Genomic DNA, 139,581 nt, shown 5'->3' with positions numbered 1-139,581 from the left:
TCCTGCGCCCCCACCCCCTTATGTTGTTTGGTTATTATCCCGATCTGGATTATAAAAGGGAAAAAGAAAAACATCAACCAAGGAGGCTTCAACTCAAGAAACCAAACAAAGCCAAGTCCTTTACCTCATAAGTCATGAAGAAAATAATGACTTACAATCTTTCTATCATAAAAGCACACTTATTCTTTTGCCGAGGAATCTTTATATAACATTTCTTTATATGCAGTGATATTTGATAATGTGAAACTTCTGAGCTACCATGTTGTGTTGACAGGGAGATTGAAAAATTAAAGCTTTCAGAAATGACATGTCGGCAAGGCATTATTGAGGTGGCCAAGATGTGAGTTATATCTCATAAATTGTGTTTGGAATTTACATATATTTATTTATTTATTTATTTTGTGTGTCACTTTATTCTGGCTATTAACCTTGTTATGATTGGTTTTTTAGTCTAAATTATACCAAATACCTGGCAAATGGATTTACATTTGGTTCAATATAAAAAATCATTGTATGTTACAAACTCAAGTATTTAGTTCTCATATGAACTGACTCGTCTGCTGCCTACCATAAAATAATGCTTCAACTTCTTTTATTTTACACAAGTCACAACAAACTTGTTTTGAATTTAACCCAATATTTCGAATGCTTTGTAGTAATAAATTATCTTCATTTTTGTGTGTTATGTTCGCCACTTCAAAAAAGTTTACATTTTTTTTGGATCGGGTGGTGTGGAAATGTTCTAATTGTATCATGTTAGTTTCACTCTTATGTAATACATATGCATTTTAGTTTCTTTTAAGACTATTTTCATTGGGATGTTACAATTTTGATAACGATTTCATGGTTTGTATATAGCAACTCAAGCATCTTCACAGTACTACCAATCAATTTACATCTTTTATTTAGCTGTAGCAAGTGTCACTTTTTAGTTTCAGACTGGTAGCATGTGCAAAATAAAATTGCTTTTCTATTTTCTTCGTATTTCTCCGTGTCAATTATAAGGTCCCATCTTTCATAATTTGATCCGCTCCCATTTTCATAAACAGTATTTATGGAGTACATGATGAAGCAAAGGACAAAGCATTTGAGTTGGAAATGAGCTGGGTCTGTGACGAGTCAAACCGCCTGCATCAAAAGGTGACATTGAATGTTTTAAGATCTTGGATGTACTAATCCATTGTGGTGCTACTTGCATTTGATTGGTGCCATTTGTTGTCTTAAAGACACTTCTGCTGTTTTTCCGCCGCGTGTCTCACCTCTATCTTCGCTCCATATGTGGCTTCATGTATCAATTCTTTGATGCTTGCATGTCTGGGCTTTGGACTGCATTCTTCATTTATATGTGAATTGGTGAATAATATTCTTTCATCTTTATGGTTAATCAGGTTCCAGATGACCTATTAGAAGAAGCCAAGGCAGCAGCCAAAGCTGCACTTGAGGAAATGGATGCTGACTAGGTGTCTCTTAAAATAGATTTTTCTTGTACTGGGCCATGAAAAATCTTCATACACTTGAATTTGGAACCTTTGAGCATTGTTCTTGCATTTCAGAGATGGTTTTATACTTGAGGCCCCATTTTTCAAATTTCTGTTTGTTTCTACCAGTTCATTGTCATGTGAGTTTGATAAAAATAGGATGCCTGATACATTTTTTTTTTTGGAAGTAAAACCAAGAATTCATTCAAATACTTAAGCCACGGGGTACAACGGCACTAAGCCAAGATGGTAGAGTACAGTTAATAAGCTCCAAGTTTGATCCTGACATAAAAACACTGCGAGCTAGAGGATTCCTGATACATGCTATATTGCTTAGTGTATGAAATGAGTTGCAGTTGAAAAAAGAAGTTTATCTCTATAATTATAAAGTGATGTGCTAAAATTGTAAACGAAATGACAGACTAGTGAAAAACCATAAAAGACAGAAGCTCTCTATCGAAGAAGGTATATTCATCAGCATATCTGTTACACCACACAAGAAAATACCTCCACGTTTAAGTTGCATTCTGTTTATTGATTGTGGATTAATTAGTTGATTTTACTTTTTGCTATAGGTATTTAATTTGAATAATTTCGAATGTGACTCGTGGGACTTTATTTAGAAAAACATTGGCTGCCCACATCTAATTCTAAAGGTGTCATTTTCTGAATATTGCGAGATCAAATTACTAACAAAATAGGGACCAAGGGCAGAGCCACATGAAAGTTTCACCTAACACATATACGGACAAAAAAAATACTCAACCCGAAAGAGTGAAATACATATATATATATATATATATATATATATATATATATATAGCGGCGGATTTAGGATTTCGGCTTTGGGAGGGTCGCTTATAAAATATAAAAAAAATATATTAAAAGATAAAATATAAAAATTGACTATTTTTAACAAATATATTTGTAAATAAAATTAATTCGACATTCCTTAAAATTTTCAAAATCTTCAATGATATCATCAATATAAAGAATTTTGACAAAATCTCTTTCAATAAAATATATATATAAACTTAGAGGAAAACATATGTATTTTCACTTTCACGATAAATATCCATGTTATTTTTTTTCTTTTGAAATTTATTATTTTATATAATTTTAGAGGAAATTTAGAAGAAGAAAATTAGAAAAACATGTGGTTTTACTTTTTATTTTTATTAGTTTGAAATAGGCCCTTAGTTTGCAAATTTTTATTATTATTATTATTATATATTTTGAAAACAAAAATTTACATATTTTAATAATAAAAAAGGTAAAAGGAAAAAAATTCTTAGGGAGATTCGAACCTTAGAGCCTTTTCCAAATTTAGAACATAGTCTAACAATAAGCCACACGTCACTATCATGTAACTCAAAGGGCCAAATATTTATATATTATTATTTCATGAAATATATACATATATACTACAAAATATTTCATACATTTTTTTGGAGGGGCCGTGGCCCACCTTCGCCCTATGGGTCCGCCCTTTTATATATATATATATATATATAATCAAGGATTTGAACTTTTGACGGATGAATTTATGTTTGGTAGATTCAAATCAATCTCTTGCTATCATGGTTTCATGTCGATGTAATGGTGATTATGGTGGATTTGAAATACCTTCAAAATGAGTTTCATTTCAAATTAAGCTTACAAATTCTACTCAAATCAAATCATATCATTCACGGACAATCTTATCTTATATTTAGATTGATGAATTTGAAGTATATTAGTTTGTTTGGTGTAAATATACTTGACAATCTCAGTCATTGCAGTGAATTTCATCGCAATATGAAGTCATATCAAATACATCCTCAAATGTAATCCTTCCGTTCAAACTCAAACACAATCATAAAGGTCTTCTAAAAAGAGTAAAGGTGACATAAGTTTTAATTTTTATAATAAAATGATGAATTGTGTTTGATTTTTTTAAAAAATGAAAGATGTATTATGATTTTTCAACTTTTCACAAAAATATTGATGTAATTATACCGAATAAACCCATATCAATTAACATTATCTATGATTAATTTTCAGTACATTCAAATTTCAATATCATTTAAAAATTGGGATTATTCTATGCTACACCTGGAGTACTTCTCCCCTCATGATGTGGTCAAATATCAACCATTGGATCATCAAGACATATGTCAATTGTCATAAAAATATATGGGTACCACGTGATCTAATGGTGTTGAAATAGGGGGAGAAACACTCTCGGTGTAGTGTAACATAGCATAGACTAACCCTTAAAATTGATCAAGTCCAATATATAATTGAAATTCGATACTGAAAATTCAAACCAAGATTGAATTCAGTAATTAATTTCAATAAAGCATCGAAGTCACACATTCTCACGGAGTCACGGTGTAAATTAATGCTGTCTGTCTCATCTGCCGACAATTTGCTCTCCCTTCGTTATTATTAGCAAATGAATGATGTGAAATTCATGTTAATTAATTAATCAATTAACAATTTGACGAATGGTTTTCCAATTCATCGGATAAATTGCAAAATAAACCCTTATAAATTGATTATTCACATCGAAAAATGCATAGAAATGAAACCACAGTTCTTTTGGATCTTAGGCCATCTTCAACCACAAACATCATTTTGGTGCAAGTTTTGCACTAAAATAATGTAATTTTTGCATCAAACAATACATCTATCTCAAACTCATTTCCAAAAGGAATATTCTTGGAATATTCTCTTTATTTTACATATATTATTCTAATTTGCTATTTGTCACCCAATTTATATTTTTATTTTAATTATTTAGTATTTATTTAAATAAATATTAAATTTAATTAATAATTAAATATTCATTGATAAAATTAATGAATTATTATATTAAATATTTTTGTCCTAATATTTAATTTTTAAAACAATAAATTAAATATTAAATTATTTTTCAAGAAAATAAAATTTAGTAATTAAAAATTAATAAAAAAAAAAGTGGGCTGCGCCAAATTTGGTGCAGCCCATTTTCCTGCGCCATATTTGGCGCAGGATTAGTGGGGGCGCCCCGTTGGACTTCAATTCTGCATCAAAATGGTGCAAATGCAGCGTTGGAGATGCTCTTAGAAGCCATTTTTTACGTACAAATATAAGAATTTTTCACACCTGGATTTTAGTATTTGAATCATCGTGCTATTTTATACTAATACTATCATTAAAACTAGTTGCGTGTGTGATTAAAATATGAATATTATTTATTATATATATATATATAGTACTTTTTTTGTTTCAAATCAATTTAAATTTTAAAATAAGATGAAGACACAAAAATAGAGAAAATCCTGGACAAATAAAATTTAAAATAAAGATAGAGATTTTATTCCTTTTTAAAGGATATTTTAGATATTTCGTCTTTGACTTCACCAAATTAATTTTAATTCGGTTACTAAGTAGTGCTCTTTTTTAATAATATAGTAAGTATAGTAAGATATGAAACTCACACACATTAATAATGAAATCACTACTCTTTTCTTGAGTGTACCTGAAATTTGCTGATATTGGTAATAAAGCACACGGATTATTTTTTTAAAGAACAATTATGAATTTTCTAAACAAAGTTTTTTTCTATATAAATTACCATTCAGACATAATAAAAGCCATCATTTATAATCTACAAACAATAGTAATATGTATACATTAAGTTTTAATCGGTATATGTATATTAAGTTTTTCCATGAAGTTTACGAATAAAAACTTGCTTAAAACGGTCTCAAATGTCATCTTTATGAAATAGATTTTTTTATTTGAGTTATTAACAAAAAATTATTAATTTTTATGTCAAAAATATTATTTTTTTAATTATAAATATGAGTAAAATCGATTTTTTATCACGAATAAAAATTCAAATTAGTTATGTTCAAAGAAGAAAGTGGTGCGCATCCCGAAAATTAAATGTACATGCTTTTCAAACTTTAAGATGCATCTCTAACCTAAAATTTAAAGAACATGTATCTTATGATAAAATCTCACAAATTTATAACCATTTTTGCATCATGATTCACATCAGAAATTCTCTACAAAATTGATGCTTGAACTTTTCTTAAAATTTTGAAGTAGTAAACAACATTCTTTCAAGAAGAGATATGGCATTAACTTCTAAAGTACCTTTATTATTATTATTATTTTTTGCATTAAAGTCAAAAAAGAAAGAAGAAGGGAAGAAATTGGATCGTAAATATTAAAAAATTCAAATCAATAATATGGACAATAAACATTTTGTTGAAAAATGAAATTGAAAGGTCAAATCAAATTCCAAGATCTACATTGTAACGTTACAACATAAAGAGTGGCGTTGATGTATTAATTTGGAGCGTCCTGTGCTGTATTCAACATTTGCGTCTCAAAATCGCGGCGGCTTCTTCTCTCTGTCTCACTTGTGGTGCATGTTCGAATCCACTCGTCAATTATTTGCAGGAGGACAGGATCGCACTCAAATCTATTGGTGGTCTTTTGCGTTGTTCATATCTTATCTGTAATTTTGGAGAAAGCGAAAGCCAAGAAAAACGAGCACCGACCCACATTTGTACGTCGCATTCCCTCTACGCCGGCTTGCTCCGTAGGTGATGTTCTTCATATGGGTTTTTATGCTTCTTGATGCTACATTTTGTTAGTGATTTTTGGGTTAGATTGGATTTTATCTCATATGTGAGCATTTGTGTTTCCCGGACATATTTCTGAAGAGGTTTTCTTGTCAATTCTTGAAATGGTTTTATTTTGTTTATGTCTTTTTGGGTAATGTGTCAGGGATTATACCATTACGGTGAGTTCTCGAGTTGTCCACTCGTAGGGTTTATACTTTGCTTCATTTGATTCTGATCCGTAAAGTATGGCCCTTTCAATGCTTCATTTTTTTTGTAAAGTACTTTACTTTCTTGCTAGGATAACATGTCTGAATTTCATGTTGTGAGTTTATTTAGTAGAAAGATCAGGCTTTTATTTATTATTAATGACTCTCTGAACTCTGATTCTGTTCACCTGATAGGGAAAAAAAAAACTAAAAAATTCACTTAAATCTTGGTTGAAAGGGGCGCAATTGGTAGTACCTACGAGGTGATATGCAACGCCTTGATTCAAAAGCCAAATTCTTTTATGATGGTTTGGCATTTAACTTATAAGAATCGCCTCTCTCAGTTCTTGTGTTTCTTTGCTTTTGGGTCTTGAGTTACTGTATTTTGATGGGAAGATGGGTAAACAATTTTCCATTGTATTTGGCAGATACCATTCTTTGATTGATTTGCTCTTCTTCATCATATACTGATCTATTTTTGTGAGCTCTCTTTGCCAATGTTTCATCAGGTGACTTGCCAGTGAATTAGTTTCTGAAAAATACACAAATTGTGCAACAAGTTTATGTTTGAAGCTACAGTGATTTAAATAGCTGGTTGACTGTGTAAAACTTACTCATCTCATACCCCAAGTGCAAAACTGTATGTTAATATATCTGCAGTGCTGATGTTGTTGATATGCAGGATCCTGCCTTGTGTCCTGATTATCTTCCTGGAAACTTTAAACGCACAATAGTTCTTCAAAGCAGTTGCTAGGGGACCTTTATCTTCCCACAAAAGTTGAGAGTGAACTTTTGTTCTGGGACAGCCTGCTATGGTAATGTTATCCTCCTTTCTTGTGGATATAGGATGTCTAATAAGGATTTGCAGATATTTATCATTTATGCAAATTGGTCGAGTAAATAAATTCATATCATTTACGCTTTGCGTCCCTGTGTCACATTGCAAGAATAAAAAATAGGGGGAGCGAGAGATTTATGACTTTCTTACTGTACAGCGGATTTCTCATTCGGAGTGAAACTCCATAACGATTGTGTTTATATTGTTTAGGCAACTAATGAGAATCTTCCCCCGAATGTCATAAAACAACTAGCGAAGGAATTGAAGAACCTTGATGAAACTCCCCCAGAAGGAATCAAAGTAGGTGTGAATGATGATAACTTTTCAGTTATCTTCGCTGACATTGAGGGCCCAGGTACATTTCTTTGCCATTATCCTCATGCACTTTAGAAAGTCATTTCCTTTTTGTGACTACATGTAATCTTGCAGCTGGGACTCCATATGAAAATGGAGTTTTTCGTATGAAGTTGATTCTGTCTCATGATTTCCCACAATCCCCACCAAAAGGTTTGTCTTCATTTATGCTGAACACACATTCCATTCTTATCAGTCATGGATCAGGAAACATACTTTATACAATAACATTTTGATTTTTTTTTCTTCTCTCTTGGCTGTACATTCCAGGCTACTTTCTGACCAATATTTTCCATCCAAATATTGCAACTAATGGTGAAATATGTGTCAATGCTCTGAAGAAAGACTGGAACCCAAATCTTGGTTTACGTCATGTTTTAATAGTAAGTTCAATCACTTTCGTAGTTCTCGTAGAGTTAGTATTTGACCAATTTGAGATATTTTATCAATGTTTCAGTACATTCCAGGACCATTTAATTTTTTTCCTTTCTCACGCTCTTTTTGTTTGATAGGTTATCAGATGCTTATTGATCGAACCATTTCCAGAATCAGCTCTAAACGATCAGGCTGGCAAGATGCTGCTTGAGAATTATGATGACTATGCTAAACATGCCAGGTAAGTCGTGCCACCGTGTTGCTAAACTGTCATATTCAAAAACTTGTATTTTTATCATGAACTATGCATCTGCTTGTGCTGTTCTCTCATGATAATGAACAAAAAGTCAAGGTTTAGACTTGCCAAGTAAAACGTCGCGCGAGGACTCTCTTTTCTGGCCAAATCTAAAGAACAAGCCTAGAAAAAATAGAGCATTTCCTTTCCTTTTGATGTGTATAAATGCAACAAAACTCTGTGAAAACGCAAAAAATCTGTTGAAGAATCGCACGATGATTGATTCCAGGATCAGTTTCTTTTGGGGGTAATTTGCCTACTTCAAATTATAGACGGTTCAAAAATGAAAATTACCGAGTCCCCATGCAGTCTTTCCTTGTACATTTTCTATATATCTTTTAACTGATTTGTGATTAATAGAAGGGTTCAAAATAATTAACATATTCGAGAGTTTCTATTCACCGTGGAATGGATTTGTGTGGAAAAACAAGACTTGGATGTATCATGAGCGAGAAATCCTCTTGCTATCATCCTTAAAGTAACACTTCTCTAAACCTTATTGAAGCTTATGCTTCACGCATAGAGTCGTCGGCCAGGGCTTATTCTGTCTTTCACGAGCACCTTAGGCAAGATTTTGCACAATGAACTCCTCTAACAGCTAATCTATAGCCATTATTGTTCTATGAAAATAGTTAACTTAAATCACGGCAAGAATCCATTTTGTGGCTTTGTAGATGCTTTCACTCTTTTTCCACAATACAATTTCACAATTTGGGAGGGTCGTTGTTACAGTTGTGAATGACAGCATGGTTTGTGCAGTATTCTTTTCATTATCTGACTTCTCTAAAATCAACAGAGTTTACACGGAAATTCACGCTCTCAAGCCGAAGCCTAAGTTCAAAACTGGAACTATATCTGAGTCCACTGCTATAAACGTAGACCAAACAAATCCTTCGGTAAAGAGTGTCGACCACAAGAATGCCGCATCATTTGCTGCACCACCTTCACCACTGGCCCCAAAACCTGGAAACGGTCAAGATCAGCAATCAATTGCTCTAACTTCATCAACTGAGACAGGAGTCAGTGGTTCTGCTACATTGACACAAAAAAGAGAATCTGCAGTGACTAAAGTTCCTGCAGACAAAAAGAAGATGGATGCTAGAAAGAAAAGCCTGAAGAGATTATAAAGATTCAATGGATCAACCATGTCACATTTCTGTCATCTTTTTAAATGGACGTGAGGGAATCGTTGTAAGATTTGCATTTTTTCACGTCATTTCGAAGTTGGAACTGTGGAACGTTGCAATCTTGCATCTCCTGTGCAATATGATATTCCTTTTCAACCTATTTGTTTGGTTCTGCTAACAGGCGAGGACGTCACCGTGCTGATCAATTTGGCTTGTGGTGGAACAGTTTGTTGTAAAACGAAAGTTTAAGATTTGAGTCGTACTGAACCAACGTGCAAGTAAAAATTACATCTTGAAATACTTGTTCTCGGTATTTTGGTATAATCCTTGATGTATTGTGCATTGCATGAGGCATTTGACAAATATATAGTATTTTAGGGAAAATTCGATCTCTTAGGTTGCTTTTGATATGAAATCCATGTATTTCGTTTAGTTTTATTGTTTTTAAAAAAATAATATAATAAATTTTAAATTCATGCCTTGAAAAAAAATAATATAACAAATTTTTCTTGCATTAGAATACAAGTAAGAATGGATTATAGATGTTTTAAATCCACGTTAATTACAATGAATATACGTGAGAGGTGGATTTGATGTTTATGAACTTAATTTTCTAAACAACAAAAATATATTTAAATATATTTGAAATCTATGAGTTGAAATAAAACCGTACGTCGAATTCAATTACACGTGTTTGGCCAAGTTTACGAGATCCACATCAACCTTACTTAAAAAAATTGTCTAAATATCGGTATGTGACAACTACACATGTTAGGCCCAACGTACAAGGTTCATGGTAGACTTCGCTTAAAAAAACTTGGTCAAAATATGAGTGATTGATGCGTAGCTAAAATGAAATTATATTGGATTTCTATAAGACAAGTCGATCCATCCATATAATAATGAAAAATAATATTTTTTCATGAGTCAAATTGAATAAGAAATTAATCTAAATTGACATGTGAGACAATCGTTTAGGATTTTTGTGAAAACTATAGTATTGGGTTGGAAGTTGGAACTAATCATGTTTAGATAGCTCACATTATGCTAATTGGATAATTCCTTTAAAATTTTGGGACGCCCAACCATTAAACTGACCGAATTTTTCATCAAAGCCAAATAAGTAGACGAATTAAAAATCGATTAATTAAATGGATAACTTGATTGGTTGAAATTTTTTCAACAAAGGTTTTTAATAAGAATTTGAATTCGAAATACCAATTTCGTGGTTCAGAAAATTTTTATTAAAATTTTGTGGTCTTCCAATTCTATGGCCCAGAAACTAAATCGAATAAATCAATTTTTTTAATTAAAATTAAAAAAATCCAAATTATCCATACAAACTTTTGGCAACACATATCGAGTCTCTTGGGTCGCTACTGCACATTACTGGTAAAATGGAAAAATTATAAACCGGCGATTTCTTAATAACACCTCAACACAGTACTTCGAGTATTTCGACAAAAGTTAGATACCATCACAAGTAACCATTAATCTTTTCAAAAACTTCAAAACCATAAAAAAGAAATGATGAAAAAGGGAAACTAGCAACTGATAACACCAGTTCCACCCTATGTTCATCCTTCTATCCAAGATAAAATTTTTGTCCAATTTCGCATTCATAATTTCATGTAATTTTTGGAGGTAGGGACATTACTTGGCCATCATAACCTTGACAAACTCTTCGTAGTTAATCTGTCCGTCCCCATCAACATCCGCCTCCCGGATCATCTCATCAACTTCTTCATCGGTCAGCTTCTCGCCAAGATTTGTCATTACATGGCGAAGCTCAGCAGCAGAGATGAAACCATTTTGATCTTTGTCAAAGACGCGGAAAGCCTCTTTCAATTCCTCCTCGGAATCTGTGTCCTTCATTTTCCTTGCCATGAGATTCAAGAACTCAGGAAAGTCGATGGTTCCATTGCCATCAGCATCCACCTCGTTGATCATGTCCTGGAGCTCAGCTTCCGTTGGATTCTGTCCCAAAGATCTCATCACGGTACCGAGCTCCTTGGTTGTGATGCAACCTGCACACAATTTTGACTATATATTTTAAGTAACTAAAAGTGTAAGAAAAAGGGGGATCAAAATCACTGCATTTCAATGAAACCACATCCAAAGAGATGGTGATGATCCAGTCACTTCGCATTTTTTGAAACAAAAATACATAATTGAAACAGATGGCAAAGAAATCAAACTTAGGTGCTGAAACGTAACTTAGGTGAAGTTTTTCAATATATAGAGATAAGAAATCCAATATCAAATGCAGAACAACAGGCATTTATTATCACTAATAATTAACGAGTATATGCCCCTTGTTATACCTTATATCTTATTGTGTCTTTCGTTTCTAATAACCATGTATAGTAGAAATCTTCATGGATGTGGTGCCATGCGTAACAATTCTTAGTACAAGTCGGACTCTCAACAAGATGTTACCACATTATCATCCGGGAATAGATCGAACAATCCACACGACCATAAAATTTCAAAATGATGAATAGATACAAAATGAATGTAATGAAATTAAGACAAGTACTCAAGATTCAATCTTTTAATTGAGTGTGCATTTTTAGGATTTTCCAAGTTTGTGTTGAGAAGACCTCTATGACAGGTACAAGAATTAAAATGGTTTTGAGGTTTTATTACAGTCATAGTTACCCCATTGTTATATCATTTAGGATACCAAAGGAAAAACAATAAGCTGGAATTGGGAAATATGGCAACATGACTTATCCTAACATGCTCCACACTCATGGAAGAAATATATTTGATGCCCTTTTCACCACAGAAAATGCATTTCTTTCTTTCTTTCTTTTCACCCGAAATAGGCAAATTTAGTTGTAAAAATAAGCTACTAGATCGCATATGTATCAAAGATCACACTAGATCGCATGTGTATCAAAGATCACACTTGATTATGGAGAACATGAGAAACCTGACAAATTCTTCCACTCTAGCACGTGCCCCATTTCCCAATCTCTTTTTAACCATCTCTTGACAGCTTAACTCCAAAAGATTACCAAAGTGACAGCAACTATGTTTTCAGATGAGGAACAATTTAATTCATAACAAAAATAAAAAATAAAAAAACTAGATCTGCCGTAAAACACAAAACCCACATAAAAAATACCGAATCCACGCAAAAAAAAATCGCATCTTTTTCACATAAAGACAAGGATATGCAAGAAATTTCCCGAAATGAAAAAGAAGAGAAGAATGATCGAACCATCTCCATCCTTGTCAAAAAGGCTGAAGGCCTCCTTGAACTCAGAGATCTGGTCATCCGACAACTGATCCGCCATTTCTTCAACTCAAAATTTTCTTGGATTCTGATATCCTTTCTTGCTTTGTGGGCTTTTCTGAATTGAAGAAATGAATGAAAAAGAGCGATGAGATGGGGCCTCTGTTTTACCAGTGATCAGCGTTATATATATCAGACACAGAAGACGCAGATTATTGGGTGGCAGAGATAAATTTGGTACATTAAATTAAGATCCGCTAATTTTCTTGTTAATAATGTTTTTGGAAATAATAATGATATCCCGTTGTGTCCGGACGTGATTGGCTCGGGCTTTTTCCGTTGCTACGATCTTCCCGCTTTGACTTTCTTCCATTTCTTTTCTCAAAATAAATTTTGAAATTTTTATTTAATAAACTGAAAAAAATTAGAACTTTGTTGGGAAAAATTCAAAACTTTTTTTTTTTAAAAGAAAAAAAAAACGATTTGATGCATACATAGTTCTTATACCAATCATGTCCTTAGGTTCCGTTTGGTACTATTATTAATAATCTATGTATAAAATTATCATGTCTAATCACACGTTCTTTTCATCATATTATTTATCCATCTATTAATTATAATTTTACATCAATCAAATCATTAATTATTTATCTTACATCAATCAAATCATTGAATTAAAATTACTATATTACCCCTTATAAATAATATTATTTATATTTTTTTATTATTAAAAGAATAATATGGTAATTTACCATTTTTGTATAAAATTTAATCAATCAAATCAAATAAACTATAATCTATCAATCAAATCAAATCAAATATTCACTATCTTTTTTTATTTATTTTTTATTACGTTACATTACTTATCTATATATTATTTTGTGTCTCGAGCATAAAATTATATATTTATTAGAGGAGATATTTTTTTCTTTAAAATTGTTGTTTTTAATTATAAAAATTTGATTTTTTAAAAGATAATTTTATTAGCTTTTTGACTTATGTTTCTAACTATATTTAAAAATAAAAATAAAAATATTTTTCAACATTTATCCAAATGTTAAAATCATTTTTGTTTTTTTTAATACAAGCTATTGAAAATGTTCAACTTATTTAAATATTTTTTTAAGTTATAGCTTTCCGGTATCTAATTTGTTTTCCAAAATAATCCTCGAACGATAAAAATCAATGATCCTCGAAACAATAATAAAAAAACAACAAATTAACTTCATTAAAGACTTAAATAAATAAAATAAATAAAACAAAAACTATTTAAATATATACTATTTTATATAAATATTTACTATATAAAAATGTAGAATATAGACAACACTTGCTCTCAAAGCATCGTCTATCCGTAGTAGGTTATACATGTCGATCACGATTTAGCATAATTGTTATAACGAAAATCAGAACTAAATCTTATAATATTTTATATAATTTTTTGTAAAGCCAAAATATAAGTGAATTCGGTCCGACATTTTGTTTTGCATAAACCGTGATAGATATGCAAAATTTGAAAAATGAGACTGGCCTAGTTTTTTTGTTAACCAATCTTTTTGAATTTTTTAAAATTTTAAAAATCTAATGTTTATCCAATATACTAACAAAGGAAATTGCACTTCACCCCACCATTTTTGCTTTATTTCCTTTAAAACCAAATAAAAGAACCAAATCAACTGTAGCATAAAATCCCAGTGTCGGGAGAATCATGCAAAAATAGAGATCCACGGCAAAAAGATATCTTGGATTTGATGAAGAAATGGCGAATCCCAGAAGGACATCTTACTCGAATCAACTCCCAATCTCTGAGCCAATCCCCCAATTCCAATCCCAGACCCCACAAACAGCTACGACCCTTTTGGCCTCACTCAAATTCTTCCTGAAGAAACCCCACGCGTTCCCTTTTCTCCTCTCCATTTTTCTTCTCCTCACATGGGTTTCTCTCAGAATCCAGCACCATTCCGCCAGTTCTTTACACCAATCTTCGTATGCGGGAAATGGGCTGACTGTGAATGAGAAAAATGGTGGTTATTTTAAGGATTCTGGTGCCAATATTGTGAAGTTCTCTTCTTTTTCTTCTATTGTTATGAAGGATAAGCGTGGATGGTTGATTAACCCTGTATCTCTTGCATTAGATGCTGCTGCTCCAGGTTTTCTCCAGCTCGCCTCTATGTTTTCTTTCCTTTAGTCTTTAAAAGCTACATTTTTTATGCACCTCATAGTTTGTTTTCCTGAGTTACTTATTCGTACTTGGGGCCTACTAAATAAGATGAAAATGCTATGAAGGTGCGGCCACTAGGAATATTAGTGAGAGTTTATACATAAAAACTACACATTAAAATTGGTCGCGGTTGTGCCCCTCTGTTCCATGCCTTCACTTTAAGAGCAGTGTGCTGCTGTTACTGGTTGTTGAAGAATTTGACCTTGTTTGTGTAGCTAACGGAACGGGAAAAGGCTGCGCCTTTGATCTTCGTTTTTTTTTTTTTGGGAGAAGGTCTTTGATCTTTTATTTGTCGAGACTGCTCTATGTTCACATGATAGACAAAATATTGATCTTGTTAATGCTCTTGTGGCTAGGAACTGTACATTTGCGCCATGCTAAGTTCCACTTTAGTTTTTATTTTTTTGAAAAAAATGTTTTGAGACTCGAGCCAATAGTTTGGAAAAATGTTATTGCGAGGATGATTCTATTTGGAAAAATGGTACATTCAGATTCAACTTTTGAGGAAACAATTTCATATAAGATTTGTCCAATGAATATTATCAAATTATATTTGACGCGATGTTTATGCGAGTAATCATACATTTGAGTAATATATTAGTAATAATATAATATTTGTAGAAATTCATGAGAAGTTGAATAAAGTAACGATTATGCTTGGAGATATGAAGAATGATAATGAAAATGAGATGGTAGTATTGGTTTTATTTTGAAAATAAGAAGATTATTGGTTCATTCAAGCAATCTAGTTTTTACCCTTCGAATATTTGGTTGAAGAATGTTTCCAGTGAATGACAAGACAAGTTAGGAATTAGACTTTTCCCAACTGCATGACATTTTTTTAAAATACTCAGACATAAATGCCAGCTTGGAACATGTTATTTAGAGTGTATGGTAAGCGAAGACATTCCATTCCTCCCCAGTGGTATCAAAGTGAAAAAAAAGTTCAAGCATATTAAAAATTGTCATGACATCAAGATTTCATTCACGTACATCATTATACGCAAACATGGTGAGTTGTGCTGAATTACCTTGAACAAAGAAGCTGTAATTGTTCTAAATATATCTTAACGTATTTCTCGATCTGCGGAGGATATTTTCATTAAAATGCATATAAGAGCACATGCTAAAATTTATAATTTTTGCTGCTGTCGGTGTCACTGGATAGAAAAATTGGTGCCTACGTGTATTGGTAATATTGCTGTTCCCTCAGGTGGTACATCTTAATAATTTTATAACAATGGAATGTTAATTTGCAGGTGGAGCTCTTTCTTGTGTTTCAATTCATGTTGGTGAGATCCGACCTGGAGGTATGAGGGGAAACCATAGGCACCATACTTGTAACGAAACATTTGTGATATGGGGAGCTAAGACGGTGTTCAGGGTATTCTTTCTTTCTCTCTTTTTAGCAATAGCAGCAATACCCGCTAGCAATATTTCAAAATGATTTGCAGACATCCCCAGCAATTTTGTATCTTTATAATCTTCAATCATTGATCAATTAGACTGCTAATCAATGATTGAAGAGAGGGAATAGGAGGATAAAGAAAGCAGTGGGAGGACTTCTAGTGTTTTCCTCGTATAAAAGTTATTTAGGTTTTCTAAGTTTGATCAGCTGAATAGATACAACATAGGACATGTTAGAAAGATATGAGTGGTACTTTTTATATTCTATCAACATATCTGCCATTTTTTGGATGGAATAGGTTTTATTGTATGTAAGAGGAGACTATCTCATTGTTTAAGGTGATTCTCATTTCTTGGGTCAGTGTATTTGTGTAGAAAGTACTGTTGGCAATGGACCCAAATGTTAGATGATGCCTGTCGCCTTAAAACGTTCTCTATTGAAATACATCATATCACCAAATTTAGTGCTAGATCGCTTGATGAAAGCAAGGGCTATTTGAATTTTTAATCATTATAAATAGAACTGAGAATAAGATCTTTAATTCAATTTAGAAGAGATGTATATTATTTCCAATTTGGAAGTTGTGTACTGAAAGGCCTTTCAAGATTATCGTTGTCAGTAAATTTTTATATATCCAGAGGAGAGTTTAAATTTCTTCTACCTATTTTGTTTTGGACTTCTGAGAGGCATTGCTTCCTATAGTTAATAAAACTGAGAGGCACTGGCATTGGGCAAAACATTTTACTGAAGCATGTGTGTAGACTGTGAACATCATTCAATTGTTGCTTCTTAAGCGCTTTATATGATATACAATAGAATTTGCTACTCCACTAATTAATATTTGTTTTAATTGTTGTTTGGTAGTTTATTGAACACATTTTACACGCAATACAATAGAATTTTCTACGTATATCTAGATTCTAGAACATATGCCTCAGTATTGTTTGACGAGGGTCACGAGGCCCACTCCTCGCCTTGTGCCTAGCTGCAAGAGACGTATGTACCTTAAAAACCATATTTCTTCTCTTTTTCTATAATAAATTAGGTCGAAAAGAATATATGATCATCCAATTTTTCCTCTCATTTCTTTCTCACAAGTTTGCAACTCCATGAAACTCGTTCAAATCCTGCAGCTGGAAAACGGTGCGGTCTCAAGAGGATACTCAGAGGTGACCATTGGTGCAAATGAAGTTGCTGTTGCTGCAAGTCCTAGCGGCACTGCACATGCTTTGGTGAACATAGACAATACGCAATCCACATTCTTCTTGGGATGCCAGGATAGTGTTATAAATTATAATAGCTCTACTTCTGATTTCAATGTTTGGAAAGACCTATAGCGTTTTTCGCTCATTTCATGTTAGCCGATTTATATGGAGTTGTTTCTTCTGTGAACGATTCAGAACGACCCAAAACTGAGTAGACCGGACGATGATCTGATCTGTATAGAAGGCATAGTGGTTTGTCGACACGGATTTGTTTTGTTTGGTAAGGTTGTTAATATCTACAGATTCAGTACTTATAATTCGAAAAGAAATATAGATGTTGAACCCTTGTGTTTGCGTCCATATTATTATACAACAATTACTGGGGATTGTTTGCACTCCATGTTTTATCAGTTTGATTTCATCTCTCTCTCCATTTTATTAGGTGAAAAAAACCACCCTCAGTCGTTTCATTTAAATCTTATCTTAACACTATCTAAACTTCATTACTATTTTTCAATATCAGTACAAGTGATATCAGAAAATGAGAGAAAACTTGTAAGATGAAGAGTGTTTAAAATAAATCAAATAATGATATCTATTGATCTCAACAATCAATTAATTAAGACAGAAAAAAGTTTGAAGCCTCAGACTTGTAAATATCAAACAAATATTTATCAGTTTTTAGAAATTAAATTATAAAGATTTAAAGGAAATAATAAAGGGCTAGTTTTTGTAGATAAGTAAAGTGCCTGGACAATGGTACAAGTAAAGAATACAATATATTACCATTAAGATTAACAATACTGTACTACGGCTGGTGATCAGCTTGTGACAAGAATATTGCATCTGCATTTTCATCATTGCAATACAAGCAAGGATGTTGCTTATTAAAATGCTGCATCTTCAGAGTATTTCTTGCCAGCAACACAACTTGCCTGTTGCTTAAAGGGCTCAAATTCTCCTTCAGAACCATTTCTATAGCATGGCTAAAAGCACCATAACCCATTCTTCCATTCTCAGTGATCTCCACATCTGCAGACGTCTCATCCGCTTGACAACCGCTAAGTAAAATCCCTTCATCTGGTTTCAATGCCTTGGCAATGGAGCCGTGCTTGTGAGGGGGTATACGAAACGGGAGACTAGCATCCGATCCAAACAATTCCACCAAGTGTGTGGCGATGTCTGAGGTGTTTATTTTTGTCATAGATGTTAGGTGTTCGATTATTGATTGGATTGGGATTGTTTTTGGCTTGTGAGAGTTGCCAGCAACGTCCAACGACGAGCCAAAGATGTCCTTCCCGTGGATGCTAGAGGGGCCGATTTGTTCGGTTTCTTTGTCAATGAGTCCCCCACTGTGGCAGGAGTCTGAGAGGAAGGTGAACGTTGCTCGTTCGGGTACATGGTTGACCAGCTCCCGGAAGTCTACATCTGCAAAAGGACAGAAAAATTCTTGATCGATATTGATGGTTCATCGTGTAGCACTTGATTTTGTTCAATTTAGACTCACTTACTGGTAACAAGATTGAAATCACAGGGGACGATTGCTTCTTCTTTCTTACATGAAAAGTGTGGTTTGATTAGTGTTCCATGGCCGGAAAAGTGGAAGAACAAGACATCTCCTGGTTTAGCTTGGCCAATCATTTTCTCGAGCGCTTTCTTGATGTTGGCTCCTGTGGGCATGATCGAGCTACCAGGCTTATCGATTAAAAGATCAACCCTAACTGGGTCAAACCCGAAACGGTCTACGAGTACCTCGTGCATGGCCAAAACATCATTGTGGCATCCACGCAACTCATATGGGGTGTTAGGATAGTTACACCCCACAAGAAGAGCCATTTTCTGAGCCTTTTCCATCTTGTGGCAATCTTGGTTTCAACTTGGTGGTTGTGAGAAGTCTTTTTGGGCTTTGTTTTTTATGCATTTGGAGTTTCAAGCTTATGGCATTTTATATAAACAGGAGTACTCTTCTTGCAAGGAAGGACATTCATTTTGAATGTTGTCCTCCAGTCCTTGCTTTCAAGTAATCTTCTTGCTTGAGTACCAACGATCCCATACAAGTCTTTTGGATCTTTCACGTCTTCTCTTTCACTAATTCGATATTGAAAACTTGTATAATTAATTGAAGGCTTCTTGTAATTTTTTATGAACAAGATTGTCATTCTGATACGAGTAGTTTCACCTCTTTAAATTACATCAAGTCATCCCCAACAATTTAATCTATGAAATCGTATGGTATATAGGTTGGTTCTTTTGAACAATGAAAAACATGCCAACTTCTTTAAGTGAAATCACATTCCTGAATTTCCGAGGAACAGAAAAAGGATTGGATTGGGTTGTCCGAGATTTGGTATTCAGTTCCTTTACGGCATAAAATACCATGGGTATAAAATCGGGTCAAATAAAGAAAAGTTTCAATTCTCCCAAAAAGGACAAAATTATATTATATATTCAAATAACATGGACAGATTTAATGTAACGCCATATGGACGAGGCTATCTTAAATATAATGAATCATTCAAGTTCCAAACATACAACTTCAATCAAGCACAGCTGAGTCGACATTTAGCGGTTACAACATATAGATCAATGATCATCGTGCTTTAGCCAGGCGGCCAGTTCATTTGACGCCCGCCAATTAGGTGGATGTGAAGGTGATACACAGATTGACCTGCAAAACAATGTCAAATTCAAGATTACCGATGGCTGGACAATTGAATGAACAGAAACCAATAAATCAATCATACATCCGTTGGGGCCATCGTTGATCACGAGCCTGAATCCATCGTCAAGCCCTTCTTGTTTCGCAACAAGCTTTGCAGTGTATAGAAGTCGGCCAAGAATCTCACAATGCTTCTCCTCAGCCTATATATGGAACATATAAACCACAAGCAGCATAAAAACACGAGAAACAGGCCACAATATTAAAGCCTCAAAAAGGCCAAGTTCAAGTTTTTGAGTCAACTACATTTTATTCCAATCCAAATGACAGACATAATCATACAAAGGCAGTGGCAGAAAATACCTTGGAAATCCCTGTCAAGCCATCCCTTACTTTAGGAATAAGCAGTATGTGTGTGGGAGCTTGGGGATTTATGTCCCTGAAAGCAAGAACCTGCAAAGTAGCCGAACAGCAAATTAGAGCTCTCGGATTGATGGTATATCAGCACAGAAATACTTATAAACTAGGAGGCAAAAATTATAGGATGGGGCTTACTGAGATACACTACAGATGTTATTATTTAACTACAAAGGGGCGTTCTTATGGAGCAGATGTTTGTCAAAATCTTCAATCATATTACTTCACATTTGAAATCAACTGTTTGGCACTAAATTACTAACACAATCTCACCTTGTTCTATCTGTTTTCTCAGAAAGAAAAAGGTTTCATATTACCCATCATCATTTTGTTATTGTGCTACCGTCTACTGCTACAATCAATATAAGTTATACCTGATGATGACGCCACAACACAGATCTTTAAAATCATATAAAACATTTCGATCATTGACCCACATTGATTGACAATAAGAAGAATTATTGCTCCTCCCCCAACAATTTTATATCTCGAATAATCTTCTCAAATTCACATCCAAACACCATTTCAAATAATTTCTGAAAATTTACCACATAGCTCGGCCAAAAACTATTTGTCTTTGGCCATCCATGCTAGCTAATTATTGTTGGATAACAAGAACTATAATTCAGACTTTAGACCGAGTAACAATATTTCAACAATTTTAAAACTTTTCCAAGGATCAATATTTCAACTAAGAATATATTTTGTCAATATGGAGTAGTGATGTTCCTGATATCATTGCATTATTAATACGAATAGTCTTTTGAAAAAAAATTCACTCGATCATCAATGAAGTTCAAACAATCCATTAATCCCACAGCTCAAAGAACCCATAATAAAGAGCCAAAAACATAAAATAAAAAAGTAAAAGTCAGACATGGATTTCATTAAGAAACGATATTTAGCATAGCCCTACCTTGTCATCCTCGAATACGACCTTAGATGGTATTTCTTTGTTAATAATCTTGTCAAATCTGCATTTTAACCCCCAAAAAAAAAAGTTTAGGAAATAAATCTGAACTCATTGGTATGTAAATATTACAGAGATTTGGAGGAAAAGGAAGAAGAAGTAGGAGAAGGACATGGTGAGAGAATCGGAGGGGACAGCGGCAAGAGCAGCCTCCTTCTCAGAAGCGGCCATGTTTTGTGGAGATGCTCCCAAATGACAACTGAGGATTTGCAGTCGGAGGCTGCTTGGGTTTTCCTGCTGGCTCATGCCACTTCAAATGTAATTTTTCCTTTTACTCGTCTCATTTATTTACTTTGGGTTTTTAAATAATAATACAAATATCAAATCATTTTAAAAAAACAAAAACAAAAACTTTTAAAAAAAAAACGATTTGACTGTCCTTTTAAAAATAAAATCGCATTTTTTTAATTTAATCAGTTGGTTTCATCACAATTTCTTTATTCATTTAATATTGTAAATGTTATAAATGTTATCATTTTTTAATATTTTATCATCAATTATCATAATTGTTATTACTTATCAAACAGTCAAACCAAGTAAATATGCTAACTTTGATTTCGCTTATTTAGAAAAATCCTAAATTAAACAAATCAAGTTATCAACAAACATCATTGTTTCTATCAATCTTTATAATATTTTTATATAAAAAATCGATTTTTTTAAACAAATCCTCCTTATAATTCGAATAAGATTTTTGGACATTATTTACCCTGCTTTTTATCAAATTATTTCTAGAAGTCATCAAAAGAAAATTTTTGCTGATATTTATAAGTAACTTTTCACCAATTTAACACGTTTTAACATACAAAAAAAAAATCATCAAAAAAAAAAAACAAAAAAAAAAAAAGTAATACGTGACCTGCACTACGTGTCCAAATTTTTTAATACAAAATTAAACAATGAAATTTCATCATGCAATGTTATTCGGTTGAAAAGAAAAAAACATTTAAATTAAAGAGCAAATCCGAATTATCCTTCATTTTATATAAAATAACAAGCAAATTTCACCAAAGGCAACAAAAAGTAGTTCACATCTCCGACACCAGAAAGCAACAAAATTTAAACGAAAATTCAAATCCGACTCAGTCCCTCAAAAGCTTAGGCCTCTGCATCCTCTACAAGATGGACAATCTTGGAGGTGGGCTTTGCCAACAAATCAGTGTACTCTTGGAAAGGTGATTTTGTGAATCGAGTCTCCCTCCAGAAATCTGGAGTTAAAAACCCGTATGTCTTCAGCAGACAATCAAAAGTTGCCTGCAAAGATTTGAATCAATGAGCTTAGAAACCAACCCCTCGAATGCATATTGAGGTTAATAACATAAATATTTGAATCAATGAGTATGGAAACCAAATCATCGAATGGATATTGAGGTTAATAACATAAATGGCTTCGACGAAACATCAGTAAACATTTCCAAGACATTATCATATTCAGCACATCCCTAATTTACCCAAGGCAAGATGCAACTCTTATGCTTCATTAGTTCTTAGATCATCTAGTAAGCTGTCTGGGCATAGCCAGATGTACAAGTCATTTCGAGACGCAGTAGCACACATGGCATTTATCAACAGACTGCAAGCACTGGGAAAGTATAAAATGATCCTAGGTAACCACACAAAGGAAACTATATAGCATACGAGAATGACGTGAAGATAACCAGCAAAATGTCCTGCAAATACGATATCAGCTGACAAAAAACAGAGCTTAAAAGGTGATCCACATAAAGTTCACATGTCAAGCAGGTAACCGGAATTCAATGATAGTCAACACAAATGCGCTTGGATTCAGCACGTGCTAGGGTTTTCAAAAGCCCAACACAGCAAAGAAATCAACTTAATATAAAAACCATGGAATACTAGATTTTATAATAAAGTATAAATGAACAGACATAAATGAAGATATATAACTGCAACATGATGATATGTAACTCATGTAAAACGCACACAGTTCAGATAAAAAATGTCAATTGATCATAAATTCGATTAGATTCTAAATGTAAATGATATAAGACAGTAGAAAACTAGATATAGATAGAATAAAAGTTGAACCTTGACAAAGTTTCCAAGGGTCTTGGTGGATCCACGAGAGGAAGTGAATACATCTTCAATACCAGCGAATTGCAGCACCTTCTTCGGCACCCGAGCTGCGACAATTCCAGCCCCACGCGGTGCAGGGACCATGCGCACAGTAACTGACCCACATTTACCAGTAACCTTACACGGCACAGTATGTGGCTTCCCGATTTTGTTTCCCCAGTAACCTCTCCTAACTGGGATCACAGACAGCTTAGCCAGTATTATGGCTCCACGTATGGCTGTAGCCACCTCTTTCGAGCACTTCACCCCCAATCCGACGTGCCCGTTATTATCTCCGACCACCACAAACGCCTTGAACCTGGTTCTCTGACCAGCCCGGGTTTGCTTTTGAACCGGCATGATTTTCATCACCTCGTCTTTCAGCGACGGTCCAACCAGAGTATCGATGATTTGGTACTCCTTGATTGGAAGCGAATGCAGGTAGATCTGCTCCATGGACTTAATTTTCCCATCTTTCACTAGGCGTCCAAGCTTCGTAACCGGCACCCACTTCTCCTCCTCTGTTTCGCGACGGGGACGTCGGCCGCCGCGTCCGCGACCTCCCCTATCGCCACCACGTCCACGGCCGCCAAATCCACGCCCAAAGCCGCCGCGGTCTCCCGCACCTCTGTCAGCCATGATGTGTTGTAAAAGGATAGGAAAAGAGAGAATGCCGCTGTGTGTGTGTGAGGAATGGAGTAAACCCTAAAGATGTACTACTATACCAAGGCTTATATCGACCCATGAAAATTGGGCAATGGGCTTTGCATTTAGGGTTTAAATAATGTTTGGCCCAGTGGAGTCATTTCAGGTCCAGTAAGGAAGGTAATATAATCGAGTTTATTTATTTATTTATTTTTCCCAACTTTTTTGAAAACTTGAACAATTAACCAAATCTATATTTGCATCATGTTGCAGAAACAAAAGTATTAAGTTTTAAAAGTCAAAGAATTCCCTAAGATTAATAGTCAGCAGAGATAAATAGTAGTGTGTGATCTTATTAACTTTCACGAGGACAATGTTAAACCATTAGACCATAATTTTGCATAGAAAATATTCCTAATATTTTTAACAATCAATGTCTCTTGAGAAGACACTTGTGGCTTAGCAATTACTTGCACCACAGATAACACGCCATTTTCCACAATCAAATCAATTTAAGATAATGTTTGAGAGAGCTTATGAACAGGGGCGGATTCAGAAATTTTGTTCAGGGGGAGTGCAATTAAGGACAGAGTTATGTGTTGTTTCGCCCGAATGGTCGCTTGGGTGACCTAATTTTTTTTCCTATTTTTTCTATATTAAATTTAGTTTGCTTTATCAATACCCTCGTGAACAATTTTAAAAATAAAAAGATAAAAACTCAACACATAAAAATAGAGAACTTAGAAAATTTTTGCTTGGATAGAAATAAAAATCTGGCTCTGTTATTGGATACAATTCATAAAACAAACATGAATGTGCATTTTATACCAACTAAAATACGACCAGAAAAGTTAAAACATTATCATCAATTCATAATAATTCATTATACATTTATTTGATGAGTTGCTAAACATATTTTTTTTATAATATAATACATCAATATTACTTAAAATTGACATATACCATATTTTATTTTATTAAACAATAATATAAGTATATACTAATCATTTATATAAAAATTTGAGGGGGGCCCTGCCCCTGGACCCTACGTGGGTCCGCCTCTGCTTATCTTATGGAAAATACTTATTAGTTTTTTTTTCAAAAATTTTGTGAAAAAAAAGCCCGAAAAATAATTCCTAAATGTCGGCTTTGAACCAATAAGATGTTGTCTTCTTTAATCCCTCACGTTTTTATCTAAGTATGAAATTGGAAGACCTCGAACCGACGCACAAATCACCACTCCAACATCAACTCGAATTGACGTTTGATTTTCCATATTCTGATAAATATTATTATTTGTTCTTATTGTTTTAATTTTAAAATCAATAATATTAATCATATGAATTTTTATTCGTATTTTTCGATATTGTTAGGTTTTTTTTTGTTTTAAGGAATAAAAAAAAACCCTAGTAAACAAATTTAAATTATGTAAAACCTTAATTTTGATGCGCAACATAAAATCAATTAAAAACGCTTTAATTGAATGGAGAAACGCTACTAGTGATTTATTAGAAAATCTTAAGAATTAATTAAGCCCAATAAAAATTTTGAATATAAATAATCCGTGCGCCATCTGTTATAGGCAACTAAAATAACTTAGTCACATAAAAGATATAAAACACAGTTAAGCACAACCGAGAAGAGCCAAACTAAAATCAAATGACATAAGCTCATTCCGTGCCACCAAGAAACCAAAAATCCAAGTCAGAATTGTGGTGCTTTCGGTGCATGAAGTTCAGGTTCAAATGTTATGCTGTCCTGGGTCAGGCATGGATGCCTGGAGTTGGCCTGGGGACTGGGGTTCGACATCATAGACATCACATCTTCCGGTGTAACTCACAGCTGAACAAGAAAAAGAACCTGCCATAAACAGATCAGCATGAATCCTCGATGTACTATTAGATATTTAGATGAACAAGATCAATGCAGCAATAACATAGATCACAGATAGTATTGCATGCATTCCAATATTGAATACAGCATGCATTTACATGTTTCAAGGTAGTCCGAACGTGATTATTTACACCCAGTTTGTACATCAACTCAGTACCATAGTTAAGTATCGATAACCACACATTTTACTTTGTTGTTGAGGGAAAATTGGAGGGAACCATAAAACTACCCCAAAGCCCCGTAACAATGTCTAAATAAATAAACTGGCATCATCAGAATGTAGATTGTAAAATGCGAGTCACCTTGAGCAAAATGACAATCTAACGTGGTTAAGGCAGGCGAGGGCCAGCAACTAATCCATATTCGTCTTTGTTTCACTAGAATTGTTTGTAACCACTTGTAAACCAATTCAAATACTATCTATTAACCGGACTAGGATATAGTATAACAAAACCCAGAACTTATTTCAAGCTTCTATCCTCCTGACCTCCCATTATTTTACATTTGGTAGGGCGTAAGCTGCAAAGCTTTGAACTTTCATTCACAGAGTCAATCCAATGCAAAGAAAACCTCGCTATTCATATTTTCCCAAACACAATATGAACCTCGACAATATGGTGTAAAACAACACTGAAAAACAGATTAAGCCACTGACATGTGACTTAACAAATGAAGTAAAAAGATATAGCACAGAGATAAGTAACCAATACGAGAACCATAACCAATATTAAATAAACAAACACAGTAACACACCAGGAAACGAGTAACAACAACCACTTGCAACTAACTTCATCTCCCCGGTTGTAAGCATCTTACCTAGCGTCGGAAATAAGAAGTCATCCCGGGTTCCTTTCTAGCATTTCCAGAATCTCTCCCATCGGCTGCAGCCGTTGTAGATGTCCCTGCAGTGGAATGTCCTGTTTGAGGACTCTGGAAGGACCCCATTCCATTAAAAGTTGCTTGTGATCCATAGTGCCCCATCACACTAGGACTCATGCTATTCATTCCATAATTCGAACCCATCCCACCAAAAGATGAACTCAATCCAGATGTCATTAAACCAGCCGGATTATATCCTGCGGCCAGAATTGCATTCCCTGCCAACCCAATCCCAGGATTTTGCGACATCAAATACCCAGCTGGGGTCAAATTAGTACCCAAAATACCTGGATTCATTCCTAAACCACCATAGCTAAGATCACTAACGGGAGGATTGGCATTACTTGCGGTACTTTGCAGTGCCGCATTGTTTTTATTAGCATGATTTTCCACAAACTTCTTGCAATGCAATTGGCAATTATCAAAAACTTTGATCGGCTCCTCCAAAACCTTCTTGTACCCCTCGGCAGACTTGTACGTAATAACAGCAAAGCCTTTGAACAGATTTGTGGCCGGATCCGTCCCAATAGGTCCGTCCTCGATTTCACCATACCTCCGAAAGAAGGCCTTCAGCTTCTCAGGCGCCACGGTAGGCCCCACATTTCCAACATAAATCTTCCATTTCCCCACTTCTGATGCCTGAGTTGCACTTGCAGGAGTTGTCGAGCCAACAGCTGCCAGTTGGCAGGACACGTTCCTGCTTCCAATCTTCTTCTGCGGGACTTTCAGAGCCTTTTTGGCAGCAGCCCTCGTCTTGAACAACACGAATGCGTAGCCCTTCGCGCGACCAGTGTTCTTATCAACAATCAACTTGCTCTCCTCGATTTCACCGAATGGTTTGAAGGCCTGGACGAGCTGCACCGAGGTGGCGTCATACCCGAGCCCATGGATGAATATCTTCCGGTGGATCGGGTCAGAATCCGCCATTTTAATGATTTTGGCCAGAATCGAGGCGTCCTTCGAGCCCGCCTCTTTAAGCAGGTCTATGATTTGGTCTTTTCCGAAAGGTTCCAGTAGCTCACGAACGGTTGCTCTTTTCGATGCTTCGTCGTTTTCTTCGTCCTCAGATGATGAGTTATCGTCTTCCTCTTCCTCTTCCTCTCCCTCATCCTCATCATCGCTTTCTTCGGATTCAGATTCTTCTTCTCCTGAGGACGATTCTTCCTCCTCCTCCTCTTCTTCTTCTTCTTCTTCTTCACCGGAGGATTCCTCCTCTTGTTCTTCGCGAATTATCTTGGATTTTTTCTCACGAGTTTGTTGTGAGGATGGGGCCTTACGTTTCCTCGCCATAGGAAGAATTTGTCGAAGCTCCGTCTCTCCTGCACTAAGCGCCGGTTAGGGTTTAAGAATCTAATTTTCCGAATATCAATTTTGTGTACATATATCGGGATATATTTATATATATGTGTGTGTGTATATCCGTATAGATATATATTAGGGTGTTTTTTATTTATTTATTTTTTTAAAAAAAATTAGGGTGTTCATTTGGAAATAACTAATGATCCTTGATTTTATTATTTTTCTTACAAGTACGTCAACTTACATGGGTGTTAAGTGTTTAGAGTTTAAATTTACATGGTACGCTGTTGCACAAATTTATTTCGTTTCTCGATTTTAAAGATATATAATTTCATATTTGAATTATTCAATTTTGATTCAATTTGATTTTATTCTCAATTATTTTGATTTAAACAATTATTTTTAAAGAGCTAATGACATCAATATTCATCGTAGAAAACAAAAAACACCCCGCATAAAGTTAATATTGTTTTAGATCTCATTTTTTTATAAACAAAAACATAAAAGTGTATGTTGTATAGGATAAATGAACATCAGTTTCTATAACGTAAATACAAAATGTGTTTGATTTTTTAATTAGTTCATTGATATTTTTAAAATAACTTTTAAGTTTGTTTACACTTTGATGCAATGAGCCCTTATTTAAATTACAAAGACCTAAACATGAACAAAAAATATACTTAATTTACAAAATATGTATTTAAATAGAATTATTAATCTAATTAAACTTCGGTTTTTTCGATTCGAGTCGTGAATATATATTATTAAATTAAATCATATAAACTCCGATTTTAACATTTGTAAAAAAAAAAAAAAAAATCATATTCGGTTCAATTCGGCTTCCTATTTTTGTCCATCCGGTTTTCTCCATATAAAAACCAAAGTGTGAACATCTTAATGTGTAATCCTCAATTCTAACACAGATTCTCGAGTGAATAGTTTACTTGTATCAGATGGGACAAGATATTTTGTTCGGAAAATGAAGCCTGAACCACAAGAACAAAAGCAAAATTTAGGGAACCCTTGTGTGCACATACATTTCTTCTTGCCACAGCAAATAGCCATTCTCAATGGCCACTCTACCAAATTCTATCTTAAAAACAACTCCTCATTTATCACCAATCAAATGGACACCAATTCTCAACGCAAACTCCAATACCTTCCCTTGTTGTTACCCGTCATTCACCCACTCCCCAATAACTCATTCCCAAAACTTTTTGAAATTTTATGTAAATTCGTATCGAATCACCACTCGGGGTGGATTCATTCAAGAAGAAGACGACGGTGAGGAGGAAATACGCAGTTTCGATGATGCGGTTTCGCTATTCAACAAGAGGGATTACTACAAATGCCACGATGTTCTGGAAGACTTGTGGAACAATTCCCAAGAGCCCACGCGAACTCTTGTTCATGGCATTCTACAATGTGCAGTTGGCTTTCATCACCTCTTCAACCAGGTCACGTCTTTCATTATTAAGCAGTGTTTTGGAACGCTTTTGGAAAACACTTCTCGGCTTTTTCTTTAGTACTAGTGTTTGCAAATACTCCATAATCAAAATTTTTAAGCATTTGCGAACATGTCTTAATTAGTAAGTGGACTCGAACCCTTGGCTATAAAGAACAGAGTAACTTATCTAGTTTGTTACGATTTTAACGATCATAGGCTAGCTATAGAAAGTGTTAATCTGTTTTGAGACGTGCCTTTCTTGGACAGAACCACAAAGGGGCAATGATGGAGCTTGGAGAAGGGTTATGCAAGTTGCGGAAAATGAACTTTGATAGCGGACCATTTCACCAATTTGAGAAAGAGATTTCAGCAGTCTTGGAATTCATTTACCAGACTCAGTTAGAGAAGGCTGCATGTATTTCTTCTCAACTTTTATTTTCACCCTATAATCATTAGCACCCTTGCTGAATCCATTATTTTTTTTTACATTTTATGAATGTAAAAAAAAAAAAACATAGGAGTACTCATAGTAGAAAGCCTTTTTGCAGGCACAGACGAATTTTGCGAAACAATGGATCAATCTGAGAGATCATACCAACTGTTGGGGGCGTATGCAGCCGGAGAGCGTCTCTACTATCTTGAACTCGACAGAAAATGGAATGCTTACATTGTTTACTCTCCTGAGAAGTATCGCGGAATGCAGGTCGAACCGCCCATGATAAAGATTCCGGTCCTTGAGGCATCTGAGCAACATATAATGGATTTGGAGTATACATAATCGTTTCATTTCTAAGTACTTGTGTTTTCAATAGGACAAGATGGTGGGAAAAAAGGTAGTGAACACAGTATATATAGATCAAAAGGCAACACGCAATTTATAAGAATAGGCAAGCAATTCTGTTTATTTGGTGGAGTTACATTACATCTGGTAGCAAACATTTTGCTCAAATAAATTTTTTTTATGACAACCCTTCACGGCTTCAGTTACACCCATACAATTTGAGACTTGAGAGTTCATATTCAAAAAACAAAGTTGACAATCCCAAAATTATATTTTCTCAATTTTTTTCTCCAAATTATTAAGATGTCAACGAAATTGATAACATGAAATTTTAAATTCCCAAAAAGAATTTTGCATATACCTAAAGCTAACCGTGACAAGATTATTTTCTATTCTATATTATAATATTTGAGATCATTATAAAAACTGTTTTTGGTATGGTGTGATGACACCAAAATTTTCTTCCAGTTTTGCCCTTTTATTGCAGCCAAATTTTCACTTTGCATCAGTTTTTCCCATTTTCTTTTCAATTGAAAATCTAACTTCTTACACACATGTATTTTCGGAGCACAAATTTTAATATAATGCATTATATTATATACGCAAAGTGTATGCTCCGTAACTAGTTACTATTATTCTTTTGAGTCAGGGAAGAGATTGTCAAAATTATTTATTTATAAACTTTAATTATTTGAATAAACTGACCAGAAAAGAAAAACTTGGTCGCAAAAATTCGTGCTTGCAAAAGTCGAATTCATGTGGAGTAAAGTGTTAAGCACCATAAACTTTTTTCAATTTATAAGATATAAAAAAAAAGATGTTAATATTAAAAAAAAAAATCTATCTAAGCAATGAAAATGGCGGGAAAACATTGAAAAAGGCGCGGAAGACCCTTCACATTCAATACATCCATAACGAAAACTTGCACAATATCCCACAATTTCACACGCGCCACCGCAGGAAGCCACAGAATGATGTTCGAGAGCAGCCAAAACGATGCATCAGCCATCAACGGCGGATTCATCTCTTCTCAAACGTCTGATCCATCCCCCACTTCAGCCAAGGTAATTGCCCTAAACATCACACAAAAAATCGAATTGTAGTTTAATTTTTTACAATCGTTTTGATCTGCTGAGCAGAGTCGTGATAATCAACCTATGTATCCCGCTACTGTGAAGCAACTGATTGAAGCGACCCCCTCAGCGGATGACAAATCTGGTTACCTCATCGACGGCGTTGATGTCTACAATGTGAGTTCAAGCTTCTTTTAGCGTCTGCCAAATTAATCAATCAATTTACTCAGATACACAATTAATGTGACAAATCTGCTTATACGAAAAACGTGGAAAACCTTGAATTCGCAAAAAATAGTTTTATTTAATCTCATGGAAAGTGTTTTTTCAAGTACAAGGATAACCTGTATGTATGTAGTATTTAGGGGTAATTGGGTTTTGGGCACCACCGTTCAGTAACTTTTTTTTTTGGACTATGTAAACTCCATCAGAAATCAGCGTTAGAAATATTTTTTTTTGTTCAGTTCAATGATTTTTTTCCTTACTTCATCTTCACTGATGAAGATGTAAATATATATTTCTACAAGGCTACTGTGTTCCATTTGTCAATTTTTCTTTCAACTTTTGTAGGTAAAATTGGTTGGAATGACATATGACAAATCTGAAAGGGTTACTGATGTCTCCTTTGCGATTGATGATGGCACCGGCCGTATTGGCTGCCATAGATGGTAAGTATTGGATCCATTGGTGAGGGGAATCGTAAAAAATGCAAGTTTCTCTCTGCTAAAACACATGAATCCCCCCGCCTTGACCTCTAAATTTGATTCCTGGGTATGCCTCCTCAAGTGTTCTTGGTTATGATATTTTGTCAATTTGTAAACATGTATAAATATGTAGAAACCGACATCAGCATAGAATGCCAAATACATTTACTAGGTGTGCACATTTTGTGTTGTTTCATGCTTGATAGGTTGCCGAGTTCTCGAGTGATCTAACACAGTCATGTTATTCCTTACTTGTGCTTATGAGATATTTCTGTCTGTTTGACTGTGGATTAACTTTGACATACTTGTGTAATTCCCAGGATAAATGATTCTCAGGATACCAAGGAAGTGGAAGGATTAACGTAACATTTCAAGCTTCCGAAATCTTTATTCTGTTTGCTATTGATACTCCGATTTACTGTGAATCCTTTCTTGTTTGATCTAAACCAGGGATGGAACGTATGTTCGAGTTCATGGACATTTGAAGAGTGTCAAGGGTAGAAGGCAGGTGGTGGTATATGCAATCAGGTAAATTTTTATTTGCATTGACTGAAGGAATTGGGCAATTCTCCTTATGATAAGGTTATGTGTATTTCCGATTTCATTATGAAGACTTTGTTTTCTAGTTGAAATGCACCAATATGAACTCTTGGCGTTTCTGGTCATGCCATTAATAAATTCACATATCTACGACTAAAAGCCATGGTGTATATGTGGTGCAGCATATTGTGCTTGCGTGCCAAAAGAATTTTGCTATTGCAATGTTAATATACATTCTCACCAAACACTAGAAGCCAAGCTTGCAATTAATCTTTGGTGGTTGAATGATGAGAATCCCCGACAACAATAGAATAGATTAAAACTTAGAATCAAGAAGGCTCTGAGCTTGATTATACCTTGCCCACTTGCTCCTCCCATTGTTTAGGTAGCTGGTTTCTTTGAGCAAACAACTGCTCAAACTTCATTGAGAAAAAGAAATTAATCTGTGTTATCTTAGAAACTAATGAATACGTTGCCATATTCATGAAGCAGATTGAAGCTTTGTTTTGTCACATTATTTCAAAACATTTTCCCTACATGTTTTTGAAAAAAGTCACTAGGAAATATGCTTAACTTTTCTATTATCTTTGGAGCACAATGAGAATGGGATACATACATCAGGATCAGACTTTATTTCTCTGTGAAGGTTGTAATTTACAGGTGTACAATTGCCGAGATTGTGTTTTGGCCATTTTTTGCAGTTCTGTTCCTAGCCAAATTGTTCTGATGTCTTTGTGAATTTTGGCTGCCATGACACCCTGTCCCCTTGTACTCCCCTTACTGCAAGAAAGCATTTTCCAATCACATTTTATGATGGGATATTGAATTTGTCCTTCCTTTAACATTCAGGCCTGTGACCAACTATAATGAGGTAGCTACACATTTTCTTGAGTGTATACATGCCCACTGCTCCAGTCCCAGAATAAAGGTAACGTGCTGTTCAATTGAGATCGCAGGAGAAATTGAAATTTCTGCTTGTTTCTGGTTTTCTTATTTCTATTTAAAAAAGTAACAATTTAGTTTCATAATATTGGTGCCAATGTACAGAATGGTGTTTCTGTCCCCTCTTCATCTTCCTTGGTTATTGGAACTCCTAAACCCAACAATCCTTCCTCGTCTACTCAAGTTAGTTCACAACCTGACTTGTTTTCTTATGAGTATCCTGAATTTGCAAAAAAATTCCTAATACTTGCATCTTCTATTTATTCTTTATTATCTAGGTCTCTCACGAGTACAACTTGGATGGCCTCGGGAGCATAGATAAGATGGTTTTGGATTATCTGCAACAACCGTTATCCCTGTAAGTCATCTATAACTGCTTGTCATGCCAAGATTTCATATTAGCATGTCTTGATATGTACATGTACCTCTGTTTGTCAATGTGCATGCAATAGGCAATTCCTTGAAAATTAAATTATTATGTGGATAAAGCGTGCGCATATAAAAGGTTTTCGTTTAAGGCAATTCCATGAAAATCTAAATTAAATAAGTGGATAAAAGTTGAGCATATATACAAGGTTTTCATTTAATTGGTTGCAACCAGTTGTAATTTCATTTTGGTTTAGTCTGTGTTGGCATCTACTATGAGCCTGAAAAACATATAAATATATTGAAGTATACTTGCAAAGTGACTTTGATCTTGTCTAACATGGTTTCGGGATAGTTGAAGGTGTTACGAGTGGTCTGAGACTCTCAATCCCTTGAATGTGACGTCAACCTCTGACGTACTTAAATGTATATTATACATATAACTGGTTTTATTATATAAACCCGACAACCAGTGTTTCAGGATTGAGTAAATCAGTGATGGTTGCAGATTGACCACAGCATTAGCATTGGGGGATCAGCTCTAAAACATATCATACATCTATAAAGTATAACCCCCCTCAAACTCAGGAACATCCTTAAAAATACTCAGTTCTGTAACCATATCTCAGGTTTTTAACTAACCTCGGATGTGCATGACCCTAGTGAACTTGTAAATTTTATCTTTGAATAATCTTTTAGATTCATCTACTGTTCCTAGTGAAACAGAATGCCAACTCCATGAACAGATATATAACGTCAGTTGTCACCGTAATGCAACCAGTTTTGGGCTTCAAAAACAAAAATTCAACTAGTTTCTGGCCTGTTTGGTAGCGAAAGGCATGTAATGTTCCAGTTGTACAAGGGTGATTCTATGCTATTCTCGGAGAAAAGCTCTTGTGCATTTTTTGTTAGAGATGTTCAGATGAACTTTTTACTTGAAATTAAATATGTGCAGTTCATCAGTAATTTTTTTGTTTTCAGACAAGATGTTCGTCCGAACACCTTGTATAAATACATCGGGAGTGTTTCTTTCGATGTGGCATACAGTTATGCTTATAATGTAATCATGGAATGTGACAGGGATGGTTGACATTTTCTCTGCTCTATGATTCTATAGATTAGGTCAAAACCCAATTCGTGGTCCAAATGAGCTGTGTTCCGTTTAGATTTGTCTTTACACGAACCACTAAATTAGTACCCCAACCCGTCTACTTTTCATAGCTGAGTGGGTTAGCGTGACAAGTCTGATTTATTTTGACACTTCTATATAACACACTCTCATATGGGAGGGTTTATGATTTATGCATTTTTATATAAACATGTCCCAAAATCATGGGATTGGTTTTAATTTTTTTTTAAAAAAAAAATTTCTCAAGAGGGGGGAGTGCAGCTGCAACAAGCAGCACATGCCCGCTGCCCCGTCTTAAAATTTTTTATAATGACTTTTTCTTTGATAATATATTTTATATTTTATTTATCTTTAAATACAAGCTTCACATTCTCTCCAATAATATCTACCTTTGTTTTTTGCTTCATTCCCTACTCCAAAATGTCCGAAGACCCCAATCACTCACAACCGATAGGATCATTGAACTCTTTGAAGAAGAGTTGATGGATGATACGGATGAGAATATGATGTTGTTAATACTTCAACAACTAATGCTATTTAGGTAGCTCATAGTATTTCTTGCGGAACACGTAAAAGAAAGTATCTGAACCGAGATCGTAAAGCCGGACATGCTCGTCTTGCTGGTGATTACTTCACTGATGCATCGGTATTTCAGAGTGAAGTATTTTAAAGATTAATTTATTGATTATGAAACACTTAATTATTTGATGTTCTATTTTATAAAGTATATTTTATAATTCGTCCAAACTCTTAATATTATACCCATTTTTTCAATTATGTTGTCAATAAATTTAGTTTACTTTTATCGAATTATTATTTTCATATGAATAAATGTACAAAATTTAAAATACTAATGTGATTATAAATATTAAATCAAAAATGTTAATTAATATTATATATAGGAAATAAAATTATAAATCAAGATAAATATAAATAAAAAAAGTGGATTGATAATGAGTTCAAAAAATGTTATTAGAGAAGTTTATGACAATGTGAGATATATTTTAAAAGAAGTTAGAGTTTTTAACTTTTGATGTACTATATAAATTTCTTGCAGAGGTTTATGAGTTATGACTGCATATGTCCTTATTCTTTGTGGTTATCGATCACAATTTTGTCTCTTGACTGACAGTATATGGATTTTTTCCATTTTTCAGTGCACAGGAAAAGGGCATTCACCGGAACGAAATAGCACAAAAGCTTAAAGTTTCCCCAGAAAAAATTATGTATGTCCACTTTCTCCTATCTATCATGTTTTGGAGAGATTTTATGAGAAGCAACCAGTGATTGCATGCTAAGTATTAACCAATGTTTTGATCTTGACAGAGAAATTATGGAATCTCTTGAATCAGAAGGGCTGGTTTATTCTACAATTGACGAGTTTCACTACAAGTCCACAGCCGGTTAAATTTGCCAAAGGGTACGAGGCCTTCGTCGAATGTCAATGATTTCTCCTGCCTGAGTATATCTATGGTTTTTTTTTTCAAATGGAAGATATTCACATAACTAGTCATACAATGTAATATGGCCCAACAATGTTTTTAGCTTGATATTTTGCTTCTTATGTACTTGCTGCCTGGTTTCCAGATATATCTGATTATAATTATGCTTCTATTTTGTTGATCTGTTGGGATAAGGTTTTAAATCTCAATCCTGCTCCGAACCAAACAAACAAGATTGTCGTTTCTGCTGATTATTCTCAGTAGTCATAGAGTTCAAATGTGCCATGTTTTGTCATCATATGAAATAGTTACAGCAACAATGGTTTTTTCCCCGTTGCATGGCATCTGGAACGTTCTAGTACTGTTTTGGTATTAGGGTTTTTCTTCCCTTCCCACATTAGTTTTCCTTGTATCTAAAGGTGGCTGCGATCCTTGGGTTTGGGTCAGAGAATGTCAACTAGGCACACTTTTAATTTTGAAACTTGTGTGTTTTGAAATGCAACTTTGATGTACAGATAAAGTCAATAAGGTTTCACAAGGTGAAATTATGTTTCTTAAAAACGTTCTGTATCCAATTCCTTTGGGTTAAAATATGGGTTAATTGTCAATCACTCCCTAAAACACTTTATAACTTATTTATAAATCTCTACATAAATAAAACTTACTTTCAATCCCTGGAGAGAGAAACTTTTGTTTTTAAATATCAATTTTACCCTTATCTCTTAAAAAAAAAAAGAGAGAATGGATAATAAAAACAAAACTAATCCAAATAGTATATATATAAAAATTCAAATTAAAATCAAAGAACATAAACCATATCATATACATGCTTATGTTGATACAGGAGCAAGTATGTGTTTAGGAAGCAAGCAGATACTTCCAAATCATTATTGGAAGAAATATGATAAAGGATTAAAAGTTCGAATAGGAGATGGATCAATAATCATGCTTAATACAGTAGCAGAAAAATTAAAAATAGAAATAGAAGAAACAAAATTTGTAATACCCATTATATATCAAATAGAATCAGGAATGGACATTATAATAGAAAATAACTTTTTAAGAGAATATCTTCCATTTACACAATTTGAAGATCACATAACTTTAAACAAAGGATCATCAATGATTTACATTCCCAAAATACGAACAGCATTTCGCGTAGGAAATGAAGGATTTACAAAGAATTTTCATAAACGAAATACAAATCCAATAGAACTAAAAATAGAAAATATTTTAACGATTAATCCTGAAAAAGAAATCATGAGGAAATTTCATGATATATGTTCTGAAAATCCTCAGGACAAAATTAAGAAAAGAAAACAATTCATTGCTTCAATAAAACTCAAAGACCCTAATATCACAATCCGTGAAGCACCAAAAAGATGTAGCATGGATGATGTAAAAATATTTGAAAAAGAAGTTCAAGAATTATTAAAACTTAAGATAATCATCCCTAGTAAAAGTCCACACTCTTCACCAGCCTTTTATGTCAGTAAGAAAGATACTGATAAGAAAAGAATGGTAATTGATTATCGAAAGATGAATAAAGCAACAATTATGGATGGATATTATATCCCAAATAAGAATGATTTACTATCTTATATAGGAGAAATGAAACATTTTTCCAGTTTAGATTGTAAATCAGGATTCTGGCAAATTCAACTAGAACCACAAACACAATTACTTACAGCATTCAGTTGTCCAAAAGGACAGTATCACTGGACTGTATTACCTTTCGAACTTAAACAAGCACCAGATATCTTTCAAAGATATATGGATGAATCTTTTAAATCATATATAGATTTTTGTTGCGTTTATATAGATGACATATTAATTTATTCAAAAACACTAGATCAACATTATAAAGATCTCATGACAGTTTTAGATATTTGTCATAAAGATGGAATTATATTTTCTGAAAAGAAAGCACAATTATTCAAAACAAAAATAAATTATTTAGGATTACAAATAGAAGATGGAAAACATTGTTTACAACCGCATATACTTAAAAAAATTCATGATTTTCCTAGTGAAATCAAGGATAAAGATCAATTAAGAAGATTTTTAGGATTATTAACTTATTCTGAAAATTACATTAAGAAACTTGCAGAAATCAGAAAACCTCTTCAGGTAAAACTTAAACAGGACTATAAGTGGAAATGGTCGAAAGAAGATACTAATTACATAAACACTATTAAAAAGAAAATAATTAGTAATCTTCCTGAATTATATTTTCCTTCAAATAAAGATATAATAATAATTAAAACAGACGCTTCAGATGAATACTGGGGAGCATGTTTAAAAGCTTATACTGGAGAAAGAAATTTAGAAGAACTTACTAAAACAGCTACTAGAAATAATGAAGAATTATGCAACTATACATCAGGAACTTTTCAAGGTGCACAATTAAATTATCATTCGAATGAAAAAGAATTATTAGCTTTAATATTCACAATTAGAACTTATGAAATTTATCTTATTTCTAAATCGTTTTTAGTAAGAACAGATAATATGAATTTAACATATTTCAAAACAAGGAAAATATCAAGAAATGCAGGAAGAAATGCAGCAAGGCTAATTAGATGGCAATTGGAATTGAACCATTATCAGTTCGAGATCCAACATGTCAAAGGAACGGATAATTCATTACCCGACGCATTAACCAGAGAACTTCATCCAAACTATACTATCCGTAGTAACGGAATAATAAAGTAGATCCTAAGTGATCCAGAAAATGACTGTGAGTCATCCGAACATGCCTCGGAAAGCATGGAGAATATAAATTGATGAAATGAGATTTATATTCAGAAACATGAATTATTTTATGACTTTCAGTCATCCGAACATGCCTCAAAAAGCATGGGGAATATAAATTGATGAAATGAGATTTATATTCAGAAACATAAATTACTCTTTGAGTAAAATAATCAATTTAAGATTGATTCAATTCTTGCAAAATAATTTATAAATGCAATGATACGCATAATAAAACTATCTGAATTACTCACGAAAAGAGTTATTTTACAAACCATTATATATATAAATATGTTTTCTTGTGCAGAGTATAATCAAGATGGAGCAACTAAGTCAATTAAAAGAACAATTGATTGAATTGCAGGAAGAAATTCAAATTCTTCAACTAAAAGAAAGGAATTTGAGTAGAAAAATTCAAAGGACAGAAGAAAAGATGATAACTTCATCATCATCATCCTCACCAAGAACACCAATCAAAATGGCAACTCCATTTGACAAAATAATGGAGATAAAAGAGAAACAGTCAGTGGTCACAGCCAACACTGACAAAGAAAAAGAAAAGAAAAAAGAACCGGTGGACACAGCCAGCACCGAGAAAAATAAAAAAAGAAGAAAGGACGTTTAAAAGTACCCTTGAAAAGAAAGAAAGAAAGATGGTCAATCTGCGACCACAAAAACCAATTTTTGAAAAAGCAAATTTTTCAGAAAAACTCAAGACTGAATTCTTTGAAACACTAAACTATATGAGAATAGCCAAACCATCTGCAGAATCTTGGCTACAAATTTGTGACACACAGAGCATATCAAGAGCAAGAACACTGCAAGGTGCTCCAGCGCATGAAGTCGCAAGATTCTTTTCAAATGGATTATTAAGTGGATTGGAAGTCAGTCCCAACAATCAAGAAATAGAACTATTTTCATATCAGTTGAGAAATAGTATCATCCAGTTCAAGAAAGCAGTCTTTAAGGACGATCTAGTATTAACATTGAGTATTCACTCAACCTTTCCAGATTGGGATGATAACAAATTCTATCAACCAATGGTATATATTCAATGTCGAAAACAAAAAGACAAGTTCTTATTCGAAGGATCAAATGAAGAGAAACCAGTAATGGATATCTCAACACTTCTTGAGATAAGAATAAAGACATTGATTGATATGATCTCAAAAACAGGAAAGATTGATGGAAACTCAAAGATTAAAATAAATTTTGCAACCAGTAAAATTTTATTAACCACTGGACACAAGGAGATAATCCAAAAGAAAGAACAAGCCATGTTAGCTCAATTCGAAGCTCCAATCTATGAAGCAAGAGTTGACATGACCCGAGAAACTCAAAGATTAAAATAAATTTTGCAACCAGTAAAATTTTATTAACCACTGGACACAAGGAGACAATCCAAAAGAAAGAACAAGCCATGTTAGCTCAATTCGAAGCTCCAATCTATGAAGCAAGAGTTGACATGACCCGAGAAATCCAACAAATGTTATGTCAAAGACTAAGAACAATGATATCTACTTACAAATGTGGACATTGCCAACCCATTCAGACAGAAGAAGCAGATGTCAAAGAGGACAAACCAGCTGTCAAAGAAGACAAACCAATAAAGAAATGGTCCGAATGCACCAGTGATTCAGAGAGTGACACAATGTAAAAACAAATGAAATCGTGGACCACACCACATGTTAAAGGCATCCACTCAGATGTAAAATGAGCTGTTTCCATTATGTAGTGTCGGGTGGTCCCCCTCTTTTCTTTTATTTTTAATTATGTATGCGTTTCTCCACGCCTATAAAAGGAGATGTTTTGTGCTGTAAAAAAGGAAGTGAAGTTTGAGTATCTCTCTCTTCTAAAAGTTTCTTACAATCTGGTTCATACAAGACGTATGAAAACTATCAGAAACTAAGAAACATAAAATCAGAAACAAAATAAGCCTTATGGCTAATAACTAAACAAGCAGGGCGTAAGGAGGATAAGGTTGGAAACCAATCATTGAATATTCATGGTTAAGAGTAAACCTGGAGATCCATAGTGAAACATCTAATACTAATAAATGCGGAATTTTTTTTTTTATTAAAATACTAATTAAAATAGATGTACATACATGCCCATACATATATTCACAAAAATAAACAGATTTAAAAATAGCTCAAATAAAATGCAACATTTAATAAATTAAATGTATGAGTCATGCATTAAATAAAAATGTTGTTCTAAACAATTAAATAAAAGTTTGCATGCACTGAAAATATTTCAATAAAAATATGTACTAGTACCAACCACTGAAAATGAATAAAAAGAACGACATGTTTAATATTCCATAAAAACATAATCATAAAGACTCAGACGACGGCCGCGGGGGATCACTGCATGTCCACTCATATGTCCTCGCCTCCGGTGGGTACTATGTCCTCTACGTACTCACCTGCACCATACCAGTGTAGTGAGCCTAGAGGCCCAACATGCTAACATAACAAGGGTTTAAAATAATTTAAATCACTTTAATACTAATACATAACATATACATGAATGAGCATGCTTAAAATATCATGAACATAACATAAACTTAAATTAAACTTGAATATCATAATAATACATAAACATTGTTGAGCAAAGTATTTTCTAACATCGCATGGTTGTATCCATAGTGTAACCTTAAATCATACATTAAATACTGATCAGCGTGAAAACCAACGTACGTGGCGGTGACGAATCACCTCTTAAATTGGCAGTAAACTGCCCTTCAATAGTTCACATATGGGGACGAGTCCCCCTTAAATTGTCACACTACTTCAACTTCCAACATAAAATATTTTCTTTTGCTCAACCTTAAACATTAAATCATGCATAAAAATTATTTCATGAATGCATGTACTTAAATAAAATGTGTGTCCTTCATATATATTTAATTTAATTTCATACTAACATATAAATATAAAAAAAATAACTTACATGCATAAAAATAATTAAATATATATTCAGGACACATGCAATTTCTCATGGGTTGTACTGAACTGCTGGCTCTAACACTCAAGTCCATTTTCTTAAATTCTGGTCCATTAACATTGAGACTGGCCCATTAACATACTTAAACCCATTAACACCTTTCTAAGCCCAATAAATCAATTAAAGCCCATTAGCACATACTTGGCCCAATAACAACTTAATCTGGCCCAATGGGCCTAAAAGCCCAAAGACTGGCCCAATAATTTTCGTGGGCTCCAAAGCCCATAAAAATTATTGGAATAACTTAAAATAATTATTCAAGCCCATCAAGAAACTTAAATGTAGCCCATTAATTTAATTAATCTAATTAGCCCAATTAAAACACTTTAAATTAATAATTAACTTAAAAATAAAATACCCGAGCCCGACTAACTTAACCCGGACCCGGACCCACTAGAATTGACCCATGACTTACTGAAACCGACCCGGACCCATGACCCGACCCGGAAAGCACCTAGAACCCTGAAACCCGAAACCCTATTTCCCTTTGTGCTGCGGCCGTGAGCAGCCCTGAGCGGCTTTATAAAAACTAACCGTGCCGCCTGCTCCGGCCACCTTTGGCCATGAAACTACCGCCCATACTTAGACAACATCAAGACGGTTCTAACCCCACAAATTTTACCTCAAACGGATCTCTGTAGAGGGAGAACGAACCAAAAAAATCTACCCATAGTTTCTGCTCACGTGCAGAACGCAACCAGAGGCTTTAGGCCGTTCGGCCGCTCATCTCCGGCAACCACCGGCCGGAAAATTTACCTGTACAACCTTTCCCAAGGTCTTGGGGTTCTAACCCAATTGGAATCACCCTCAAACTCGTCTTCAACAGTGCACACAAATCATTCTCCTAAAACCGCTCAAACTGCAACCTGTTGCGCATCAGAAATAGATGGCTTCGTTCCAGCCTGTTACACCCATAAAACTTGACCAATCTTGACCCTAGGGACCCTAACACACCCACCTAGACATGCACCAGCAGTTGGTCGTACCATGTTGGAAGAAAACGTGAGTCATGATCAAACAAATGCATAAACATGTCATGAACATCAAAACCGATCCTTAAATCTGAAAATTTGAAGAAAAATCGATGCTACACAATACACACTCTATAATATCTGATAGGTACGAAAATTTGGAAGAAAAACATGCCTTTCACCGATGTTTGAAGAGAAAAAAGGCGAAGGTGACGATTCCGGGACGACAAACAACCTAACTTGAAGCTTGAACAAACGAGGCTATGGAGTTTTCTGTGGGAAGCCGATGAAAAAATTGAAGATTGGGGTGGGAGAAGAAGGGTTGTCGGCTTATGGGGTTTTGGGAATAGATTAGGGAGTGATTTAGGTTTAAAATATTGGTAGATAATTGAATAATAATAGATATTACTCAATATAAAGATATTATACCTTAACAAAATATTTTAAACTCTTAAATAAAAATAGCAATCTGATAAAATATCTCAAATCTCGAAATATTAATATAGGATAATTTTAAAATTTAATAAAAGTCAATAAAGGGACTAATTTTGACTAAAAATCAACCCTTAATTAAATATATAAATAAATACTAAAATTTTCTTGACTAAATATCTTAAAATATTATTTTAAGGCTCATAGAACTCATAAAATATTTTTGGCTAAATATTTTGGTATCTCGTCCGTCCACGGTCCCGTCTCCGCGATCAAAACAATTAAATTTTCATAAATCATGAAAATCACTAATTATGGGTTAAATGCTTAAAATAACTTAAAACATGCACAAATAATTTCACATAATTATTTAACCCATAATCTAAAATTCTAAATAAATAAAATCCCTAATTATGCATGTGAATTTACGTATTAAAAATTCCGGGTGTTACAATTCTCCCCCCCTTAAATTGGATTTCGTCCTCGAAATTAAAGTACTTACCCGAACAACTCCGGGTAGCGAGTCCTCATGTCTGCCTCGGTCTCCCAAGTAGCTTCCTCCTCCGAGTGATTCAGCCACTGGACTCTGACCATCGGTATGACCCGCGTCCTCAATCTGCGCTCCTCCCTAGCCAAGATCCGTATAGGCCTCTCCTCAATGCTAACTCCGGTGTCAACTGAAGAGGCTCAAAATCCAACACATGCGACGGGTTAGAGACATATCTCCGAAGCATGGATACATGGAAAACGTTGTGCACTGCTGCAATCCTTGGCGGTAGAGCTAAACGGTAGGCCAACGTGCCAACTCTCTCCAAGATCTCGAATGGCCCTATATATCTCGGATTAAGCTTCCCTCTTCTGCCAAATCGTACCACTCCCTTCATAGGTGACACTCTCAGAAACACGTGATCACCTACTGCGAACTCCAAATCTCGTCGTCGAGTATCTGCATAACTCTTCTGACGACTCTGAGCAGTCCTCATGCGATCCCGAATCTGAGTCACAATGTCATCTGTCTGCTGCACGATCTCAGGACCCAGTAAAATCCTCTCACCAACCTCATCCCAATGCACAGGAGATCTGCATCTCCTCCCATACAATGCTGCATAAGGAGCCATACTTATAGACGACTGAAAACTGTTGTTATAGGTCAACTCCACTAATGGCAGTCTAGTCTCCCCCGAGCCCTGAAAATCAATGACACAGGCTCTCAGTAAGTCCTCAAGAATCTGTATCACTCTCTCTGACTGACCATCTGTCTGGGGATGAAAAGTTGTGCTGAACAGTAGTCTAGTCCTCAATGCTGTGTGCAAACTCTTCCAAAACGCAGACGTAAATCTCGGATCTCTGTCTGATACTATGGACACAGGTATGCCATGCAATCTAACAATCTCCTTGATGTAAAGCTCTGCATACTGTGTCAAGGAGTAGGTAGTCCTCACCGGCAAGAAATGAGCTGACTTGGTGAGTCTATCCACGATCACCCAAATAGCGGTACACCCTCTAGTACTCCTCGGAAGGCCAACTACAAGGTCCATCGTAGTGTTCTCCCATTTCCATTCCGGAATAGGAAGAGGTCTAAGAAGTCCTGCTGGACGCTGATGCTCTGCCTTGACTCGCTGACAAGTCAAACACTCTGACACCACTCTCCCAATGTCTCTTTTCATCCCGAGCCACCAATACAATAGCTGCAAATCTCGGTACATCTTCGTACTTCCGGGGTGAATGGAGTACGGAGATGTGTGAGCCTCTGCTAGAATCTCAGCTCTCAACTGATCGACGTTCGGTACCCACATCCTACCACGGTACTGAACAATGTCATCCACAATTGTATAAAGAAGACCACCCTTGGCCTCATCTCTCTGCCTCCAACGCTGCAACTCCTCATCTGTAGACTGTCCATCTCTGATTCGATCTCGTAGAATCGGCTGCACCATCAACACTGACAAGCTCGGTGCATGACCACTCGAGTAAAACTCCAAATCAAACCTCTGAATCTCGCTCTGCAGTGGTAACTGCACTGTCAAACACGATACCACTGACGACTTCCGACTCAAAGCATCGGCCACTACATTAGTTTTACCTGGATGGTAGCTAATATCACAGTCATAATCCTTAACCAACTCCAACCATCTTCGTTGCCTCATGTTTAACTCCTTCTGAGTGAAGAAGTACTTGAGGCTCTTATGATCCGTGAAAATCTTGCACTTCTCGCCATACAGATAGTGCCTCCAGATTTTCAAAGCGAAGATCACTGCTGCTAACTCCAAATCATGTGTCGGGTAGTTCTGCTCGTGAATCTTCAACTGCCTCGACGCATAAGCAATAACCTTACAACACTGCATAAGTATTGCGCCTAAACCTAGCTTAGACGCGTCGGTGTACACCACTAACTCCTCGTGTGGTACTGCCATTGCCAAAACTGGTGCAGTAGTAAGTGCGTCCTTCAATCGATCGAAGCTCTTCTGACAATCAGAGCTCCATACAAACTTCGCGTTCTTATTGGTCAAGGAAGTCAAGGGTACTGCAATAGAGGAAAAACTCTTGATGAACTTCCTATAATACCCTGCCAAACCCAAGAAACTGCGAATCTCCGAAGCATTCCTCGGAATACCCCATTTCTGCACTGCCTCAACCTTCGACTGATCCACTGCAATCCCATCTCTCGAAATAATGTGGCCAAGAAATGCCACCTGCTCAAGCCAAAACTCGCACTTGCTGAACTTGGCATACAAATGATGCTCCCTCAAAGTCTGCAAGGCTGTCTGTAGATGCTGCCTATGCTCCTTCATGCTCCTAGAGTAGATCAAGATATCATCAATGAAGACTATGATGAACTGATCAAGATACGACTGAAATACCCGGTTCATGAGATCCATGAAAACCGTTGGAGCATTGGTCAGTCCAAATGGCATTACTAAGAACTCGTAATGCCCATAACGTGTTCGGAAAGCAGTCTTGGACACATCTGCCTCTCTAACTCGCAGCTGATGATAACCAGATCGCAGATCGATCTTGGAGAACACCGAAGCTCCCTGCAACTGATCAAATAAGTCCTCTATCCTCGGCAGTGGGTACTTATTCTTCACCGTGACTCTGTTGAGCTCTCGATAATCGATTCACAGTCTCATACTGCCATCCTTCTTCTTCACAAATAACACTGGAGCTCCCCATGGAGAAAAGCTAGGACGAACAAAGCCTTTCTCTAATAACTCCTGAATCTGCTCCTTCAGCTCTTTCATCTCGGTAGGAGCGAGTCTGTACGGTGCCTTTGAGATAGGCACGGTGTCTGGCACTAATTCGATACTGAACTCCACATCTCTCACTGGTGGAATTCCTGCAACATCCTCCGGAAAGACGTCCGGAAAGTCACGAACCACCTCTATCTCTGATAATGATCTGCTAGATGGTTCTGATGCCGTGACAATACTCGCTAGAAAACCTCGGAAACCCCGTCTCAACAACTTCATCGCCTGAATAAGAGATATCACCTGAGGTGTACTACTGCTCTGAGATGCATAGAAAGTAAACAGGTCGCCTTCTGATGGTTTCGCTGACACTGTCCTTCGACGAAAATCAATCGAAGCTCCATTGACTGTCAACCAGTCCATACCCAATATCAAATCAAACTCGCTCAACGGAAAAACCACTACATCTGCGCGAATGGAGTGCCTTGTGTAGCTCTAACTCCAGCTCTCGGATGACACTAGAGGTAGTAATAATCTGTCCTGACGGCATAGTGACATCATAACCACTGTTGGCAATCTCAGGTGTGATGCCTATCCGTCTGATAAACGCTAGGGAGATAAACTAATGCGTAGCCCCTGAATCTAGCAACGCAAACGTGGAGTTTCCTCCTACTAGAATTCTCCCGATGATTAAGGAGGTATCTGGGTCTGCCTCCTCAGCCGGCATGACAAACACCCGCCCAATGGTGTTCTTCTTCCTTGGGCAGTTGTATGCCCCATTCCCTAGCTCCTTGCAGTGGTAGCAAACGTTGGAACCGATCAAACACTGACCTGTGTGAGGCCTCTGACACTATGGGCACAAGGGAACTACTCCTGTCTTAGGGGCCCCGCCCCTCTGCTGTTGTCCCTGCTGATTCGGGCCCTTATACGGTCCAGTAAACTGCTTCTTCGCAGAAGGCTGCGAAGATGTTCAATAAGCTCCTGGCTGGAACTGCCTCTTGCCTTGCTGTTACCTCTGCATCTCTCGTCTCCCTTCCTCAGAACGCAATGCTCTGATAACTGCCGCCTCGTAAGTAGTGACATCCAACATGCGAACGTCATGCTTGATGTCAGCCCACAATCCATCCACAACTGTCTCAACTTGTCTGATACACTCAGCAATAAGAGGCACGAAGCGACACCCTCTCTCGAACTGGGTAATGTAATCCACCACATGTTTTTTTACGTAAATCGACATGCATAACTAAGTACTTAAAAATTTTTTGCTAACATAAATGCTTAAGTCTTAAACATGATACTACTAGATCATACTAAAAGCAATTAAAACTTACAGACCGGTAGCGTGGATTTCTGAGCTATCATAGCAGTGATGACCCCACCAAGAACGCGTCTCTGATACCAATTGAAACATCTAATACTAATAAATGCAGATTTTTTTTTATTAAAATACTAATTAAAATAGATGTACATACATGCCCATACATATATGCACAAAAATAAACAGATTTAAAAATAGCTCAAATAAAATGCAACATTTAATAAATTAAATGTCTGAGTCATGCATTAAATAAAAATGTTGTTCTAAACAATTAAATAAAAGTTTGCATGCACTGAAAATATTTCAATAAAACTATGTACTAGTACCAACCACTGAAAATGAATAAAAAGAACGACATGTTTAATATTCCATAAAAACATAATCATAAAGACTCAGACGACGGCCGCGGAGGATCACTGCATGTCCACTCATATGTCCTCGCCTCCGGTGGGTACCATGTCCTCTACGTACTCACCTGCACCATACCAGTGTAGTGAGCCTAGAGGCCCAACATGCTAACATAACAAGGGTTTAAAATAATTTAAATCACTTTAATACTAATACATAACATATACATGAATGAGCATGCTTAAAATATCATGAACATAACATAAACTTAAATTAAACTTGAATATCATAATAATACATAAACATTGTTGAGCAAAGTATTTTCTAACATCGCATGGTTGTATCCATAGTGTAACCTTAAATCATACATTAAATACTGATCAGCGTGAAAACCAACGTACGTGGCGGTGACGAATCACCTCTTAAATTGGCAGTAAACTGCCCTTCAATAGTTCACATATGGGGACGAGTCCCCCTTAAATTGTCACACTACTTCAACTTCCAACATAAAATATTTTCTTTTGCTCAACCTTAAACATTAAATCATGCATAAAAATTATTTCATGAATGCATGTACTTAAATAAAATGTGTGTCCTTCATATATATTTAATTTAATTTCATACTAACATATAAATATAAAAAAAATAACTTCCATGCATAAAAATAATTAAATATATATTCAGGACACATGCAATTTCTCATGGGTTGTACTGAACTGCTGGCCCTAACACTCAAGCCCATTTTCTTAAATTCTGGTCCATTAACATTGAGACTGACCCATTAACATACTTAAACCCATTAACACCTTTCTAAGCCCAATAAATCAATTAAAGCCCATTAGCACATACTTGGCCCAATAACAACTTAATCTGGCCCAATGGGCCTACAAGCCCAAAGACTGGCCCAATAATTTCCGTGGGCTCCAAAGCCCATAAAAATTATTGGAATAACTTAAAATAATTATTCAAGCCCATCAAGAAACTTAAATGTAGCCCATTAATTTAATTAATCTAATTAGCCCAATTAAAACACTTTAACTTAATAATTAACTTAAAAATAAATACCCGAGCCCGACTAACTTAACCCGGACCCGGACCCACTAGAATTGACTCATGACTTACTGAAACCGACCCGGACCCATGACCCGACCCGGAAAGCACCTAGAACCCTGAAACCCGAAACCCTATTTCCCTTTGTGATGCGGCCATGAGCAGCCCTGAGCGGCTTTATAAAAACTAACCGTGCCGCCTGCTCCGGCCACCTTTGGCCATGAAACTACCGCCCATACTTATACAACATCAAGACGGTTCTAACCCCACAAATTTTACCTCAAACGGATCTCTGTAAAGGGAGAACGAACCAAAACAATCTACCCATAGTTTCTGCTCACGCGCAGAACGCGACCAGAGGCTTTAGGCCATTCGGCCGCTCATCTCCGGCAACCACCGGCCGGAAAATTTACCTGCACAACCTTTCCCAAGGTCTTGGGGTTCTAACCCAATTGGAATCACCCTCAAACTCGTCTTCAACAGTGCACACGAATCATTCTCTTAAAACCGCTCAAACTGCAACCTATTGCGCATCAGAAATAGATGGCTTCGGTTCCAGCCTGTTACACCCATAAAACTTGACCAATCTCGACCCTAGAGACCCTAACACACCCACCTAGACATGCACCAGCAGTTGGTCGTACCATGTTGGAAGAAAACGTGAGTCATGATCAAACAAATGCATAAACATGTCATGAACATCAAAACCGATCCTTAAATCTGAAAATTTGAAGAAAAATCGATGCTACACAATACACACTCTATAATATCTGATAGGTACGAAAATTTGGAAGAAAAACATGCCTTTCACCGATGTTTGAAGAGAAAAAAAGCGAAGGTGACGATTCCGAGACGACAAACAACCTAACTTGAAGCTTGAAAAAACGAGGCTATGGAGTTTTCTGTGAGAAGCCGATGAAAAAATTGAAGATTGGGGTGGGAGAAGAAGGGTTGTCGGCTGATGGGGTTTTGGGAATAGATTAGGGAGTTATTTAGGTTTAAAATATTGGTAGATAATTGAATAATAATAGATATTACTCAATATAAAGATATTATACCTTAACAAAATATTTTAAACTCTTAAATAAAAATAACAATCTGATAAAATATCTCAAATCTCTAAATATTAATATAGGATAATTTTAAAATTTAATAAAAGTCAATAAAGGGACTAATTTTGACTAAAAATCAATCCTTAATTAAATATATAAATAAATACTAAAATTTTCTTGACAAAATATCTTAAAATATTATTTTAAGGCTCATAGAACTCATAAAATATTTTTGGCTAAATATTTTGGTATCTCGTCCGTCCACGTTCCCGTCTCCGCGATCAAAACAATTAAATTTCCATAAATCATGAAAATCACTAATTATGGGTTAAATGCTTAAAATAACTTAAAACATGCACAAATAATTTCACATAATTATTTAACCCATAATCTAAAATTCTAAATAAATAAAATCCCTAATTATGCATGCGAATTTACGTATTAAAAATTTCGGGTGTTACACATAGAGCAAGTACCAGTTGATCAAGTGATCGTTAAGGAAAAGCAAGGATTTGGCTTCTGCTCAAAACCAAGATTCATTCAAACAAGGTAACCTTTCTAAACCTCTTGCAGCCCTTAATTCAAAGAAATAGTCAAAATACATTAATCATGTCATCATCCTTTATAAGAAATGGAAGATTAATAATAAAAAACTGGTTCGAAATAGAAGATGATCATGAATATGATACATTTCGTGAATATCGTTTAAATACTTCTGATTTAACCATATTTGAATGAATTTATCAACTAAAATTTGTATTAATAATCCATGAATGGAACCAAACTAATATGAAAACATTTATCTGTTATAAATGAATCAGATATGAAAATCCATGAATCAGATCTGTAAATCCATGAATAAGAAAATTCATAAGAATTTGAAGAATTCTGCAACCTGGTATCAAAGCTTAAATAAAGCAAATTATTAATGCCTGGATTAACTTTAGATATTGAGATTAAAAATTTATTTGATAAAATAATCTTACTAAAAGATTTACGTCAAATAGATCAATTATGGAATAAAATAAAAGATCTCCAAACCTTTTATTTCAAAAATCATAAAAAAAAACATTTTTCAAGCAACTGGAAAATGATAATTCAAATTTCTGAAAACGATGAAATTGAAGACATAACAATATGTTATGAATAAGAACAAACTTTGTTATCGAAATCCGATCAACAAAAACAAAATAATAAAAGTAACAATTTTTACTAAATAAAAAAATGTATGAAAATACAAAAATGAATATCTTTAATTTATATTCTCAAAATATAAATTTTGATATAGAAAATTGTGAAAACAATTTGAAACATCTTAAAAATTGTCAATCTTCAATTGATAGTTTCGAAGATTTTCAGAATTTATTAGAACAGATAGATTCAACAAAAAGGCTTTTAATAGCCTTAAGAAAATTAAGAAGTTCTATCATCTGTTAAAATGACAGAAGTAACAATTCCAAATCAAAACAACCTGGTCGATGAATCTGAAGAATCTGAAGAAAACCAAGAGTATAATTTGAATATTATATTCAATCAAAGCAAGTTTGCTGAAATACAGAAAACAGGATTTTCTAATTCAAAAACAAATCTAATAGACCAATCAGAAATACTAAGTAAGATTTCAAATTTTATTAATCCCAGAAAAAATTTAAGTTATTATTCGATTCGTACAAAAGAACGATCTTGTAAAATAAATAACGAATCTAGGTCTAATACTCTGAAGTTATTAACAACTCAAGATATTAATACCATCATGGTGAAAGCCAGTGAAAAAGAACGATCTGAACTGAAATATGTTCATGTCGGAGGAATTGAAATAATAATATCAGCTCATTACCGAGAAGGAATAGATACACCAATTGAAATAACAGTTCGTGACAAAAGAATACGTAATTTTGAGGATTATATCCTTGGAAAAATTGAAGGAAATTTATGTTACAAAAAGATGAAATTTTGTATTTATCCACAATACAATATATCTCTTTTTGATAAAAACATAAATGACATTTTAACATTAGATTATTACTTTTATAGAAATAATCTTATGTTAACAGAAAACCATCCGATCAATATAAACTATGTTGTCGGTTTAGCAATAAGTAATAATTCTCAAACAGGAATAATTTCAACAAAATTTACTATTTCTGTTGAAAGAATGTTTGAAAATATTACAAGAATTGAACACCCTCGAAAAGAATTTATTGAAGAAATAAATCCCTATAAAAGATGGAGTTCAGATGACCTCCAAATCACAAAACAGTCTGTACCAAGAAGATCATTATCATTTGCTAGAAATGATGAAGATATTCTTGATAAGATTGGAACCATGAATCAAAATATTCTTAAAATTAAACAAGCTATTGTTAATGAGTCAACCTCATCGCAATGACGTCCTTAATAAAATTAGAAAAAGATCTAGGAGATTTAGAAAATAATATTAATAAGATCAATCTATCAATACAAGAATTAGAGAAGAATTTCAAAGAATATATTGATTTAGCAACGACTAGATTAATAATTGAACAAAAAAGACATAGTAATGAAATATTAAACTATCTTAAGAAAGTTCTTCCAATAGATAAAGGAAAAAGAAAAATGGAAGAAGAACCACCATTCAAAATTGAATCATGGTATAGAAATCCCCTTAGTCTTTGACATAAGATATGGATATTTCAGAATCAGAATCTGAAGATGATTCTAGACCACGATTAAATCTACGAACGAATGTAGAAGGTAGTGGTGGAAGAGATGATGAAGAATTTAAATATAACAGAGACCAATACTCTGGATCTTATAAAGATGTTAAAGATATTCTTAGAGAATCAAAAACATCAGGATTTGTGAAACAAAATATCTTAGATTTAGGATGTTCAACAGCCAAAGAAAGAAAATTAAAGATAGATCATTGGGCAAATGAACTATCAGTACAAATTCAATTAACACCATTATTAGACAAAAGTGAGAATATTCAAGTTTTAACTCATGAGATGATAAAAATGACACTGGTAGGAGCAGTAAAAACTTGGGCTGAAAACCTAGTAATTACTAATCTACCACAAGGAATGACATGACATCGATATTTCGAACTATTTGTTGATGCCTTGTACCAAGAATTTTTAGGAGTTTCTAATAGTGATGCTAATTTGGTAGCTAAGAATATAGAACAAAATAGAGCAATCTTTATATTAGATAATATTAAATTATGCAATTTATGTTACTTAGAAGAATTTATTTGTGATTATGAAACAAACTATTATCAATTAATAGATGCTGATAAAAAGGAACATTATAAACTAAGTATCTTTAATAAGATATCTAATATACCTATACACAGTAAAAATGAATTCTTAACTAGTCCTTATGCTAAAACTTTAGGAGGAGCTATTAAATTAATCAAAGATATAATAACAAAGAAATGTCATGAAGTAACACTAAATAAAAGAATCTCTAAATCCTACAAACAAAACAATAAACTTTGTTGTGACAAAATGGAATTCACATTAAAAGAATACGGTTGCAAAACAAACATGTCACACAAATATTTAAAACGACAGAAACAGAATAAATTTAATAAACCTTATAAATCTTTTAATAAGAAATTTATTCCCTATAAGAAAAATAAATTTAAAAAGAATTTCTTCAGAAAACCTTATAAAAAAAAATTTTATAAAAAGTTTGATAACAAAAAACCACCTTGTCCAAAGGGTAAATGAAAGAATTGCACATGTTGGTTGTGCAACGAAGAAGGACATTATGCGAATGAATGTCCAAAACGAAACGAAAAGAAAAATAAAATTAAACTTCTTGAAGAAATATATACTATTGGATTTTATCCCGTAGAAACAATTGAATTTTCATCCGATGATGAAAATATTTATTATCTTGATGAATCAAGTGAATCAGATTTTGAATCCGATTCCACATTTGATAATTCAAGAAATAATAATGATTAAAATAACGACAAGGGCATTTTCGGAAAGACAAATATAGAAAGTAAATTGAAAGTTATGTTTGATTTAGGGAGTTATCTACAAGTTGCCCTTAAAATATTTAATAATAATATTCAGCTTAAACAATAAATGTTTTTATATGTGACATCGGATTTGGATAAAAATAATAATAATATTATCAGGTGAAAATGTTCTGACTATTAAAAAAACTTGTTGCTTCATCATGCCTTGTCTTGAATTTTCGGCCAAATTTTATAATCTAGGCCTTAATAAGAGTTGACTTACAGTTACGACCGGTTTCCTGTTAGGCTATTGCTACACAGTTCATTGTGGATTTCAGTTTTAGGAAAGATTTTCTTATTGTATTTTTTGTTTGCTCTTCCGTTTGAATCAACTCAAGCGTTTCTTTGCCTATTCCGTGAAGGGTTAATATATCAACCGATTATTTTTTCAAAAAAAACTCTTGTTAGATAATCTCACAGATCAATTTTATGAGATTAATCTCCTATTTGGATCATTTATGAAAAAATATTATTTTCGATGCTAAAAGTATTATATTTTATTGTAAATATGAATATGTTTGATCTATCTCACAGATAAAGATATGTTGCGTCACTGATCCATTCTTAATCTTTTGTCTTGTAACCCTTCTGCAGCAAAAAAAAAAAAAAAAAACTTTATATAATCCGAAATTTTAAGCATGTAATTGGATACGTAGCAATTAATATTCCAATGCGATCTAGAAAATCTGACGAAGAAGGGATGGAACTAAAATTTAAATAACATAGGATGATTAAAATAAAGTTTTACTATTCCTATGTTTATTCCCCCTGATCCACATTACAATGTTAAATTTTCTATGCAAAAACATTCACGGGTAACAATAAAAAGTAGTTATATCGGCCGGCAGAACGCATGCTAAGAGGCACGAGCATGCACAAGGCACACCGCCCCAAATATTTATGTATTCACAGCGATCGATGTTCTTAAAATCTTCAACATAAGTGATGGGTTCAATAATTTGGTTTATATGAACAAAACTAAAATCTAAATACTCCTCTCTAATGTATACATTTGTTTACCTTTCTTCACAAATATTAAGAAAATTAATGAAAAAAACAAAGTTTACTTAAAAAACTTCATATTTTTTCATATTTAATTCATTCAAAAATCATTGTATATGATCCAAAACTTAATTAATAATGTGTATTAGTTTTGAAAAAAATAAAACTAAGAAAAATAATACTAAGGTAAAAATTGGATGATATATTTAAGACAATTGAAAAAGGAAAATAAACATACTATGATTGAGATGTAGAGAGTTCTAACATATTAATGCTTGTTAAAGTGTATAATATTCTTAATTACATATTAATACTCATATCTAAATGAATATTATATTTAGGTCATGTTTGAGATTGATTCTAAAAAACAGTTCTCATTATCTTTAATGTTACGTAGCTTTCGATTCCTTTAAATGTCCCCCTTATTCATTTGTCTTTTGATCTAACCGTCTATTAATAGACAATTATTGTTATTGGAGTATTTTTAAAAACATAATGTCACATTTACAATCGAAATATTTTATCAGTATTTCAATGCTATTGTTAACATATCATCATTTGAAAATTTACCCTTATATTTCATGTATTAAATAATTAAAAAAAAAGAATCAAATATTTAACATTGTATACAATATAGACACTACCATATCTGGACGCGTGTGTATATATATATATATTCGATAATTAATTAGCCGAGTCAAACACCTTTTATGTTCTCGAGCATAATTCTAAAAACTCCCGCCACAACGAACCCATTAATCATCTAGCTGATTACACAAACGACATGAAACAGTTGGGACTTAGGATATGTTTACGTAGCCAGCCCGCGTGATGCTTTGAACTTTCAAGATTTTGTCGCTTCCATCTTACATATATAGTCGATTATTATAAATCTTTGGTTTAAGAATTTTGTTCTTTTTGTTTGTTTTGTTAAAGAAATCAGCGAATTAAGTTATTCATTGTTTTGTTAAGACGGTTGATTTTATGTCTTATTTGAAACGTCGATGTAGAATCACTCCTTTACTTATTTCCGATAATTTTGTGTGAATGTATTTCATGTTAAAAAACATAAATGCTGAGTTCCAACCAAACTCACCAATGAATGAGTCCTCGTGGACCAACCAAATATGTTAATGCTGCTTTTATTTATCATATCATAAAGTGAAATACATTCAATGCAAAAGATTATGGGTTGGATTGTACTTCACCTTTGCCCCGTAGTATGATTAATTTTCGCGTTGTTTGTTTAACTAAAAGCGACTCCCATTCAACTACTCCCAGCATCTGGATAATAATTCAACCCACTCCTAACTAATTTGTGTTAAAAAAACACACACATAATCCCGGCTTTATCATGACAGTTCTTTTGATTGTAACTCCATAGTATTTTGTCATGGAGTATCCATAATCTCATCGACGATCAAAACCCGACAAAAAATTATATATTTTTTAAGAAAGAAAAAACTATTTTAGACGACGTGATAGGATAATGTATGATACCGAACTATAAATAATTTGATATTTGAATAAAACATGTACAGACGTGTAGAGGTACTTCTTTTACTAGCATTTGATCATGATATATACAAAAAGTTCAGAATTTTTTGCGTAATGCAACAAAACAAATATTTTTTGTCATAAAAGGAAGCTGAGATTATATATTATTTAAGGTGAGCGAGAGTGGATATTTGTAATTAGGACAGTTTACCATTATTATTTATTTAACTCTGTTTTTCCATAACCTCTGCGCAGCAGAAAAAAGAACAGTGGAGTCAAGAATTTTGTCCACTTGACTTCCAGACATGAAATACATGCGTACAGCCAGCCTAAAGAGGCTGTTTTCCTTTAAACGACAGAATTTCGAGGAGCAATCCCCCAAAGAATACGACTTTAATGCAAAATCAGACCAAGATTCGGGGCTCGTTCAAAAGCCCATCTGGAAGTGCTTCTCCTTCGAAGAAATCTTTGCTGCTACCAATGGTTTTTCCTCAGGTTCGTTGCGTTTTACCTGCATTTCTTGAAACCCATTACTTTTTTCTTAGTTTTCTGGGTTCAAAATGTGATCTTTTTTTTTTTTTTTTGGCATTTGTTGTAGATAATATGGTTGGGAGAGGAGGGTTTGCAGAGGTTTATAAAGGAGTTCTGCAAAATGGTGAAGCCATTGCTGTAAAAAGATTGACAAAAGCAGAAAATGATGCAGGGAAAGAGAAGGAATTCTTGACAGAAATTGGTACATTGGGCCATGTTTCTCATTTGAATGTGACACCACTTCTTGGTTGTTGTATCGATAATGGACTTTATCTCATTTTCCAATTTTCTTCAAAGGGTTCTGTTGCTTCCATTCTCCACGGTATGTGATTCTAATATACTAAATTTAAAATTTTTTAAAGAAAATATGCATGTAAGATGATTTGGGAACAAAATATTTTTCTTCAATGTTTTTAGATGAGAAGTTACCTGTAATGGACTGGAAAACAAGGCGCAAAATTGCTGTTGGAACTGCTAGAGGTCTGCATTACTTGCACAAGAACTGTCCCAGAAGAATAATTCATAGGGATATCAAGGCTTCGAATGTTTTACTGACTGCAGATTGTGAACCTCAAGTAAAAGTTTCATTGATCTTGTTATCTGATTTGTTTATTTTTGCTTCATAGATTGGCTTGTAAGCTAAATTTGTCCCGAGAAATTCAATGAATCTCCACTCTAGCAACATAAGATACACATTACTTTTGAAGATTATTTTCATTTGAGAGTTGAGTGGAGATTCAACACCTTCATATATGCTAACGTTAGAGCTTGTATTTTCTTGGCGTAGATATCTGATTTTGGTTTAGCAAAATGGCTTCCAACACAGTCGAGTCACCATTCAGTTGGTCCTATAGAAGGAACAATTGGGTACTAATCCATATCTTACTATCTCTTACATTATTAATTTGCAAAATTGCTTTCGACATAATTGACAGTTTCAGCGTTCTTCAGGCACTTGGCTCCGGAATATTTTATGCATGGTGTTGTAGACGAGAAGACAGATGTATTTGCTTTCGGGGTTCTTTTGCTCGAGCTTATTTCTGGAAGGAAACCCGTGGATAGATATCATCAAAGTTTGCACAGTTGGGTAATGACATATTCTTTAACTTCGATTCTTATTCAAGTGAGAGAACATAGTTCAATCTCTTAGATTCCACTCATATGTATTCAACAGGCCAAACCTATACTAAATGAGGGAAATGCAAAAGAGGTGGTTGATTCAAGGCTTGAAGAAACTTATGACATAAAGCAGCTTAATCGACTCGCATTTGCAGCATCTCTTTGCATTCGATCTTCTCCTGCCTGGCGTCCTACTATGAGTGAGGTGAAATTTTTAATACACGACTCGAATCATATGTTTGTGTGATTTTCTCTTGAACCATACTTTAAACATTTGAATTCTCCTGGTACTTCACAACCCATAAATACTTTCATGAAATAGAACTTTTTCTTGAATGCACATTCTTCATTTTGGTATCCTTCCGAACTGCTTCATAGTAGAATTAGTTTTATCAAGCCTTTCTTCAATCTCAAGAGACAAAATGAGTTTCTTTTTATTCTCATCATCTATTATGATACAAGTTGTGACAAGAACATAATCAAGAAAATAATCATTCAAAAATAGAAGAGTGATTTATTTTATGTGCAGTTGGATTATATTCGTTGCCTAATGTTGGCCAAAACAAAATTAAAATATTATATCGTATTCTTTGCATTTGTTTAGTTAATTAAACACATTTTGAAATTAAATTTCTGAATCATACAGTTCAGCAATGTTGAAAGACTGTCCTTTCTTGTGTTCTTACATGTTCCCCATTACATAATTTTGTGTACCCATTTTCAAGTTATTGCCAATAGGGGTGGACCCGCCAACCAGGTAGGCTTGATTCGTCCCCTCACATAAAAATAATTTTCAAATCTTATGATGATTTTTCTGAAAATCTTGATCGGTTCTCCGGATTTACTTGGTTGGCTCATTACCATGGATGGTGTTAATTATACTACCGTTCGGCATGTTTTTTGATTTTGGCAGGTTTTGGAGGTAATGTTACTTGAAGAAGAAATCGACGAGGAAAAATGGAGAATCCCCGAGGAAGATAAAGCAGACGAAGAAGAGTTTTGGGGGTTTGATGACCTTGAATTTGAATGTGATAGTTCTTCCTCAACATCTCCACATGACTCAATTTTCAAGTTATAATCAGACAACCAAGTCTACTATGATTGGTTTTTGAAGTTTGTATACTATGAGAATATGTTTTTGGTCATGATAAGATCTGTTAAATGTAAGTGTATGTGTTAATACGTGTGTTAGAATTTATTCATAGCTACTTTTAGCTGATTTAATGGTCTTTCACGAGAAATTAGATCCTACTTTTAAGACATTATCCATCTAAATGTGAACATTATGAGATTCGTTGATTTTTCAGTAGTCTATACATTTATTAAATAGCACGATACTGAATGTGAAATTTCATGATATAATTGTCTTGGAATAGAGTTACATAATAATGATCTTTAAAAAATTGAAAATTTGGACATCCATCTTGGATGTTTTTATACTTTTTACAAACTATTGAAGTAAAATCATTTTAGATTATTTTTTAGGGAAATTGTACCCCTGATATGAAAAATTACTTGTATTTAAATCCCTGTATTTATTTATTTTTTAAAATCGGCATACAACTCCTTTAAAATGAATTAAATGCGCTCAAGTGTTTATAGCATAGATGTTAAATGTATTTGGTTTTATAAAAAGTGGATGATATATTGGTAGTGTTTTGAAGAGCTTTTAGGAAGCACTTTTCAACTTTTGGATAACTGAGAAGTGCTTTCTAAAAATCCTCTCAAACGCTATCATAGACTATTGATGTTTTTTTATGGGATTTTATGTCTTCTAGACTTTTCATAGATTAATCCTATATTTTTTTTTTTTGTGAAATAGCCTAAATTTAGTGGAATCTTATCAGAAAAGAGAATAAGAGATCTTCCAAATTGAATGATAAGAAGAAATTTTCAAACTAATATTTTATGCATCTTCTAAAACGGAATTCAAAATTTAAAGTTTCCCGGATATAGACCTCAACTTTAGTTGCTGATTGATGATAATAATTCGTTTCCAACAAAAGGAGCGACACAATGGACAAATTAAACGTGACAACAAGGGTACATTGATGAGCCAAGCACTTGTTTTATGAGTGAATTGTCCTAAAATTTCTAATACTCTTTTTAACTTTATTATAACTCTCTGGCCAAAAGATTCTTTACTATAACTCCCTATGACCACCAAACTTGAATATTTTAATGTTTAATTCTTGTACTGGATTTATGCTAATCTATGCTTGAAATCTATAGGTTTTATGCTTAAAATTTAAAGGTTTTATGCTTGAATCTGGAGATTTTGTGCTCATTTGCAGTATAAAGAATTATCCGCAAAATGGTATCAATTTTCTGATAGAGATTTTAGTCGAGCCTTGACGTTGCATCAAAACTTCAAAAAAAAAGACTAATGAAGGAAGACAATAGGTCATATTCTATTACGTATCAAATTTCATATGCTCTTTTTAATACTCACCATTTTGAATTATTTATTAGAAATGAGTTCATTGAAATTCCAGGGATCTTTGGGAAAGTTGCTCAAGCAATATACCCAGAAAGAATCGAGTTTCCTTTAATTCAGGAAACAGACATTCAAATTCAAGACAGACCGGTTCTATACAGAGACCTTAAAATAGAACCCCGAAGGTTATCTTTCCAAGAAGACAGAATGACAAGCAAGAGATGAGACAAATCTCCTATTCAAGAAATTCCACCAGAAGAAAAAGAGTTTCTATAATAGAAAAACTTAGATCTCTAGAAGGATGAAAAGAAGTGAAAATAGTATTCGAAATTACAAGTCATCGGAACCAGTTCCCTTGTAACTCGATTTACTATTTGGAACAACAGGAAAAAAAGAACTTACCAAGGAGTGATAAATATTGGAGAATTGAAAGTTCAAATCTGGGGAATTCCAGGAAAAGAAATAGATCAGCTCATTCTTGGTCTAGAATTTCTGGAGGACCATAAACCATGGAAACGCCTTGAAAAGGGAATAGAGTTCATGGCAAAAGAAAAGACTTGGAGGATTCAATAAGAATTCTATGAAATGAAAAACCAAGAGAATTGGATAAGAGACAATCTCTTAATCAGATTCGAAAACTCTGTTCACAAACAGAGGAAGAAGCAACTGCTGAAATTAGTAAGTCATGAATATGATTTACTAGAACGCATTGAAGAAGTAGAAATGTGTAACCATACTCTACCTTCTGAGGTCTTAGAAAAACTAAAGGTAAATAGTCTTAATCGGATTACTGAATTACAACACAGTCAGTTAAAAATGGCGGGAACATTTAGTAATCCCTTTAAAAAATGACAACAAGTCCTTTCTCCATATACATTTCGATAGGGATGTTGTATAAACAATATAAGGCTGAGTACTTTGCAACTTATATTGACTCGGGAGCAGGAATTTGTACAGCAAAAAGAAGAGTCTTCCCTGAAGAATGTGAAGAAGAATTGCCAAAAATTGCTAAACGAGATTTCTCTCGAAGAATTTTAATTCTTTGCAAAGGAATAAAACAAGCAGAGATCCTTATGGGAGGTGCATGTCAAACACGTTGGTACAAGGTAAAAACACCACCAATCTATTTCCATGATACAGGAGCTGATATCCTGTTAGGAAATAACTTCTTACAAATGTTTAAGAAGTACACACAAGACAATGAGTCAAGAAAACTTATGTTCACTACAATTTGTGATCATAAAATTATAGTTCAAAGACTCAAGGTTGCTTTTTATCGACAATTGCCGATAATATTTCGCAGCCAGCGTGGTGATAAAGGACAACTTTTTCACCCGAAAATAAAAGATCCAAGAAGGTTTGGAGAAACCATGTTGAAAATAACAACAAAACAAGAACTCCAAACAGAGGATATGGAGCTTCTCAAGGTAACTCTAAATCACAGAGATATAGAGTTAGAAAATAAGGTATCCCTTGAAGATGTTAAAAAGAGACTCAAAGAAAGTTACAACGACATCCTTTGGCATGGTGGGATAGAAATCAACTCAAAGTCAGTCTTACTCTAAAGGAAGGCAAAGAGTATGAATTCGTCAGATATAAGCCTATCTCGATGAACATAACAGATCAAAAGGATATGAGAATGATTATCAATGAATATTTGGACCTTGGTTTAATCAAAGAAGGAGTTTTACCATATAGCAGCCCAGGTTTTCTGGTTAGAAATCATGGTGAAATAAAAAGAGGGAAACTCAGGCCAGTTATTAACTACCAAGGTATTAATAAAATCCTGGAGTTTGATGGGTACTTCATACCAAGTAGAGAACACCTAATTAGCTGTGTACGAAATACTAGAGTATTCTCAAAATTTGATTGTAAGTCTGAATTTTACCAGATTCGAATGGAAGAAGGCAGTAAGAAATTCACAGTCTTCTCCACTCCACAAGGATACTATATTTGGGAAGTTATGCCTATGGAATTGGCTAATACACCCCAGATATTTCAAAAAAAGATGGATAACCTTTTTAAAGATTATTTCAACTTTATGTTTATTTTTACTTGCTAAAAAATATAGTCATTATTTTTACTTGCTAAAAAATTCACTCTGAAGGTTGATAACACCTAGGTAAAAGCTTTCCTAAGAAATAAAATTGAATCTAAACCTGAGAAAGCTAGGTTATTAAGATGGCAAGCATTATGTCAAAATTATATTTTTGATATTGTTATTATTAAATCTCATGAAAATATTCTTGCAGATTTCTTAACAAGAGATGGAAGGCAGTGACGTGGATTCCATCATGAAAATGCAGAGGCATCTCAGGGAACACCTTGGGTTGCTTCAAACCGAGTTCAACCAGTTAGCCATTAATGCTGAAATGGTCGGCAGGTTACAACAAGCTGATCGGATCAAAGTATCTAATCGAATTACAGGATGTATACAAGCTCAAACACAACTATGGGCTGCTATTCAAGGGCCAATTGTGAAGGCTATAGAGAAACCATTGGTTTCTCATAAACAAGATATGATAAAACCATTGGTTTTACAAAAATAAGAAATACAACCACCGGTTGGGAAACAAGATGTTGAGGAAGCTAAAACTCAAGAAACAAGTGTTAATCTATCATCAGCTTTTGATGATCTAGATGAAACAACAATTGATGAGGATTTCTCATCAAGTCAACCCTCCGCCTCTGGGGTAAAAGAGGAAGAGATCAATCTTAGGCCCAACACTGACAAGGGCAAATCTAAGATCGATACTAACCCAACTATTATTTCTCCATTTCAGGTTTATCAACAAAGGTGGGAGAAATTAAGTACAAGAAGTGAAATTAACCCTAACACTTGTAGGGTTGATGTGACAGGGATATATCCAAGGGTTTGGCTAAAAAACAATGTCAATCCTAAGGATGTAAAGCTCTTGTATGAATTTGGAGCCTTGGCCTCAGTTTATACAACGTCACCAAGCTTCCCGGAGATAACACAGTTACCGAAATGGATTCAGGAAGCAGTCCAAGAAACATGGGCAAATAACGACCATTTGTCCAGAGGAGATGTGCTTGAGTTATATTTTTTCAATGCAGCTCCGGAACCAACAGTGAAAGGATCACACGAACCCTTTCATTTCATCAAGCTAAGGAGACCTGATATAAATAGTCACAAATTTATCAAGGATCCTAAAACTTGAAGAAATACCCTTAGTGTCCACTTTCGGGGAAAATGAGATCTCAACCAGAAGGGCATGAGGTATTTAGGTCTATCTTACTGAGATGGACAAAGTCAAGTTTTCATTTAAATTTTATCAGAATTCTGTGAATGGATCGTTCCTGTTAAACACAATGACAAGGAAAACTACAGCCTTTGCGGAAGAACTCTTTGAAAAGAAAAGAAATCTTTTGTGGAACAACAAGCTGCCGGGGAGTAAAGAAACTCACCGAAAATTTTGTAACATGGCTCATATTGGACGATGGTCAGAGAATATCTGCTCAGAATGCCCAAATCAGAAGGAGCCAGAATTTGGAAAAACCTTTAGACCCCGAACGGATCGAAAGAATTTTTTCGAGACAAGCAAAGGTGGACAAGGACCACTGAATATGTGTTTTCACAGGGGCCTACTTCAAAAGCAAAAGATGCCCCAACAACAATAAAGCAAACATGTGAGGAGAATAAAGTCAAAAGAAAGTGGCAGACATGTGATTCCTCCACTAGTAAAAGATGTCATTAATAATGACATAAAGAATACAAGACAACTGCCTCCTCCACTAGTAAAAGATGTCATCAATAATGGCATAAAGAAATACAAGACAACTGTAAGATTTCCTGAAGTTAAACGAGTGTAACCTCAGCTATAAATACAAGCATTCAAGGAAGCTGAAGATATCGATCATTCCCTTCAGTTTTCTTACAAATAAATTGTTGTAATATTTCTCTTTCTATTGTATTAAGTTTTCTTTCATGTATTTCAAGAACAAAGCTACTATAAGTAGCTAAACAAGTTGTCTTCTCCTCTTCAAAGGAGTTGATTTATGTAATAATATTATGCGTGAATAATTTCTTTAAAGCCTCTTGTTCTTTCATGCTCATATTTTATAATTAAATTTATATATCATACACCTTAAGGTAGAAAACGAATTAAGGCTGTGCTGGGTGTCGTTGAAGGAGCTTGTGCAGAAACCATCTGTTGCGACTGCGTGGTTGGAGTGTGAGGAGCATTTCGTAAAACTCGGCAGGTATGACCAGACGACATTTTGGTCAAAGAGGTATTTAAATTTAATTCATCTTACGGAAGCATGTTGGACCCTAATTCGGAGTATATCGGCTGGAAACCTTGCGTAACTAATAGTCTTGCATGGCCGGGACTGGTTCGATAGGTTAACAATGTCACGTACAAAGTATTAGTTACTAAATAATATTTAATTCAAAAATGGGGACCACTAGGAAGTTGAAATAAAGAAAATTGTAGTTAGGGAGTTAAGATAAAGTTTGAAGGGTTGGTAGGGATTTTTAAATTATTTACCATTATTTTATATATAAAAATAAAATAATTTAATTTTAATTTGCGATGGACCACCTGATTTTTTAGTTTTGTTTGGTGAAACATCGACCCACTTTCACAAAGTTCCATCCAAAATTTTAATTTAAAAGAGCCCACCACATATATATATTTTTATAATTTATATGATTTAAATTTCAGGTATCGATACATAAGTATGTGGTGTACGGTCTGAAAAATTATTTAGATAGTATTTGAGATTGTTTTCAATAAGCGTTTTTCAATTTTGTGAAGGAAAAACTCGAAAATACGTTATAGAAATAATCTCAAACATTATCTTAAAATTATGTTTGTTCGTCGGTATAATTCGAAAGCTAGCTATGGTTTTTTTGGAAAGAAAATATTCATTAAACGAAGCTAATTAGAATTATCAGAAATAAAGGAAGACTAATAATAAATTCGTCTCTCAAACATTATCCTAAAATTCTGATTGTTCGTCGGTATAATTCGAAACCTAACTATAATTTTTTTGGAAAGAAAATATTCATTAAACGAAGCTAATTAGAATTAACAGAAATAAAAGAAGACGAATAATAAATTTGTCTCTCAAACATTATCTTAAAATTTCGTCGGTATAATTCAAAAGAAAGCTATGCATTTTTTTGAAAAGAAAATATTCATTAAACGAAACTAATTAGAATTATTAGAAATAAAGGAAGACGAATAATAAATTCGTTTCTCCACTTTAAACATAGAAAATTATTTGAAATATATTTTTTATTAGAGCATGTACAAAGACCAATAAAATTGAGCGATCAAGTCCAACTTGATTGACACATATCATTATTACCCCCTCCAAGAAACAATAAAACTGCACGCGAAAGTTTCCGCCTGCAGTCAAGATGGTGGGGCCCCGCGAACACTCTCCGCACGAACAAGCCCCACCAATCTTGTTTTTATTTTTTTTTTAATTTTTTTTTTGCATGGGGCCCACCAATATGTTGTTTTTCTTATTTTTTTTTTAAAAAAAAAGGGATCTCAAGATCCTCAACTATTATTTTAATTTATAAAAATGATTTTAATTAAAAATAAATTAAATAATTTGTTCAAAAAATTGAAAAATAATTAATAAAAATATTTAAAAATGTCAACCAATGAATTTTTTTTATTTATTTGTGTCAAGTTTAATTCATGTGTCTTTTTTCATGTTTGTTTTTTATTTTGGAATATTATGTATGCTTTTAAAATTATTTTTTTTATGTTTTAAAAAAATATTATTTTCTATTTCTTATATTTACGTGCATTTTTTTAATGTAGTTTTTAAATTTAATTATGTTTATTTTTAATTTTTTATATTTATGTGTATTTTTATTATGTTTTAAAATTTAATTGATTAAAAAATTATTATTTCAACATCACCACTACAACATTACCAGACCATTGTAGAAACACACAATGAAGTCATCAACGCTGACATGCAATCAAGTTATCAATTTGACCAGACCAACTTCCTCACATCCTTGTACATGCTCTAAAGCTAGCTATTTAAACCAATTATTGTTCAACAACAATATGAAATCTATAAAAACATGTGTGTAATGATTGAGGGTTCCTCGTTAACCAAAAAAATAAAATAAAATTATGTTACATGATAGCCGGGAAATTTAACTACTATAAAATAATAAAGAAGTAGATAAAACCGACCGACTATAAACCAATAAAAACAAGTAATTTTTGGAGATTTGGAAATAAAACAATGGAGAAATCCAATGAGAAACTTAGGACGGGAAGTACCAGGTAGAATAAGCTAGCCCGGTGAGAAGTAGAGTTTGAAATAATACGAGGAATTAGGTTAGTTTGGGATTAATTTATTTTCATTTTCAGAGCACAAATGATGTAATCGAACCCAGTTTATTGAATATTTGAATTGAATTAGTTTGACCATTGATCGTAGTAGTTTGATAATTTATTTTTGAATGAACATGTTTTTATGAAAATATATAAATGTTAGTTAATAAAGTCATAAATATTTTATTTAATACGACACACTAATTGATAATGATCTCATTTTATGATAGTTATGTTAAAAAAAATTTAAAAAATATTTTTTACGCTTCAAACTCTAGCAAACGCTTCACCACAGTTTGCGTTTTTTGAATCTTGAATGATGATACAATTTTTTATTTTTATTTTTTTAATTTACAGACATGTTTTGGTGTGTATTGTTTGGTTTTCTCTATAAATTCGGTACTGAAACATTGGTTTATATGATCCAATTTCTAAAAATTCAGTATGACGAACATTAACGGAGCCATCGCTCTTGGTAATTACTTGAAAATGAGTAATGCTACATGTACACGGAATTTTACATCTTGTGTTACACATGACACTTAAAATTACATGATTATCCCTTCACTTGATTTGGAAAAAATCTTTCAAAAATACATGTAAGATAATCATATAATTTTAAATGTCATGTGTAACCCAACGTGTAAAACTCCGTGTATATGCAACATTACCCCTTAGAAAATATATAAATATGATACGAAGCGTGAAATAGGTAAGTTTTTTTTTTTAAAAAAAGATAATATAGGTAATTCAGTATGAAACATTGGTTCATATAATTCGAAGCGAAATATAGGTGATTTACTTGAATATATGTAAATAAATAATAAATAAATATTCAAGATTGGGAAAATTTAGAGGTTTTATTTAGGCAACACCCTTTATATTTATATATATGTGTTATTGGTGTTCGGGGCTTGAAGTTTTGGGCAACACTTTTACCAACAAACCTGAAGTACTTGCAAATCTTTTTCCAAGTTAAGAACTTCATTTACTTCTTTACTACTTAAACCATCATATTATGGATTTATATCAGCGTAACCTTTGAAAATATTCATCAAGAAAAATGCCGTAAGAAATTTTATCTATTATTATCATTATTCTCATAACGTACCTAGAATATCTGTCCACAAAAATGTAGACCAATGTTCAATAGCCGAAAGAAAATTAAGCCTACGGCATCTTAGAGTATAGTTTCCATGGAAAAATGTCAACACGACAAGCTCAAAGCTCTTCTTTTCCCTCTGTAGCAATGCCAAGAAGTTTTCCGAGTTCACCATTTTCATACGCTTCAACAGTATCTGTGATGTACGATTTTTAAATCATTGCATAAGAAGGAAAGATATTTGTAGTCGAATATTTGGGACAAAAAATTACCATCGGAGCCTCCGATATGCTTTCCGTTGATGAAAACCTGTGGTACAGTTCGCCTCCCTACGATCTGACTTAAAGCATCTTGAACGTTTGCTCCATCCTCTGTAAACATTTAACAAGGATAACACCCAGTAACCTTATATGCGTCTAATCGAAAGCATGAAACTGCATAAGTTTGTTCCAGGTTTCTCTGTCTTTCTACTTGCCACCCTTTAATTCATGTTATTGAGTTAAGTAATAACAATAGGTACAAGTCAAGTTAAGCTATTGACCGATCGAATAGCCAGAATACTTTTCATAATTTTACAGAACCCATTCATCGATCCTAATTTGCGTATGGAACTCATGGCCTGAGCCCACGAACATGCTCATAAAAGAAGATCTAAACCTGAGTTCATGCACTCGAGCTTTTTTATTTTGGACTCAATGAGCTCTAGGTAAAGTTCCTTTTTCTTTTCGATCTTGAGCTCGACTTAAGCTATTCATTTGCATCTTTATTTGATATCAAGTAATACACAATAGCAGCAACACGTACACAATCGGAGGATAAGAATACAGCTTATAAAGTACAAACCTCTCTCATCAAGTTCAACAACATAAGGCTCTTGCTTCAACTCTTTAAAGACAGCTTTTGCCCTTTTACAGTATCTGCATGCCAATCACAACAACAAAAGGAAACAATGTCAATAACATTATTAATTTAAGAGCACCACCGTGTCTGATTAAATTGAATTAAGCTACAAGAATCATTCGTACATCTCAAGCCTATGCCAAATTCCCATAAACTGTAGCAATCCACAAACTAGAGCCAATTAATAACAGATTGCAAGCAACTTCTTGCATAACTAGTAAGGATGTAAAAATGATAATTAATTTAGCACAGCCAACAAGAATGTACCAAAGTCATCATGATGCACAGATATTGATCATGGTAAGGTTACACATATGCAAGCCTCCAAATCACGTGTTTTGATTTGTTAGAAAGAGCTAAATATCAGGATGAACCAAAAAACAATTAAAAAGGGCGTGTACTAATAATGAAAATTAGCAAATTAAAAAAGAGTTACACTACTAAAAAAAAAGGAAATTGAGAAAAGGGTTTGACTCGTACGGGCAGTAAGATTTGGAGAAGATAACAATTGAATGAGAAGAGATGGTCTTCTTGACGAATGCTGCTGGAGATTTGGGCTTTGCTTCCAGATTCGATGCCCACGACAGAGTTAGCAGTATCGTAATCGCGAAGAGAAGTTGCAATTTTGATACCGAAAATGACGGAAGGAAAGCCAATTTCGCCATTTCCCAATGCAATCGGAGCTGAATTTGCTCAAGTTCTGCTCCAAGATCGAGTGAGTCAACTGATTTGGATCTTCCACGGTTCCACCTTCCAAATTGGGGTGAATTGTACTTTACCGCCTCGTATGTTGATGTCAAAAAAAAAAAACCCCTCGTAGTAAATGTTATTTAAAAAAAAAAATAGATTCAAATTTTTTTTTTGAATTTCAATTTTTTTAAAATAAAATAAATTACGAAGATAATCTGTACAATCTAACTCGTGACATAGTAATATTTTCATGCCCAAAGTATCATTTTAAATTTTAGATTTTGGTCGACTTGATTGTCTCACGAATATAGATCAATGAGATTGTCTCGTAAAAAAAAAAATAATTTACTTAAAATTATCATCTATATAATATTATGAAAAAGTTATGTTTAAGTTGGGGGTTAAAAATAAAAATAAAACCTCGAACTATATGTTTTGCTTGGACACTATATACTTGTAAAATATTTTGATAAAAATGCTTTAAAAATTGTTTTAATAAAAAATATGTGTTTTGACATCTATTTTAGAAAAATAAATTTAAAGTAAAAAATCTATAAAAGTGTTTGAACAATTACTTTATAAAAACTTTTTAACTGTAATTTTACATTTTTTTTATCCTTTTCTCCACTTGTTTGTGATTGAGAGTCCTTTTATTTTTATTTTCCCTTTTTTATATATGTGCTTGTGTTTGATTTTATTTTTCTCATTTGTTTTATCATTTAATAAACGATTAAATATATGAAATTAAAAAACCTTACAAACTTTCATTTAACGTTAAAATAAAAAAATAGATAATGTATATAACTACATTAAGTGTATAAAAATTTAAACGTATTAATTCTCAAATCGAATGTTGAAAAAAAAAAGATATTGTTTATAATAAATAATAAAAAATTTAACAACTTGATCTCGAATGCATTATGCATTACAGTTGCTATAGTAATTTGACAATAATTTATTTGAAAGATGATACCATCTAATGTGTCAATTTTTTCCAGTATATTTTGATGATGCTTTGGTATATAATGACATTGCATAAGTATGTTATAAAATTACTTTAATCATTTCAAGTATGTAAGTCCTACATGACATTCTATCGATCATTAACATTTCTCTTTTAAGAGTGACATTCTATCAATCATTATCATTTATCTTCTAAGGCTAGTTCGAATACAAGTCATTGGCTTAAAAAAGCACTCAAATAAGTTCGATTTTTAAAGTGTTTTATTAAAAAAAAGGCAGAAGCGGTTGTAGCGTTTGGATAAATGTTGAAAAAGTGATTTTTTTTTTTAAACTAGAAACTGAAGCAGAAACCAAAAAACCACATTTTATGGCTTTTAAAAAACACTTATTTGTACTTAAAAAGTGTTTTTTTAAAAACTGCTTTTGAAACAAAACGCCTAAGTTTAAAAAAAAACAATTTTTTTTATTAAAAAAAATGCTTTTCTTTAGTTGGCTTCCGTAACCAAACACATTCTAAGTTGTATTAGTTGATGCAACCTCCATTTCTCATTTTGTTACATTAAAACATAAAGTCGTTTTTTTTCCTATTAAAGCACTACTTATTAATAAAACAAGTTTTAAACTATAGACGGATGATAATGTAGTATGTAAAAATTAAAATTTTATTAGGAGCCCCAAGGAGCACAAGTTAAAGTTGGATTCTTTCCGAAATCCCAATGTTGCCCCCGATTATTATGTATATATACCCTGCTTCTGTATTTTAGGCGCCATTTCGTTCAGTAGCTTCCACTCGCTCACTCAGCAGCAGCGACAAATCCAAATCAAGGTATATCTCTCAATCAACAATTCTTACTTTTGAGCTGCAAATTGGAAATATTACACGATTTTCAATAAATTTGACATGCTGTTTCGATCTATTGCTTGTATAATATGTTTATGACTTTTTATCAGAATTTGATTGATAAAGGGAAAATCAATGGAGAACGCGATTAATTTTTTTTAAACTGTTATTTCAAATTGTTAGTGAGATTTTCTGCCATTCCTCGGGTGAGCTCCATTTTCCTCTTATGCAGATTAGGCTGATCTACACTTTGATTTCCTGTCACTAATGCATTCTGTGGTGTCTTGAGCTGATTGTAAGTTATTAACGATCGCCTTACAAATTTTCTACGATGTCAGATGATTGATCTTTAGTTTTCGTATTCCCGATCTGTTCTTAATTCTTGACTGGACTTTTTGAGAAGTAATAACCACGTCTAATGATCTTTGAAAATATTGCTCTCTTTACTTGCTTCATCAACGCCATATTTAACTGTTTTTTGGACGAAATGTTCTATAGCAATTTGGTTGCTTGAAATGGAGAGGATGATGATGCAAATGGTGATGTTTACAATCATGTGATCAAGAATGTTATGATCTACTTGCTATTTTTTCCCACATACTGTACATGATTTGGTTTACTGTCCGAGTCTACTCGTTCACGTGATAGATCAGTACAGCTCTTTCAAGTATGAAAATTTTTAAGATATAATTTTGTATACTGAATGTTCTCCGCTTGCAGCAACAACACTTCAATCTGCGCAGATCAAGATGGCAGAATCTCAAAAGAATGCTTCTTCTTCCATGAAATTCAAGGAGAAAAATTTACTGCTAGGTATCTTCTATAAATGTAGTTATTATGATAACTATACGCCAAGGCTTCGATGACATAGACATGTTCACGTGTTAGAGATTATTTGGTATATTGGTGGTATTAGCAGTCTAATTTCAGGGCATAACTCAACAAATCAAGGGTCTACAAGATCTATTGTCTTTCAAATGCTTATTCAGTATTCAACAACATCAGAGTGAGATTCATGAGCTAGAAAGCTCATGAAATCTACTATCTGCCTTTATTGGGGAAAATGATTTGAGGGAGTGTTGTAGGTCGAGTCTTAAATTGTTCTAAAATTCCAAATTTTGGAGTCTAATATATTAATGCCAGGGGCATGTATTCTAAGTTCTCCTAGAATTTGTGCTCTGCAACTTCACTTCTGGAAAAATTTCAGAGTCAACTGGTATGAAGTATTTTCTGTTATCCTCATTTTAGATCTGGACATTGGAAAGGACTTCCTCAGTTCTTGGAAGTCAATGTCAGTAGCAGAGGAGGATGCAATGGATTTTGACTTCACACCAGTTTCAAAGAGCAAGGAAAAGATATTTAGTTTTGATAAAGTGTAAGATTGTTTGTTCGTTTTTAATCATTATTATTGTTATTATTTTTTTAAATAATTACAGTGTAAGATTTTTTAGCAATCATCTGTATGTAAATTTAGACAATTGATTTGGAAGTTAGTTTGGAATATGCAGGAAGCTCAAAATATATTTGTGGCATGAATTCTTAGATTTGGCCTGTTTGATTGGTGTTCCAGCTTTTATGGTTCAGGTCTAAAGAGTCTGGGACTGTCTTAATCTTTGTAATCCTTCATGTTATGGTTCTACAGACTCTGAAAAATCTCCAGAGTTTCTGCTCGGTGTAACCTTATTGCACTTTGTGATAAAAAAAGTTATAAAATGAGAAATTGTGTTGTTCCAGGGTAGAGAATTCTAGTGTATTGATTTTGTCTATCACTCGTCATGCTGGTGAAATTTCAGGGATGTGGATTTTAATCTGGATGGTGATTTTGGCAAGATACCATCTTTCAACATGGACATTTCAGATCTAGATATCTCTTCCCCACCTGGGAAAGATCCAAAATTCAAGGAAAAGTTGAAAGTAGATTCATCCAGTGGAGATGTTAAAGGGAAATCAGATCGTTTTACCTTTGGATTTGATTTCAATGAGTAAGACTACCAATGGATTCTCCTTAAACGTTCTTTAGTCTACCGATATAGTTGAATGCTTCATTTTGTTGAGGTCTTCTATAATTGCAATTCCTTAACAGAGCACTTCCATTCCCTTGATTTAGGCTGGAAAGTTTCAATTTTGAACCAAGCTTAGAAAAAGGTCCAAAAGCTCTGGAAAACGAAGATAATTTTGAAAGTTCTCCTAATGAACGTGGGTGCCAATACAAGGAAGATACTTCAAACATGAATTTGACTGAAAACACAAGCACCACATATGAGGAGCCCATAAAGCCGTCAGTGCCCAGAACTGCAATTGGTTTCAACATGGATTGTCAAGTTGATACAGCAGATTCTGAACTTGCCAGGAAAAATTGCCCTTCTTTATTGGCAACCAATTATTCTGGTCGCTCAAACCTTTCAAGTACCACTGAGGAAGGTGTACCTTGTAGAGCCAATACCTCTTCAGAGCCAGAAATTGCAACCAGGAGCCAACCAATAATCAGTCAAACTGAAAAGTTGATTTCTCCTGACCGAATTGATCCTGAAGCTTGTGCTGGAAAGAATGCCATCCCAAATTTATCAACCAACATTCTCTCAAATAAAGGACCAAGTTTTGGACTTTCAACAGATTTTCTAGACAAAGTTGGCTTGGCAGGCTCTGGAGAACAAGATGCCAATGCGCCATCAATATCTACTTCCAGCTTTAACGAATGTTTGACTTCAGAAAACTCGTACCAGCCTCAGACAGCTGCAATCTCAGAGAAGAACAATACTGCAAAGATTCAGGAGGAGATTGAGATTCCTGTGAAAGAAAGCAAGGAAAGGACTGAAATTGGTCAACTTGTTTCACTTGTTGAAAAGTCTTGCATGACTAGTGTTATTCCTGGGCAATTTTCTATCACACGAACTAGCAGTGAGGATCAGACAACCACTTCAGCGATCCAGAAGTTGGTCTCAGTCAGGTGAGATTAGAATGGCCTCCTGCATCGCTCCAGTCAAGTGAACAGAACTCAAATCGTGAAACATGTTTTACAAATTTTTTTTATTTTATTGGCAACTGTACTTATAATCTATAGAAACCTGAAATGTCTTCATGTATGCAATGATGTATGATATATGCAGTGAAGCAGTTGATAAATCGATTTCAGAGAAAGATACAAGACCACATGAGGCAAGCTCAATGTCTTTACTTCAGACGGTTAAAGCTGAATCTAATGTGCAGAAGGCATCATCAACTCAAACAAAAGTTTCCTTATTAAGTAGTAAGAAACTGGGCTTAACTCAACTGAGCCTTATTGATGGAACAAGGTCAGCTTTATTAATAATTAAAATTCTTTTGTTAGTGTTTCACCACACTTAAAGCTGCTTTATATGCAACAGGGATTCGGATAGTAGTTCAAGTGATAGAAAACTATCTTTGCCGTCGTTGGAACATTTAAAAACTTCTAGGAGGGAGGTTCCCCAAACACGGAGTCAGGAGAGCTGTAAGGGGCGAAAGATTTGCGTGTGAGATTTTAATCATTATTCCAATTTTATATCTTCATTGTGGACTGTGGTGATGAACAGAATAATAATGGAGACTATAGATCTTTAGAGTTCATGCTTCCGAATCTAACAAGGATAATTTCCATCAAACTTGATGCAGAGAAGGGGCCTCATGCTGTTGGGCTAAATTACGAGAATAAGCTAAATACTTCTACAGCTACCCATGATACGGAAGCTGTAAAATTAAAATCCTCTAACCGGCAAAGAGACGAGAGAATGAGAGGTTTGGATACTCTCAGGTCTGGTACTCATCCTTGCATTATTTTTCAATGACTTGCTAGTTGCTAATTATGTCTAATTAAATAGAAATTTGTCCAAGAGCACATAATTCTTCGCAGCAGATGCTTAAATCAAATTCAGTCTTTCCCAGCTCCAAGTTGGCTTATGTCGAACAAGATTTTCTCTCTCCTCAAGTACCAACAAAATATATTGGATAGATGTCGAATACCGTGTAAAGAACATGAATCTAATGGTTCCTTTTACTGAAGATCTTTTTCTACTTTCCGAAGTTTAACTACGGAGATCAGCAGAAAAAGTTCACAAAACAATGCAAATACAATAACTTTATCTTCAGAGATAGCATCTCTCCGGGCCATCAAAGACAAGCCTGCAAAAGAAGATAAGATTTTAGCCGTTGAAGGTGGTTTGAGGAATTTTGATATCCAAGGACAGAAAACCTCTAGGCAAGCTCAATGTTAACCATCAAGCGTCTTGCTTTGGTCTATTTGGAGAATTATATATTTATATTCATTAATCACTTGTCTTTTCAATGTTCGGCTTGCAGTTTAAACCTTGATTCTTCAGAGTCCTTCGTTCTGAAAGGTGTCAATACCTTAGCAAAGACAGGGAAAACCAATGTTGTATCAAGGAAAATGCCAGGCAATAGTGCCCTTTTTGCCGACACACAGAAGCGGACACTTGGTACATTGTCACTGAAGCGGAAGACCATGGAGGTAATGGGTTTTCTTTTCCTGCACAGAAAATGCTCACCCTTACCATTTTACTCAAGATTCATTGTTATGGTATCGTTGGTGCATGAGGTGTCATGAAAGATATCTCATACACAGGGATCAAGATGAATACACGTATTCTAACTTGTGCTTGATGTGGTTGAGGAACTGGATCTAGAAATAGACTGTAGTCATAAGATGTCCAGTATGTCCTAGAACTGATGTTATGATATCCCACATTGAAATATTAAATTAATAAAGAGTTAGTTATAAACTCATGAGGCAACCCCACCCAATAGGCAAGTCTTTTGGGATGGACACCTCATGAGTTTATAACCTAACATTTGGTGCTCTTGGGGTTGCCTCATGAGTTTATAACTAACTCTTTATTAGTTTAATATTTCAATGTGGGATATCATAACAACTGAGATCTTCAAAGAGGAAGTGGTGGATTTAAAATTATCAGCTTATAACTATTTCCATTTTTTTTCCTGATGTTTTCATCATCTGCATCTCCACTAGGAATGTAGAACTATTTTCGCTATGGCAAGTCCACCTAAACGGCTCTCCCCTTCATCAAAAGAAAGGAGGTTTGTATTATTCCATTGATAACATGATTATTGAATTTCTCTTTCTGGTTTATGATCAATTTTTCATATTTACAGAAATTTTGTTGAAACATCAGAAACTGTTCCTGACAAACAGGTGATTTTACTTGGGGATTTTACATGTGATCGGCTTGATGGCAGCCAAAGAGATGGCAGTCAAAAAATAAATATGTTTCCATTGTTTATACAATAAGTAACATGGTTTTTCTTTTGATAGGTATCGAAGCATGATATTAAGGAAGGGGATCTTTGTATTGAAAATTCATCAGCGAATTCTCAAATCTCTACATGTGCTCCCCCCAAGGCGAACTTCAAAGAACAAGAGACGTGTTTCTCAATGGAGAGTGATACCAACGTTAGACAAGCTGAAGCTTATAGCAAGGAACTTGATAATGTAAGAATTATTTAAATTTTTTTTTTTTGAAGATAGAATCATTTAATTTTAATACCTTATTACTTTTAAAGCTGTTACAATTCCCTCTACTTTTAATCCAACATTTTCTTTTGCTCAAACGCTTAAAGATCCTTTCACTTCACTGAAAAACTTCAGTTAATCACCAGTAAGGTCCACTTTACAACGGTTTGAGTTGCTAGAGAACAATATAGTTCCTCGAATGGGATTTCGTCTTGGTGAATTTATCTTCTTTACTACAGTTCAGGACATTGAAAATCACTGATGGATCACATGCCATGAGGTGTTTTATTTGTCTACAGATTTGCAACATGCTGAGAAAGAAACATGAGGAAGCAAAGGAAATATTGGTTCGATCTATTGTGAATAGCAATAAGCTACTGCTGCTCAACCATCCTCTACGTAACAAGAAGATATGTTTTTGAGTGTTCACTGGTTTAATTCTCTTTTCTTGAATTTTGCCATTTAAACTGATTACACAATGTGTAGACCTTCACTACAGAAAACATTTGTCAGAACCAATGTTTTTACAATTCGAAATATTTTTTATTTTAAATAATAAGCGTGGATGATCAGTTTAGTTACCTGTCCCAAAATCCTCCATGTCTTTGATTGCACAACGCAGATGAGCGTATCGAGTACACGTTCCACATGAATATGCCCCTGACCCAGTCATTTTCTCTGAACAAATCAAACATTTAGGCGCCCACTCTTGTTGATATCTATCACAACAGCTGTAAGTGAGTATGATAAGACTATATTCTTTTACACTTGATAATTCTTGGCGATAAAGCACAACCCACATGAATCCAAGAATCACACTCGTGACACCCAAAAAATGGCCGTTTTGTTCTTGTCCGCACGCATCCCAGACTGCCGAATTTTTTTTGCCAACGGCCATCAATGGATGCAAGGGGTGGCTTTTGTGCTTGCTTTTGATCTGCTATGGTGTAGCACACATGGGGTGGAAACTAAGTTTCCATGTGTTAGAGAAATTGTAGGTGAAATTCTCACATAGTTGGTGGGTGACATCTTTTGCAGTAACTATGATCATTGAGGGGCTTTTCTTTGAGATGAAAACGGTGAGAAGGAAAACGAACTCCATAATATAGGCATGTCTTTTATTTTTGAAAAAATAACTGGATAGAATCATTTTTTTAGTCACATTATTATATCAATATAAAAATTTTAAAAAAATATTATAGAAGCCCAATTATCAACAATTCGGTTGATTAATAGTGTGTTTGGGAGAGCTTAAAAGCTCTTTCAAACAGCTTATAAGTTGTTTTAGAGCTTTTAAGCTCTAAATTTTTGTTTGGTAAAATTTGACAGCTTATAAGCTGTTTTTAAAAAAAGTAAGGGGATGTACTTTTTTCAATGTTTTTAATAGTCACTGAACTTTATTTATTTTAATTAGAACTTTATTTAAAAATTTTAACATATTCTCAGAATAAAATTTTGAATCAAGATTTATTCATTTAATAAATGAAAAAATTGAATTTTTGAAAAATAATGATGTTTTTTTATATAATTTTGATGGAGAAAATAGTATATGATTTTTAAAAATATTTTTTCTTTTTTCTTTTTTTTTAAAAAATTAATATCAGTTTCATTAAATCAATATATCGAATGAAATAATTCAATTAAATTTGATTTTTTTTTTTGTTTGATGACAGAGCTTATTTGAATATTATCTCAAATGGTATAAACATTTTTTATATGTTTCAAAAAAATAAACATTTTTTATATAATAATTTTCTATGATAGCATTTAGAATTTGAAGACTTGCAGCCCGTGTTGCTACAATTGTAAAAACAAATCGATAATATCAGTAGATTACAGATGTTGCAGAAATCGTCGCGATTAATCTCGTCTTTGACGTTTTTTTTTTTCGTTGAAAATCAATAGATACTCGTGACAAAAATGTTTAAGCTCTATCATGTCTATGAATGAAGAACGTGTTTTATACTGAGTTATAACAAGATCGAACACAAAAATTACGAGAAATACGATGTGAAAATGGAAGATATATGACATAGTCATCGTTATATAGAATTATATAGATAGAATGGAATGAACACAAAAATTAGTTTAATAGCAATCACAACAAGGTTATTTCTTTCGTTCAAATACAACTTAAATTTTTTTTTCCTAATAATGAAAAATTATTAGCAATTTCAGTCGCATTAGTTTATTTTATAATTTTATGTTTGGGTCCATTAAGTTTTCACATTTGGTTTTGGTATGTCAATTTTTAATTTTCTGACATTTTGGTGATAAAATCTGACAAATCAATATTTTTCGATGTCACGTCAATATTTTTCGATGACACGCCAGTATTTTTCGATATAACTTCATCAATTTTTGTTGTCACACCAATAATTATAAGACTCAACTACCTGAAAATTAAAAGTTCATATATCAAAATTAATCTTTGAAAGCTTATTGACCAAAACTTAAAATTGATCAAGTTAATTAGTGGTGAATGATTTCCCAATTTATATTTAAATTGTTTTCCTATTTTGGATTGTATGGACTAGGTGGTGAACCGAATAACTTTTTTAGTATAATATTTTGTTAGATTAGTGATTAGTCTACCGCACATGACTTTCTCAGTCCGATTTATCTGATTAATATAATTTGCATGCTATTGCATTAGTTCAGAGATTTACCTAATGTACACCGAAATATAACGACTATGATTCTCACGTGAAATTGCAAAACCTTTTAAAAAAGGTTCCTTTAGTCACATTGTATTAATATAAAAACTTTAGAAAAATTACTATAGAAACCCAATTATCGACAATTCGATTGTTGATATTAATTAATTTTAAATTATAGAAAATAAAGACCTAATCAATCTACTAAATTTAACCATATTTTATATTTATTATTATTATAATTATAATTATAAAATAAAAACTCGAAACTATTACATTTTAGTAATGCCTTAAAAAAAATCATATTTTTGAGCAATTTGCCAATTTACCCTTTTAATATCCTACAAAACAAAATAAATAAATAATAATTTGTAGATTATATAAATAAATAATATTTAAATCCTTCCTCTCCTTCTCAACTTCCAAGCAGACGCGCGGCACGGCGGCAGCGGCGGAGTGTGGGAGGGTAAGATAAGCTTTTGAATATTTCGTTTTTCTTGTTTGCAAATTTCATTTAGTGTCGTAGAATAAGAGTGGGGATAAGTTTTTGGGACTGAGATGGTTCTGGTTGTCGTTAAGACATGAAAAGGAGATTCCTGGAACCACTACTGTTCGAAGAGCTGAAATTGAGATTGAATTAAGGGTTGAGATTGAATGTTGGAAATTTGGGATGGGTTTATTCCTAAGAAAATGCAGGTACCCGAAAAAGTCGAGCTCTTGGTCGGTTGCAGTATTTTGATGCCAGATCAGAGCTACACGCACCAAGGCCCACCACTGTACATGTGTTTGAAAAGACTAGAACTTCAAACCTTTGCGTACTCCACAGCGACAAAACAAGACTGAGTGAAATATCCTGATATTGGAAATTTGATTTCCAACCGGTCCATCCAGCACCAGGAAACTTTGGGTCATCGGGTTTTGGGGTGGGAGTATTTATTTTGTTTGTTTTTTATTCAAAAAATCATATGTAAGCTGGTGGTTTCAAACTTTTATTCGGTTTTTTAATTAATGGATCAATTTTTTGCCATGTTTTGTCTATCAGATTTAAGGTATTGCAAGTATGACTTGGTGCAGTAACTGTGCCAAAAATATCACCAGACCAGACAAGATGGACGGGAAGATGTAAGCGCATCTAGATATGGCGTATCCATATTCCTTTAACTTTCTTTTCTCTTGATTTTTCAGTTTTCAATGTTTTTAATAGTCCTTGAGATTGTTTATCATGAATTTATTTTGTTTATTTTTATATGTATTTCTTAAGTGTGATTCTATTTTATGATAATCTTTGATAAAGGATGGTTATCGTGTGACTTTTAATAAACAGATGCTGTTCCCTTTGTGGAAGGGTTCTTGACGAGGATAACTTTTCACACGAACCCACATTTGTTAAAAATGCTGCCGGGCAGGTTTGTTCTTCCTTGAGTTGTTTATTGCGCTATTATTTTTCTGAAATTTCATCATAAAGTTTTATTACATGATTATGTGAAACAAAATTTTTGGTGGCTTGTTATTGTTCATGGTGATACTTTTTGGTACAAAGATTGTTCTTGATGGGGACATCTCTTTCTGCATTATGAAATCATATTGGATGATCTGTATCTATCTGCCGTATCAAGAAAACTAAAGATAGTTTCCATGTTGATTGTCTTATGTTAGCTTCATTGTTACTCTTTATTTCCTCTGTTAATGGTGTATTAGGTAAACTTGGTAATAGCCAGAGTTGAAGGATGACGAAAGTCCTTTATGATATATCGTGCTTATCAGTTCAGCACCTCTTCTTGAATTATGGTCTAATGCCTTTCTAGTTATTGCAGTATGCTTGCATAGATATTTCTGTTTGATTTAGTCCAAATATACATATTCAATCTGCTTGCCAGAGGAAAGTGAGAAAACTAGATCATTAGAAATTAGTTTGAAGGAGAGGTCTATATATTTCATATGTACAATTGATGTTGTGCATGTTCTTGCTTGCATTACTTGTTCATAATCTATAGTGATTGACTCACATTTATCCATAGAGCCAAATGTCAGGAACATTTGTGAGGACTATCCAAAATGAATATTCGCTTTCTCGCGAAAGGGTACTGGATGAAGGTACGCTTATTTCCTACTGGCGGAAAAATTTCTTGACATCTCGTAACTACACTCTAATAATATGCTAGAAAAGCACAATCCATACATTACCTGTTGTTGGTACAAATAAAGGGGATTGGCACCGCTTTTACCATCTTACTTCTCAACTCTCTATCGAGTAAAAACCATGCACCGCTTTTACCTGGAAGATTGTTGTACTTTTTCAAAACGGTTATGCATTCATTTTCATTGATGCGTAAGTTGTCTTATCCACTGAATCTAATGTTGCTACTACTTGGCTACTTGCCCACAACCCTATAAAGATGAGAAGTAGCAGCGGTAGCATGTATCATTTGCATATTTCTTTCCTACATGGCTCGTAGTTATTAACTGCTCATTACTCGCTCTTGGAAAATATATGAAGAGAAAAAATACTCTTATATCTGTGAACGAGTCAAAAAGGGGCTCTTATAGTATGAGCAATTACAATATAAAAGGTAACAAATTAGTGTTGAATATTTGACAGATATCTACTACCCTATTTACATTATTTACTGTCTAAAAATACAAGGAGAAAATCCTATAATATTTTCAGAATTGCAACCAGATTGGAAAACCGTTGATTGATGAATTTCCAACACTCGCCAAGATGTACAGATGGCTTGAACCATAGGCATTTGGGAAGGCATATCTCCAACAACAGAAGGGACACACCCTAGGGAATGATATTCTATAATCTAGTTATATATAGAAAATATTTTAACATACGAGGCAATATTTACTTTAAAACTTACTGAACAATTTAAATATTTAATACACGTTCATATTACACTAGTAAAAATTACTGGCTGATACATCGTATGGAGAATCTCATTAGCAAGGAACAAAAATGTGCATTCATGTTTTTAAGTTCCTTGGTCACAGCTTATAACGGGATAAAAGATATGATTTATGCCTTGGGGATTGATGGTGGTGATTCCATAGCTCGCCCAGCATTAGCTTTTTATACGGTATAACCCTTCATTATGCTGTATGTGCTTATGGAGAAATATTGTTGTTTTTTGCTGTAATATTTGAGAATCATTGTTGAATTTTATGGCAGAACTATTATTGTTTGTACAGATCGCACTCGAACGCAACTTCACAAGGGGGCGCAGGAAGGATCAAGTAGAAGCTGCTTGTCTTTACATTGCTTGTAGGTAAGTAATCCATCCGAAATGTTGATCACTGCTTTTTTCTCCTCTGCATTTATTTCTGTTTTTAGATACTTTTTGTTTCCTTGTTAAATAAGCTTGCTAGATAGTTTAAGTCTATGTATAACCAGTGTTCTCAATGCTTTGGCCGCTCCGCCTTTGCCTCAGGCGGTGTTGTAGGTGGTCAAAATTCGGGCGAGGCAGTCGAGGAGGGTCTGAAGGCGCGCGAGGCGGGTGGGTGGCGGTCAAAGTTAACCAATTTTTTTTTTCTTTTGAAGACTAGTCAATCAATTGTAAAAAATCATAATTATTTATACATACAATTTCTATTCAAATTTCAAAAGTCAAAACATAAAAGGAGTTAAACCCACTAGCGTCTCTCTCTTCCTCCTTACACTGCCACACCATTACCGCCAGTCGTCGCCACTTCCAGGCCACTAGGGTTGCCGACCGCCCCGCCACCGTATACTGCAATTTACAACACCATGTATAAGGCGGTGCTTGTGTTCTAAATGGCGGTCGAGGTTGCCGCCTAGGCGGTAGGCGGCCCTCGACTGCCCCGCCTTTGTCTTAGGCGGTCTCTATAGGTGGTCTGAGGTTATCCGGCGGGCGAGGCGGATGAGGCGACCAAGGCGGTCAATTCCCAGTGAATTGTCAAAGTCAAATAATTTTAAAAAACATCCAAAATCAATCAATTAAAAAACCCCTACATATAATAAAAACATCTTTCACTCTCTTTTGTATTTACTTTTTGTTTCAAGTGCCCTCCACCATCAGCCACCACCTGCCTCCCGCCGCTCCATCAGGCACCACCTTAATTATCTTGTTAATTTATATTTATATATTTATTTGTACTTTGTCTAAATTGTTTATGTTGTATGAAGCTTTTTTATGCATAAGCATTATTTAATCACATATATTACATAAAATATTATGACTATTTGTAGTTACATTGCATGATTATATATAATTATAATTACCTATAAAAAATGGCTAAAAAAACTCAACTGCCTAAACACCGCTGAGGCGGTAGGAGGTCACTGACCGCCCCGCCACCGCCTCCCACCATTTACAACATTGGGCGATGCCTAGGCGGTAGGCGGACCGCCCCGCCATTGCCTACCGTCGTTTACAACATTGGCTTATGTTGTAGGCACCTTGTTCTCATATGTTGATTTATTTGATTTTTTTTTCCCTGTGTTTGATCTTCAAATTTAGGGTCAGAGATTTCTCATTCTGGCTCAATCTTTCTATCTTTTTCATGTACATTCTCCTCCATTTATAGCCAGTCAGTTATCTTAGCAAAGTTGGTATTTTAAGTAGATTTTTTTAATCATCAAATGGTGGTATTTTCTTTTCCAAAATTTTTATAATCTTCGGTATGTCTCCAGATGTTCATAAATATCAGATTATTTCTTCACAATCCCACGCCCAGTAATGTTCAATAACTAAAATAAACCACTTGGTGAGTATGGTGACAATGAGCTTGGATTTAATCATTTGAATGGTTCTCCTAGTTCTCGATCTAAGTTATTTAATCATCTATTTTTGCTTTCCATGGATTAATAATTTAGCACGTAACAAAACTTTGAGACAGTTTAGTTTACTTCTTTACTGATCAAGCAGTTACGAAAAGCAATTCACACTGTAGTAGAGTAATTGCTTTGAGATCTCGTTAGGAGCTGCCTAATGAGAAATCACAGTTTATCTTTATTTGTATGTGGTCTACCAAGTTAATCATTCGCTATGGCATAAGGTTTGATTTCCCCCTATTTTTTGCAGGGAGAATAAAAAGCCATATCTTCTTATTGAATTTTCAGAACATCTGCGGATAAATGTGTATGTGAATCTTCCTTACTGAGAATAATGTTGGATCGATTTTGAACTGATTGGATTTCAACTTAGATTGTAGACGTCTGGGTCCTTTAATTTTGCATCAAGTTTCAAAATGTGCGTAATTAGAACCTAGAGATGTGTTCGAGGCGAACTTTTTTATGATTGTCGTAAAAAATCGATAATGTACTGTTATTACTCTGTTGTACTTGTTTAGGGTCACGAACGATTTTAATTTTTCTACCTTGATATGTCTTCACTATTGTGTTTTTATTCATCCTTTTTCTCTGCAATTCCCTGTACTTATTATTTCAGGATATTTGTTCTATACTTCTATTATCTATAGATTGCAGCCTTCTACTCTGATACTCTTTCCCAATCTCTCCGGTTGTCACATATATACAAATTACTGCCCAACCACATGCTATGATCGCTTGATTTTTGGCACTTTAGGCTTATGGTGCAAATTTCGATCTTTAAGCAACTTTTCTTTTATATTTGATGGGAATGGACTGCTGGATGAATCTAGTTTATAACCCAGACATAAGAGTGAGTTTGCTGCTTGTGGTAGTAAAGCGTGATTGAAAGTTCCAGCAGACCTATTACCTTCTATTACCAACTTAACATTTCAAATGTATTAAAACCTCTATGATTGGAGCTATTAATGCACTGATGAATATCAAGGCACTTGACTAAAGTTGTGGCTGTTATGCACAAAGATATGCTGCATATGTTCTTGAAAAAGAGAGTTTAGAGGTACAGTCTTGATTGCTGTCCTCTGGTTTTCTGTGTTTCAGTTCCCTAAGTCACCTGTAGTACGGATACTAGTGCTAGACTTGTTGCATTCAACCCATATGAAAAGAGTGGTCCATAAAATTGGCCACGTTTTGAGGTGCTGTCTATGTTTTGACTTGTTTAAGATGATAATAATTTCTATCTTGTAATCTATCCCAGTTATGTGCTAGGTGCGGTATTTTTGCAACTTTGCAAACTTTTGAGCCTTCAAGAACATCCGATTGTTCAAAAACCTGTGGATCCCAGTCTTTTCATCCATAGATTTACCGATCGTAAGTAATTGTACTGATACATTACTGTTTAGAGCTATGGTTTATGAATGGATTTGATTGTTTATATCACGTACTTTTTATTCTTCGTTTTTTATGTTAAAACAATCAATAAGGCATTATTATTAATCAGGTTTCTGAGAAAGGTTAAATAAGTTGGGACACACTGTATTATAAATGGACTTATTAACTGATGCCTTTTGAAATGATTTAACAATTTGTGGAAGTTTCAAATCCAGAAGCATGAAGCAGTTATTGTTCTAATCAGCAGAAATCTGGTGATATCGAACAGTTTGTTTATCCATTGCTTAATAAGGATTCTTAATTTTGGTCAACAATAGCTTCTTTGTTAGACTAAATTAGAATCCATGTTTCTAATTGACATGGCTTGTTCCTTGAAGTTGTTCCCCTTTATTTAAATTTTGCACATAAGTGTTCAGCTATTCCTCTTTTTAATAAACATGATTCTATCTTCTTTGTAGGTTTGTTCAATGGTAAAAGACCAAATGTTTCAAGAACTGCACTTCATATTATTGCTAGCATGAAGCGAGATTGGATGCAGGTTCAAATTTTTATATAAATTTGCATGTGTGCGAGATGAGAGTAACAGAGGGAGAGATTGAGAGAGGTTGAATTCCTTATGATTTATCTTTTGAGATGTCTCCTAACCCTTTACTTCCTCTCAGACTGGAAGAAAACCAAGTGGGCTATGTGGAGCTGCTCTTTACATATCTGCTCTTTCACACGGTTTCAGTTGCTCGAAGTCTGAGATTGTGAGTGTAACCCGACATACAACATTATATTAGATAATATAATTGGCACGTGTGTGATGAACTAGATATTATCAGCCTCATATAGTTTTCCCGTCATAAAACTCTAGAATATCACGTTTTTTAATTCTGTTTGTCGTAGTTAATTCATGAGGAATTGATTTGGTGTGCTTTACCCCCAAAAGTTCTAGTTTCTTGGTTTCACCAAATCTCCTGTTAGCTTGTAGCTCCGCTTAACATTTGTTGATTGTATAATAACATGTAATTAGGAATTAGCTGAAGGCACCAGCTATGCATAATCTGGAACTTCCTCAACATCATTTTTATACTGCCTTACTCGTTGTTGCTTTATAAGTCTCTGGGAATATCATGAAGAAATCTTCTCATCTGTTTTCCTTTGTCTCAACAAGAAGTACTTATTAATTTTCTATGAATTGCTTTTAGATTAAGGTCGTCCATATCTGTGAAGCAACATTGACAAAGCGGTTGATTGAGTTTGAGAATACGGAATCAGGATGTTTGACGGTATGCACTCTCCAACTCATTCTTCCTTTGTTAAAAACATCAAATGTAGTTACTAATTATCGGGCGTGGTGCAATTTAATGGATATAGGTATATATGCTTCTTCTTAATGTTGTTGTTGTTGTTATTGTTGTTGTTGTTGTTATAATATCAAAATTATTGAAGCCGGGTGTAACGAGGTCTTCTATCTGCATATTAGAGGACATTTGGGACGTGAATGATTTATGGGATTGTTGTAGATGTTCATTAAAGACAATATTTTACTTCTATTTTACTGGGATAATTTTATTGTTTAACTAGATTGAGGAGTTCACCATGAAAGCTGAGGAGCATGAAAAAGAGGAGAGGCTAAATGGGTTGAAACCATCTGGGATTAGTGAACTGCTTTGTGAACACAAGAGTAGTGGAAAGCCTCCTTTTGCCCATGGCCTCTGTGAAAGTTGCTACACTGACGTGAATTCTAATTCCCTTCATATGTTATTTTTGGCTTTATGAATTCCAATGCTAATAGCGCTTGGGTTGTTGCAGTTCATGAAACTTTCTGGAGGCCTTGATGGTGGATCAGAGCCTCCAGCTTTTCAGCGTGCAGAAAGGGAACGATTAATGGCAAAAGAAGCAGCTGATGAAAGCGCTGAGAACATGGATTCCACCATATTGCCTAGCCCAGCTGAAAACAAGAGTGAACTTTTAAATGTACTTTCAGACACTTTCATTATTTTCTGGCTCTTTACTTTTTTCCTTACTGGTAGTCATATTAACAACATCAAAATTTCAGGTCTAACTGCCATGAGTAAATAAATTCTGCTCTCCTATCCAATTTTTATGGGATTAACATCCTGTGCAAAGTATCTTTTTATTTCCATTCAATTTGGTTTATTGTTTTTTAAAGAATCAGAAGATTGTTGCCAAATTATTTGGAGAAAGGAAGGCTGTGAGATGATTTATCTCATGAACTACAAGTTTGACTCTAGCTCTAAAATTATGTAACAGAAAACAAGCTTTTGAAAAGAGTCAAATCAATGAGGTACTAGGTATAGCAATTCTATAGTTACAGTTTTATTAAGGTACTAAAAAGCGCGAAGCGTGACGTAGCGTCATGGTCAAGCTTCAAGTTTCACAAGTTTAAGCGAGTTTAGAACAAACTTAAGTGTGAAAAATCGTTTTTCATTTTTTGTATAATTTTATTATATTAAGTTAATTACTAGAATAAATAACATATAAACTTAAATATTTTAAAAATAAATACATAAATTTTCAAGTTATAAAAAACATAAGTCTCAAAATACAAATTATCTGGAGTAAAATTGTTGTGTTAGGTCAAGTTTCATTTCTTAGTTGCAAAAAAAGGAAATGTACTAAGCAAATTTAATTTTGATGCATTTAAAGTTTTTTTTTTGTTTAACAAATATATATTATTAAATATTTAAAATAAATGTTAAAAAGTATTAAAAATAAAAAAATTAACTTAAATATTATTTTAAAAAATTATGTTTTTTCGCGCTTTTCATGCTTTTTTGCGCTTAATGTGATCAACCAAAGGGTTGAGCGCTTTTGCCCAAAGCGAAGCTTTTTGCTTTCGTTTCACGCTTAATCGCGCTTAAGAGACGCCTTTCGTGCTTTTTAGAACACTTATAATACCGGGAAAGCTGTGAGCTGAATGGATCCATTAGCTTGTTGACCCAAAATATGGTCTCCAGTTCGATTTTTTGAGTTGGTTTATTTCTGATAGTTTTGTTTCATTTCATTTGTCACTTTTTCTGGTAATTCTTGATAGCATGTTCCTTGTTACAATTGATGATTGCAAGGACTCTTCAACAGTTCATTTGTTTTCTTTTGGTCATTTTCATTTTATCTGTAACTATCAATACTCGAATTATATTATATTAATTTTGTTTCCACAACAATTTATTAGTTTGATGAAGAAAGGAGTACCAAGAGCACGAGAAATTATGAAAATGCGCAAGCAACAGAGTCAGACTTAACAGGTTTTGACCATTTGATTTTTTGTTATGCCGCGTGGATCTCTACTGATCCGATTGGCAAATTCCTGTTGCAAATTGTGATTTTAATTTATTAATTTAGAACCTGCACAAAAACACGTTCATGATACCAGCAATGATAGTTTACAAGGAGCTGATAATTTGGAAGAATCAGAAAATTTTTCCGATATTGATGATATGGAGGTATACAAGTTTTCTGTTTTCTTTTCTTTTTTTTAAATTGCCACTTGTTCTGTATTGTAATAATAATCTTCTTTCATTTGTAAAATTTGTTATTTCAAGGTATTTCATCGCTTACATGCTCGACTTTCATGTTTCAACTATCAGTGAAACCTAGTGACTACTCTCTGATTCATTAACTTGTGATCGGCGCTAATCTAAAAGGTATAATTGCAGGTGAATGGCTATCTTCACAGTGAAGAGGAAAAGCAATTCAAGAAGATTATTTGGGAGGAAATGAACAAAGAATATCTAGAGGTTTTGATTTGTTTTTCACAAATTGACTTAACTATTTGTAAAACAGGGGCATGATTTCATTGTCTGGAGACCCTCTCCAATTTTGGTTGATAAGTTGGAACTATGTGTGACACCAAATCTTTTAGGATGAAAACCCATGCTTTGGACAACAATTTGAGATAATGATACATGTTCTGACTGCTTTCACTCTTGTATTTCTTACCCCAATGAATCCCATGCGTACAATGGGTCACAAGGAATCAGATGTACTTTAAAGGAAGTCTAACACATGAAAAGATTTTTTTTTCTATGTTATATCGTTTTATTTTTTTCAAGATATGAACCCTATATATGTTTTCCATATCACAGGAGCAGGCAGCTAAAGAAGCAGCAAAAAAGGCTTTTGAGGTCAATTTTGATAACTGCTCAGAGGATGTACAAGCTGCACAGAAGCTTTCTGCAGCAGCTGCAGCAGCTGTGGCAAAGTCAAGGAAGGTAGTATTCTGATCATTTATTAATTTCTCCTGTTACATTAGATATGAGTATTCCGATAACAGTGTAAAGTTTCCTCATTTGCTAGTATTTTTATGGATTTGATGGAATATTGACCTGTTCATGCTGTAAAAGCTTAACCTTTTAGAGAGGAGAAATATTTAATATTTAGTTGTCGTCAATTGAGAAGGAACCAGTGGGTTAAAAAGAACGCGATGAGGATTTCAATCAGACCCCATTAATGAAAGCAATGCAAGTGGACTTCTGATTTCTGTGCTTGGGTTTTAACTTTCTTCGTTCAGTGTAGTTCACGTTTCTTATTTTATAGATTTTATGGAATGAAAAATTTGGATCAACGGACTTGTGAATGGATAGCTGATGGCAGTCAAGGCTTTGAGCAGTGTTTGCTGGTTGGAAAGCTAAATTGTTAGCTTTGTTGATCTAGTTAAATTAATGTTGGCCTGACTCATAATACGGCAGTCATAAAATGACTTGTGTGTTGCCAAGGAGAAGCTTTTTACCGGGTTTGCAGTTAAGCGTTTGTGGTGTGTGCTTGGGCATTCAAGGATACATCATTCCTCCCATAAAGGTTCCAAGTCACTGTTTAGGTCCCTTAGACCCTAACTGTGAAAGTGATTTCTTCTTTTACTCTGGAAATCCAAAAGGGTCCATGAAAGCCCAACTATGTGATCAACTATCCCATGATATTAAAACCGTGAAATGATAAATTGATCAAAAGTATATGAATAAAGTATATTAAATCCATAAAGTGGATGGAAGTTCTCAAAAAGTTCCATTAGACGTGTGCATTATGTACTACAGTTCTCAAACTTGTACCTTCCTAAGAGATTTCAGGCAATTTGATTAAGTTATGTAATATGTTGATGTACCAAGAGGAAATCTCTCTTCTAACAATAGATGTGAATATGTCTTCCTGCAGCTTGAGTTCTTTTGCCAAGAACATCAGGTTGTTTACCTTTAGGTGATGTGCTGCTAACATATTTATGTATTGTATTGGTTGACAATTACTTATCGACAAGTTGCACGGTTGCTGTTATTTTCTCACTGTTGTGCTATGCTGGAAGAGGCGTGAAAGTAATTTGATCTACATAGGCTTTTGCTTGGTCAATGCAGTTTTACTCATGTATTATCGGATGTACATTTTCAGGAAAGACAACAGAAGCGAGCCGCAGATATAAAAAGTTCAGGGCCCCCTCAAACTGCCGCGGAAGCAACAAGACAAATGCTTGATAGAAAGGTAATGATTGCATTAAAGCTAATAGGGCTAGACTGCTTAAATTTACATTTTTCGTTTCGAAAAAGGGCATTCTGACGTGAAATGGGTTGGCCTCTGTCTACTGTAATGAGGTTATTATATGTGAAGAAGCTCATCTAGTTGTGGAAGTTTTTACTTGTCACTTTTTAGAGTAGACGTGTCTATCAAAACCAATATTATAGATAGGTAGATAAAATGTAGATAGATTAAAGGGGTTCTCTTGTAAGAAAAACTTGTTCAACTCACCTTTTGCTTCTTGGTTCTTAGTTATCAAACTATTAAATTAATAGAAGTTGGAAAAACAAAATTTGTCTATTTAGGATATTGTGATCAAGCACGGTTAGATTGTCACTGTTATCTTGGTAACAACATATATTGGCAGAAGGGTTTGCGGCCAACATCTGAAAATATTGGTGGCACCAACGAATAAAAGAAACTACAAGTTACATTTTCAAGTACTCTTGGGTATTAAAATTATGAGACTCGAGTAACTCTTCATTTCAAAACCAAAATTAAGTCCACACTATATCAGTATATTGAAAGACCAACAAATGCACTAACCCAAAAAGAATATGAAGTGATTTGGAGGAAGTATATGGTTCCATACAAATGAAATTTTTATGACAGCTAAGGGCACTATCTTGGTGTCACCGTTGCCACCATTTGATATCACTAGAGGTGTCAAAACGGACCAGCGGGACGGTCCGGCCCACAACCCGTCGCAACCCATCATTAGGCGGGGCGGCCCACCTTTTAGGCGGGTTGGGAAAACACCATCCCAACCCACCTATTTTAAGTGGCGAGGCAGGCCAATCCAGCAGGCCTACGTGTAATTTGGTGGATTTTGGCGGGGCAACCCGCAATCCACCATTAGGTGGGTTGGGAAAATGTCAACCCAACCCACCCATTTTTTATGGCGGGGCTGACCAACCCGACGGGCTTAGCCCATTTTGACACCTCTAGATATCACTTTTATCCCCTTTTAACTTGTCCTGAAAACTACCATTAGATTTATTTTCTCATTACCAATGGCATATTGCACCTTTCAATAATGTGCTAATGTGGTTTTACTGCAGCGTTTGAGTTCTAAGATCAACTACGATGTACTAGACAAACTCTTTGACGAGTCTGTAAGTTCTTTTTTCTTCAATGTTTTAATTCTTATTTTTGTTTCCATTGATTTGCTTAATTTTATTCCGAGCCTCCATTAGATGTGATCTATTTGTTGAGAGAATAACATCGACGTAATTTGATGAATTTCGGTTCCTAATAAAGGCAGTCAATTTAAAATGCATACCACTGCTTTGATTCACACTGATATAATCTTTCATTCTGTGTCACTTTGGACATGAAGGTAGGTAATCAAAAAGATCTATCAAAGGGTTTTAATCTTATGTAAAGGGTCTCTCCTTTTGTGCTCTAGTGAAGGGTTAATCCATCGTCTTTATTAATTTTGAACCCTGGGTAACTAGAGATTCTTCGAGATAGTATGTCAAGCATTAAATTTAAACACTACGTGCGGGCAAGGCCATTATTGAGGCTCTCCCTCCATAATGCAATTAAGTTCGAGCTTCTAAGGATATGCCCGAAATAATCGATATGTAACAGCATCTGTTGTGCGCATGTTCTGCTAGTAACTTGTGTATAATTTCTCGTATTTGTTTGTATAGCGGGAAATTTCGGAGAACTCCAAGAAAAGCCGTTTGGAACCCGAGCGGCATGGCGAGGATGATGACTATTTAGAACACAGTAAAGAAGATCTTGAAACAAAGGACGCTCAACATCCCTACTATGAGAATGAAGAAGGTTTTGATTATGACGATGAATATAACCACTTTGATACTTACTAGAAAATGTATCGACGTCATAATTTTGGGTATTAGTTAGTCACAGCTTCTTAGTCCTTGTATTATTTGTTGTTATTTTTTGGTTTCGTTTGGTACGGTGTATTATTAATATATGTATGTATAACTTATCTTATCCAATCTCGTGTTCTTCTTGTCATATTATTTATCAATTTATTAATTATTTATTTTACATAACTCAAATCATTAATTATGTATCTCATATCAATCAAATCAATAAATTTAAATTATTATATTATTTTTTATAAATAACATTATTCATATTTTATTTATTGTTAAATCAACTTATCTTAATGATTTTCCCATTATATTTACGTATATAATATTATATACAGTATAATCAAATATAAAAACAGCATATGTTAATTATCTGAAGTTTTTTTTTATTTTGGATTTGTCTAAAACAAATTTTAGCTTATCATCTGACGATATGACTCTATTTTATATTATAATAATTGAACACTTTATAATAATCGTTAAAAAAAACTTGTCAAAATACTATTTACTACATTAATGTATTTGCTTTATTTCTTAAGTGAAAACTGCTGATATTAATAATTTGATCATATAATGTCACACAATTTGTATTATAAGGGTGTGTTTGATGTTATGCATTGCTAATCTATATATTAATAATCTTATATAGTTTTACGTTTTTTTGTTATATTATTTATCTATCTTTCAATTATTTATTTAATCAAATTATTAATTATTTATATTAAATCAATCAAATCATTAAATTTAAATTATTATATTATATTTTATAAATAATATTATTTATATTTTATTAATTATTAAAATGATAAAATGATAATTTATTATTTTTATATAAAATATAACCAATCAAATCAAACAAACCATAATATATCAATCAAATCAAATCTTATATTAACTATTATTTATTTATTTTTTATTACAATATATTATTTTTCTCTATATTATTTATCTTATCTCTCTCTACAAACGGATCCTTATAAATATAATATTTTGGTTTTTGCTCTTTAATATTAACATCATTTTATATTAAAAAAACTTAAAAATATAAATAATATGTACATCTCATACATAATATATATTTATTATGTTACATACTTAACGCGTGTATTAATATATTATAATATATATATATATATATATATATAATATATTGAATATGAAAACAAAAATAAATTCCTGATTAATGTTAAACAATTCGCAACACATAGGGAATATATGTTTAAAAGTAGGTCCAACCTTTTAAAATAATCGTATAATCAATATGATCTAATCTAACGAGGGACCGATTAATTTATTGATTACTTTGCGGCATCCCGTGATAGCATCTGCATTTCACATTGTTCCCAATTACTGTTTCACGTTATGTTCAAATAAGTGTCGCTTACATGAATTATTATTACAATAAATTACAAATAAAACATTCAATTCATCTATTTTTTTAAAATTATATATATATATAATATGAATCTCAAACACGATAAACTATTTACACAACTTATTGTTAATTTTACTCATAAATATAATAATCTACTTTTTTAATAAAAAGAGATATTAAAGTTTTTTTTTTCTCAATGGAGGCTTAATTTCTGAAATGTATGGAAGTATAGCCGGAAATCATCTCCTTCAATGGCGGAAGTATTGGGCATTAGAGAATCTCTCTCTTGGCTAAAGAATTTGGACGCTTGCAATGTAACCATTGAATCCGACAAAGTGGTGATTAATTGTTGACTCAAATAATGATTTTTTTTATTTTTTTTTTTGATTCGGATTGGTTAGAGGTGATTGGAAAAAAATGAACTTTGAATCTATCAAATTGTAATTTCATTTTTTTGAATAGATCAAAAAATCAGACAGCTCATACACAAGTTAGAACAACTACTTTTATGTCTGATTACATAGGTATGTCTGATTACATAGGTTGGACTACCTCGTCTTCTACTTTAATTTCTGATGTAATCGCTATTGATTTACATTAATAATATCTTATAGCTTTTTTTTAAAAAAAAAAAATTACGTCATGAGATAATGATGATGATGGTTGGGGCGAGTGGAAATTTACTCACCACATTACTTTAGGCGTGGAAACTCACCAGAAAAAAAGTGTGTTGACTTTTTAACGCTTAGCTGTACTTTCTTTCAACCATTGCCTTGTAATTGTTTTTATTACACACAAATATAAAAATATTATAATATCAGACCGCATCTTTTTAATTTCCAGTTCTCTCATCTTTTAATCACTTCCTTTCTTCGATCATAACGAGGGATTTCGAGTTTTGCGGCGGCTCATGATGGGCTTCGGACGGCGGCGGCGGGTTTTGCTGCTCCTCTTCTTCCTGCTGGTGTCCTCTTCCGCCGGTGTTCCGGCCTCAAGTAATATTATTTATTTAAGCCTCGAAAACTCAATTCTTGATTTTATATGTATATTTGTATGGTGCTTGTTCCGTGGATGAATTGCATTTCTTATGAAATTTGAAAGTTTTTTTAACAAGAATAAAAGCAGTTTTGTGGATTAATCGAAGTAATGTTTGGCTGCAGGGAGCTTGAAATCAGGGGAGGATGAGGTTCAAGTGCCTAGGAATTTGCAGTACCAGGTGTTATATTATATTTCAATTTACATCAAATGGATTATGACATTAAACATTCTTTTTTGTTTTTTTTTGTTTTGAAGATATGGGTTTTGTTGGGATTGAATTAAAATTATGCTAGATTGTATGAATTTGTTGAGCTTAAATGCAAACTTGATTATATATGCAAGTTTGAGGTTTTATTAATTTGTAGATTCTTATTCTTGAAATCCTATCTTATTTATAATAGGCTTGGATCAAAGATTTGGGAAATTCTCGTGGATTTTTGAAAATGGAAGGATTGTTAGGAAGGAGATTAATGAACATTGAGCTTGCAGACTATCCAGAGACAGGAGCAAACAATAATCACGATCCGAAGCCTCCCGGAAGGGTATGATCGTCTTTTCGCGCATCGACGTGTTCGTTTAATTCGAGGAGGGTATGAGCAAGATGATTATGGTTTTTTTTAGTAACAATGTTTGTCTTCTATTTTGTTTGTTTTGTGTTGTGATGTGATGATGTAAATTTGTGTTTTCCATTTAATTCATACCGATTATGTTGTTCTATAACATGATGTTAGATGGGTGTTTCACGTCTCGATATATTTGGTCTCTATCGTCCTAAACCAAAAATATATATATAATGTATTCCTTAATATTAGTTTAGCAAATCCGCTACTAAATTTTTAAATAAATTTTTATAGGAGTGTTGGCAGCTGCTTTTAAATTTAAAGAAGTTACTAAATGTATAGATAATGAAAAAATGAGAAAAAATTTAGATGGTAATAGTCTTTGAAAATAAACTGACAAGTGAAAAAAAAAAAATTGGATAGTGTTTGATAAATAAAGTGTTTTAATATTATAATCACTTTTGTACAAACAAAACACTAAAAACTGAACTCCACTTTTTGAAACCAAAAATAAATAACAAAGTTTATTTTGCGATTACTATCGTTCTGGTTCAATCTGATTCGGTGCTTCGAAAACCTGGCAATCAATACTCACACTTTTGGGGGCCAAATCCAAACTAATGTAAGCTCCGGACCCTTAAAGTTTTGGGCCATTAATATCTTGGCCCAACTAAAATTATTCGGTTGGGCTAAGCCTTATTTTCTTGCATTCCATTAATGATATAATAACTATTAGTATTACTTCATTTGCCCGTTTTCACTTCTCACAAACCTGATAAGATATAACCCTCGAGATTCACTGCGGTGAGATACCGAACCCTACACGTTTGATTACTATGAATAGATTCATGACAAAAACTCTTAATCTTTGTGCCAATTATATGAGATATATTTTTTTTTTATTGAATTCGACTTATCAAAATATTATTTTTTTATTATAAATATAAATATGAGTCGAAATAGGAATCGGAATGCCTGCCTCACGAATGTAGAATATTGAAAGACTCTCTCACGTGAGACCGTTCTAGATGGTCGGGATTAATTATGTATTTGATGGTTAAGGCAAAATTAATATTTAATAACGTGTTTGGTCAAAATAATTACTCTAAAGTTAGGTTACCATGTACGAATAATTGAAATTTTGTACTCTCAAAAAAAAAATTGAAATTTTGTTATAAATTTTCAATGCTTATCACGTTGATAACCACAATAATATTTCGACACAATTAGAGTTGAGTTTTATCGGAGTGAAATATTTTATTTTCGGAAAAATAATGTTTGCCCTTTAAATGTTTCATATGTCACCAAAATCAGCTAATTAATTAATCTTCACACGCTTTATTAGTTAGTTAGTGTTTTTTAATTAAATTATTGAATACAAGTTTGTTTTAATCAGCCGCAAATAATATATACTATTGCTATACTTTTATTGGCCACTTGCCAGATGTATTTGAATACGTCATAGTCACTAATTTGAAGTTTGGATCAAAACTTAGGAGGTGTAATAATGAATATTACCCATTACTTGTCCTGGAGCTAGTCTAGCTAGATCTCATGATGTCACGATTGTGGCTGCATGGGTGGATGGAGACTGAAGAATGATATTAAAATAGATTTGGTGGTAATTATTTTTTAATTTTTTAAATATTTTTAATAATCTAGATGTTTCAACGTCAATTCTGAAAAATTAAAGAACGGTCTTCCCTAAAACATATATTTCCAAATATATGCACATATAATTAATTTGACCTTGGAGGCTTGGACATTGGCAGGTGTTCGTTTTCGCAAAAAGATTCGGATCAAAATTAATATTATTTTACAAATATAAGAATCCTTGTCACCCATTATTTAAATTTAGATTTTTCTGTCCCACATAATAAATAAATAAATTAAAAGGCCAAGATCCACGTTTTCTTTGGCGTGTAGATTTTGTGAAAACAAGAATATTAAATTATGTAATGTTTATAGTAAAATTATAAATATCAGAAACCGACACTGTCCAAACTCCAAACCCATGGCTTTGAATAGTGAACCCACACCAGGCAGTGTCTAATACTACTGCAATGCTTTTCAAAACATTATATTTAACACGAAATGTTCTTTTGATTAATGATATATATTTCTTCGATTAAAAAAAAACATTAAATTTACCATACGGCCCTTCCACCGTGGAAAAATAGTTCATGCCAGGTTGAAAAAAATTTAATTAACACTTCATTTGTTTGTTTAAAGTTAACCACTTATCAACAAAATTTTTGTCAGACGGTTTCGTATATTTATATTCACAATGGTGTAGCCACATTCAAACCCATTGAGGAGCCCAAATTATTTAAACTTATATATATTAATTTTAAATAATTTTGATTATTTTGTTATTAAATGGGATAGCTCATTTCAAATTATTAAATGATTCAAAAACTTAAAACTCTAGCTCTAAGTAAAATGAAAATTCTAACTCCGGTATTGTATATTCGTAAGACATATGGACGCTATCGACGATAAAAGTAATAATCGACCATAGAAGTAATAAATTTGGTATATGAATAATTTTTTAATGAGTAATCTCGTGTATATATATATATATGTGTGTGTGGGCGTGTTTATATATTTATATATTCTATAGAGTCGATGACATATTGACATTTACCTAAATCAGGTAAAATAGGTAATGAATTGATAGAGAGCGGCGGAGATCCGTTTGTTATTTCCATACAAATACCTATGAGTTGGCAAGCTAGAAAAATGCGAACATCGGAAAATAATGCGGCACTTGCGTTAGCTCAAAAAGCAAATTTGCTCTATTCAAATTTAGGGACTGGGGCAATGGCCCTTTTTCAGATTGGCTTCTGGATGTTGTAAGCCAAGACTTGGTTTCTCAATATTATTGAATTTGGTTTTCCTTAAATAAAAAAAAAGCTAAAACTCGTTAAAACAACATTTATAATTTTTGTTTATTCAAAATATTGTGTTTTAAATCAAATGTTCATTTTTAGAGGGTTTTAAAAATTAAAGTTAAATTATAAAATAAGACTATTTTTCACCTTATTTAATTGCATTTCTTAAAAATATAAACATCCTACTACCTAGTTTATAAATTTGCTCTTAAAATACTCCTCAACACAACGAGTCATCAGTGTGTTCGATAGAAGGTGATGACTAACATTCAACAGGGAAAAATGAAATTTCAAAATAAGATTAATCTTGATGAGATTTAATTTAATAAAGTGAAATTTTCATAACATAGAACAAATTTCATTAGATTTTGAATCGTTAATACGCAGCAAATTTTAAATCTTCGTTGAAATTTTTTGTTCTTGATAATCAAACATATACATATATGATTAATAAAAATATTTTCAAAATAAGTGATACAAATTTTTTTAACATAAATAATATTATTCATAATTATAGACGTTTTTAAATTCTAGTCAAACATCAATACGAAATTCATAATAAATAAATGTAATATCAAAATCTAATTCCAAATATAATATTGTATTCGTACACACACTGAGTTATCTATTTAAGCTTTCTCCCATTTCCGCTGCAATCTAACACTGCAACAAATCTCTCCCCACCACCACCTCCTCCGCCGCGCAATGGAGTGCAGAGAAGAAAAACAAGAAAACATTTTCCGATCAAAGCAACATGATATCGACATTCCCAATCACCTACCCATACACACATATTGCTTCCAAAATTTATCGCGCCACCTCTCGCGGCCAGCTATAATCAACGGAGCCACCGGAGAAATCTTCAGCCACCGTGAAGTGGAACTCACCGCCCGCAGGGTGGCCGCAGGCTTCCATAAGATCGGCATCCGTCAAGGCCATGTCATCATGCTTCTCCTCCACAACTCCCCCGATTTCGTCTTCGCTTTCCTCGCCACCTCCTTCATCGGAGCCACCACCACGACCGCCAACCCACTCTACACCGCCGAAGAAATCAATTTCCAGGCCAACATATCCAAGCCAAAACTCATCCTCACCCAGGCAAGCTACGTCCATAAAGTGGAGGACTACGCACTGAAGAACAGCGGGACCGTAATAGTCTGCGTCGATCCTCCGCCGCCGCCGTACCTCCACTTCTCGGAGCTGAAAAAATCCGACGAAACATCGATGCCGGAAGTCAAAATCCACAGCGACGACACGGCGGTGCTCCCTTTTTCCTCGGGGACAACCGGCCTCCCGAAGGCCGTGATGCTGAGCCACAAGAACATAGTCACGTGCATTTCGGTACAGGTCGACGGCGAAAATCCCACAATCCACGTCGACGCCGGAGACTTAACGCTGTGCGTTCTGCCATTGTTTCACGTGTACTCGATGATATCGATCATGCTGAACGGCCTACGAGTAGGATCCGGGATTCTGATAATGCAAAAATACGAGATCAACGAACTGATGGGGCTGATTCAAAAATACAAAGTGTCGATCGCACCGTTCGTGCCGCCGATACTGGTGGCGGTCGCGAAAAGTGAGGTGGCGGGAGCTAAGTATGATCTGTCATCGGTGAGGCGAGTGGTTTGTGGTGCGGCCGCCATGGATAGGACGCTTCAAGAATCAGTGAGAGAAAAGCTTCCTAATGCTACTATTGGGCAGGTAACTCTGATTGGGCGCCACTCAATTATTTACTTTGTTTTTATTTGAATAACAGAATAAATTTGCTTCAAAATAATAATAAAATGTTATTTCAATAATTGGTATCAAAATATACCTGTAACAAAAATAATAATTGGTATCAAAATTATTGCCCTTGCCCAAAATTCTCAGTTAACTTGTCCAACTACCCCCAGCCATAAAGTAGGATGGCTTTCTTAGTAACTCTCACATGTTCGGTTCACAGTTTTGCCAACACTTCATGAAAAATTTATCTTCCCAAACACATCATTTGCTACTTCATGAAAAATTCATAAAAAGTAGGAATGGGATAGATTTCTTATCCATCCAACCTAAGATGCAAACGAGCCGAGCTATTCGTGAGCAGTTCGATCAAAACTCGAGCTCGAGTAGCTCGAGCATACAATCGAGCTCGAGCTTCAAATATATGTTTTCAAGTAGCTCGCGAGCTACTCGATAACACACATATATATAAAATATAATATAAATATATATATATATATATATATATATATATATATATATATAATGTATATACTCTTTTCGTCCCATATATATTGTCTTTTTTGGATTTTCACATGGTTTAAGAAAAATGTATTGGGAAAGCAAATTTTATATAAAATTTCTATTTTATCCTTATTTAATGTATTAAAAATTGATTCCACAATTTTCAAGGTGTAGTTGATATGGATATATAAGTAAAAAATTGTAAAAATATTTTTAAATATGGTATATGACTATATATTTTGGACAAACAAAAAAAAAACGTGAACAATATAATTGAAACGAAGTGAGTAATATTTTATTTATTTATTTATTCATATATTTTGTATATATATATATATATAATTTTCGAGCTCGAGTAACTCGAGCTATATACGAGCTCGAGTACAAAACTAACTACTCGAGCAGTTAAATACGGCTCGAGCTCGAGCTCGAGTAATATGCTACTCTAGCTCAGCTCGGCTCGATTGCACCCCAAAATCCAACCAAAGACTTCAAAGTTCATTATCTAATATCTAAGTCCAACTAACAAATATATATTTGAATATATATGAATTTTAAATCAATCCATCCAAACACAATTTTTTCCTTTATCTTATAAGATCAAATTACTAATTATTATTCAATAAATAACAAGGTCATAAAAATCGCAATGCAATAGGCTTAGCGTTCAGGTGGTTTTTGTAAAATATGCTAATCAATCATAAAAATATATAAAATATTTTATAATATCTAAAATTAGTCAAATATGCATTAATTTGTTCAACGTTTTCGTTAATATTTTTTCAGTTATATTTATTAATGTGCATACATTTTTATGGACACATATTTCAATAAAATATGCATAAATTTGTTCAACTATTTTTTAAAAAATTTCAGTGATATTTTTAAATTAAATTTATTTTTTTAAAAAAACAATCGAACATCTAATTAAGAAAATTGTTGCCCACCTGAGGATGTACCCAAACCACTTGAGATGTATCAAATATCAATGTTTTAGCCATAGGGGCATAGGCGAGTTGGTAAGGCCCGAGGTGACGTGAGAATAAATTCCCCAGCGTTGCGGGTTCGATCTCGTATGGAGCATATTTCTCATTGAAATATTTTGGGGTATGCTCTGGGGTTGGACCATGTTGTTATCTTCCTCAGGTTCTACTCGTGCACATTCCTCAATTTAACCATCGTATGAGCCAATGAGCCTTCGACTCATATGGAAATCGAGGTCAACCTTTTTTTAATATCAATGTTCTAAAAATGGGATGATGGGTGACAGCTCACCGTCTAAGTAACACCAATTAGACACCGATTACTCATGTTACCTATCAATCATGCCAAATGACGATACAGTTACTCTGGCCCATTGAAATAGACATGAGCCACATCATTTTTTTTTTGGGATTTAGTAAGGGTGCGTTTGGTTCGAACGATAGAATTATTGAATGATTAATGTATTGATGATAAAAGAGATGATAGATTGAAAAATATAATATATGCTATAAGATAATATTATGTTTGGTATGATTTTAGTAAGTGGGATAAATTAACAATTTTTGTATTTTTTGACAAAATTAACCTTTGTTCAAATTAAAATTACCAGCCTAACCAATTTTTTTTTTTTGAGCGACACTCTTCTTCACTCTCTTGTCAAATAAAATCCATGGGCTCCTCAAAAATTAATTCAATCACGTTGGGCAAGATGGTGTGATTATTGTTTTGAAGCTCATATTTCTCACCTCATGACGATGGACAAAATGAAATTGGAAAACAAGATAAGAACAAAATCATTTCTCTAATCAAAATCAAAGCAAGGACAAACAAATAAATCAGAAAAAAATTGACTCAGAATCACATCGAATCCAAGCAACTGAAATGAACAAAGAAGGGAAGAACAAAATTATGTTTCCCATCAAAACCAGACACCAAATTTTATTTTTGCAACATCATATATATATTAAAAAAAAAAATCGTAAACCAATATTTTCCATGAGATTTTTCATTGAGTTTTACTTGTCTGAGAACTACTCCAATTCTTGATGTTCTTGCACATGTATACAGCTTTTTTCCTTTCATCGTTTACATGGAGCAGACAATACTTTGGGCTTTTCTTTTGGGTGGGTAAAGGGTAATAATGGAATTATGGTATTTGATTAAGAATGAGATTGCTAGTCAAAGGGGTGAACGTGAGTTTAATTATCTACCCCTAATGCCACCTAGTACTTTCCACGGTGGATTGACTAGGTTTATTAAAAAACCAACCAAACACTGGTTTAACGTGGAAAACCAACTAAATCCTTGTCAATCCTTAGTACCAAACGCAGCCTTAATTATTATCATACAGAATATATTTTTTTTTTAAGAAAGAAAAATATTATAAATTATGATGCATTGATTACTTTTTTTTCTTTATCTTTTGGTTTGTGTGAGATAAACATAAACAAATGATGTGTAGATCGATAAGAAAATAAAAGAGACAAAAGGTGAATAATAATATAACTAATCAGAGTTTTGATATGGTGAACAATTATCATGTGTACTTATGTATGTATATGTGATATTTTTTATATCCAATAGGTGAACACCGCATTATAATGAATTATAATGATATATACTCCATATGTGAATTAAATAAATATTCTTAAAATAGTTAGATGGATAACTTTAATATAATTATGTTAAATATAATTTTCCCTTTTTCCACCCAAATTCACCTCTTCTTCCTCAATAGTCGGTAAAATTTATTTTCCATCAATTTATTTCATTCCATTTTTCTTTGACCCCAAATAAGTCGCACCAATGTTTGATTGTATTACCTCAATCCAGTAGATCTCCCTATATTGTTTGTCGACAACCACAAAAAATAGTTACTCTAAGGATCTAATATGCTTTATAATATAGTATAGATATGAACATTGTCGGGCTTCAGGGACAATCACAAACCGATTAAAAAAAGCCAAACATGAGATTAAGGCTCACTAGTTAATTAGTACTAGCTATATATATTGGATTAGTTAACTAAAATGTGGGATCGAACAGGGATATGGGATGACCGAAGCCGGAGTATTGGCAATGTGTTTGGGATTTGCTAAAAAACCTTACAAATTTAAATATGGATCCTGTGGAAGTGTTATAAGGAATGCTCGAATGAAGATTGTTGACCCTTTGACCGGGACTTCCCTTCAACGGAATCAAACCGGGGAGATTTGGATCACAGGTGATCAAGTCATGAAAGGTACATTTTATTAAAGGTATATATAATATACAATTAAATTCCAATTGCAATTAATTCATGTTTAATTTATAAATTTTCATGGCTGAAAAAAAAAGGTTATTACAATGATCCTGAGGCTACTAAGAAAACAATAGACAAAGAAGGATGGCTACACACGGGGGATGTCGGGTACGTGGATGGAGACGACGAACTGTTCATCGTGGATCGGTTGAAGGAGCTGATCAAGTGTAAAGGCTTTCATGTGGCACCAGCTGAACTCGAGGCGTTGCTCTTAGCTCATCCCGCCATCTCCGACGCTGCCGTTGTGCCGTAAGTGTTTTGCATTTGAACAAACTTTGTTGTGAAATATTTTTCTATATTTGTTTATTGATTTATCGTTTTCGAATTATTAACATTTTATATTTGTGCCTATAATTTGCAGTAGGAAGGACGAGGCAACAGGAGAAGTTCCGGTTGCATTTGTAGTGCGTGCGAAGGGTTCAAACATCTCAGACCAAGAAATCAAGCAATATGTCTCCAAGCAGGTATTTTATTATCGAAACTACTAGCAAAGCACATGTTATATGTTTATCATATTAATTATTTAATTTTAAAAATAGCATAAAATTATACTGATTTGACTACTGGTAATTCAGGTGGTTTCCTACAAGCGGATACAAGGCGTCTATTTCGTCAATGACATTCCTAAAGCTCCATCGGGCAAAACTTTAAGGAAACTTCTACGGGCAAGGATTTAATCAACACAAATTTTTTTATAAAAGTGTCTTATGAAATAATTTTGCGAGACGAATCTCTGTTCATATATATCCAATAAAAAAGATTAATTTTAAAACATGTATATATGGATTTAATCGATTCGTCCCACAAATTAACATAGTTCATGAAATTGTTTCACGATTCTTTACTCAAAATTGGCTGCAGTCTCCTATTATAATATAGTATAGCATGAGTTCCTATGCAAATTTCTGTAAATATTATTATTCCTACACATCAAGCAAATTGCTGCAATATATTATATATATAGAAATGAGGAAATATTACCAAATTTAGCGTAAAATCATTTTAAAATAATAATATGGGTCATGTTCGCATGGGTTGAATTAAACCTAGCCTTGGGATATTGTTCTATGGTTATGTCTAATAATTTGTATTTATTCTTAAACGTTAAGTCCATGGTTTTTTCTGTGAATCCACGCGTGATGTTAAATATAAAACATTCTGAGCAATCTTAATTAGTATAATCTCATGAGATAGATTATAGACAGATAGCATCTCATTAACGCAAAGAAATACTAATATACTCGGGATGAGCTCGGCACATTCTAGAAAATGAGCTCAGCTCATCCCTCAACACAATTCCTCAATGGTCCCACAAACTAGAGCTCACAGGTCGGCTAGAGTCTAGACTCTTAGGTCGGTCAAGCTCACGGGTCGACAAAGCTCTTAGGTTAGCTCATCATGATCGACATGTATAAAGGGTTCTTAATCAAATAGGAGACCCAACTTTCATCTTTATCTTTAAAGAAAAAACAAGCGAGATCTCTTTCGAGATTCATGGGATCGCGATACCTATAAAGAAATATGTCAGCTAAGGAAATGTGACATCAAATCCGGTACCTCCCTATATACCAAGTTTGATCTCTATATTGAGGTTTTCAATTTCTCTTATTGGAGTTCTTCAATTTCTCTCATTCACAATTTTTCCATATTTGACTTTGATGATGTCGGAATTTTACCTCGGGTTCGGTCTGGTAGAATGGATCCTCCGAATTTCCAATGAAGCAGGTCGGGTCGGGTACAACCAGTTCTGCACAAACAACAACTAGGTTAAGGGGCGCCGAAAGTATTTTCGGCGTGACCCCTCCGATGCCTAAGTCAGTGTCTTGAAGGCAGAGAGTATGATTAATGCAAAAACTGAGAGATATGAGTGCGTGAATGTAAAAGTGAGTAATGAATGAATACAACCATAACAGTACCTGTATTTATAGGAGAAAATAGAATAAGTTACCTAGTCGAATTATAACATGTCCTGGACTAGGACTCTTCATCCATTGGATCCTTCTTAAGTTTATCTCTATCTTGTGAATATTTGAGAAGATCCAAACTTATCTCACATATATCAGAGTCCTACTTGAACTTAAAAAATATGCATGCGGCCTATTAGGCCCAGCCCAGGTCGGCCCATAAAATACCAGTCCTGGTCACATCTGGTAGACCCATTATAAACGGGCTCGGGTTGAAATATTTTCTCGAGGTAACAATAGTACCTCCCTAACTGGTCTAAAAGAAGAATGAAGTTAGACTAAGAATTTAATCCGAACCCCGATTTATGCATGTGTCATTCGACCAGTTCAGAATTTAATTCATGCAATGTGTTTCTTTTGAACGGTCCAGATCAGGATCCGCGTGATGTGTTTTTAATGAACGGCTCAGATGTCCTCTGACGGTTCTTTTCCCGAAGCCAAAAAAAACATGGCTTGTCCCGTCCCGAGCCATAGATCATGTTAAAAATCAATGGTCCAGATCGATTCACCACCTCTATATATACTAGGCGGTAAAAATTTTGTTTTTTTCACCTTTCACTCTTGTACTGTTACGCTGCAAAAATTTCAAGAGCTCGCCCGACCCGGACTACTGCGTCTGTCTTGTTTGTATCCCTCCCGAGCTACAACTCTTTCACCTGTAAGTCCTACCGTCCTTACACTAGGTTGATTAATATGTCCTCCCCAGACGAGACTTCTGTTCGGGAAATAGTAGCCTTTTTTGAAGCATCCAATTCTCCCTCTAACAACCCCGAGCCCTCCGATTCCAATAATCCAAGCTCAGAGTTGGATCTATCGGAGACTCGTATAGAAAAATTAAAGCGACTGCACAAACTCAGGTCGGATGAAGCCCGATTATCTGCCAAAGGGAAACAATGGTATGAAGTCCTGGCCTCCCATCTAAGTCCAAACCTAGGTCCCCTCATTAGGGAAAAATCGGGAATGCCCGATACCTACGATCTTATAATCCCGGGCCGTAAAGACCGGGCTCACAGACCCCCTCTAATTTCTTGAGCTTCAGCCTAGATCAAATCAAGATGGGTTTAAGATTTCCAGTCCCGAACTGCATTTCCTATTTATGTCAATACTTTTGTGTGTGCCCGAGTCAATTATCCCCGAACTCTTTTAGTTCAATTCTATCATTAGGTGTACTTTTTTGTTTCTTCCGAATTCCCTTAGACATAGGAAATTTTATTTACTTTTTACAAATTAAGAAAACCGCCCCGGGCCGCTTCTATATTTCCATGCGACCCGAATACCCCTTTTTGAAGGGTAAGCCTAGCTCACACAAAGGCTGGACAAACAGATACTTTTTTGTCAATCCCAACCAGCCATGGGAATGCCGGTCTAACTGGGCTATGAACTTTACCAGTCCTGAACCCCCAGCCCTGCCTACTCACAACTTTACCAATTTTATCAACACCATGTCCGCGCAAACTTTTGATATTGAGAGCCTGATTGAGGAGGATCTGCTCTGTCATTATGGCTTCAGTGGGAAGGGAGTAGAGATCCAAGGGGATGTAGGTAGTACCCCTGTACCCGTGCTATCCTTATCTTAGACTGATTCCCCTTATGCCTTTGATTTACCGTATTTTTATATATATTTTTTTAGACAACAGGATCAAATCTGCCGCTATGCCTGCCAACTTCAGAGTTGCACTAAAGAACTTGAAGAGGAAGAAAACAGAGGACAGTGAGGCCAGAACTCATCCTGAACCTCCTCCCACTGAACAGTCAAAAAAGAAAGCTTCCAAAACCAAGGAAAAGCCCAGCACTAATCTTCCCGAGCTTGAGCAGCCGTCCATTGTTTCCTCGTCCCGAGCCTGTGGCAAAGAACCCATAATAGAGTTCGGGTCCCTACCTGACGCTGAGCCTCAGGGAATGCCCGATCAGCTCGGGGTCCCAGAGATGTCATTTTTCTCGAAGCCCGACCCCCAAGGGTGCCTAGGCATAATGTAGAATCTGATTTCTCGTTCTGATTTAAAAATCCTTCAAGGAGTGCCTACCTTGAAAGCTGAACAGAACTTCGCTCTTGCATCCCTGCAGGTATATTGCATTTTTCGATCTTACCTTGTATACTGAGCTGTCATGTACCGAGCTGGGTTTTACCCTTTGTGTTTTCACAGGCTCTAGCTTGGGGAGGGGAGATCACCAGCCGAGCTTTCAAAGACCGGGAGGAACACAACCTGAACCAGGAGGCCTTCGTTGCTCGGATTTCTGAGCTCACACGAAAAACCCGGGAAATAAAGGCTGATCATGAGGAAAAGGTGACCGAGATGAGGGTGGAGATTGAATCCACACGGGATGCTCTGGAGGCTGCTCATAAAAATACTGCCGAGCTGGAAGTGGATAAGATTAAGCTAAAGAACCAAGTACGGGCCCTGACTCGGGAACTTGAGGCTGCGAAGGAGGTCGGGAAAAGAGAATTCTTGAATTCTGCTGATTTTGCTAACGCCGTAGCTGAGAAGGCGGCTACCTTCTTTGATGAGGGTTTCAAGGGGTGCTTAGCCCAGTTCAGGGCTAATGGGTACTCAGAAGCCGAGCACCCCGCCCTTTTCCTAGATTGTACCAAGGCTCTTGATGACATGCCTGATGAAGACTCGGAGGAGGCCGAGCAAGAGAAGCCAGAAGATCCCGATCAGAGCTCAAATTCACAGGACGCCCCCGCCCCTTGATTATTTGTATAAATATTGTTTAAAAACATGATCTAAATGGTAGACCCTGCGAGGTCATTGATTTCGGTTGTTGCCCAGGTAGGGCTGATACATTGTTTACTCTTTCACATATGAATGTTTTTGCCCAGTTTAGGTTTATTTAAGAATTTTCCTTTTCTAACATGGTTTTATTGTTATAAATGTGCATGCAAATCCAGCCACGAAACTTATCAAGTATAAACCCTTTAAGGGCCCGACCTACACATATACCCGGACTGGTTGAATTCCAGTTGAGTCAAACTTTACCGTATAAATTACTAAAAACCCGTACTAAATATACCCGGACTGGCTGAATCAAGTCATAATTAATCCAGTGTATCCCTAAAACCCGAGCTACATGTACCCGGACTGGATGAGTGAGAATTGAATTCCGACCTTTAAGGGTGCCTGGACTAGTTGAATGCAAATTAGTACCTTTTCTAAGCTCTTTAAGCTCTACTGTGACCCTCGAGATTGAATCATACTTGTATTTTTAATTACCCACCAAAATGTGGGTGTTAGTATTGCTAATTATTAATTTTAAGTACCAGACCTGTCTGGATTTTGAATTCCACTGGTGGGCCACTGAGGTGGACTTTGTGTGCCAGGCCTGCCTGGGCTTTGAATTCCACTGATGTGGGCCACTGAGGTGGACTTTGAGTGCCAGACCTGTCTGGGCTTTGAATTCCACTGATGTGGGCCACTGAGGTGGACTTTGAGTGCCAGACCTTCCTGGGCTTTGAATTCCATTGATGTGGGCCACTGAGGTGGACTTTGAGTGCCAGACCTGCCTGGGCTTTGAATTCCACTGATGTGGGCCACTGAGGTGGATTTTGGGTGCCAGACCTGCCTGGGCTTTGAATTCCACTGATGTGAGCCACTGAGGTGGACTTTGCGTGCCAGACCTGCCTGAGCTTTGAATTTCACTGATGTGGGCCACTGAGGTGGACTTTGAGTGCCAGACCTGCCTGGGCTTTGAATTCCACTGATGTGGGCCACTGAGGTGGACTTTGAGTGCCAGACCTGCCTGGGCTTTGAATTCCACTGATGTGGGCCACTGAGGTGAACTTTGGGTACCAGACCTGCCTGGGCTTTGAATTCCACTTATGTGGGCCACTGAGGTGGACTTTGGGTGTCAGACCTGCCTGAGCTTTGAATTTCACTGATATGGGCCACTGAGGTGGACTTTGAGTGCCAGACCTGCCTGGGCTTTGAATTCCACTGATGTGGGCCATTGAGATGGACTTTGAGTGCCAGACCTGCCTGGGCTTTGAATTCCACTGATGTGGGCCACTGAGGTGGACTTTGAGTGGTAAGTTCCATAAAACAAAATTGACTTTTGCATTTAAATTGTTCCAAAAATTGACGCTAAACAGGACTGACCATAAAGTAAATAAACCAGGACTGACTTCTGCAAAAGATTGAGAAATAAATAGCGCAAAAAGAATGACTAACTGGTTATCCAGCTTAGGGAGCTATAGCATGATGAGGCCCGAGCTGAGCTACTAGGGATAGTATTTTTTCAAGTGTTGAGCCTTCCATGGCCTTTTACCCCTCTTGCCTTGGGCATCTTCCAAGTAATATGCAGCTATTCCAGCTTTTCCTATCACCTTGAATGGGCCTTCATACTTGGCCTCTAGCTTTCCTCTTTCCCCTGGATGTTGTATCTTTCGCATAACCAGATCTCCCTCATGGAAAACCTTAGGGTATATTCTTTTGTTATAGGCCTGGGTCATTCGTTTGCGATAGGCTGAGAGCCTAATTGCAGATCGGGACCTGTGCTCCTCAAGTAAGTCCAAATCCATTGCTCGCAGTTCTTGATTGTTTGGGCCGTATGCCATGATCCTGGCACTCTCTTGTCTGATCTCTGCTGGGAGGACAACTTCAGTCCCATACACCATGCTGAAAGGGGTTTCACCCGTACCGGATCGAGTTGTAGTTTGGTAAGACCACAATACTGAAGGGAGCTCGTCTGCCCACTTGCCCTTGGCTGCATCCAATCGTGTCTTAAGGGCTTGGACTATCGTTCTGTTGGTAACTTCAACTTGTCCATTTCCTTGAGGGTATGCTACAGAGGTGAAAACTTGTTCGATCTTCATTTCCTGGCACCATGCCCGAACTTTGAATCCACAGAACTGTCTCCCATTATCTGATGCCAACCTGCGAGGGATTCCGAAGCGGCACACTATATTTTTCCATAGAAAATTGAGCACTTCATTTTCTGTAATTTTGGCTAAGGGCTCGGCTTCAACCCATTTGGAAAAATAATCGACTGCGACCAACAAAAATTTTCTTTGTCCTGTGCTAACAGGGAATGACCCCACAATATCCATTCCCCATTGATCAAAAGGACAAGCAGCCACCACTGCCTTCATGTATTCTGCAGGCCTCCATTGTAGGTTAGCATGTCTCTGGCAATTATAACAAGAATTAACCAGATCTGCTGAGTCTTTCCGCATGGTTGGCCAGAAGAATCCTGCCAAAAGTGCTTTTCGAGCTAGGGCCAGACTGCCCAGATGACTGCCACAAGACCCTTCATGAATTTCTCGTAAGACATAATTGGCCTCATCAGGACCCAAACATTTTAACAAAGGCTGAGAGAAAGATCGTTTAAACAGAATTTGACCGATCACGACAAAACGGAGAGCCCTTCTCTTAACTTCCTTTGCTTTCTTATTATCATTCGGTAATTCTTTCTTGATTAGATATTTGTGCATATCATATCGCCAGTCTCCTTCCGATACCTGAGCTATAATTTCATCCAGAGTTTCTAGTTGCGAAACAAGTTTCCGACCTGCGACAATGGGATCAGATCGGTTACTCAGAGCACTGGCTAAGCGGGCCAAGTGGTCTGCCTTCATATTTTCAGCCCGGGGGATGAGCTCTAAGTTCAACTCGGTGAACCCTTCTTTGGCTTTGTCTAATGCTTTGATATATCTCAACATCTTCTCATCTTTACATTCAAATCTTCCGTTGCTCTGTTGGATTGCTAATTGGGAATCGGAATACAGATTAGCTCGGGAGATGCCCAAGTTTCGTGCTGCTTTGAGCCCAAGCAATAATGCCTCATATTCTGCTTCATTGTTTGAGGCCTTGAATTCTAACCTGATTGAAATATTAGTTTCTTCCCCCCAAGGTGAGATGATCACAATTCCAGCTCCGCACCCGGACTGACATGATGACCCATCTACGAAAATCTTCCATAATTCTTCTTGTTCTAGTTGTACTGTCTCCGCTAAGAAATCAGCTAGGGCTTGAGCTTTTATGGCTGTCCGGGGCTCGAATTTGATGTCATACTCACTCAATTCTGTAATCCATCTGATAAGTCTCCCTGATGCATCTGGATTAGCTGCAATTTTTCCCAGAACGCTGTTGGTGAGCACCGTGATGAGGTATGACAAAAAATAAGGACGCAATTTTCTCGCAGTGATAACTAAATCTAAGGCTAGTTTTTTCTGCGTTAAATAGTTGAGTTCAGCTCCCTTCAAGGCATGACTCACAAAGTACACAGGCTGATGATTTATTCCGTCCTTCCTGACTAGGACTGAACTGGCTGCTCGGTTGGTCACCGCCAGATATAAGAACAATTCTTCCCCTTGGATAGGCTTATTCAGCACGGGCAACTGCTGTAAGTAAGCTTTCAAGTCCTGGAAAGCTTTCTCACTTTCATCATCCCATTCGAAATTTTTCGTTTTTCGTAGTGCTTTAAAGAAAGGGAGGCTTTTATCTGCTGATCTGCTTATAAACCGGGCCAGTGCTGTAATTCTTCCTGTTAATCTCTGTACTTCCTGTATTCTTGGGGGAGCTCATAGTAATGATGGCTTGGACCTTTTCGGGATTAGCTTCGATTCCTCTTCTTGTAACCATATAACCCAGAAACTTTCCAGCTCGGACTCCGAAAGTACACTTTCTGGGGTTTAGCTTAAGCCGATAGTGCTTTAAAGTCTGAAAATTTTGAGTTAGGTCGGTAATGAACTGGTCCGCAGTACGGATCTTGACCAGGATATCATCTACATAGACCTCGATATTTTTCCCAATTTGCTGCTCGAATACTCTATCCATCAACCTTTGGTATGTAGCCCCGGCGTTTTTGAGTCCAAACGACATGACCACATAGGAATAGGTTCCTGCTGATGTGACAAAACTGACCTTGTCTTTGTCCTCTTTTGCCAAGGGAATTTGGTGATATCCTTGGTAAGCATCCAAAAAGCTAAGTAATTCATGCCCTGCAGTGGAATCGACAAGCTGGTCTATTCTAGGTAGGGGGTAGCAATCTTTAGGGCATGCTTTATTCAAATCTCGAAAATCTACACACATACGTCATTTTCTCGTAGATTTCGGGACTAAGACTATGTTAGACAACCAGGTCGGGAAGTGGATTTCTTCAATATGCCCAGCCCTGAGTAGCTCGTCCACCTGCTCCTTTATTACTGCATATTTTTCAGGACCGAAGTGTCTTTTCTTTTGAATAATAGGGCGACAGCCCTTTATTACATTGAGCTTGTGCTCTGCAATTTCCCGATGGACCCCTACCAGGTCTGAAACTGACCACGCGAAGACGTCTTTATTTTTTTGCAAGCATTCCAGTAGTAGTTGCTTCAACTCTGCTTCAAGGGTACGGGCAATTTTTACCATCCCTGAAGGAGGGGAGATCATTATTTCTTCAATTTCTTCTTCAGCAGTGACAGATGTGTCTTCTATCAAGTTGAATTTTTCCATGCCAGCAAATCCAGGTCTGTCAACATTATCAGTCCTGGCTACTTTTTGCTCTATTCTGAATTCCTCCACATAACACTTTCGTGCAATAACTTGATCACCTTGCACCTCACCGACCTGATCACCCACTGGGAACTTAATTTTCTGATGCAGAGCTGATGCGACGGCCATGAAAGTGGTCATGGCAGGTCTACCCAGTATAACATTATAGGCAGACGGAGCGTCTACTATAATAAAGCTCACAATCCTGGTCTTGCGACCGTTGCCTTTCCCAAGAGTTAGGGGCAGATGTACTAACCCCATAGGCCGGATTGCATGACCCGTGAAACCAAAGAGTGATGTGACAACGGGCTCTATTCTATACTGTCCCAGGTCCATTTGATTGATAGCTTCTTGGAATAGAACATTGACAGAACTGCCTGAATCCACAAATATCCGGGCCACATCGTAATTCGCGACCATGACCCTTATTACCAGTGCATCATTATGGTTGTTAGCAACCCCTTTTAAATCTTCCGGTCCAAAAGAGAGGGTCGGGCCAATGTTGACAGTTTGATTGTCAATCTCCATATTTATTAATTTTCGGCTGCTAGTTTTCCTAGCTCGATTGGAATCTCCATCAGTAGGGCCTCTTGAAATCATATTGATAATTCCCCGAGCAGGCGGAGCCGGTCTTTGATGAGCTCGGTTATCCCTAGGCTGGTCCTGATTTGGGCGATTGAAATCCTCCTGAGGAGGAGTAGTCCTGGCTCTCTGTCTTGATCTTCCTCGTTGTTTTCTTTTCGGATCAATATATTTTTTATTTTAGAATGTTGTTGTATTATCCTCTCAATCTCCTGATCTAACTGTCGGTAGTCTTCTGTAGTATGCCCATATTCATTATGAAAGTGACAATATTTATCTGATTGCCTGTTTCGGGGTCCATTTTCCGTCCACGGAGGCCTTTGTGTGAGTTTTCGATCGTCACAAATTTGTAGGGCTCGGACTTTACTCATGCGTAAAGGAGTGAAAGAGGTGAATTCTCCCAACAATGCAGGTCGAAATGGCTGTCCCATCCCTGAATTATTGTTTGGAACCCTATTGTTCTTTGGACTTTTTGGCCGTTCCCTCTTCACAGCTGCTCGCGAAACCTGTATCTCTTCCATGTTGACATATTTTTCAGCTCGGGCAAGTAATTCTTCATATGTTTCTGGCGACCTCTTTATTAGAGATTTAAGAAAATCTTTTGTATCCAGCCCTTGCATGAAGGCACTGATGAGCAGGTCTGGAGTAGCCATGGGTACCTCGAGAGCCAAGGCACTAAACCTGCGGATGTATGCTCTCAAATTTTCATGTTCTCGTTGCTTGATTGCAAATAGGCTGAAAGTAGTGGTAGGATGCTTTTTGCTGCTAGCAAAGTGATGCAAAAAGATTTGCTGAAATCCTTGAATTCCTTGATCTCCCCAGGACGTAGCATATTGAACCATTGCTGGACTGGTCCTATGAGAGTAGTAAGGAAAGACCGGCACTTAATCTGATCAAAATATTTATGCAACAGAGCTGCATTCTCAAAGCGTGCCAAATGGTCTTCAGGATCCCCTTTGCCATCATACTCCCCAACATGAGGCAATTTGAACTGATTGGGGAGGTCGGCGTCCAATATCTCCTGAGTAAAATGAATGTTTCTGGTTCTGGTAGCTAGGTACCCGGCCTGCTTCTTCCTTAACTGCTCCATCTCCTCCTTCAACTTTTTGATCTCCTCGAGGTGGGCATTATGATCGGGGTGCGGAGGATTGGCCTCACCCCTTTCCGCCAAAGCCCTCTGAACAGCCTGAGTTACTAACTCCTCTAAATTTGGGTGATTTCCATTCTGATTAGCCATCGAAACTCTTTTTCTTCAAATTCCCACAGACGGCGCCAATTGATGATGTCGAAATTTTACCTCGGGTTCGGTCTGGTAGAATGGATCCTCCGAATTTCCAATGAAGCAGGTCGGGTCGGGTACAACCAGTTCTGCACAAACAACAACTAGGTTAAGGGGCGCCGAAAGTGTTTTCGGCGTGACCCCTCCGATGCCTAAGTCAGTGTCTTGAAGGCAGAGAGTATGATTAATGCGAAAACTGAGAGATATGAGTGCGTGAATGTAAAAGTGAGTAATGAATGAATACAACCATAACAGTACATGTATTTATAGGAGAAAATAGAATAAGTTACCTAGTCGAATTATAACATGTCCTGGACTAGGACTCTTCATCCATTGGATCCTTCTTAAGTTTATCTCTATCTTGTGAATATTTGAGAAGATCCAAACTTATCTCACATATATCAAAGTCCTACTTGAACTTAAAAAAGATGCATGCGGCCTATTAGGCCCAGCCCAGGTCGGCCCATAAAATACCAGTCCTGGTCACATCTGGTAGACCCATTATAAACGGGCTCGAGTTGAAATATTTTCTCGAGATAATAGACTTAATATCGGAGAAGATACGCCGAAAACATTTTCCGGATCGAATTAACCTAAAGAGACTCTCTTGAACTCTACATTTTTTTAAAGAATAATAAAAAAAATCAATGTCCAATATTTTTGACAATTTCACGACCTGAAATAAAAATTAACATCTTTTAACATTATATTCATTATTCTATTAATAGTTTTGTATAAAGCTCATAAGTTCATTGACTCGAGAATGGGAAAAAAACCATTTTAATCAAGTAATTTTACGAATTTGGCTTTTCAGTTTTCTCTCCTAGAGCCTGTGAGCCAATTAATTTCGTGGAATAAGCACGAAATAATATTAATGAAAAACTGTATATTCTGAATAGTAAAAATTAAATTATAATATTCGGAATTTCAACAGATTTGATCCAAAGAATAGGATTTTAATTTTTCAGTTTTTACAATTTTATAATATAAATAATGGATAGGGTTTAAAATGCAATTTACCATTAATAATAACACAACAAAGGACTTTATGATAAGATGAGGTAATTTTTCGGAAATCCATTTCTCTGAAGCATGGCTGGTCTAACCAGCTCTTTCGCCCCCCTTTTCAAGAATCCCCAGCTCTCTCAATCCCACAAGCCACTTTCTTTGCAATCGTGTACCTTTTATTTTCGACTCAACAACGCAACTTGGCCCTCTACCTGCACCTCAAAATCCACCGTCTCCGCCAGATACGGCGGCGATGTTTCCTCACGGAGATCCAAAGCCAATGTTGATGAAGCCCTTAACATCTCTTCCATTGGGTAAGTTTGAAGTGTTTGGGGTTCAAGAGCAAATTGCGGCAGATTAAAGCATTGATTTTTATTTTAAAAAAAACCTCAGCCTGCTCCGTCACTGTTTTTCTGCAAAATATATTTAGGATAAATTAGATATTCTGGGAGGAAAAGTTTATGTTTTTTTTAATTAATTGCACTTGAAATTTCAAGTTAATGTTTTTTTTAAAAATTTAATCTAACCATTATTTTTATGTTTTGAAACAGGTCAAGTACTGTTAGGCTCATTGATGAACAGCAAAAAATGGTGAGTCCCTTTTTAATGCCTGCCTGCGTGTGGGCTCTGTATGATTTTGCATATTGGGTGGTGTTAATTGGGGTACATATTTCGTTTTTGCTTATGTTAGGTTGGATTAGTATCAAAAGCTCAAGCTCTTCAAATGGCTGATGCTGCTGAGCTTGACTTGGTATGTTCATACTTAGACTATGTCGGGTTAAATTAGGCCATGTACCAAAGAAACAGAAATATATCTGATTTACAATAACAGTTATCTTTTTTGCCTTGTCTTCTTGCATAGGTGATATTATCTGCAGATGCAGATCCCCCTGTCGTTAGAATTATGGATTACAAGTAAGACATCCTATTGTGCTTTGTTTTGGTTTTTGATGCGATTAACGCCCTTGGTGAGGTCTTATTTTCCCAAGTAGGTTTGAGGAAAAAAAGTAGATTTTTGTCATTTTATTACATTTTTTGGTAGTGTATCCTAACCTTAAATTTATTGTTGATTTAGAGGAGTTATATCGTGATCATATCCCGGTTCATTTCAATGCTACGGTACATTTGTTTATTAGCCTCGATGTAAATCCAATGGCTCGAAGGAAGCCAAATATGGTTGCCCATATTAAAAAATATGTGTTCCATTATGAACTATCGGATGTACAATGAGCACATTAGCCTCTCATTGTTCTGTTGAATAAAGCATCATTTCCCTTTCTTTTATGTTGCTTCCAAGTGTTGTCACAATTGATTACCGCTAGACTTGTATTTATGTGTTGTTTTTTTTTTTCTGTAATTTATGCAGTAAGTATAGATACGAGCAGCAGAAGAAAAAAAGAGATCAGCAGAAGAAAAGTGCTGGTAATTTCAATTTCTGAAATTTTGTCTCGTGTTTATATTTCTTGCATGAGTCATGCATGATATGAAAATTATTAACTGAATATTAACTTGAATGGCAGCTGGTCGCATGGATCTGAAGGAACTGAAAATGGGGTAATTTCTCTAATTAGAAATAAGTTCGCTTTCTAGTTACCCTGTTAGTTTGCAAGCAGAGTTGAATCTAAATCACAATATTTTAAAGTAGTTGTTTCTTTTTTAAATTCATGTCATGATTAAAACTTCTTTCTAACATATCTTAACTTGTAAGAGATCTGGTAACTTATAAGTTATATCTCATTGTATTCGTGGTGGTTCTATTATTTTTTGGCAGTTATAATATTGATGTTCATGACTATTCCGTGCGTTTGAGAGCAGCTCAAAAGTTTTTGAAAGATGGTGACAAGGTTGGTTGAAATCTCAGATTAAATGCTTTTGGCACTCGAATATTATTCTTCATAATGTAAAATCATTTACCCTGCTGTTTAAATTTTAGATGAATTCTGCAGGTTAAGGTCATAGTGAGTTTGAAGGGGCGTGAAAACGAGTTCAGAAATAATGCCATTGAGCTTATCAAACGATTTCAGAATGATGTTGGGGAGGTACATTTATCGCTTAAATCTCGACAATTTTTTGTTTGCTTTTTGCTTATATCTTTGCTTACACAATATTTCTATTCCAAGATATCGGAAGAGTGTGGATACTTGAGCACTCACCTTGAAAAGTCTATTACTGAGCTTCATATTTCAAGCAACTTTTTACTAAAACACAAACAATTCTCTATTTGGACATAACAGTTAAAAGTGCATTTCTTTTAATTTTCTAAGGAAAATTGAAGCAGCAGCCTTAAAAGCCAGAATGAAAATGAGAGTTTTATTTTTTGGGATCGAAACCATGCTTGTGGAAAGCAATCCAAATCCCTGCCAGACCACAGAAATGAAGGAACGATAGATCCTTGTGATGTCTGGGCGCGTGCTGGTGCTTTGTTTGATGACATTCTACTCAAATATTTTACTTTGCATCTCCCTGATTTGTTTTCTTATCCTGCCAACAGTCGGCCATCGAGGAGAGCAAAAATTTCAGAGAGAGGAACATTTATATCATATTGGTACCAAACAAGGCCGTCGTCGTACAGAAGTCTCCGGAACAACCAAAGAAAAAGGACGACACTGCAGCGACTGAAGTTTCTGCCGGCGTCTGATGCATTTAAATATTTCTCTATCCTAAACAAACAGGCAGCATGTGCTTCTAAATATTTTTACCATACTGACGATCTTAACAAAGATTATAGAGGCTCTTGTACAGATTTAGGAATGGTTTGGTGTGATGAGGGATAAGGTGAGGATTGTTTGTTTATCCCCTGTTATCAAATGTTTGGTTTACAATATGCAAGTCCAACTCTACTGATGTGTCATACATTAAGATAGATGGTGCCCCCAATAACCACTTCCAAAATGAATGGAATAGTAGGTGGAATTTACAAATGTCGGGTTTATAGGTGAGGTCAATATAGGGGGACATGCAAATTAATGCTAAAATCACCACTCAAGCCAACAGTTTAGTGTATTCGTGTTGTGTAAAAGGATGCATTTAAGAGCAGCAGTTGGGAGTTTTTTTATCCTTTCGAGAAGATTGTTTCCGGGGCAACTGTGTCATTTAGGGAACTAAATGCCACGCCTCTGCTTTTCCTCTGGACTGGAGCATGCTAGAACACTAATTTTCTTTCTCTATTGAATGCTGGATGCTACCACATGTATTTTAATCAAGAATCATAATTCAATTTTCCTAAAAGTCAATTTTTTTTTTTAAATTTTTATTTTGAAATTGATCAGTATCTTTGTTCATGATTTGGCAGTATCCATTGAAGTGACGAGTGACACTAATGACTTGGGGCTTCGAGCTTGATACCATTTTACGAATTAGTGAATTCTTGATTGCCACGTTTATACTCTTATTATTATTATTATAATATAAATTTACTTTATACAACCACAAAGTTTGGTTGGAAAAGTAGTTGGCGTGGCCGCAACACAAGCTTTAAACCCCAAGATTTCTGACCCTCCATGAATTCCAAAGCTAGTAAGTAGCTCGTGACAACCCCCACACTCGATGACAACTAATATAAATCCTAACTCTATGCTCTCATACTTCAATACTTCTTTCTCACTTTCTCCAAAGATTATCTTCTCCTCATACAAGAGAAAAAAATTCGGTTGAAATCACAAATATATAGCCAAAACAAAACAACATGGTTTTCCACTCACACATTGGTGTTCTTGCATTCCCTTTCGGCACCCACGCCACCCCACTACTCAGCCTAGTACAAAAGCTAGCAAACTCGACGTCGGGGATCCAATTCTCCTTCTTCAACTCGGCTTCCTCCAACGAAATCATATTCTCCACCTATGTCTCGGACAACATTCGGGCTTACCAAGTTTGGGACGGCAAGCCCGACGCCTTTTCGGGGACTCATTTCGAGGAAGTTCAGCTGTTCCTCAATGCATCTCCCATGAACTATGAGAAGGCTATCGAAGAAGCCGAAACGGAGACCGGCTTGAAGATTTGCTGTCTGTTGACCGATGCGTTTCTTTGGTTTGGCTGCGATTTGGCGGAGAAGAGAGGCGTGCCTTGGGTCGCGTTTTGGACCTCTGCTTCTTGCTCACTCTCCGCACATTTGCACACAGATTTGATTCAAGATGCTCTGGAACACAAAGGTAAATCATCACGCCATGCATAAAAAATAAGCTTTTTTTTGTTTCTTCCTAAACTTTGGCTGAAAATATATTTACGTGGCACCATCTTTCTTCGCATATACGTTTGAAGATATTTAGTTTCTTCAACTATTCGAAAATGTCCACGCCATCTGTCTAAATATAATTGCAGCAATAATATATGATCCATTACGACAACATTTAAAAATAATAATAATAATACACCATTAATTTAGGTATTTATAATCAATGACATTATTGGAAGACTAAAAGTGGAGTATTAATATATCTTTTGGCTCTCACTAATTGTTGTGTCAAAAAGGCGCCACTATGGAACAGAAGCTATTGTTTATCCCTGGAATGTCGGAGGCAAGCTTCAGTGATGTTCCTCCAGAGATTTTCCACACCCAAAATCCAACGTCACTGGCTGTAACCATCTACAAAATGGTAGAAAAGCTACCCAAATCCACCGCTGTCGTCCTGAATTCTTTCGAAGAAATCGACCCCATCATCGCCAAAGACCTTCAATCGAAACTCCACCATTTTCTCAACGTCGGCCCTTTACTTCTTTCATCTCCTACACTGCACAGTTCAGTCACAGACCAAGAAAACGAATGCCTGTCATGGCTGGAACATCACAAGGCTCCGAAATCAGTAGTGTACGTCAGTTTCGGGTCGGTAGCCGTTCCGCCTGGAAACGAACTGACGGCACTGGCCGAGGCCCTGGAAACATGTAGATTCCCATTTCTTTGGTCGCTGAGACAACACGCGGTGAAACTCCTTCCAGAAGGGTTCCAAGAACGCAACCGGGAGTTGGGGAAGATCGTCTCGTGGGCTCCTCAATTACAAGTCCTCGCACACGGTTCCGTTGGAGTCTTCTTGACGCATTGTGGGTGGAATTCGATCCTGGAAAGTGTCAGCAACGGCGTGCCGATGATCTGCAGGCCGTTTTTCGGGGATCAGAAGCTGAACAGCAGAATGATCGAGGATTCCTGGAAGATCGGTCTGAGAGTAAAAGGAGGAGTCTTCACTAAAACTGAAACAACAGAAGCTTTGGAGTGTATAATGGCGAGTGATGCAGGGGAGGCGATAAGGGAAAACGTGAAGAAATTGAAAGATAGAGCCAAGGAAGCAGTGGGATCTGGGGGGAGTTCGAGTAGGAATTTTAGCACATTGCTGGAAATAATCAGTGGCACCAAAGGGAATGGCAATTGATTGCACTAATTGGTATATGTTTATTATCTTGAGTGGTTATATATTTTTACTTTATATGAATCATATAAGAAGATGTTTTGGTGCTGGAGCTTTACTTTTGTGTAATGAACATACATCTTGCTGTCCAGTAATTGAGGCCTATCTTGGTAGTAACAAGAGCAGTATCTTAATGCTATATCCAATGACTCGAAATTGATTCGAAGAGGGAATTTATAAAAAAACATGATCAAATTAAATTTAGTTTCTTGGATATAATAATCATCCGTCTGATTTCTGTTAAGGTGTTCAATCGGTGAAAAACTAACATTGCGAATCGAATTTTTTTAGCAAAATGTTTTGATCGAATTTTGGGATTCATCGATTTTTCTGCCCGAACGAGGATTCAAATGACTCAATTTATTTGCACGGATATGGGCAGTGCCCATATTGTAGATAGAACCCGAATTTTGAATTTAAAAAAAATCGAAAAAATCGAATTGTATTCAAATCGGTTGGTAATGGAATTTTCAGGAAAAAAAGAATAATAAAGGGGAGATTTATACAGTGCAGATTGGTTTCGGGCCTTGTGAGTTGTGCCATTTCTTCAAAACGGAAACGTGGTGCCAATTTTTCATAGCCCAGCAGCAAACACTATGAAAATACAAGAGCCCCAATATGGAGGTTGAGTATATTTTAAGAATAAATAAATTGGTTTATTTAGTAAAATAATTGAATTTTCCCAGAAACAATTGAAACCGGAAAAAAATTAAATAATTACATTTATAAATAAAATACGAATTTTGAATTAATCAAGAAATAATAATTTTGTTATTATTAATCATAATTAAATCATTATGACTTTATGCACAATATTGACAAATATTTATTTGCGGAAACTATTTACGAGTGTTTTTTTACTAAATTATAATTCAATATTTTGCAATAAAATGGAAGCAATCAAAGTATTTTATTGCCATTTATGAAAAATTACAAATTCCATCCTATATATATTTGTATTTTGAAATTTTGATCCTATACTCAATCAGCTATATTATTTTGTAGATTTATTTATTCCGGAAATATGTGTATGAAATATATATGTCGTTACAAGTGTGTAACGTGTTTGCTACATCTCAACAATAACATTGATTAAACATCTTATATATAGTGCTTTATCAATTTAAAACATGATAGATTTGTATCATATTCATTTACGCGAGTGAACAATTGGATGAACTTTACAAACAACTCTTATAAAATTAATATGTTATTTTACACACGAACGCGTTTCACCACATTTTTTCGTTCCAGAATTGCTAGTCATTTATTAATTTATCTACACGGAAGACGAAACACAATTATCATTTATTAATGTACACGGAAGACCAAATGGCAAATGCATTCATCATTAATGTATAATTTAAGAATAATGCACAAAACTGGTAAATGAATAACATTAAGGACAAAACGGATAAATACACAATTGGATTCTTATTCAAATTTTATAATAGATAATAGATTTACTCTTTCATGATTAAAATCTTTTTCTAACATTTCTAAACTTGTAAGAGATTTGGTAACTTATATGTTCCATCTTATTGTATCCGTGGTGGTTCTATTATTATCTGGCAGTCATAAAATTGATGTTCATTACTATTCCGTGCGTTTGAGAGCAGCTTAGAAGTTTTTTGAAAGATGGTGACAAAGGTTGGTTGAAGTCTCAGTTTTAAATGCTTTTTGGCACTCGAAGACTACGACACTGCAGCGACTGAAGTTTCCGTCGGCGTCTGATCGGTTTAAATATTTCTCTATCCTAAACAGACAGGCAGCACGTGCTTCTAAACATTTTTACCATACTGATGATTTTAACACAGATTACAGAGGCTTCTTGTACATATCGAGGGATGGTTTGGTGTGAGGGATAAGGTGAGGATTGTTTGTTTATCCCCTGTTGTCAAATGTTTGGTTTACAATATGCAAGTTCAACTCTACCGATGTGTCATACATCAAGATAGATGGCGCCTCCAATAACCACTTACAAATCGAATGGAATAGCAGATGGAATTTACAAATGTCGGTTTTATAGGTGAGAGGTCAATACAGGGGAAAATGCAAATCTCTTATCTATTATCTAAACATCGGATGTTGGGTTGGCCCAGTTCATTTTTGAACTCATGATCTTCTCCCTGGTGGGTGACAACTAATATAAATCATAACTCTATGCTCTCATATTTCAATACATCTTTCTGCAAAGATTTTCTTCTCCTCATATATACAAGAAGTTACTCGGCTGAAATCACAAAAATAGCGCAAACAACATGGTGTTCCACTCACATATTGGTGTTCTTGCATTCCCTTTCGGCTCCCACGCCACCCCACTACTCAACCTAGCACAGAAGCTAGCAAACTCGACGTCGGGGATCCAATTCTCCTTCTTCAACTCGGCTTCCTCCAACGAAATCATATTCTCCTCCTATGTCTCCGACAACATTCGGGCTTACCAAGTTTGGGACGGCAAGCCCGACGCCTTTTCGGGGACTCATTTCGAGGAAATTCAGCTGTTCCTCGATGCATCTCCCATGAACTATGACAAGGCTATAGAAGAAGCCGAAACGGAGAACGGCTTGAAGATTTGCTGTCTGTTGACCGATGCGTTCCTTTGGTTTGGCTGCGATTTGGCGGAGAAGAGAGGCGTGCCTTGGGTCGCGTTTTGGGCCCCTGCTTCTTGCTCACTCTCTGCACATTTGCACACAGATTTGATTCAAGATGCTCTGGAACACCAAGGTAAATCATGCATAAACAATATTACTTTTATTTTTTGGAGCTATATATATAATTATTTAAATGATACTTAAAACTTTGGTTGAAAACATACTTACGTTTGAAGATATTTGGTTTCATATCTGTCTACAGCAATAATATATACTCAATTACGACAAGATTTAAAAATAATAATAATAATAACAATAGAGGATCCTATTCCCATTAATTTAGGTATTTATAATCTATGACATTATATAGGCGCTAATTGCTGTGTCAACTAGGCGCCACTGTGGAACAGAAGCTATCGTTCATCCCTGGAATGTCGGAGGTAAGCTTCGGTGATGTTCCTCCAGAGATTTTCCACACCCAAAATCCAACGTCACTGGCTGTAACCATCTACAAAATGGTAGAAAAGCTACCCAAATCCACCGCTGTCGTGCTGAATTCTTTTGAAGAAATCGACCCCACAATCGCCACAGACCTGAAATCGAAACTTCACCATTTTCTCAACGTCGGCCCTTTATTTCTCTCATCTCCTACACCGCACATTTCATCCACATTAAACCAAGAAAACGAATGCCTGTCATGGCTGGAACATCAGAAAGCTCCGAAATCACTAGTGTACGTCAGTTTCGGGTCGGTAGCCGTTCCGCCTGGAAACGAACTGACGGCATTGGCCGAGGCCCTGGAAACCTGTAGATTCCCATTTCTTTGGTCCCTGAGACAACACGCGGTGAAACTCCTTCCAGAAGGGTTCCAAGAACGCACCCGGGAGTTGGGGAAGATCGTCTCGTGGGCTCCTCAATTACAAGTCCTCGCACATGGTTCCGTTGGAGTCTTGGTGACGCATGGTGGGTGGAATTCGATCCAGGAAAGTATCAGCAACGGCGTGCCGATGATCTGTAGGCCGTTTTTCGGGGATCATAAGCTGAACAGCAGAATGATAGAGGATTCTTGGAAGATTGGTGTGATGGTAAAAGGTGGAGTCTTCACTAAAAATGAAACAATAGAAGCTTTGGAGTGTATAATGGCGAGTGATGCAGGGGAGGCAATGAGGGAAAACGTGAAGAAAATGAAAGATAGAGCCAAGGAAGCAATGGGATCCGGGGGGAGTTCGAGTAGGAATTTTAGCACATTGCTGGAAATAATCAGTGGCACCAAAGGTAATGGCAATTGATATATATATTGCACTAATTTCCACTACATACCTATTTTATTATCTTGAGTGGATATATATTTACTTTATATGAATCATACATAAGGAGATGTTTTGGAACTGGAGCTTTACTTTTGTGTAATAAAGAAATATGCATCTAGCTGTCCAGTAATTGAGGCAGTATCTTAATGCTATATTCAATGATTCGAAATTGATTCGAACAGGGAATTTATAACAATACATGATCAAATTAAATTTAGTTTCTTGGATATAATAATATAAGATACTTTGGTTGTGCACTTGTGCTAGCATTTCATCCGTCTGATTTCTGCTAAGGTTTTCAATCGGTGGAAACCTAACATTGCGAATCGATTTTTTTTTAGCAAAATGTTTTTATCGAATTTTGGGATTCATCGAATGTTTCTGCCCGAACGGGGATTCAAATGACTCAATTTTTTTGCACCCGATATGGGCAGTGTGCCCACATGGTAGATAAAACCCGAATTTTGAATTAAAAAAAATTCGAAAAAATCGAATTGTATTCAAATCGGTTGGTAATGGAATTTTCAGGAAAAAAAGAATAATAAAGGGGAGATTTATACGGTGCAGATTGGTTTCGGGCCTTGTGAGATGAAAAGAGATGTGCCATTTCTTCAAAACGGAACGTGGTGCCAATTTTTCATAGCCCAACAGCAAACACTATGAAAATACAAGAACCCAATATGGAAAAAATCTTGTTTCTAGAAATAGCACAGGATACTGTGCATTAAAATATACATGATTTGAATATTTTATGTGTGTAATTAATTAAATAATTAATTATTTAATCATGTGATATAAATTACAGAAGTTTATATATTGAACAGTATTCTGTGTTGTTTTTCTCTTCACAGTAGAGGATCCAGATCCGCCCAATATAGATGTTGAGCATATTTTAAGAATAAATAAATTGGTTCATTTAGTAAAATAATTGAATTTTTCCAGAAACAATTGAAACCGGAAAAAAAATTAAATAATTACATTATAAATAAAATACAAATTTTGAATTAATCAAGAAATAATAATTTTGTTATTATTAATCTTAATTAAAAATTATGAGTTTATGCACAATATTGACAAATATTTATTTGCGGAAACTATTTACGAGTATTTTTTTTACTAAATTATAATTCAATATTTAGCGCTAAAATGGAAGCAATCAAAGTATTTTTATAGTTGAAAAATTAAAAATTCCATAATTTCCATCCTATATATTTGTATTTTGAAATTTTGATGCTATAAATATATATTATGAAATTTGGGTTTTGGTCCGCTATTTTTTATTTTTTAAAGTAATATTTTGGTCTGTTTTTTCAATGTGACACTCATTCTCAATAGAAACGGCCAAAATTGGCAAAACTTAAAATATAAAGGATTAAACGCAATTTGATAATCTAGATTACCAAAATGACAAATAAACAAATTTAAAGTACCACAATTACAATAACTAAAATTTGTTTAAGAAATAATTTATGTTTTTCTTTATAATTATATTTTTAACCCAAACAAATACTGATTTATTTGTTTCATAAAAGAACGAATAAAAATTATTTTCAACCGAAAAAAAATAAAATAAAATGCATGAGTGAAAAAAAGAAATAAGGCTACTGTCCCCATAAACACATAGACCTCGTGATTTTTATTGTCTATTTTGTTGTTGTTAGGTTAGGCCTCGTGAAGCTTACAAATTCATCATCATTTAACCCGAAGATGCATGTAAGCTATGTTCCTTTGGATCTACGGCAATTATATCCATGTAGCTTGGGTTAATTCATTTTTCAGGAAAAAAATTATAATCAGAAATATCTTTTGCTTACCGCCTCTCATCTCCTTTAATATTATATTATCGTTTCAAATAATTGTTACTATGCCCCGTAACAATAAATTTTGCATGCGTCCCAATTGGAAGTATGGATCTTGAAAGGGGATAATAAAAATGGTTAGAGATGATCTGATTGCAGAATTAGTAATTAGTTGATTTCACAATAAGAATTAATTGAAATTTGGTGAAATTAATTTGAGAGGAAAGAATTAATAAATGCAACCAGCAATATAATGTGCTGAAAGAGATTTAAAGTCATCTGGCGCTCTCCTTAAATTATCTTTTTCACTCTCTTTAATTATTTGTGAAATCTCTCATACACCGATACCAAATTAATGTATTTTCATTGGGCTCATTTTATTTCATTTTTTTTTTAAAAAAATGCAAATTATGATTCTTTAGAAACCAAAAGAAAATATGGGTGAATCGAGATGTACATCGATAATACCAAACGACATAATTCCTGTAAGCACATGCAGGTGGCCCAATATTGGTGTCATGGATATAAAGGAATGGTTGCAATTTGCTTCCCAACAAAATCATACAAGCAAATATCAATTATAATAAATTTATTATGGAAAAATATTTAATTTTGAACACATAAATTTTATTGGAACAGAAGGTGTATAGAGTAGTGATTGAAAGGCAACCACTCAGCTTCATTTCCTCTCTCGTATAATTTCAAGAACCAATTAACCAATTCCTCCTATATCATGCAACCAAGAAATTATTCCCACTTCTCTCGTTCGAAGAAGCTCCTCCCATTTTTGGCTTTCATCATCCTCTTTGCCATTTTTGTGTTCAAGGTCCTTTTATACATCCTTTTTCAGTTTACACCACAATCTCTATTTATATATATATACATATACATGTGTGTGATTTCATCGAGTTTGTTTTTCGTTTCTTGTTTCTTTGTTAATTTTAATTACGAGTTCGATGCCGACAGTCAAAGAAAGTAAAGTGATATATAAGTTTGATATATTTATATATACTTTGGAAGCACAAAAATAGTTTTTTTTAATGTTAATCTTATAGCTAATTTTGGCACATTAGTGTCTAGTGTACGTACTCCAAAATCTTCGTTTAATATAATCGTTGTGAAATTCAATATTCTTGCAGGCGGACATTATCGCACCTCTAAAGCTATCTGCTGCCCGCGGTGGACAGCAAATCACAAGGTATTTTCTTTGATGTCATAGTAAAATTGAAAATTACTCACTGTAAGTGTTGGAGATCTTGATTGAAATTTGCTTGAATCTATGAAGAATGTATGTATTATGGGGGAGGATCTCTCTCTATATATATATTTTATATTTATATAAATATATACAAACACTTTTTGTTAATGCATGATTATATCTCTCAATCAAAACTATGCTTAATTAACTGCGATCGAGAACATGTAGTGCCATCAAATGAGCTACTTCATTAGTCGAGCGTGACGAATATATATTATATATGGTGGACTTTCATTTGAGTGTAATGAAGTGCTAATGTGCTATGGTATTTCTCAAAATAAATTTCGATTACTTCCAATTTGTTTATTATATAATTTTATTTATACAATCCATTTTTACCGCCTCTGCACAAAAATCATGAGTTGTAACATTCAATGGCCGACATTGAGCTAGCGTAATCAATCTAGCACATTGAATATATCCAACCCCACCTTATCCCTTGGTAGTTGAGTTGGGCTTGGTATACTAGCTTGTCATTGAAGCATGGATTCATAATTCATTGGTGTAGGTGTAGCTAACTAATCAAGTACGAACTTAAAATATATATTTTGTAGCTTAAATTTAATTGCCTGGATATATATATAATTATAGTGCCTGATCATTTATTATATGTTTTAAACAAAATAAATTAATAACATTTTAATAATATCTTGATCGTGATCCTTATTATTAACTCAATTTTTTCATTTTTATTTTTGTGACAGCCATGAAAATGATACAATATTAATCCACGAGCGCCTCGCTGCGACGGAGGGTGATCGCCGTGCTAAGATACTCGAGGATGGCGAGACGACGGTGCATGCACTCTCACTCGACAAAACCTCTGGGTCCGGGTTCGAATCGAAAGAAGAATTCTTATTTGGGAAAATCGGCATGAAAATCAAGCTCCCCCCTACAGATGCAGCAGCAACAGTATCAACGTATTATGTAAGATACTACGTCACTTATTCTATGCTACACCGAGAAAAAAATTTAACGTTTCACAGCTGTTGCACTACAATAATGATGAAGATGATATATATTAATGCAGATGTCATCAGAGGGTGAGCAGCAAGACAGGATAGAGGTGGAATTTATCGGGAATTCAACGGGCGATCCTTACACACTTCACACTAATGTGTTCGTCCGAGGAAAGGGTGAAAGAGAACAAAGATTCTTCCTATGGTTTGACCCGACCCGAGATTTCCACAACTACACCATTGTGTGGAATCCCAAATGCATAATGTAAGGTTTCTACAATCTGAGAAACTACACTAATTTTCTAGCAAATAAAATATATTTAGTACTTGTCCATTAATGTCACATCCTATACAATATAGTTTCTACGTGGATGATATACCAATACGAGAATTCAAGAATTTGGAGGAATTCGGGGTTCCATTCCCTAATGCTCAACCGATGCGAATATATTTGAGTCTGGGGTACGCAGAAGATGGGACTACGCAGGGCGGCGGTGTCGGAACCGACGGGGATTCGGCCCCATCCACTACTGCAGCTAATTCCTACTCCAATTTTTCAGCAGATGCATGCGTTTGGTCTCAGGGAAACACATCTTCTTGCGATTCGACCGACTTTTCGTCGAAAACGTGGCTAAATATGGAGCTGGATGTTAGAAACCACGTTAGAATGCAGAGGATACAAAAGAGTTACAAGAAATATGATTATTGCTGGGATAAGGCGAGGTTTCCTGATGGCCCTGGCCCTGAATGCGGAATCTATTACTAGTTACAAGTACTATATATATATATATATATATATATATATATATATATGTAGAAATGATACCCTGCACCCTAGGTGTGCAGGGTAACATGAGTACCGCATACGTGGCGGTCCATGATTGGTCAGCCAGTTTTTGTAAAAAACAATTGTGTGGTTGTGGGCGCGCCACGTAGGCAGGTGCCCACAGGTGTGCAGGGTAAGGGTGTGCAGGGTATCATTACTCTATATATATGGATATGTTTTGTACGTGCATGTGTCTTTGATTATGTTTAATTTGCATAACGAAATACAAGAAAGTAAACAACATTTTTGTTGGCTGTTTGGCTAAAAAAGCTCAAGGTCGGACAAAATATATATAAAATTCGAGGTATGTGATTGATTAATCGAGCGTGATCAATATTTATAAAGAAAATATTGGTTTAATTTCTTCTCCTTGTTTGAGGTTATTCATCAGATTTGTTCTTTTAGGTAAAAAAAAAATTACGATTTTATATTTCAAAAAAATAAAATAAAATCGAGCGAGTCACCCGTATATATTTCTTTTTTGTAATAATTATTTAAGTGATATTCATGTTATATTTAAAATTATACATTTGGGGGTTCTCAATATAACTTCTACTATAACCTACGTATATTACATAAACGAGAGATCATCAAGAGTTATTATTATTATTATTATGTTATAAATATATTATTATTTATAGATGATTATCTTATTAAAGATGACAAAAACTCATATGAGACGGTCTCAAGGGTCATTTTATTGAGACGGATCTCTTATATGGGTTATCCATTAAAAAGTATTATATTTTATGCCAAAAGTATTACAAATATTTATAAATATTGGTAGGATTGACCCGTCTCATTTGTGAGACTGTCTTACAAGAGTGTTACTCATTAAAGATATGTGATCAAGATAAATATGTAAAGATAATATTTGTAAAGATTTGTATCTTGTAATCTTTCTCTATAAATAGAGGTGATTGGGTTCAATGAAATTTGCACCTGAGTTTGACTCTTATGAATTCTCTCTACTCATCTCTCTATTTCTATTATGATTTATAACACGTTATCAGCACGATGTTGTAACCAACTGAGAATGGAAATAATTCTCATTTTATTGATGTTATTGGAATAGCACAACATGTTGTGAAACCAACTGAAAATGAAAATAATTCTCATTTTATTGATGCTATTGGAATAGCACAACGTGTTGTCAATACTCGATTTTATGAGAGATGTTCATTGGTGCTCTAGAAATAGCACAATGAAAATTTTGATATATTGGTGCCCATGAAATATCATGAATATGTTGATGGCTATAACGTAGCACAACATAATTTTATATTGAGAATTTGAAGAAATTCATGATCATGATATAATATATTGAGAATTTTGAGAGATTCATGATTACGATTTGATATATCGAAAGATATTCATGAATTCATGATATAATATATTGAATATTGAGATATTCAAGATTAAGATCTGATATAAGATCAAATATATTGAGAATCTAAAGAGATTCCTAGTTATAATATAATATATTGAGAATTTGAATAGATTCATGATAAAGATGTGATATATGATTTCGTATATTGAGAAAGTGAAGAAATCATTATTGATATCTGATATGATATCAAATATCTATAAATATCATTGAAAAAATTGATCTCGTGTCAATTGACATATTGATAAAAGGATGCAAGGTTGTATCAATATTGAAATATTGATAAAAAAATGCAAGATTTGATAATATTCATGAAAAATATTAATATAAGATCCAAGATTTGAAAATATTCTCGAAGAATATAATGTAATGCTCTTTTGGTTATTGAGAATTTTATGAATTGAGAAATTTAGTACAATTTCTCAAAGAATATCGATATATGATCTAAAATTGTCAATATCCATAATTAAAGATATATATATGTGTGAGATATATATCAAAAGATATTGACTTGATATCGATTCAAATCATATATTTATTATCAATGCTCTAGAAGAAGCATGATATATTATTTGCCATTATTTTTATAAATAGCGACTTGATGTTCAATAATGATCTGCTTAGGCTATTGATTGACAATTATGAATGTGCGATAGTAAAATCGCAACACTATCAATCGAAAAAGAAAAATAAATGTTAAACCCAATGAATTGGACCATCATATATATTGGGCAACGATGATGATAGATTGATGGTAGCCTATGTATGGTGATGTCAATGGGTTGATTTATGACTAACTTCAAGTCATTTTATTTATTTATTAAACTAATTTATTTTCGGTAAATTAAGTTTGTATTTGATTAAACTAAATAGTAGAAAACTCTAGCATGTGTTTTGTTTTGATTCACATAAATTATTTTGATGATATAAAATAAGATCTACAAATTTTGTGAATCTATTCTATTAGTCAATATATTGCATGAGATATTGATAATGCAATTTGGTGATAAATTTTCTGATTAGAGAATTTATATATTTTAAGGATATATTGGGTTGTTAAATCTTTATTTAAAAAATTTGATTATGGATTTTAAATTCCTCAATTTTGATTGTGGATATAAATTTTGAATTTTTTCAAAATCATTTGATTAAGCTATCACTTTTTAAATGAATGATAGAGTATTTTTATCACATGTTATTATCTTACTTGTAGGAACATGAAATTAATTTTTCGTGATAGATTTAATGTCATTATTAAAGGTGAAAGGTCTACTTGATGCATACATGAATTTGAAAAGGTACGTCCGATTTTTCAATTTAAATTCTTTTATTTTAATATCTTATTTATAGTAATTTGTTCAAGAAAAGACAATTATGAAAGTTGTCTGATTAATGTGGTTCATTCTTTTAAGTGAATGTGACAGTGTCAATTAACACAGTTGATACACTGTAGTTTAATTCTTCAAGGAAGAATATGTCATATCGTATGAAGCGAGATATGAATTATGTATTCGGCACAAAATATTGAGATATACGTCACAATCAAGTATTGTACTAAATGTACATCGGTATATCGTATCACTATCGTACCTGAAGTATGTAAAGAGATTTTATTGATATCTATCAATTAAGATATAAAAGTTTGTGGAGACCGTTTGATTGACAATGAAAAAAATGATGTGGTTGATATTATAGAATAGTGATACACAATATTGACGTATATGAAATTTTGAATCTAGTGGATATTGATTTGGTTTAAATAGTATATTACAAATCAATATTTCTAGAAGAGCTAAAGAGCTCCAAAAGTATCATTGATACAAATACTTTCAGAGTTTGGCATAATGGATTGAATTGAGCATTCAAATTATATAAATAGTTGAAAAACTATTGATAGTGCACAAAGTTGTTAACGAATAAGCCAAAATTTTCCGGATCGATAAATATGAATGTTTTTGAATCAAAGATCCAGAAGATTTTATGAATTCTTATTGGCTTATCAAATTTGATATCACTATCATTAGCTCAAATTGGTAGAGAATTCCCATATTATCTGGAATGAATAAATAACGTGGGCCCACGAAGCGCAATATGATGTTTGCGAAAATAAGTATTGAGAAAATTTTCAGAATATGTAATCAAGACAAGCTTGATCAAAAGATGATATGCATATCAATTTCATGATTATAAATACATTGGTTTAGTTGATTTATTTTGCCTCCAATCAATTAAATCATGAAAATAAATGCGTCATATTTGGGAATATCTGAAAGATATATTATAAATATTATGTCAAATGCTCATGTACTGAAAGTTAATGTTTGTGCGAGAAATGCACTACAATAAATCTCTTAAAGGGATTGCAAATATGTTGGAAATATATTGAATCATATGATCAATTTTCTTGAGAAATGAGATTTTATGACGCGAAATTCTCATTTATTATTCTTGTAAAACAATGTTTTCAACATTGAGGGGGAGGAAATAGAAGCTACAAGAATATTTGAGATCGATCTCAATCAAATTTAAAGTGGACATGATGTTCAAAGTTTAAATCTCAAATAAATTATTTGATCTTGTGTATAAGATCGTTTAGCTTCATTTATGTTCAAGTTGAACAATATATATAAATCGTCTTTAGGGACAAAACTCCTTTAAAGAAAATAAGTGAATATCTCAATGTGAAAAGAACAATGAGGCTGATCGTTATGAAATAAATCAACGTCCTGCAGGACCATATTTCATATTACTTGCAAGTAAATGAAAAAGGACGCTAGAAGCGTGAACGACCAATTATTTCAATGAATCCAATTTGGATTATGTTATTCATGAAAAATAACAAGTATATCAAAATATGAGATTTCACAAATTATTTGGGATCGAAATGATATAATCATTCGTGTGTTTTGCTATTACGCAAAATGATGATTATTTTGAACTACAAGTTGTTGAACTTTCAATAACAATGATATGTGGCAATATGAGAAAATATTAGCAAAGTTTCTCAAAGTATTTCAACAGGATTATGAGAAAATATTTGCACTTATCGTGGATGCACTGATTTGATGATGATACATATAGAAACATCCTCGAAGGATTCGATGCTCATAATATTATTTTTGCCAACTTGAAGAAGAAGAAAAGATATTTGGTCTTGAAGTACCATACATATGGCAAAATCAGCATCTGAATCAATTTTTGGCAAATCGGTGCATAAGATTGAAATATTAAGAGCTAATAATTTAAAGTGATGCTTGCAAGAGGGGGAGCAATTAAAGTTGCACTCTTTTTTCCTTGTGTATGATTTTTCCCATGTGGTTTTTCATAACAAGGTTTTTAATGAGGCAATTAACAAGTATCGTGAGATGTCGTACTCTTTTTCTTTCATTAGGATTTTGTCCCACTGGGTTTTTTCTGATAAGGTTTTAACGAGGCACATCCATCGTCGGGAAGATATCCAAAGAAAATATATGTTGTTGTACTTTTTTTTCTTCGTTTAGATTTTTTTCATGGGATTTTACTGTCAAGGTTTTAACGAGGCAACACTTGAGTCTCGATGAAGTTCTCAAACATAAATCTTGTCAAATGGAGATTTTGAAGAATCAGTTGCTTGTGCAAATAATCATCTAAGGGGAGTGTTATAAATATATTATTATTTATAGATGATTATCTTATTAAAGATATGTGATCAAGATAAATATGTAAAGATAATATTTGTAAAGATTTGTATCTTGTAATATTTCTCTATAAATAGAGGTGATTGAGTTCAATAAAATTTGCACCTGAGTATTGATTTTTATGAATTCTCTGTACTCATCTCTCTATTTCTATTATGATTTATAACATATTATTATTATTATTATTATTATTATTATTAGGGTCCTATATTTCGTGACTAAATCCCACTTAGAAGTGATATACTAAATAAAATATTCGCAGAGGGGTTACGCAAGAACTTCGATCGACGAATAGCAATACAAGAAATATATATATATATATATATATATATATATATATATATATATATTCTTTTAAGTGCCCACCTATCATGCCCATCAATGATGTGTCATTATTCTATTGGATGTGATAAAGATGTGATAAATTGTAGGTCCAATAGAATAGTGCCACACCATTGGTGGGCATGGTAGGTGGGCACTTTAAAAAAACTATATATATATATATATATATATATATATATATAGAGGGTTTTGCTATCCTGCTCACCCACCGTGACCACCTAATGTGCCCACCATGAGGTGTCACTCAACTATTGGACGCACAATTCATCACATCCAATAGCTGAGTGTCATCTCATGGTGGGCACATTAGGTGGACACGGTGAGTGGGCAGGATAGCAAAATTATATATATATATATATATAATTAATGAAGAGGGGACGGGAGTAGACCAAAGGTCACCTCAAATTTCAATCAATATAATATGTAGCGCAACATTATTAGATAAAATTATTGCATCCATCCACAATTATATAATTTCCTTCACCATAATAAACGGAGATTAATATCGTATTATATTGTCCAGTTTGGATCATGTACGAGGACCAATGATAAACGTGGATAGTTACTCTTGATTCAGTGTCCAACAATTTAATGTAGGATTAATATTATTTGTCCTACAATGAGATGGATTTAATGATAGCACTGTTGGATCTCGAATTTTTATCGTGCCCAAGATGCAGCGGAAGTTTAAAAAATTTATTTTGACGTTCAAAATATTTTGGACACTCGTATGGTTTAAATAAAGTTCATAGGGTGTTAAGAGATTTATACCTATCAATCTTAAAAGATTGACGATGGCTCCAACTATTTCAAAATGGAAAATAGCTCTTGTTGTGTTTCCCTACGAACAATCAACTGGAGTTTCACCTTTTCTTCAATATTCAAATCAGGTCCATGACCGGATTCCCTGTTCCTCTTCTAATTCGCACTTAAAAAAAGAAGAAATTTAACGAGGAGAAAATCAAAGAAAATGACTCGCCGAAATGAGAGCTTCGAACAAGAAGAAACAATTTCTTCGCTCTTCCTTTTCTCGAGAGCTTATTCCCTTGTATGTTTTCACACAGATTAATAAAAATTTATAAAAATACTTTTTTTAAAAGTAATTTCATTTTTTACCCTTATTTAAGAAGATTTTAATATGTAAAAAAATAGTATTTGTATTTAATGTATTAATTAAATAGAGATAAATTGATAAAATAATAAGAAATATAACCTAAATTAATGATATATATATGGAATATAAGACAGTACTGTTACATATATAAGTTTTGAGATGATTTATTTATTTTTGAAAGAACCAAAAAATATATCTGCAATGGGCTGACATTAAATTATATTCCAACCCATGTGAGGGGTACAACAGCCAATAAATGCACATTTAATAAATTTAAGATCTATGAAGGCGTACTGATCAGTGATAAATATTAAAAAAAAAAAAAATTGACCCCAAGGGGACCTCATTTCACATATGTCAGAGGCCTATTGGCTCATGCGTTGGGTAAATCGAAGGATGTGCACGAGCGGCAGGGACCTGAAGGAAGGAGCACATGGCCCAATCCCCAGAGCATATCCCCACAATATTTCAGCAGGGAATATGCTCCACACGAGGATCAAACCCGCAACGCTGGGGAATTTCTTCCCACGTCATCTTAGGCCTTACCAACTCACCTATGCCCCTATGGACGATCAGTGATAAATATTAATCACACATTAGGTTGTGTTTATAAATGATGTACAACGTATATCATATAAGTTTTGCATAAATAAGCGAAAAATTTCATGTCACTTTTAGTATTGTGTCCAAGGATATATATAATATATATGTTCACATGCACTTTTAGCACCGTTCTGTTCACCATATTACTAATATATGTATAACTCATCATATCTCATCTCACGTTCTTCTCATCATATTATTTATCTATATATTAACTATTTATTTTACATCAATCAAATCATTAATTATTTATCTCATATCAATCAAATTATTGAATTCAAATTACTATATTACCCTTTATAAATAATATAATATTTATTTTATTTATTGTTAAAAGGATAAAATAGTCATTTAACATTTTTATATAAAATTTAATCAATCAAATCAAATAAACCATAATCTATCAATCAAATCCAATACTATTTTAACTATCATTTCTTATTTATTTTTATTACATTATATTACGTATCTATATATTACTTATACCATACCTTCAAATCAAACGGTGTCTTAGGTTATTGTTCTAAAGATAACATCTCATTAACCTATTTTAATATGGAAAACGGACAATCCGTTAATAATTAATGTTGTATTACTTACAGTTGATGGTGATTATTCCGACTCTAATATACAACTTCAAGCAAGTGACGATTCTTGAACATGTGGATATTAGAGTGACACACAATTCTGAAATGTACTTATATTTTCCTGGCCTCCAGATATTGATCTTGGAGAAGTCCATTAATTCGAAGTGCTCAA

The 139,581-nt window shown here is 34.5% G+C and overlaps 20 protein-coding genes and 1 long non-coding RNA gene across 32 annotated transcripts in view; 14 read left to right on the top strand and 7 right to left on the bottom strand.

Moving 5' to 3' along the window:
• Positions 1-1,648, top strand: part of LOC140873208 (proteasome subunit alpha type-3) — a 4,202-nt gene extending 2,554 nt beyond the window's left edge. The window contains exons 7-9 of the mRNA XM_073276245.1: positions 275-340; positions 1,050-1,140; positions 1,389-1,648. Coding sequence (XP_073132346.1) covers positions 275-340; positions 1,050-1,140; positions 1,389-1,460 — 229 coding nt within the window. The 3' untranslated portion in view covers positions 1,461-1,648. The remainder of the gene's footprint in view (positions 1-274; positions 341-1,049; positions 1,141-1,388) is intronic.
• A 4,165-nt stretch (positions 1,649-5,813) lies between these two features.
• LOC140873236 (ubiquitin-conjugating enzyme E2 22-like) lies at positions 5,814-9,577 on the top strand. 7 transcript variants are annotated; one of them, XM_073276288.1, is made up of 8 exons: positions 6,275-6,551; positions 6,717-6,797; positions 6,971-7,103; positions 7,337-7,481; positions 7,556-7,633; positions 7,751-7,863; positions 7,993-8,096; positions 8,947-9,577. In XM_073276288.1, the coding sequence occupies exons 3-8, from the start codon at positions 7,101-7,103 to the stop codon at positions 9,275-9,277; spliced, it is 774 nt and encodes a 257-aa protein (XP_073132389.1). In that variant the 5' UTR covers positions 6,275-6,551; positions 6,717-6,797; positions 6,971-7,100; the 3' UTR covers positions 9,278-9,577. The 7 variants fall into 7 exon arrangements, with proteins under 7 accessions (XP_073132390.1, XP_073132387.1, XP_073132386.1 ...); XM_073276289.1 differs by lacking the exons at positions 6,275-6,551; positions 6,717-6,797 and adding an exon at positions 5,814-6,024; XM_073276286.1 differs by lacking the exons at positions 6,275-6,551; positions 6,717-6,797 and adding an exon at positions 5,814-6,057.
• A 1,104-nt stretch (positions 9,578-10,681) lies between these two features.
• LOC140873022 (calmodulin-7-like) lies at positions 10,682-12,747 on the bottom strand. Its single transcript, XM_073275985.1, has 2 exons — positions 12,507-12,747; positions 10,682-11,304 (listed from the first exon to the last, which is right to left on the bottom strand). Exons 1-2 carry the CDS (start codon positions 12,580-12,582, stop codon positions 10,931-10,933), a joined length of 450 nt encoding a protein of 149 aa, XP_073132086.1. The 5' UTR covers positions 12,583-12,747; the 3' UTR covers positions 10,682-10,930.
• A 1,466-nt stretch (positions 12,748-14,213) lies between these two features.
• On the top strand, positions 14,214-17,745 carry LOC140873021 (uncharacterized). The gene is made up of 3 exons (XM_073275984.1): positions 14,214-14,671; positions 16,002-16,126; positions 17,284-17,745. Exons 1-3 carry the CDS (start codon positions 14,281-14,283, stop codon positions 17,485-17,487), a joined length of 720 nt encoding a protein of 239 aa, XP_073132085.1. The 5' UTR covers positions 14,214-14,280; the 3' UTR covers positions 17,488-17,745.
• A 374-nt stretch (positions 17,746-18,119) lies between these two features.
• LOC140873031 (metacaspase-9) lies at positions 18,120-19,483 on the bottom strand. Its single transcript, XM_073275998.1, has 2 exons — positions 18,867-19,483; positions 18,120-18,783 (listed from the first exon to the last, which is right to left on the bottom strand). The coding sequence occupies exons 1-2, from the start codon at positions 19,207-19,209 to the stop codon at positions 18,164-18,166; spliced, it is 963 nt and encodes a 320-aa protein (XP_073132099.1). The 5' UTR covers positions 19,210-19,483; the 3' UTR covers positions 18,120-18,163.
• A 338-nt stretch (positions 19,484-19,821) lies between these two features.
• Positions 19,822-21,673, bottom strand: LOC140873033 (14 kDa zinc-binding protein). Its single transcript, XM_073276000.1, has 5 exons — positions 21,514-21,673; positions 21,348-21,405; positions 20,378-20,467; positions 20,100-20,217; positions 19,822-20,023 (listed from the first exon to the last, which is right to left on the bottom strand). The coding sequence occupies exons 1-5, from the start codon at positions 21,645-21,647 to the stop codon at positions 19,956-19,958; spliced, it is 468 nt and encodes a 155-aa protein (XP_073132101.1). The 5' UTR covers positions 21,648-21,673; the 3' UTR covers positions 19,822-19,955.
• Positions 21,674-22,333: 660 nt separating this feature from the next.
• On the bottom strand, positions 22,334-24,190 carry LOC140873032 (uncharacterized). The gene is made up of 2 exons (XM_073275999.1): positions 23,451-24,190; positions 22,334-22,655 (listed from the first exon to the last, which is right to left on the bottom strand). Exons 1-2 carry the CDS (start codon positions 24,114-24,116, stop codon positions 22,500-22,502), a joined length of 822 nt encoding a protein of 273 aa, XP_073132100.1. The 5' UTR covers positions 24,117-24,190; the 3' UTR covers positions 22,334-22,499.
• A 1,434-nt stretch (positions 24,191-25,624) lies between these two features.
• On the bottom strand, positions 25,625-28,262 carry LOC140873199 (UBP1-associated protein 2B-like). Its single transcript, XM_073276220.1, has 2 exons — positions 26,832-28,262; positions 25,625-25,982 (listed from the first exon to the last, which is right to left on the bottom strand). The coding sequence occupies exon 1, from the start codon at positions 28,182-28,184 to the stop codon at positions 26,832-26,834; it is 1,353 nt and encodes a 450-aa protein (XP_073132321.1). The 5' UTR covers positions 28,185-28,262; the 3' UTR covers positions 25,625-25,982.
• Positions 28,263-29,182: 920 nt separating this feature from the next.
• Positions 29,183-30,613, top strand: LOC140873360 (uncharacterized). The gene is made up of 3 exons (XM_073276461.1): positions 29,183-29,650; positions 29,908-30,055; positions 30,189-30,613. The coding sequence occupies exons 1-3, from the start codon at positions 29,264-29,266 to the stop codon at positions 30,416-30,418; spliced, it is 765 nt and encodes a 254-aa protein (XP_073132562.1). The 5' UTR covers positions 29,183-29,263; the 3' UTR covers positions 30,419-30,613.
• Positions 30,614-31,275: 662 nt separating this feature from the next.
• LOC140873290 (replication protein A 32 kDa subunit A-like) lies at positions 31,276-36,768 on the top strand. The gene is made up of 10 exons (XM_073276377.1): positions 31,276-31,485; positions 31,561-31,671; positions 32,065-32,162; positions 32,519-32,560; positions 32,649-32,726; positions 33,588-33,666; positions 33,786-33,863; positions 33,959-34,038; positions 36,333-36,401; positions 36,502-36,768. The coding sequence occupies exons 1-10, from the start codon at positions 31,393-31,395 to the stop codon at positions 36,581-36,583; spliced, it is 810 nt and encodes a 269-aa protein (XP_073132478.1). The 5' UTR covers positions 31,276-31,392; the 3' UTR covers positions 36,584-36,768.
• A 20,745-nt stretch (positions 36,769-57,513) lies between these two features.
• LOC140873001 (probable receptor-like serine/threonine-protein kinase At5g57670) lies at positions 57,514-60,181 on the top strand. 2 transcript variants are annotated; one of them, XM_073275961.1, is made up of 7 exons: positions 57,514-57,745; positions 57,849-58,103; positions 58,199-58,356; positions 58,569-58,648; positions 58,733-58,868; positions 58,956-59,105; positions 59,814-60,181. In XM_073275961.1, exons 1-7 carry the CDS (start codon positions 57,556-57,558, stop codon positions 59,976-59,978), a joined length of 1,134 nt encoding a protein of 377 aa, XP_073132062.1. In that variant the 5' UTR covers positions 57,514-57,555; the 3' UTR covers positions 59,979-60,181. The 2 variants fall into 2 exon arrangements, with proteins under 2 accessions (XP_073132062.1, XP_073132063.1); XM_073275962.1 differs by lacking the exon at positions 59,814-60,181 and having other exon boundaries at positions 58,733-58,863; positions 58,956-59,101.
• An 8,560-nt stretch (positions 60,182-68,741) lies between these two features.
• LOC140873002 (glutaredoxin-C4) lies at positions 68,742-70,447 on the bottom strand. Its single transcript, XM_073275963.1, has 4 exons — positions 70,155-70,447; positions 69,618-69,691; positions 69,047-69,145; positions 68,742-68,970 (listed from the first exon to the last, which is right to left on the bottom strand). The coding sequence occupies exons 1-4, from the start codon at positions 70,337-70,339 to the stop codon at positions 68,894-68,896; spliced, it is 435 nt and encodes a 144-aa protein (XP_073132064.1). The 5' UTR covers positions 70,340-70,447; the 3' UTR covers positions 68,742-68,893.
• Positions 70,448-72,116: 1,669 nt separating this feature from the next.
• On the top strand, positions 72,117-78,199 carry LOC140873003 (uncharacterized protein At4g18490). The gene is given in 15 exon segments (XM_073275964.1): positions 72,117-72,153; positions 72,401-72,463; positions 72,889-72,981; positions 73,417-73,543; positions 73,962-74,150; positions 74,276-75,115; positions 75,276-75,461; positions 75,534-75,673; positions 75,676-75,937; positions 76,208-76,381; positions 76,483-76,651; positions 77,171-77,238; positions 77,314-77,353; positions 77,474-77,650; positions 77,971-78,199. Coding segments are annotated over 13 exon segments (2,559 nt in total). The 5' UTR covers positions 72,117-72,153; positions 72,401-72,463; positions 72,889-72,917; the 3' UTR covers positions 78,094-78,199.
• Positions 78,200-80,659: 2,460 nt separating this feature from the next.
• On the top strand, positions 80,660-93,976 carry LOC140872997 (transcription factor IIIB 60 kDa subunit). 4 transcript variants are annotated; one of them, XM_073275951.1, is made up of 20 exons: positions 80,660-80,794; positions 81,371-81,450; positions 81,653-81,734; positions 82,347-82,422; positions 83,326-83,411; positions 83,524-83,600; positions 85,377-85,433; positions 86,382-86,494; positions 86,974-87,053; positions 87,178-87,264; positions 87,706-87,786; positions 88,085-88,237; positions 88,313-88,477; positions 89,697-89,769; positions 89,867-89,967; positions 90,181-90,261; positions 90,610-90,735; positions 91,901-91,990; positions 93,085-93,138; positions 93,679-93,975. In XM_073275951.1, the coding sequence occupies exons 2-20, from the start codon at positions 81,389-81,391 to the stop codon at positions 93,856-93,858; spliced, it is 1,824 nt and encodes a 607-aa protein (XP_073132052.1). In that variant the 5' UTR covers positions 80,660-80,794; positions 81,371-81,388; the 3' UTR covers positions 93,859-93,975. The 4 variants fall into 4 exon arrangements, with proteins under 4 accessions (XP_073132052.1, XP_073132053.1, XP_073132054.1 ...); XM_073275952.1 differs by lacking the exon at positions 85,377-85,433 and having other exon boundaries at positions 93,679-93,976; XM_073275953.1 differs by lacking the exons at positions 93,085-93,138; positions 93,679-93,975 and adding an exon at positions 92,353-93,044 and having other exon boundaries at positions 91,901-92,075.
• Positions 93,977-96,041: 2,065 nt separating this feature from the next.
• Positions 96,042-97,031, top strand: LOC140873004 (uncharacterized). Its single transcript, XR_012147969.1, has 3 exons — positions 96,042-96,240; positions 96,406-96,461; positions 96,685-97,031. It is a non-coding gene; the product is annotated as an uncharacterized lncRNA (long non-coding RNA).
• A 3,335-nt stretch (positions 97,032-100,366) lies between these two features.
• On the top strand, positions 100,367-106,094 carry LOC140872998 (4-coumarate--CoA ligase CCL1-like). Its single transcript, XM_073275955.1, has 5 exons — positions 100,367-101,441; positions 104,997-105,192; positions 105,288-105,501; positions 105,614-105,716; positions 105,828-106,094. Exons 1-5 carry the CDS (start codon positions 100,443-100,445, stop codon positions 105,927-105,929), a joined length of 1,614 nt encoding a protein of 537 aa, XP_073132056.1. The 5' UTR covers positions 100,367-100,442; the 3' UTR covers positions 105,930-106,094.
• Positions 106,095-114,247: 8,153 nt separating this feature from the next.
• LOC140873125 (uncharacterized) lies at positions 114,248-115,213 on the bottom strand. Its single transcript, XM_073276104.1, has one exon. It carries the CDS (start codon positions 115,211-115,213, stop codon positions 114,248-114,250), a length of 966 nt encoding a protein of 321 aa, XP_073132205.1.
• Positions 115,214-117,610: 2,397 nt separating this feature from the next.
• Positions 117,611-120,394, top strand: LOC140873241 (translation initiation factor IF3-2, chloroplastic-like). Its single transcript, XM_073276298.1, has 9 exons — positions 117,611-117,868; positions 118,106-118,145; positions 118,246-118,305; positions 118,417-118,469; positions 118,921-118,976; positions 119,075-119,108; positions 119,326-119,398; positions 119,501-119,593; positions 120,046-120,394. The coding sequence occupies exons 1-9, from the start codon at positions 117,639-117,641 to the stop codon at positions 120,190-120,192; spliced, it is 786 nt and encodes a 261-aa protein (XP_073132399.1). The 5' UTR covers positions 117,611-117,638; the 3' UTR covers positions 120,193-120,394.
• A 668-nt stretch (positions 120,395-121,062) lies between these two features.
• LOC140873302 (anthocyanidin 3-O-glucosyltransferase-like) lies at positions 121,063-123,012 on the top strand. Its single transcript, XM_073276395.1, has 2 exons — positions 121,063-121,705; positions 122,025-123,012. The coding sequence occupies exons 1-2, from the start codon at positions 121,240-121,242 to the stop codon at positions 122,915-122,917; spliced, it is 1,359 nt and encodes a 452-aa protein (XP_073132496.1). The 5' UTR covers positions 121,063-121,239; the 3' UTR covers positions 122,918-123,012.
• A 1,470-nt stretch (positions 123,013-124,482) lies between these two features.
• Positions 124,483-127,035, top strand: LOC140873274 (anthocyanidin 3-O-glucosyltransferase-like). The gene is made up of 2 exons (XM_073276359.1): positions 124,483-125,680; positions 125,941-127,035. The coding sequence occupies exons 1-2, from the start codon at positions 125,215-125,217 to the stop codon at positions 126,834-126,836; spliced, it is 1,362 nt and encodes a 453-aa protein (XP_073132460.1). The 5' UTR covers positions 124,483-125,214; the 3' UTR covers positions 126,837-127,035.
• A 2,233-nt stretch (positions 127,036-129,268) lies between these two features.
• Positions 129,269-131,696, top strand: LOC140873195 (xyloglucan endotransglucosylase protein 7-like). Of its 2 annotated transcripts, XM_073276215.1 has the most exons (6): positions 129,269-129,482; positions 129,796-129,854; positions 130,619-130,841; positions 130,945-131,138; positions 131,234-131,330; positions 131,370-131,696. In XM_073276215.1, exons 1-6 carry the CDS (start codon positions 129,390-129,392, stop codon positions 131,637-131,639), a joined length of 936 nt encoding a protein of 311 aa, XP_073132316.1. In that variant the 5' UTR covers positions 129,269-129,389; the 3' UTR covers positions 131,640-131,696. The 2 variants fall into 2 exon arrangements, with proteins under 2 accessions (XP_073132316.1, XP_073132314.1); XM_073276213.1 differs by having other exon boundaries at positions 129,273-129,482; positions 131,234-131,696.
• The last annotated feature ends 7,885 nt before the right edge of the window (positions 131,697-139,581 follow it).

This window comes from Henckelia pumila, unplaced genomic scaffold, assembly GCF_033568475.1.
Source record: "Henckelia pumila isolate YLH828 unplaced genomic scaffold, ASM3356847v2 CTG_525:::fragment_3, whole genome shotgun sequence".
Taxonomy (NCBI): Eukaryota; Viridiplantae; Streptophyta; class Magnoliopsida; order Lamiales; family Gesneriaceae; genus Henckelia; species Henckelia pumila.
Note: the sequence above shows the minus strand (reverse complement) of the source record. Positions and strands in the feature narration are given on the sequence as shown.

Bases quoted from the DNA above. Each gene is read 5' to 3' on its own strand.
- LOC140873236 (XM_073276289.1), top strand. The intron at 7,864-7,992 runs GTAAGTTCAATC...TTTGTTTGATAG, and splicing joins GTTTACGTCATGTTTTAATA to GTTATCAGATGCTTATTGAT. The intron at 8,097-8,946 runs GTAAGTCGTGCC...TAAAATCAACAG, and splicing joins GACTATGCTAAACATGCCAG to AGTTTACACGGAAATTCACG.
- LOC140873022 (XM_073275985.1), bottom strand. From the start codon at position 12,582: ATGGCGGATCAGTTGTCGGATGACCAGATCTCTGAGTTCAAGGAGGCC. The intron at 11,305-12,506 runs GTTCGATCATTC...AATTGTGTGCAG, and splicing joins TTTTGACAAGGATGGAGATG to GTTGCATCACAACCAAGGAG.
- LOC140873021 (XM_073275984.1), top strand. From the start codon at position 14,281: ATGGCGAATCCCAGAAGGACATCTTACTCGAATCAACTCCCAATCTCT. The intron at 14,672-16,001 runs GTTTTCTCCAGC...GTTAATTTGCAG, and splicing joins ATTAGATGCTGCTGCTCCAG to GTGGAGCTCTTTCTTGTGTT. The intron at 16,127-17,283 runs GTATTCTTTCTT...CAAATCCTGCAG, and splicing joins GAGCTAAGACGGTGTTCAGG to CTGGAAAACGGTGCGGTCTC.
- LOC140873031 (XM_073275998.1), bottom strand. From the start codon at position 19,209: ATGGAAAAGGCTCAGAAAATGGCTCTTCTTGTGGGGTGTAACTATCCT. The intron at 18,784-18,866 runs GTAAGTGAGTCT...GTCCTTTTGCAG, and splicing joins TGATTTCAATCTTGTTACCA to ATGTAGACTTCCGGGAGCTG.
- LOC140873033 (XM_073276000.1), bottom strand. From the start codon at position 21,647: ATGAGCCAGCAGGAAAACCCAAGCAGCCTCCGACTGCAAATCCTCAGT. The intron at 21,406-21,513 runs GTCCTTCTCCTA...GTTAAAATGCAG, and splicing joins CCCTCCGATTCTCTCACCAT to ATTTGACAAGATTATTAACA. The intron at 20,024-20,099 runs GTATGATTGATT...ATTGTTTTGCAG, and splicing joins CAACGATGGCCCCAACGGAT to GTCAATCTGTGTATCACCTT.
- LOC140873032 (XM_073275999.1), bottom strand. From the start codon at position 24,116: ATGGCTGACAGAGGTGCGGGAGACCGCGGCGGCTTTGGGCGTGGATTT. The intron at 22,656-23,450 runs GTTCAACTTTTA...AAATCTTTGCAG, and splicing joins CCCTTGGAAACTTTGTCAAG to GCAACTTTTGATTGTCTGCT.
- LOC140873199 (XM_073276220.1), bottom strand. From the start codon at position 28,184: ATGGCGAGGAAACGTAAGGCCCCATCCTCACAACAAACTCGTGAGAAA.
- LOC140873360 (XM_073276461.1), top strand. From the start codon at position 29,264: ATGGCCACTCTACCAAATTCTATCTTAAAAACAACTCCTCATTTATCA. The intron at 29,651-29,907 runs GTCACGTCTTTC...TTTCTTGGACAG, and splicing joins TTCATCACCTCTTCAACCAG to AACCACAAAGGGGCAATGAT. The intron at 30,056-30,188 runs GTATTTCTTCTC...GCCTTTTTGCAG, and splicing joins TCAGTTAGAGAAGGCTGCAT to GCACAGACGAATTTTGCGAA.
- LOC140873290 (XM_073276377.1), top strand. From the start codon at position 31,393: ATGATGTTCGAGAGCAGCCAAAACGATGCATCAGCCATCAACGGCGGA. The intron at 32,163-32,518 runs GTAAGTATTGGA...TGTAATTCCCAG, and splicing joins CGTATTGGCTGCCATAGATG to GATAAATGATTCTCAGGATA. The intron at 34,039-36,332 runs GTAAGTCATCTA...TCCATTTTTCAG, and splicing joins CTGCAACAACCGTTATCCCT to TGCACAGGAAAAGGGCATTC.
- LOC140873001 (XM_073275961.1), top strand. From the start codon at position 57,556: ATGAAATACATGCGTACAGCCAGCCTAAAGAGGCTGTTTTCCTTTAAA. The intron at 58,649-58,732 runs GTACTAATCCAT...AGCGTTCTTCAG, and splicing joins CCTATAGAAGGAACAATTGG to GCACTTGGCTCCGGAATATT. The intron at 58,869-58,955 runs GTAATGACATAT...TGTATTCAACAG, and splicing joins ATCAAAGTTTGCACAGTTGG to GCCAAACCTATACTAAATGA.
- LOC140873002 (XM_073275963.1), bottom strand. From the start codon at position 70,339: ATGGCGAAATTGGCTTTCCTTCCGTCATTTTCGGTATCAAAATTGCAA. The intron at 69,146-69,617 runs GTTTGTACTTTA...AAATGTTTACAG, and splicing joins TGTTGAACTTGATGAGAGAG to AGGATGGAGCAAACGTTCAA. The intron at 68,971-69,046 runs GTAATTTTTTGT...CGTACATCACAG, and splicing joins GCATATCGGAGGCTCCGATG to ATACTGTTGAAGCGTATGAA.
- LOC140872997 (XM_073275951.1), top strand. From the start codon at position 81,389: ATGACTTGGTGCAGTAACTGTGCCAAAAATATCACCAGACCAGACAAG. The intron at 86,495-86,973 runs GTAAGTAATTGT...TCTTCTTTGTAG, and splicing joins CATCCATAGATTTACCGATC to GTTTGTTCAATGGTAAAAGA. The intron at 87,265-87,705 runs GTGAGTGTAACC...AATTGCTTTTAG, and splicing joins GTTGCTCGAAGTCTGAGATT to ATTAAGGTCGTCCATATCTG.
- LOC140872998 (XM_073275955.1), top strand. From the start codon at position 100,443: ATGGAGTGCAGAGAAGAAAAACAAGAAAACATTTTCCGATCAAAGCAA. The intron at 101,442-104,996 runs GTAACTCTGATT...GGGATCGAACAG, and splicing joins CTAATGCTACTATTGGGCAG to GGATATGGGATGACCGAAGC. The intron at 105,193-105,287 runs GTACATTTTATT...TGAAAAAAAAAG, and splicing joins AGGTGATCAAGTCATGAAAG to GTTATTACAATGATCCTGAG.
- LOC140873125 (XM_073276104.1), bottom strand. From the start codon at position 115,213: ATGGAGATTGACAATCAAACTGTCAACATTGGCCCGACCCTCTCTTTT.
- LOC140873241 (XM_073276298.1), top strand. From the start codon at position 117,639: ATGGCTGGTCTAACCAGCTCTTTCGCCCCCCTTTTCAAGAATCCCCAG. The intron at 118,977-119,074 runs GTAATTTCAATT...CTTGAATGGCAG, and splicing joins TCAGCAGAAGAAAAGTGCTG to CTGGTCGCATGGATCTGAAG. The intron at 119,399-119,500 runs GTTGGTTGAAAT...TGAATTCTGCAG, and splicing joins TTTTGAAAGATGGTGACAAG to GTTAAGGTCATAGTGAGTTT.
- LOC140873302 (XM_073276395.1), top strand. From the start codon at position 121,240: ATGGTTTTCCACTCACACATTGGTGTTCTTGCATTCCCTTTCGGCACC. The intron at 121,706-122,024 runs GTAAATCATCAC...TGTGTCAAAAAG, and splicing joins AGATGCTCTGGAACACAAAG to GCGCCACTATGGAACAGAAG.
- LOC140873274 (XM_073276359.1), top strand. From the start codon at position 125,215: ATGGTGTTCCACTCACATATTGGTGTTCTTGCATTCCCTTTCGGCTCC. The intron at 125,681-125,940 runs GTAAATCATGCA...TGTGTCAACTAG, and splicing joins AGATGCTCTGGAACACCAAG to GCGCCACTGTGGAACAGAAG.
- LOC140873195 (XM_073276213.1), top strand. From the start codon at position 129,390: ATGCAACCAAGAAATTATTCCCACTTCTCTCGTTCGAAGAAGCTCCTC. The intron at 130,842-130,944 runs GTAAGATACTAC...ATATTAATGCAG, and splicing joins CAACAGTATCAACGTATTAT to ATGTCATCAGAGGGTGAGCA. The intron at 131,139-131,233 runs GTAAGGTTTCTA...TATACAATATAG, and splicing joins TGGAATCCCAAATGCATAAT to TTTCTACGTGGATGATATAC.